This window comes from Theropithecus gelada, chromosome 2 (assembly GCF_003255815.1).
Source record: "Theropithecus gelada isolate Dixy chromosome 2, Tgel_1.0, whole genome shotgun sequence".
Lineage (NCBI taxonomy): Eukaryota > Metazoa > Chordata > Mammalia > Primates > Cercopithecidae > Theropithecus > Theropithecus gelada.
In genome coordinates, this window is record NC_037669.1 from 56772894 (window position 1) to 56917072 (window position 144179).

At 39.3% G+C, this 144179-nt stretch overlaps 1 long non-coding RNA gene across 1 annotated transcript; it reads left to right on the forward strand.

Annotated features, from left to right (window-relative positions):
- The first annotated feature begins 15349 nt into the window (after positions 1–15349).
- On the forward strand, positions 15350–78864 carry LOC112619704. Its single transcript, XR_003118282.1, has 4 exons — positions 15350–15779; positions 38445–38521; positions 76202–76358; positions 76847–78864. It is a non-coding gene; the product is annotated as an uncharacterized LOC112619704 (long non-coding RNA).
- The last annotated feature ends 65315 nt before the right edge of the window (positions 78865–144179 follow it).

A 144179-nucleotide genomic window follows, 5' to 3' on the forward strand; every position in this document is an offset into this window, starting at 1 on the left:
CCTTAAGCCAAAGCCTAATTCAGAGCAATGTCCTAACTCTTTAATTCTATGAGGGCTGAGAGAGGTGAGGAAGCTGCAGAAGAAAAGTTGCAAGCTAGTAGAGGTTGGCTCAGGAGGTTTACGGAAAGAAGGCATCTCTATAACATAAAAGTCCAAGGTGAAGCAAGAAGAGCTGATGGAGAAACTGCAGCACATTATCCAGAAGATCTAGCTAAGATCATTGACAAAGGTGGCTACACTTAACAACGGATTTTCAATGTCAATGAAGCCTCATATTAGAAGATATCATTTAGGACTTTCACAGCTAAAGAGATAGGAAGCCAGCTGGGTGCAGTGTCTCACACCTGTAATCCCAGGAGTTTGGAGGCCAAGGTGGGCAGATCATCTGAGGTCAGGAGTTCCAGACCAGCCTGGTCAACATGGTAAAATCCCATTTCTATTAAAAATACAAAAAATTACCTGCGCGTGGTATCAGGCACCTGTAATCCCAGCTACTCAGGAGACTGAGGCAGGAAAATCGCTTGAACCCAGGAGATGGAGGTTGCAGTGAGCTGAGGTCGCACCATTGTACTTCAGCCTGGGCAACAAGAGCAAAACTCCATTAAAAAAAAAAAAAAAGCCCAAGAGATATGAAGTCAATGTCTGGTTTCAAAGCTTCAAAGGACAGGCTGACTCTCTTGTTAGGGCCAATGCAGCTGGTGACTTTAAGTTGAAACCAAGTTTATTTAACATTCTGAAAATCCTAGGCCTCTCAAGAATTATGCTACATCTACTCTGCCTGTGCTCTAGAAATGAAACAACAAAGCCTAGATGATAGCACCTCTGTTTATAACACGGTATACTAAATATTTCAAGCCTCTGGTGGAAATCTACTGCTTAGGAAAAGAGATTTCTTTCAAAATACTGCTGTTCATTGATAATGCAATGATAACCTATTGATAAACCTAGTCACCCAAGAGCTTGGGTGGAGATGTACAAGGGGATAAATATTGTTTTCATGTCTGCTTAACACAGTAACTATTTGACAGCCCATAGAATAAAGAGTAATTTTGAACCTCAAGTCTTTTTTTGTTTTGTTTTGTTTTTTTGAGATGGAGTCTTGCTCTATCGCCCAGGCTGGAGTGCAGTGGCACGATCTCGGCTTACTGCAAGCTCAGCCTCTTGGGTTCATGCCATTCTCCTGCCTCAGTCTCCCGAGTAGCTGGGACTACAGTTGCCCGCCACCATGCCTGGCTAATTTTTTTGTATTTTTACTAGAAACGGGGTTTCACCGTGTTAGCCAAGATGGTCTCAATCTCCTGACCTCGTGATGCACCTGCCTCGGCCTCCCAAAGTGCTGGGATTACAGGCGTGAGCCACAGTGCCCAGCCCCAAGTCTAATCTTTTAAGAAATACATTTCATAAGGCTACGTGGATAGTAATTCCTCTGATAGATTTGGACAAAGTAAATTGAAAACCTTCTGGAAAGGATTTATCATTCTTAATGTTATTAAGATCATTTGTGATTCATGAGAGGAAGTCAAAATATTGACATGAACAGGAGTTTGGAAAAAGTTAATTTCAACCTTCATGGATGACTTTGAGGAGTTCATGGCTTCAGTGGAGGGAGTAACTGCAGATATGGTGAAAATAGCAAGAGAGCTAGAATTAAAAGCAGAGCCTGAAGATGTAACTGAATTGTTTTAATCTCATGATAAAACTTGAAAAAAATAAGGAGTTGCTTCTTATGGATCAATGAAGAAAGTGGTTTTTGAGATAGAATTTATTCCTGGTGAAGATGCTGTAAACATTGTTGAAAGGACAACAAAAGATTTACAATATTGCATCAATCTAGCTAATGAGGCAGTGGCAAGGTTTGAGAAGATTGAGTCCAGTTTGAAAAGAAGTTCTACTGTGGGCAAAATACTATCAAATAGCATTGCATGCTACCCAGAAATCTTTTGTTAAATGAAGTGTCAATCAATGAGGCAAGTTATTGTCTTATTTTAAGAAATTTCCACAGCCACCTTGATCAGCAACCACCACTTTGATCAGTCAGCAGCCATTAACATAAAGTCAAGACCCTCCACCAGCAAAAAGATTATGACTCATTGAAGGTTCAGATGATCATTAGCTTTTTTTTAACAATAAGTATTTTAAATTGATGTATATGTTGTTGATCTTTCATTTTTCACCTCAAGATCATTGAATATATATGTAGTTTTAGACAATGCTACTGCATATTTGATAAACTACAATACAGTGTAAACATAACTTTTGTATGCACTGAGAAACCAAAAAAATTTGTATCTGTCTTTATTGCAGTGTTTGCTGCCTTGGTTTGTTCTGGAACTGGACCTGCAATATCTCCGAGGTATGGCTGTAATTACTTCTTTTAATAAATATGTGTTTATAAAGGAAATTTTATATAATCATACATAGAACACAAATACATATTTGTATAAATAGAATACAAGTAGAAAAATAAATGCTATTAAATAAATAATATTATTAAATTATAGCTAGATTCCATTGCCAACCAAGTCCCAGATTCTGAAGCCTACTATTTTCCTGTGGGGAGAAAAAAAAAGACATTTCTCCTGGAAGTATTCAGAAGAATAAAAAGGGAATGAAGAAAAACGACAAGAAAAAAATTGTAAAATACCTTTCCACTTAGGGATGCACAACCCAGATCCTCCTTCAAGGATTGATGGGATGTAGAGCTGCAGGGAGTGCAATCAGCAGATGGCTTCCAGCTGTGGACTCCTTCAGTGCTGTCTCAGCTGCAGAGAGCCACCCTATCCAATTCAAGTCCTTCCCAGAGCAGTGCACATCCAGTAACTGAGTGAGTCATGGGTATAAGGCCTGGCTGATTTGGCCCAATGAGAGATTACTCCGACAGGCAATACTTGTACTGGAGTTTCCTGCAGGGTGGTTGGGCCTTTGTTAGGCCTACATCATGGTTTGACTTTTTCCTCTGCTCAATCCCAATTTCTTTCTGTTTCTTCCACAGATGTAGATATCTAAGAAGTGTCTCTACCGCAAACTCCACCTCAGCATCTGCTTCTGTAGATTCCAGCCTGGCATAAAGGTTTTTTTTTTTTTTTTTCAGATGGAGTGGAGTCTCCCTCTGTCACCCAGGCTGGAGTGCAGTGGTACCATCTTGGCTTACTGCAACCTCCACCTCCTGGGTTCAAGTGATTCTCCTGCCTCAGCCTCCTGAGTAGCTGGGACTACAGGCACCTACCACCATACCCAGCTAATTTATGTATTTTTAGTAGAAATGGGGTTTTACCATATTGGCCAGGCTGGTTTTGGTGTTTAATATTGGGTCATTTTGCCACTAGAATGTAGTCTAGTGCCACAAAGAGAACTTGAATTCAGAGTCAGAAAAAAACTAAAATTTAATGTTCTAGTTGCATTTGATAAAGTTTTTTCACTTCCAGATTTTCACAGTGTTATTAAATCTCAAATAACAATAATAATTCCTCACCGAACTTCTTTATTCAATGAATAAACAGATATAAAGAATTTAAGACAAGACTTGTTCCAGAGACTATTCTAGATCTAGATTATGTACTATAGCATATTTTCATTGCTCTCTAATAAAAAGTTGAAACGAACCACAAATTTGAACCACGTATGTGGTTTAAATTTTTTAGTGGGCACATATAAAAAAGTAAACTACAGTTGAAATTAATTTTAATAATATATTTTATTTTACCAAATATATTCAAAATATTATCATTTCAACATGTGGTCAATTCAAAAAATTGTTAATGACAATTTTACTTTTGGGGGGTATACAAAGTCTTCAAAAACTGGTGTGTATCTCAGCACTTGGCTTTCATGTCATTTTGCATGTGCCATGCTTCAGTTGCTCATGAACAACATATGGTTGATGGCTGCCATATTGACAACACAGTTCTAGAGCAAACCTTGGGTTATATCTCCAATCCATGGTGAGCCTTCCATAAAAATGGAGAATTATAGAAGCTAAAATGTCACAGGAAATCTACAGAAGGCTGGACTAGGGTGAAGTCAGTGAGAGGAAATACCTTGAGAGAGCTCACTTTCTCTCCTAAATGCTCTTGGTCTGAAAGTTGAGAGTCTCCTAGATAGCATGCTAGACAGATAATTAGTGGAAATATAAACTTCATTTATTCAGAGAAATTCCTTCTCCAAATTTAGCAGAAATATAATTCAAGGTTATAAGTACATAGTTGTACTCTTCAGCAAAGATCTTATGTATAGCAAAATGTGAAAAAAGTCCCATTCTCCAGGGGTGGAAAATAAAATAAAAAATGTAAAAGCAAATTTGAGTATAAGAAGATATGCTGATGTCCCAAGATGTCTTTTTGAGACTGCTAGGATGAAACAATATTATTTGTGATATTCAGAAGGAGCAGGGGAGAAATTGAAAGAGTTAACACGAAAAAAAAAAAAAAACGTGATAAAGAAGGAATATCAGCCTGTTATTATCACCCACTCATTTGTTGAATCAATGAATAGTGCCTGAGTATCTACTAAAAGTATGAAAGAGTTAGCATTTATTGATAGTTGAACATGTGTCACTCACTGTCTTAAGTACATGCATGGATTGAACAATCACATTGTAGGTATGATTATAATCCCAATATGATGTATGAAGGAATTGAAGTAAGAAGAAGTTAATCAATAAACCCAGGGTCACACACCCAGTGTAGGATAGAATCAAAACTATCTCAGGCAGTCTAATTCCAGAACTGTACCCTTAACCACCATGAATTGCTAAGTGGAAAACAAAGATGAATCAAAGTTAGTTATCACTTTTTTAAAACTTAAGCCCTAGAGAGAGGGATAAGCATACAAATAAATCTTATAATAGAGAGAGTAAAATGTATGAGGCCAGGAAAAAGTTCAGTGGGAGCACCTGGAAGAGTTTAATATGTTCCTCCTTATCTTACAGATGAGTAAAATCAAGTCTAGCAATAGCTCACTAATGTGTTCAAATATTATGAAAGAACCCTGTTTAAAACAAAATCTGGTTTCTCCCAGGGGTACAGTGAGGAACTCTTAGTCCATTCTCTGCAAAGTGGTGGCTGTTCTTCTAATAATATCACATTTCAGTTTCTTCCCCTTTTTCCAAGGGCTTTATGCACAAACTTTCCAGTTTTTCAAGGTTTCCATTTTGTTCAGTGCTTTTTGATTAACATTTTACTGTACCAGGTCATATGCAAATAATATCAGTAACTTGGGCAGTAACTCAGGAAGTAAATACAGTAAATATGAGGAAAGAAAACTGTCACACCTACTCATGTGCTCTTGTCACTTGAGAATATGTGTGGATGATAATTAAAGGATATTTCAGCTGAAAAGTGGGAGGATTTATTGCTCTCAGGCTGTCGTCTTACATTTATGAGAGTGGATTTTATGTTTCTCAAGATATCTTGCTCATGAAGATAACTCATTTACAATCCAAGCATAGCTCCTCTGATTATCTTGGGAAATACGTCTGCAGATGCTGTGTTGAAACAACTGGAGACCCCAAGGCTACATTTTTCAATATATAAACACTCTATTATTCCTAAATGACATTATGTCATCTACAACTGTTCTTGTTGACATATGTGAATTCCATAAAGCAGTATTTCCCAAAGTGTCCTTAAGGTTTTCTGTGGGGGAAAAGTAGTTCCAAAATAAAAGACATTGGGATATATGGGTTAATTTATTTATTTCATAACTTCTCAGGGACTTCAATATGCTAATGTGAAAACTATATTTACAAGTACTTGCCAAAAATATTTGATCAAAATCTTCACCCATACCACCCCTGTTTATTTTTATTTGTTGAGGAGTGTTTTCTAGATTTAGGGTTGGTCTAAATATATGAATTTAAACGATATACAATTGCCAATATTTGACCATTTTTATTTTACAAAAATGGTAACATGATGCAGTTCTATTTAAATAGTTTGGCAGCACTGCATTAAAGCTGAATTCTAAGAGCTGTTCAGGGATTTAGATTATACTTTGATTTCTGCTTCACAACCCTTCCTAATGTTCACTGACCCCTAACTTAATCTAGGTTTGCTCTTGATACAAGAATGTGTTCTACTTGTCAGAATGTCTCTGTAGGTATTGACTCTCCATAGTGGCCACTCACAGACAAGTGGAACTTCTTTATTATTATCATTATTATCATCATTAGATTAATATAATTTGGACCTCCTACCTCTAAAGATACATTTTACCAGAAAAAAAAAAATCCATCTTGTTGCTTGAGAAAGTTGAATGCAGGCTCTATACTCAATCAATAAGTTCATTTAATTGGCAGGAAATCAATAATCATGACACAATTAGTGGTGGTAGTGGTATGACAGTTTTAGTAATACCAGCTAATGGAAATCACAATCCACTCAAATTTGAAACACAAAAACTTAATCTATTTCTTTTTCAAACAAGAGAGAAATCAAGAGCTTCAAACCCTTGCTAAGCAAAGAATGCTTTTCTATGGATATTTGGAGAAGTGTAGAATTTACATTAAATCTAAATAAAGCAGTGCTTTTATTGACTAAAAGTAAAAGGGGACATGTGAGAGGAAAGGCAGGGTAAAAACTTCCAAAAATAATCTCCTTTATAAAAGTAATGAAAATTCTGGCAAAATTAACTTCTTTTGTATCCAGATGCATTAACTAAAGTCTTAAAGCAATTTAAAGGACATTTATTAGGGAAAATGGCTGAATATCTTGACAGAAGCAACCTTTGTCATGTTTCAACTTGTCCTACTCTTAGCCCTTTCCCAAGATTCATGATAACCTTGCAAAACAACAACCCCCAGTTATGTTAAAATCAGCATCCTGGCAGCCACTAGAGAAGGCATAATAGAATTGGAACTGAACTCCTTCAAAGCATCCTCCCCCAAAATTGCCATTATTTGACCTGTCTGGTGGTTCCCTAGAAGAACTCACTTGCAAGGATTGTCTTTGCCTGACTTGGAAAACATCAAATGCAAACACGGTTTTCCTTGGGTATGTTTTTCAAAAACAATTAGCAGCAAATGTTTAATATTGCAGCTGCCTGAGGCAGTAGATAACATATAGGGAAAATAATAGGCTACTTAAAATAATTTAAAAGGAAAAACTGGGGAATGAGATGTTCATAGGGGTTTTTTAAAATGTCAATGTAATCCTGAGGATCTAGATGGCTACATATATGTACAGGGCTATGCACATGCCCAGAGTTGTGTACAACCTCAGAAAAGACCTGAGAAGGCCCTGAGATTTTAGCTTGGAAAGACATGAGACTCTGCAAATAGAAAGTAAAGGCTTAGGCAGAGTTGTAAACTGCCTGATTGAGTACTGAAGGCATGCACACACACACACACACACACACACACAAAACTCCACAGCAAAAAGCAAGAGATATACTAGTTTCAGGCATTTAAGGAAATGTTTGTCCAAACATTAGCAGACCACTAAGCTAACTGAGCAGAGACTTCATGGCCACACACAACAGAGAATACAGATTTTATAGAATTAGTTTTAAAAAGTCACTAAACAAACAGCCAGCAACAGCAATAATATCTTGCAAAGCGTAAGAATCTGATTTCCAGAGCTCCCATATTACATTACTTAAAATGTTCAATTTTCAAAAAATAAATTACTAGATATGCAAAGAAATAAGAAACATCTAAAATGCAGCTGGTCCTGGGGGAAGACCAAACGTTATACTTACTAGAAAAGACTTCAAGTCAACTGTTTCAAAATGTTAAAAGAACAAAAAATAAGCTATGTCTAAAAAAACTAAAGAAGGTTATGATAATAATGGCTCACTAAATACAGAATATTAATAAGAGATAGAAATTACGTTTAAAAAGAATCAAATAGAAAGTCTAGACCTAAAAGTATGATAATGGAAATGAAAAACTCGCCGGAGCATTTCAACATCGGATTTTATTAAGCAGGACAAAGAGAAAAGGTCAACTGAGGTTATTCAGGATGAGGAATAGGAAAATCAAAAAGAACAAAAATGACAAGAGCCTCTGAGACCTATAGGACACTTTCAGACATGCCAATATATGGATAATGTGAGCTCAAGAAAGAGAAGAAAGACAGAAAGGGGAAAAATATTTTTTTTTTTTTATTTTTATTTTTTTTTGAGACGGAGTCTCGCTCTGTCACCCAGGCTGGACTGCAGTGGCCGGATCTCAGCTCACTGCAAGCTCCGCCTCCCGGGTTCACGCCATTCTCCGGCCTCAGCCTCCCGAGTAGCTGGGACTACAGGCGCCCGCCACCTCGCCCGGCTAGTTTTTTGTATTTCTTAATAGAGACGGGGTTTCACCGTGTTAGCCAGGATGGTCTCGATCTCCTGACCTCGTGATCCGCCCGTCTCGGCCTCCCAAAGTGCTGGGATTACAGGCTTGAGCCACCGCGCCCGGCCAAAATATTTTTTAGAATAGTGATTAAAAACTTGCCAGATTTCACACACACACACACACACACACACACACACACACACAGAAAAACCTTTACCTACACGTCCAAGAAGTCAACAAATCCAAGTAGGATAAACTCAAGGAAATCCATATCTGCATACATGAAAATCAAACAAAGACAAAGAGAGAAGTGACATCATATACAAGTATCTGCATTAAGATTAACAACTTATTTCATATCAGAAACCATGAAGAACAGAACTCAGTAGGATAACATACTCAAAGTGGTGGGCAAGGGGGGCGGGGTCACTGTGAATTGATAATTTTTTTTTTTTTTTTTTGACCTGGAATCTTACTCTGTCACCCAGGCTGGAGTGCAGTGGTGCAATCTCGACTCACTGCAAGTTCTGCCTCCTGGGTTCACACCATTCTCATGCCTCAGCCTCCCAAGTAGCTGGTACTACAGGCACCCGCCACCATGCCCAGGGAATCTTTTTTTTTGTTTTTTTTTTTGTATTTTTAGTAGAGACAGGGCTTCACCGTGTTAGCCAGGATGATCTTGATCTTCTCCTGACCTCATGATCCGCCTGCCTCAGCCACCCAAAGTGCTAGGATTACAGGCATGAGCCACCGTGCCTGGCCTGATAATTCTATATCTAGCAAAACATTCCTTCAAAAATAAGGAAGCAATTAAGATATTCTCAGAAAAATAAAAGAAAATTTGTTGCTAGCATATTCACTCTACAAGCATACTAAAGGAAGTCTTCAGGATAAAATGAAAAGACACTAGAAAGTAGCTCAGATCCACATAAATAAGAGTTCCAGTAAAGGTAACCACTTAGGTAAATATAAATGTATAAATGTATTTTTGCAAGTAACTTATTTTCCCTCTTCTATCTAATTTAAAGGCCATTTCATAAAACATTGATTATAAAACTGCATTAATGGTTATACAATGTATGAAGATTTACTTTAGATGAGAATAAGAGCATAAGGGAATAAGGAAGGAACTGAGCTATATGGAATCAAAGTTTTTTTGCAGTATTGAATTTAAGCTGGTTGTTAATACAAACTAGATTGTTATAAGCTGAGATGTTAATTATAATACCCATGGCAATCACTAAGAAAAAATAACTAAATATCTAAAAGAAATGACAAGGGCAGTAAAATGGCATGCTAGAAAATAATCTACTTAACACAAAAGAAGGCAATAGTGTGGGAACAGAGGGAAGAAAAGACAAAAGGCATACAGAAAACAAATAGCAAAATGTGAGATGTAAATCTGACCTTATCAGTAATTGCATTATCTATGAATGGATTAAGCATTTAAATAAAAAAGCAGAGATTGATAGAATGAATTTTTTAGTAACATAATACAACTATATTTTATCTGCAAGAGACACACTTTAGGTTCAAAGACACATATAAGTTAAAAGTTCAAGAGTGAAAAGAGATGTGCCATATAAATGATAACTAAAAGAGAAATGGAGCACCTATACTAGCATCAAACCAAATAGATCTAAGTTGAAATTAACTTAGCGACAAAGAAGGACTTTTTATAATAATAAACAGGATAATCCATTATGAAGACATCACAACTATAAACATGTGTGCACTTAAAATTAGAGTCCTCACATAAAGGAAGCAAAGCTGACAGAATTAAAGGAAAAAAGAGACAGTGAACATTAACAGTTGAAGACTCAACACCTTACTTTAGATAATGGCAAAACAAATAAGAAGGAAAATTATCAAGGAAATAGAATACTTGGACAGCACTATAGACCAATGAAACTTAACAAATACATATAAAACATTCTGACAAACAAATAATACACATTTTTCTCAAGTGCACATGAAATCATTTTCAGAATAAAGTATATATTAGGCCATAATACAAATCTTAATACAATGAAACATACTTTGTAATCATACAAAGTATGTTTGCTGACGACAATGAAATAAAATCTGAAATCACTAACAGGAAAAAATTTTGATAACTCATAAATGTGTGTACATTAAACACTTTCCAATGTAGCCAATGGGTGAAATCATAAGATAAATTAGAAAGTACTTTGAACTGAATAAAAATGAAAATGAAACATATCAAGCATATGGAATGTGCCAAAAGAAATGCTTAGAAAGAAATTTATAGGCGTATGAGCCTATCTCATGAAAATGAGATCTCAAATCAGTAACCTGATCTTCCACATTAAAAGATTAGAAAAGAACAAACTATACCAAAAACAAGTAGAAAGTTTTTAAAAAGAGAGAATAGAGAAATAGTAAATTAATAAAACCCAATTTTTTTGTAAATCAACAGGTTTGATAAACATTTATTTAGACCAAGCTTGTCCAACCCATGGCCCGCAGGTCACATGTGGCCTAGGATGGCTTTGATGTGACCCAACACAAATTGGTAAACTTTCTTAAAACACTATGAGATTTTTTTGTGTGTGTCATTTTTTTTGAAGCTCATCAGCTCTTGTTAGTGTTAATGTATTTTATGTGTGGCCCAAGACAATTCTTCTTCCAATGTGGTCCAGGGAAACCAAAAGATTGGACCCACTGAGACTGAACAAGTAAAAGAGGGAGGAGAGTGAAGTCACAAAAACCAGGAATAAAAGAAGAAATATATAATTAAAATCCCTTATAAAAATAAATATTCCTATGAAAATCACATTTGTTTTTTTGCTAATATGAACAAACTGTTCTAAAATTCGCATGGAAATGCAAGGGATCCAGAATAGCCAGCATAATCTTTAAAAAGACAAACCAAGTTGGATGGCTCACACCTTGCAATTTTAAAACTTAGTATAAAAGTAAATAACCAAGACTGTGAGACATTGACATAAGGATAGACATATCCTTATGATAAAATTGAGATATCAATGGGATAAAATTGAGAGTCCAGAAATCAATTCATAATTTTTTGTTCAATTACTTTTTTTACAAGAGTAGAAAGATAATTCAATAGAGGAAAGAATAGTCTTTTGAAAAATAGTGCTAAAACAACTGAATATCCACATGAAAAATAATGAAGTTGGATGCTCTGCCTCATACCATTCACATGTATTAACTGAAAATAAAGAACTAAATGCAAAAGCTAAAATTATCTTCTATAAGAAAACCTAGATGTGAATCTGTATAAAGCTGGATTAGGGAATGGCTTTAATTTTAATTGTGAAAAAGGATTTATGAGACTGGTCTTAAGCTGTAGCCAATCTTATGTGCTTTGCATATGTGTATGGTTTGTAGCAGACTTCACTGAAGGCCTCTGTCTTGTTTTACCTCCTGGTGATGTGGCCTGTGACCCTGTGGGAAGGCTTCGTTTAGCAATTTTGCCTTAGGGAATGAGTCCTTTCTCATTTAATATCTGCATGTTTTCCTAGCCCTGTCTCTTAAAGGCCTTCCCCTAGGGACTGGGTTTACCCGTCTGTTTGTGTAGTTATATATGTGTTGTGTGTATGATGTTTGTAAAAAGAACTCTAATTAATTTGGCCTAAAGGAAGACAAGCACTTGGATCAAATATATTTTAAAAGGAAGATAAAAGTTGTGGTACCCTTCAGTTCACATGACTTTAATCTTTGAGATACAAAAACAGCCTTAAAAATTATTGGTGAAATGCAGATACCATCAAAATATAAATAGGTGGACTAAATTATGCAGGTCAGATGCAAGGTTTGGCAAGTGTTTTAAGGTTGTATTCTGCCTTTTAATTTTTGAGAACTATTTAACTTGCCTGTTCCACAGTCGATAAGGCCTAGGGACCATATGGAACTAATTATGCTCTTAATTATGCTGGAAGGAGTCAAACCTTGGCTGCATTTAGCACTCAATGAAAACAACTTACCAGGTTTTACATAAAAATTAAAAATTGCTAAAAGTTACTATTATAACACGTAATTGAAACTACTGGAAATAGATTTACATGCGAGGTCTGTGAGAACAGTAAAATGTGTTTTTTAGTAAAAGGTTATAAGAAGGCATGGAAATGTAAATATTTGCCTAAGGTTAAATGATTGTTTTAAATTAGATAAGATAAAGCTGAAGGTTCAAACAAGTGGTGAAAGGTTTCTAAAAATTAATCTTCAAAAAAGAAATTCTGTGTGTGAACACTGAGTGGAATTCAAAAGGTTATTACATAGTTTTTTGTAAATTGAGCATTGAAATAAAAGCACAACAAGGTTTTCTTAAGGCACTAATCTGCTCTGTAGCAAAATTTGTAAAGGGTTATAAAAGGTTTATAAGAATCTTACCTCATGGTCAAATTGGTTGAGATTAGGTAGAATTGTCTATAAGGTTTCATTTAACAATTGGGTTTGACAATAGTAGACTAATGTTAAGGGTGAAATTTTGGATTTCTCTCCTTTATACAAGATTTTTATGTAATAGTAAAGGATAGTGAAAGATTTTCATTTGCCTTAAGAATAGACTGCCAAGTCAAAGGAAGAGAAGACAGGAGACAAATTGTTTGAAAAGCTGTCTTCTCTCCTAATGAGTAAATATTTTTGCTTCTTGCTTCTTTAAAATTCTGAGTCATCATTTGGCAAAATAAATAATTTATGGCACTGTGGAATTCTATTTCATAACATCAAGTGTTTTAATCCTCTAACATATGTAACAGGCTTCCCCAAATCAAACTTCAGTTTCAAAATTGTCTTTCTTGACACCTGGATTTTCAGAGGCTCCAGAAGAGCCCCTAGAGTGTCTAGAAAAGAGAGGTAAACAGGATTAGTTGACATGTTTAGGTACATGGGATTGCCAAAATGGTGTTCCATCCTCTTTAGGTTATATTTTGGTGAATAATACAAATATGTGTTCCCAAATTGTATAGCATTTAAAAAATTCTAATGTCTAAGAATATGCTATCAATCATAGTTTAGGTTGTTATGTTAAGTTATTGAAAACCACAGAGATAACCAAACCAAACACTTTCTAACTGTAGCTACCCTGGACATTTTGCTATTCACAGACATTTTTTCCTTGTTTTAGTCCTTTTTAAAGGACAGTTTATAATAAGCCACAGAATATTGACAGGTGTTCTCAAATACAGGTTTCTGATAACTTTGGAGATTGTAACATTAAAATAAAGGAAAAATGTACAGGACTCAAGAAGAGCTGATATGTTCATGAATATTGAGCAAAACAAGAACTCAATGTATTGAACTCAGAAAATCGAAATAATCTTTTTAACTTTTGCTTGGAATATTGCTGGTCCTTGTTTTGTTTTCAGAGTCATGGAAACATATTTTAAACTATTTACAGCCTTTAATAACTGAGTAAGGTATACTCCTATGAACCAAATTTGGAGCATGTTTATTTCTCTCTGCCTGTTTCCTCTGGAATTTGGAAACTATCTGTGAGTATTCTTAACTTATGACAATATAGTTCTTTGCATCAGCACAGTAAGAATCCATTTTTCTTTTGCAACAGGACACAATTGGAGAAACTGGTTATTTCACCAAGGCCTTGACTGGAAAGATATGCTTACCTTTAAGGAGTCAAGCTCAAATTGCAGAGCCAATAAAAAGCCCTTGGGGAAAAACAGATTGGCCTCATACCCTTGCCTATGCAGTCCTTGTATACGGTTCCTGACCTGTGGTAAGTACAGAATGGCACTTTCTAACAGACCTAGGAGCTCCAAGTTCATCTTGGGATGTTAAGAGGAGAGGATCACCCAACTCACAGGTATTTGAGGATAAAAACCCATGGCTGGGCTCAGCTTTAAAAGATTTTATCTGTGATTCCTTATGGAACAAAGTTCCATCAAAGGCAATCCAAAAGGCCTATGTAGAAATAGTTATTCCGGCTGCATTTTCTGCAAATAATCAGGCCAAGTATAAGAATAAAGTCTATTTTGCAAACAATTCAGGCTTATCATGATTTTTTTAATAAAAATGAGGACTGGAGAGATTGAAATTATGTTTCAAAACTTACCATAACTTTTTCATTAACTTCTAAACTCAATAGTTGTTTTTAAGTTTCTGTCTACATTTTTATACTAACCCTGCTTGTTCCTGTGAATCAACGAGCAATCTCTCGCTACAGCTCAGAAAGAAAAGGAGGGATGGGTAATGTGAAAATCTGGACCAATATTCTAGTTCTGAGTAATTATCCTGCAAATCCTGCCAGGTGATAGGAATGCATAGGATGTCCATCACTTGAAGGATTCCTTTTGGAAAAGTAAGACCAAGGGAGCTAACAAAAGCCAAGCACCATGCACCTAAATCCTAGCAAGCATAACTATAGCTTCCAGTTATCTTAATGTGTCACAAGACATCCTTTTCTCTCCCTTGTTGGAGGAGGACTCAGTTCCACAGTTTTGCCTTAGCATTTGGCTATGATAAAGAGTCCATACAACCCCACTCCCTGAGATATATTTTTGTACCAAACTCAATTCCAAGCTTCCAGTCAAAGCTCTAGGAAAGAAAACTGGATCTGAAGGATCCAGAGGCAGATGATGATGAACGTTAAAAGGCACAGCACAGGTGAGTATGGCTGATTCCTGCCAATTAAGCCAAGCTTCCCATTTCATGGATAAAGGCCATGCTGGTATCCATGGGCATAAATGAGGTCTAGGTAATTCAAGGCTACTGACAACAGAGTAGACAGGGTGTACGTGGGTAAGAGTGAATAATTCCCACCTCCCTACCTGCCCTGTTAACATGGGTGAAAGCCATTTTAACACCTATGGTGGCACTTGCCAAGGTCACCAGGACTTGGGGATGCAAGGACAGAAGAGGGAAACAGATGCTCTTCCTTCTCTCCCTCAGGTACTCCGGGTATCTGCTAGAAGGAGAAGGGAATCAGAGATGCCTCTTCTCCTCTTTCTAGATGGGTAGCCATTCATCTTCAGTCTGTACCCCATTCAAATGCATCCTGAAGCCCTGGGACTCCTTTGAAAAAAAATGCCTTCTTTTTTCCCTCTCTCCTTCTCTGTCTTCTCTTCATAAATAGGTAATTATGTCCTCGTACTATGGGACACTTCCCTCAGATGCATCCTCTAAACTGAAAAGAGTTAATTTCCCAAAGCTTAAAATGGTTGGCTTTAGGATTGGGCTCAGGGTAAGGGAACCCAGAAACTCAATACGCTGACAAAAGGTTAAAGTTTTTTACCAGTCGGATTTTTGGCCTCCCTCTCTCTGTGAAAACCAGTAAAAGGTGTCAGGATTTTTCAACTCTCCTCACCCGTCCCCTTGTTTCATTTTAACGTTTTCTAATAACCCAGTGTGTCTTTTCTTGCCTTCAGGCCATCAAACTCCAAACGATCATGCAACGGGAGCCTCTGGCGATGGTTCTTTTTGCCAGGGACCCTGAGATAGGCCTCTGAGGGAGCTCTGACTGCCGTTTCTCCAAAACAGCGCCCCCTGTCAGCAGGAAACAGTTAAGGATCCGTCTTCATCCTTATCCTTATCCTTATTCTAATGGCAGTTAGATGCACTTCTTTACAGGAGGGAATGAGACAGCCAGATGGGAAGGGGTCCCCAGAGAAACTTCAACCTACATGCACGCTAGGAGGAGTGCCGTAGAAGTCCACGCGGGCGGGAGGGGGGTGTCTAGCTCCTCCTCTTCCTGGTTGGTACCTGGGATTCAATCTGTGAAGCAGGAAGCCTATACTAGTAACTCTTGCTCTGCTGAGAGTCCCTGTTTCTCTTTTTTTTTTCCTTTTTGCCCAACAAATTCCATTTTTTTCACCTTTCAAAGTATCTGCAAGCCTAATATTTCATGGTTGTGTTACAAGGACGCCATTTTTAGCTGAACTAAGGAGAAAGTCCTACAACAATTGAATGAATATACTAAAAGTCATTGAATTGTACGCTTTAGATACATTTTATAGTATGTAAATTATATCTCACTAAATATGTATACATATTTGATGATATATGTGTGTGTTTTCTCTATATAACTATAATATATATGATAAATCATATATATGTATATGTGTGTGTATATATACACACATACACACACGCATATATATACACACACACACGTACATATATATAATAAAGTAAAACTAGTTTGGGATGACCTTAAAGTCCTGTTTCATTGGAGACTATAGTGTTAAAATAAATGTGTTATGTTATGCTGCCTTGTTTGCTGTGAAATCCTAATCTTTGTGGGCCCAACTGAACCAATAAAACTGAGAGTTGCCTTGTGTTCCCTGAAACCACAGGGTCAGAAAAGTATAAGACTAGTAGGGGCTTCAGTTTCTCTGTGGTAAAATGAAGATTGTTCCATTTGCAACCACTAGTTTGGAATGAAGATCATTGTTATGTTAAATAATAGTACTGGTAGTATAACAATTATTCATATTCTGTCATAGACCAGGCAATGCCATTTAATCCCTGATTTAGGTCATTTAATTCATATGGTTGTAACCATAATTGTTTAATTGCACACTGCACACAGCAATTCAATACGCCAAGACACCAGGTTGCAGCAGAGAAAGATTTAATTGTAGAGTCACCTAACAAGGAGATGAGAGAAAACTTCAAATCTATCTCTCTAAGGAATTTGGACTTAGGGTTTTTAAGGTTTAGAATGGGCCAAAACATGGAGATTATTGATTGGTCAAAGAGTACAGGGTGAAGTAATGGAACCTGGAGATGAAGAAGCCATATTCTCATGCTTATCCTATTCCTCTGTGAAAGGTCTTCAAATTGGTTGCTGGAATAAGAGATCTGCAAAACATCTTAAGGGATCCTTAAGCAAAAGCCTTTCTAGTGTGAGAGATTCTGTGTATAGAAACAATGGGGATGCAGATCAACTCTTAAATAGTTTTATGACCCCAATGTCAAAAATCCTATCTATAGGAATGATGGGTATGCAAATGTTCAGAATCTAGTGCTAAGTGACCTTTAGCAACAAGGGATGAGGCCAAAGTGCACCCTGATTAATGCTTAATTGTAACTATATTTCTGTCCAAAACCGAGTATGCAATTCTTGTCAACCCTCTGGAGGTGGTTTCATGATAATCCTATAAAATATGTATTATCCTTGTTTTACACATTCAGAAACTCAGGCACAATGAGGTAGAAAGACTTGCCCAAGAGAAGATCATGGGGATGTCTGGGGAGGACAGTCTCTCAGAAAGCCCCATGATACCTACCTCCTGGTAATCACACCCCATGTAATCTCCTCTCCAGAAGTGTGTACAGGCCTGTGACTTGCTTCTAAGCAACAAAATGCTGAGAAGGTGATGAAATGTAAATTCCATGATGATTTTATGTAAGATTATAATGCTTGTGATCTGAGAGACCAAAATACACACCTCTTTATCAACTAGGATAGACCCTAAGGTTACAGAATCAACAGTTACCTACAGATAGAGGGTTTAGGGCTTCATTGGCATGAATAGCAACTTCCTAAATTCCTAGAGCTACAGGAGAATCACACTGTTGCCAAACTCCCTAACAATGGAGCTATCAGACCCTTCTAACTTTGGTTTACAACCCAGGTCACTAAAACTCTGATTAGAAGGAGGACTGGCCTTACAAACACTATTTCCTGATCAGCAACTGTAGACCTCAAGTCAGTTGCAGCAGAGACTACACAAACTGTCTGTGTATCCTAGAGTTTACCTTTTGATGTAAAGAACCAAATTCTGTCTCATCATAATGCTAAAACCCTGTCCAATGTGAACATGGGATGTACGTTACATTTATGTTTACCATTGTGCACGTGTTCAATCCCCCTCATAGATACATATAACTTTTCCTCAAACCTGCTAAATACGTATGACTCTATTATGTAATACAGACTATTATGTAAGGCATAGTAACGTCAATCTCTGGTAAACTCCAGAGTCTGTCTCTTCCAGGTTTGTAAACTGGTATCACAGATGAAGCTCTCCCTTCTGAGAGACAGGATTAACTGGATTTCCTAGGCCAACTAAGAATCCCTAAGCCTAGCTGAGAACGTGACCGCATCCACCTTTAAACACAGGGCTTGCAACTTAGCTCACACCCAACGAGTCAGGTAGTAAAGAGAGCTCACTAAAAAGCTAATTAGGCAAAAACAGGAGGTAAAAAAATAGCCAATCATCTATCACCTGAGAGCACAGTGGGAGGGACATTGATCAGGATATAAACCCAGATATTCGAGCCAGCAATGGCTACCCTCTTTGGGTTCCCTCCCTTTGTATCGGAGCTGTTTCACTCTATTAAATCTTGCAACTGCACTCTATTCTGGTCCGTGTTTGTTACAACTCGAGCTGAGCTTTTGCTCGCTTTCCACCACTGCTGTCTGCCGCCGTCGCAGACCCGCCACTGACTTCCATCCCTCTGGATGCCACAGGGTGTCTGCTGTGCTCCTGATCCAGCGAGGCACCTGTTGCCATTCCTGATCGGGCTAAAGGCTTGCCATTGTTCCTGAACGGCTAAGTGCCCAGGTTCATCCTAATCGAGCTGAACACTAGTCACTGGGTTCTACCATTCTCTTCCATGACCCACTGGCTTCTAATAGAGCTATAATACTCACCACATGGCCCAAGATTCCATTCCTTGGAATCCGTGAGGCCAAGAACCCCAGGTCAGAGAACACGACGCTTGCCACCATCTTGGAAGCAGCCCACGGCCATCTTGGAAGTGGCCCACCACCATCTTGGGAGCTCTGGGAGCAAGGACCTCCCCCCGCCCCCAGTAACACTTCTACTATTCAGCCATCCTGGTGATCTTTTGGATAATATACCCTTCTTGGGAGCTGATTTTTTTTTTTTTTGAGATGGAGTCTCGCTTTGTCGCCCAGGGGAGCTGATTTTTTTCCTTGATGGCTATGATGTAGCAAGTGGCAATGTTGGGTAGGTTCACATGGCAAAAAACTTAGGAAAGGAACTTAGGAAGGCAGTCTCCAACCAACAGCCAAAAAATAAAAATAAAATAAAATAAAATAAAGGCCCCTCAGTCCTACTGTAAATGCCCAATGGGTTCACCTTGCCCACTGCCTAGACAGAGCTGATTTATCAAGATAGGGAAATTGCAATAGAGAAAGAATAATTTATGCAGAGCTGGCTGTACAGGAGACAGGAGTTTTGTTATTACTCAAGTCAGAAAATTCAGGGATCAGAGTTTTCAAGGATATTCTGGTGGGTAGGCGGCCAGTGAATTGGGAGTGCTGATTGGTTGGCTCTGGGATGAAATCATAGGGAATTGAAGCTGTTCTTTTATGCTGAGTCATTTCCTGAGTGGGGGCCACAGAACTGGTTGGCAGGTCCAGGTGAGGCCATCCAGTTGTTAGAAGTGCAAAAATTTGAAAAGGCATCTCAAAAGGCCCACTTTAGGTTTACAACAGTGATGTTACCTTTAAGAATAATTGGCAAAGTTTCGTATTTTATGACCTCCGGAATAATGGCTGGTAATATTTAGAATTCCAGTTCCTCTCATTCTAACTTGGTGGCTGGTGGCCTTTCATTAATTTTACAATTAACAGTTTGGCTTTTGGGAAGGGCTATTGTTTAAACTATAAACTAAATTCCTTCCCAAGCCTAGTTTGGCTTACATTGAGGAATGGACAAGGACAGTTTAGAGGTTAGAAGCAAGATGAAGTTGGTTAGGTCTGGTATCTTTTACTGTCATAATTTCTTAGTTATCGTGTTTGCAAAGGCGGTTTCACTATAACCACAAGGAACTGAATTCAGCAAACCTCCACATGAGGCTGGAAGTGGATCCTTTCCCGGTTGAGTCTTGAGATAAGGCTACAGCCCTGGCTAATACCTGGCTTGCAGTCTGAGACCCTAAAGTAGAGGACTCAGTTAATCCAGGTCCAGAGACTGAAAAAATAAATCTGTGTTATTTTAAGCCACTAAGCACATGGGTAAACCAAAAATAAAATTCTAAGGCCCCCCAGCCATCTGAATGGACTTCTTCCTCAGCCAGGCCTCTTAAAACTTAACCTGAGAGTCTGTTTCAGGCCATGATGGAAAGTGGGGGTTGAATGTGCCTCGTTATACCTCTTCAGCATTAACATCAACATAGACTTTAAGTCTGATAAGAAACATTTTGCAACCTATTCTCCCTGAAGCCTGCTAGCTAAAAACTTTGCCTGCATGATTACGCTTTGGTCTCCACAGCCTCTTATCTTAACCTAGACATTCCTTTCTGTTTGAAAGCAACTCTTTAGAGAAATTTGACCAATTGTCAACCAGAAAAAGCTTAAATTTATCTTTAACCTGGAAGCCCTCACCCCGCCCACCACCCCACTTTGAGTTGTCCTGCCTTTCTGGACCAAACCAATGTATTTCTCAAATGTATTTGATTGATCGATGTTTCATGTCTCCCTAAGGTATATAAAACCAAGTTACACACCAACACCTTGGGCACATGTTCTCAGGACCTCCCGAGGGCTGAGTCATGGACCACAGTCACTGATATTTGGCTCAGAATAAATCTTTTCAAATATTTTAGAGTTTCACTCTTCATCAACACATGGTAGTTAGTTATTCAACAACACTAAACTAATATATCCACCTCATGAGAAGCAGGGCTTTCAGAGTCTACAGCTGCATTGCACAATAAAATAACCACTAGCCACATGTGGCTACTGTAATTTCACAATTGTATTTTATTTCAATTTGCTTAAATTTTACTAAAATGTAAATGAAAAATTTACCTTGTGCTAGCTACATTTTAAGTGCTCAATAGTTATGAGTGGCTAGCTTCCTCAGAGTGGAATACAGTCAATTCTCATTATTCATGATAGTTATATTCTATAAAGTCACCATGAGAACTGCATTAGTGAATACTGAACATTCTCTCCTAGCAGAAATACTGAGTTAGGTTCCTGTGAGCCTATGGTCATAACATTTTCATCAAGCATTCATTATATAACCTTGTGTTATGTCTTTCTGTTTAAAACACCTTATTTGATATTTATGTTGTTGATTCATTGACATTGAACTCATGGCTAATAGCCCTATAACTCATGCCTGGATGAATCTGATTTAATCCACTTATTTTCTCCGTAAGGTACAACACAGCTTTCTTGTGCTTAGGAACATTAGACAGCACTTCAGCACTACACTTGGGCACTACTTAAACAGTGGAATCACCAAAAACAAGTGCAAAAACATGAACAACATGGCACTAAAGAGACCTAAAAACAGATAGAGTATAAGAGCTGAAAACAAGAAGACAGAATGAGGCCTTGTTCAATCTCAGCTGGGAATGTATATATCTGGTAACTCACATTTTTCACTCAAATTCATCCATGAATGATCACAAAACCCCTGTGAGTACTGACTTTGGAGAAATAAATTTGACAAATAAATTTTAGCAACTGGGCAAATTTGCAAATTTTGAATCCATAAATAATTAGGATGGATGGTATTTCCATCTTTGCACAAATTTCTATTGGATATATTGCTCTAGAGAATCCAGTAGATTTTTTTCTTACTTTTACTATCTCACCTTATAAAGACAGCCATCCAATCCAAAGGCCTTGGAAAAAAATAGAGTAAAAATGACATGCATAGGGAAAGGAGCTGCTCCTCAACCCAAACCCGACCTACTTGCACATCATAATGGAATGACAACATTTCTTATTTCATAAACTCGTTTGTCTTCAGAAGCCAATATTATTTCTAAGACCTTAGAGAACTATTGGGTTTTGCCAGGAGTTTTGGCAAGATAATTCTTTCCTCCCTGATGTATTTAGCATTAGCTTTTTACACACCTTTCATAATTGCATTGTAATTTCCTAAGAAACTTTGCTTAAAGTCTTTTTTTAAAGTTTCATGAAGATAATAAGCAATATTACTGTTTTAACTCTAGACAAGTTGTCCTCAAACTTGTAGGCACATCAGCATGTTCAGATGAGTAAAATGCAGGTGCCTAGGTCTCTTCCTCAAGTACTGTGATTCAGTGGGTTTTGGGGAAGTCTTAGAATATACATTCTAACAAGCTTGCCAAATGGCTGTGATGTAGGAGGTCCTGGTACCAAATTCTGAAAAAAGCATCATTGCTGACAATGCAGAGGAATCCTCAGAGACAAGACTCATACAAACAATGGCTTACAAGTAGTTTAAGAAAATAGTTTGTAAAATATACACAAAATGTAGAAAATAGTTTCAAAACCTAGACACAAAGGACTGTGATTTTACTGAGCTTCCAGATCAATAAGAACCTAGATTGAATTTTCAAGTGTTGAAATTTTGGAATTATGTTAATGGTCCCTAGACGACAGCACAAAATACTTAGCAATTGAAACTGCTTTGGGAATCCATCATATGTGCTCCCAAGGGATGCCTGATATGCCTGTGTGAGTCCTTGAGAATGGCATTGAGGGTCTGAGCAAGTTTTATAGCTCAGTCGTACATTCTGGGCTCTCAGAAAGTGTCTGTCTCTTCCTTACCCCTGCTATAGAATATATCTCCAGTGCTTTGTTCTGTAGTTGGTCTAAATATGCATTCATTAAAAATGTGTTGAATTGGTTCAAATCTTCCTTTCCCTGTTCACCTTCTTGTAGTCAGGTCATTAAGCAGTAAATTAATCAGAACAACCCAAATTGGTGAGGAGAAAACAGAAATAAATTATCCAGATAACCTGAGAGAAGTGTGTGGGTTGCCTGCATTCTCAAAATTACTTCCCCAATCACCATTTTATTCAGCATGTGTTAGATAAGGTTTAATCTAACAAACTTTCAATAGCATTGTTATAAGAAACAATCCTCTCTTTGATTCTGAGTTCATGGAGACTACACAGTGGTAAGGTCATCCTCTTTGAGAGTTCTAATGCAAAAAAATCTTTTATTGGTATGACACATATACTAATTGAACTATTTCTTCTGACCTTGATTACAAACCCCACGATGCCCCAAATAGATTTGCCTTTGAAACTACCTTGACAAGGTTTACAAATCAATTTCCTTCATAGAGATTGGTTGGGCTTTTGTTTAGAAACAGGTTTTCTTTCTTTCTCTCTCTCTCTTTTTTTTTTTCTCTTTTGGTTCCTCCCTGGCATCAATCTGAACAGCATCCTGAAAAAATGCTACACCTAATTTGCTTCTGCAAATGAGAGCAATTAAAATAACTCGACAAAAATGATGAAGGCTCTCGGATGATTTAAAGGCCAAGAATGAGGTACAATGACTCTGTTTATTCCTTTATCATCTGACTTGCCAGCAGCCCAGGAGTTCAGGTGTTAAGTGCTTCCAGCCCAGTTTTGACTTGCATGGTCCAGCTCCTTACTGAGACACACCGCTGTTGGTCTGAACTTTAGCACTGAGGGAACATGGGCCAGGCACTGCCAGGTCATCTTTATCCCAAAACATATGCAGCCAAACTGCAGGGATCTGCTCCTGAACTGGTATTCCCAGTTTAGGGGGGTGTGTGTGTGTGTGTGTGTGTTCCCAACTGCCTCTTAGTTCAGAGACAGCATGTGTACTAGAAAGAGCTACTTGAATAGATGGGGCATATAGTTCGACATATCTGGATTCTAATCTAATATTGATCACTTATCTTTGGGTTCTTAGGACTTTATTAACCTGTAACAACCTGTTTCCTTAGATATGACACTGACCTTCATGAGCGTTTGACCTGTGCCATTCTCCTCTCTACCTCACCTTGTCCCACTCCATGAGTTACTCTGATTGCTATGGCTTTAGTTTAGCACCTCCAATAAGTCAAGTTCTTTTCTACACCAAGGCATTTGCCCATGCTATTCCTCTTATTTACAACCCACCTCCCACCCGTACCTCACCTAACACCCCAACTGACTAACTCAGGTCTCAGCTTAAAAACCACTTACTTACACAGGTCTTTTTTGACACCCCACCCAAGCCAAAATTAAGTTTACTCTCATTGCATATTTATCAATAGGTTCTGTGTATTATATGGTGGTGGCACTCATTACAGTTTGTAAACAAATATACATATATAGTAGTCACCCACATTCTTTATCATATCTTCCTATCTCGTTGTCTTCATTTTCTTCATAGTGCTTATTAATTTCTTACATTTTATATTTCAGTTAATTATAGGGTACTCTTTCCCAGAACATACGTTTTGTGAATATAGGGACCTTGAATGTTTTATTCACAATTGCATTTCCCATGCTGGCTACAAAGGCCCTGGCATAAAGGCAGCGCTCAAAACACATGTGTAGGTTGAATGGATGGTTGGGTTAATCGTGGGTAATTATCCACTTAGCAACATAGTTCTGAAGATCAGAGATGATGCGTAAAAACACCTAATGCAGTGAGAGGCACTTGTAGCACTCAAATAAAAGGTGCTTATCATTACTGACATTAATAAACAGGCATATAACAAAGAAGACAGGAAGGGTTTCTTCTAAACAACCGCATATTTCTGGAGTGTGAACACATCTAGTATAATATGCTATACCATCTACATGAATAGTTCAGCAAAATTTATGCCACAACCCTTCATCTGTGCCACCTCCCTCCTCAAGGTTCACACTCGCTCCAGCACCTTGAACAAAGCAAAGTTCATCAGGCAGCCATACTGTTTCATTCCCCTGGGGCTTTGGATCCCTCTACCTGAAATAGCCCACATGAGGTAAGCTGAGGCAATATATAAAATGATTTTGGCCTTTATTCCACCCCCCAATTAAGGACATACCAATTATATTAGATTGGTACAAAAGTAATTGTGGTTTTTGCCATTGAAAGTAATACTTTTACTTTTGCACTAAACTAATAGGAGAGTTTCAGAGCATCTCCTCTTCTAGTCAGGGCCAACTGAAACATAGCCACGTTAGACTCTTGATAAATTGTTGGCAGCTTTTACTGATAACAACACGTTACTTTTATCTTTTTCTCCTAAATTTCCAGAGTCATCCTCAATTAAGCTTATGAAAAGTCTCTGTATTAAAGTGGAAGAATTCCCTACAATCTTTAATCTCTCTAAAATACTGAATCACAGCTTATTTTCTCTCTCTTTCTCAATGTTTCTAAATTGAAAAGATATAGAAAGGATAAACCAGGGAAATATTGTGAAATACTGTGTCCACAATGGGGGCTTTCATGTTTGAGCTGGGGTAAATAAGAGAAAAATCATTAAATGTGACTTCAGTTTTGATAATGGAAATATTACTTTCTCCTTTGGCCATAGTTTTTCTTACTACATTAGCAGCACCTTAGCAACTAAGCATCACAAGATCTCTCTTGCAGAAGGAAACTGAGATCCAGAATAATTAAGTGGTTAGTTATCAAATGCATTTCCATCCCTGGTTCCTACCAAGGGCTTCTTTTTAAATGAAATTCTTGGCTAGACATGGTGGCTCATGCCTGTAATCCCAGCACTTTGAGAGGCCGAGGCGGGTGGATCACCTTAAGTCAGGAGTTCGAGACCAGCCTAGCCAACAGGGTGAAACCCCATCTCTACTAAAAATACAAAAATTAGCTGGATGTGGTGGCAGATGCCTGTAATCCCAGCTACTCAAGAGGCTGAGGCAGGAGAATCACTGGAACCCAGGAGGCAGAGGTTGCAGTGAGCCAAAATCATAACATTGCACTCCAGCCTGGAGGACAAGAGCAAGACTCCATCTAAAAAGGAAAAAAAAAGAAAAAGAAATTGTCTTCGTGGTACAGTTTTTAAGTGGTAGCTAGACACAATGGTAGTGGGATGTCATCCTGTGGCTTGCTAAAGCAGGATGGCAATTTAAATGCCCAAAAGAATTAGGCTGGTGATGAGTCTGAGTGATGCTGACCATGTTAAGGAAAAAGTTCATTATCCACTTAACTCTATTACAATAAAAAAAAGAATGTCCATTCAGTGACAAATGGCAATGGACAATTGACATCAAGACTTGGGGAAAATAGGGAGTGATAGAGACTCTGGCTAATTGGAAGAGCAAGTCGAATCTGAAGGAGGCAACTATTAAGCACCATCCAATTGTCTCAAGAAGATGAGCCTTATGTTTTCAAATCTACATGTGCTTTGAAATCAGCCAGAAAGCTAGAGTTTTGCATGTGGTTTCCCAATTTCAATTATTGCTTTCAATTAATTATGGTTAATTATAATGTGCTTATTTGTAAATATCTTCAGTAGTTTGAATGCTTCTGAGTGATGAAATCTTGCTCATTTTCTCTGTCGTTTCACATAATCAGATGTTGAGTCCAGAATCTCCAACGTGCATGGTAACAGTGAGTTCTTTTAGAAGAGGCTAACTGCCCAACATGACAGCCAAGTGAAGTGCATTGTTCACTTGAGTGAAGGCTGTGTAGATAGCTGCTCAGAAGTGATTCCAGCCTAACTTATTCCATGCACCCCTCACAAATCCTTTCCCACCCCCTTGGGATCTTGAACTATCACTGAGATTCCCATCTCAGAAGGTAATCTCATTTCTGAAATGTGGTGCTTACCGGCTCCCAAACCATAACTTAGATGTGCATTTAACCCCAACCCTCGATTCTTTAAGAATCTTCATCACCAGTGTTCTGGTGGTCATGCCAATGGGTCTGACTTGGCACTATTTTCATTCTTGGTCTTGTGCATTTTGTGGGCCCTATCAGTCCAGGAACACATATTTATTGGTTCCAGATAATATTCTTACATTCTTTGATAATTTTGTTTCCTCCTGATTTTTCTTCTTTCTAGGCCTCCTGTTAGTTGAACACTTCTTGGATGGATCCTCCCAATATTATATATTTTTTATTCCAATTTTTCATCTGTATGCCTGTTTATTTTATTTTCTGAGAGATTTCACAATTTTTTTTTTTTTTTTTTTTTTTTTTTGGTAGAGTCTCGTTTTGTCGCCCAGGCTGGAGTACAGTGGCTCGATTGGCTCACTGCAAGCTCCGCCTCCCGGGTTTACGCCATTCTCCTGCCTCAGCCTTCCGAGTAGCTGGGACTACAGGCGCCCGCCACCTCACCCGGCTAATTTTTTGTATTTTTTTTTTTTTTTAGTAGAGATGGGGTTTCACCGTGTTAGCCAGGATGGTCTCAATCTCCTAACCTCGTGATCTGCCTGCCTCGGCCTCCCAAAGTGTTGGGATCACAGGCATGAGCCACCGCTCCCGGCCAGTTCTTTTTCTGTATTATCGTCTGCTACTGTTTCCCAAATTGCAGGCTTCCTTTGAATGTCTAGTGATGTTTTGTTGTCTGCCCATTTTCAAAGCAAGGTAGAAATCTGCATAAGAGTCCCACATGTTCACGGGGAGCAGGGAGAGAGAACTTGTTGAATGGTGGGCTTCTCTGTAGGATGATTGGGTAGGCAGGGCACTAGCTGCTTCACTAGGGGATCTTCCAAAATCAGGGTCCGCACACAAGAGCTCCCAACCTTCTTGCCTCGGATGGTGGTGATGGGAGTGAGGGAGTGGATCTGACCCTCAGTGCTCTCAAAGCTGAACTACAAAGTGTGGCTGAGTGGTCGGGCGTGGTGGCTCATGCCTGTAATCCTATCACTTTGGGGGGCCAATGTGGGCGGATCACCTAAAGTCAGGAGTTCAAGACCAGACTGACCAATATGGCAAAACCCCATCTCTACTAAAAATACAAAAATTAACCATGCGCAGTGGTGGACGCCTGTAATCCTAGCTACTTGGGGGCTGAGGCAGGAGAATTTCTTGAGCCCTGGAGACAGAGGTTGCAGTGACCCGAGATCACGCCACTGCACTCCAGCCTGGGTGACAGAGAGAGACTCCGTCTCAAACAAACAAACAACAACAACAACAAAAAATAAAATGTGTTTGAGTCTGTCATCATTCAATAGGTCTTTGCTTAAACTGTGCTCAGCCCTGTGCCTCTTGCTAGGTTTCCACGGAACTTGCATCTCACAGTTTAGAACATGTCTGATTCAATTCCTCCACATCCAAAGAAAGACAAAATAGAGTCTGCCCATCGAAATCTGAATGTCAGATGGCCAAGGAATATTTTTAACATAAATATATATCATGTAATTATTTATAATATGAAATTCAAATTTAATTGAATCTCCTGTATTTTCTCTGGATCCAGGGGATGAGGAGAAGAGAAGGGTAGTTAGCTGGCTCATCAGTGTGGAAAGTGGCAGGGATCTGGGGGAGTCTGGAGATCTTCTACCAACTTTCAACCAATCCCTTATTGGCCCAACTCTTCACCCCAACCCGCATAGCACATGGTGCAGGCAAATCTTCTGTCCCTTCTGAAATTCTGCAAGGGAGCTTGGCTTCCTCTCATTGTCATGTCCCTCTGTAAACTTTCAGCATTCAGATTTGTCTGTGTTGTTATCATATTTTATTCCATCTAAGATGCAATCGATTATAGAATACATTATTCATTATCTAATAAATAATTTAGAAGGAAAAATGCTGCCAATTACAACTGTAAGATATCACCAATTGTAAGAGCCATTCTGATTTCAGAAACATTAAAATGTTAAAAAGATGAATGTTTTAGAACTGATGAAATACGCCAATTCCTCCATTGTCTCCCACTCTTGCCAAAATAAATTAGCATCTCTTATCTACTATTATTTCTTATTTTATCTCTGCTGTTCTATATTTTTTTCTCATTTTAGAGGAATCTCAGGGCATAGTAGAGTTGTATGCATGTGGTTATTCTTCTTTCTCTACTATTCTTTAATTGAATGGAAATTTTAGATCAATCTGTGGTTTGATATAAGGAGGGATGAGCTCTGGTGACATGTTTCCTTCTGTCCCTACCAGGCGTGTGGCAGCACTGTGGAGAGGAGAGCATGCCCAGAGTGCCCGCCTGGGCCTGCCCCAGCCTCAGTCAGCCACTGCCAAGCCCCCGCCAGATAACACAGCTCTGGCCACAGCTGAGACAGCCTAGAGAATAATTTACTCCCACCCCTCTGTGCTGAGTCACTGTAACTATTTCAGGCAGAACAGAACCTATGAGGTGTGAGCAGATCATTTTAAAGGGCAGGACGTCAGGTGATGAGCCCCCATGCCAAGCCAAACAGCAGGGATGACAGGAGCAATTTATCTTGTTCTGTTCTTTATGTACATCTCCCAAAATCTCAGCTTTTGGAGTTCTCTTTTTATCCTTGCAACTCATCCCTTCCATCCTGCTTGGGGTTTCTCTTATTTTCTTTCCCTCAGTTGGACCTTTGTTTTCTCTCTTTCGTTCATTCAACTATGTGCCCTGGGACTGTTCTTGTCACTGGGGACACAGCAGTGACCAAAACAGGCAACAGTCACCACTCACAGGGAGCTTGTATTGAGGAGTGACAGGGAGACAGAGAATAAAAGGGTAAATAAAGTATGTGATATGTTAGAAAGTGATCAATGCTATAGGAAAAAAGAGACTTCTAGGAGACTGGGCAGGTCAGGAGGAATGGGATTCCTATTTTAAACAGGGTGGTCTGGGAAATTCTCATCAAGTGGAGACCTTTGAGGAAAGGCCTGAAGGAGTGAGGGAGTGAGCCAGGTGATCGCCTGGGGAGTGAGGGGGCAGCATTCCAGGCAGAAGGAACAGCAAATATGACTGCCCTGGGGCAGGAACATGCAGGGAAAGTCAAGGAAGAGCCTGGGCAGCATGGGTGGGTGGGGCAGGCAAAGGGCACAGTGATAGGGATGGGTGAGGGTGGGGTGTCCAGATCAGGTAGAGCTGAGTCATTGTAATGTTTTCTAGGGTTTCTCCTTGAAGGGATGTGAGCAGTCCCATGCCTCCACCTCTACATCTCCCCCTCCTCCCAGATGAATGTGACCTAACCTGTATCTTCTCAGGACCTTATGCAGGCCATGTGCACTTCTTCTCACTTTCTAAAAATCCTCCTCATTTCTAAAGTTTCCTTTGAAAAACTGAGACTGATGTCATCACTTCCCATGCCTCAAGATCCTCCCTCTCAGGCCAAAACCAGTCCCTTTCTCAGGGAATGACTCCAGTTTTGAAACCTAAATTTATGTCTCTGTGATCAGCTCAAGGATTGAGAAACATAAAAACCTCGTACAGTGTTCTCACTGTTTAATTTTCAGCTCAGGGATTTAATCTGACAAATTACCTTTTATCTCATTTATGGTGACTGAGATTCAGCAACTTTCCCTTGAACTAAAGGGTAAGGTAAAATACTACTTTGGGGAGGAATGAGAAGTTAAATTAGTTCCCGGGGTGCAATTATTAACAGCAAATCTAATGTAATGGTCTAGCAAGTGCCAAGTATAACCCCAGCACTTGGAGAAGTTGATCAATAAATGTAGCGTATGTTATCTTCCAGCATTGCTGGTATAATAAAAAAAAAAATTTTAGGGTTCTCTCAAGGTTGAAAGAGAGCTCAGAGAATCTTCTCTTAATCATATTCAACAACTAGAATCATAAAACAAAGCACCTAGCTATCATGCCTTGTTAAGAAGCAGTGTCAAAGGGTCTAATTTAATCATTTAGTGCTATTAAGTAGAAATTAGGTTTCCATGGAGGCACTGGCTTTCGACTTGACAGAATTCTGATCCTCATTTGCTCATCTTTTTCCTCTATAGAAAACAGAATGATAATCATAATACTCTTTTCTAGTTTCCAAAGCTGCACACCTGGGTGATGGCCTCTCAGGTCCAGGTGCTTCTTAGAGGGGATTTATTTTATCTGGCTGCGGAAACATGAGACAAAATGACATGAAACATGAGACAAAATGAAACGGATCTCAGATTTATTATTGGCATCGGTTAGGGGTCTGAAATTAGGAGTCTGAAGTTCCGGGTTATTCCGTTGGTTCACCTTACAGCAGGATCAAATGAATCATGTAGCTGAATGCACTTGGAAGAAGCAGCAGCATCACTGACTGTTTTATATTTTTGACCTACCCAACACATAGACACATTCCCATTCTACTCTGAGTGGGAAAAGAATGGGTTTCCTTCCCTTTTGGTCATTCTCTGCTATGGATCTTGTTTCCAAAGCCAGAGTTTATTGAAGCTGGAGGCAGAACAGACTCCCCTACGCCTCTACCCTGGCATCCCAGAGCTGAGCCTCAAGCTGCGCTCTCCTCTTAACTGCTATAACTTCCAGGGAATCCTGCTGCTGCTACAGAGAAGATGATTGTGTTAATTGCCAGTGTTCACCTCATCCTGCAGCACACAGGAATGCTGCCAAGTTAACAACGGACCACATGCGACTGTGGCCAACCAAATCTTACCGGATGGTTTGCCTTTTGCTAGTCCTCCCTATGTCTTGGAATGCAAGCGTTTGCTCTTAGGCTTACATGGCCATCAATTCAAACACTAATTGGATGACCCTGTGGAGATATTTTAGAAGCAAAAAGCAGGGAAGCTAGCTCAAGTTTGACCAGGAACACGTAAACCATTTAACGCTTCCCTTTGCAGTATTATATAGATTAAATTTTCATTTACTTAACAAATATTTAATAAGCACCTACTATGTGCCATTAGCACAATGTGACATTGTACTAGATACTAAAGAAAACCATAAGTATTTTAAAAATCTTCCTTGTCTGAGATAATTTGTAACAGCTACATATTATTAAAAATTCAATAGCCATTTTCAGAAGGAAGCTCTAAATACGTCAAGTCCAGCTTATGTTCATATAATTATAAAATATTGGGTCTAGAAGGAGATTCAGTCTCAAGATTCTTGTCCAACTTCTCATTCAACCCTTTTATATTACTTCAAGTGGTCAGTGTTTTTTTTTTGTTTGTTTGTTTGTTTGTTTTTTGCACACATCTATGAATAAGATGCTCTTGTAATAGCTACTGCACTTTTAGAAATCTAGAATTTCTTGAAAGAATCTCTTTTGCTTGAGCTAAACCTAAGTCCCTCTTACAGCATTCATTTCTCCTTTCTGGGCCAATATGGAACAATTTTGCTGTAGCTTATAATTTTACATAAGCTGCCTTTATATCTAAAGTCGGACTTTTAATCCATAGTGGTAGTCTTAACACTAAGCACCTCTTCTCTCCTTGATTCCTTTAATTCCTGCTCCATCTTTCTGGTCACTTCCTGATGTCTGCTTTTATAGCCATATTCATACTGTCTTGCCTGAGACCAGATAGATGACAAAGATGATAGTGGTAAACTGAGAACCAAACCCATGTCCTCTGACTGCCAGCTAAGTGTTCTTTCCATGGTAACACGTCATTGCTCAGCCTGCCTCTTGGTAATAGGTGCTAGCCACATAGAGTTGCTATCAACCTTAAATTTAGAAACTATGATTACGTATAGAGTTTATTTGAGCAAAAAGCTGAGAATAGCCACTCAGGAAACACAGACTCCAAAGGAATAGAGTCAGTGCTCCAAAGCAGATAAGTGAAGGTTTCATTTATATAGGCAGAAGCAGAGTTTATAAGGGTTAAAACATTCTCCATCAGTACATATATTATAACGATTTAATTGGTTACAGCTTGCTGTAACTCAAGGAAGATTGCTGTGACATTCTATAAGAGGCAGTTCATGATCTCCAGGGGTCTTGTCTTTGTCACTATTTGGTCTTTCCTAATTATTTACAAGAAAAAGCAAAAGTTGCAGCTAACTGCTATGTGACTCAGGCCACATAGCCACTTTCCTCTCAGGGCTCAAAAAAGTTTAAAGTTCCAACACCTTCAGGTTTGAATTATTTAATTTTACATTCCCCTAATAAATTGGACTAAATGGTGCTCCTCACTAATGACAGTTTATCTTTCTCTGAGAAGCATTTCATAAGGGATGCATTTGGAGCATCAAGGAGGAAGTTGACTCCTTAGATAAGCCCTACCAACCCCAGAGTTCTATAGACAGCAAGATGGCACAGCCAGGTCCCTCCTTCCTCTCTCACTGCCATGTACCAGAGGTTGGCAAACGTCAAAAAGAGCCCATAGCCTGTTCTTATAAATAAAGTTTTATTGGAACACAGCCATGCCCATTCATTTACATATTATCTATGCCTGCTTTTTAAATTTGAAATAGAGTCAAGTAGTTTCCATGGAAACCATATATTCTTCAGAGCAGAACATTTTTACTATCTAGCTGTTTACAGAAATAGTTTACTGACCACTGCCATACAGAGGTATGAATTCTAAGAGTGATTCTGATAACAATCCTCACATTTTTGTTAATATGCCATGAGATCTCTTTACTTAACTCTATCAAGATATTTCTGGGTAATGTTCATTTAATTGTACACTTTAAATCAATACATGGTGTGAAAAGGTGCCAAAAGTCCAGTTTAGGTACAAAGAATATATATGCTGTGACATAATTTACGTACATTATAGAGAAGCAGTAATCAATACTATCTTATTTATAGATACATATAAATTTAGTAAAAATACAAAAATATGCACAATAATGATAATCACCAACTTTAGAGCTCTGGTACCTATACATGTAGGGGGCAGGGCAAGAAAGAGTGGGAAGAAAGACATAGCTTTAATTTGTAACAAAAAATAAAAGTTTTGAAGAAAATACAATGGAATGCTAATATTGGCTACATTTGGCCTTTGCATACTTGGGAGTCTTGTGTCATTTTCTATATTTTTTTTATGTTTTATGTATATTTTATATATATTTATGTATATTACATATATTGAAACTCAAAGTGAAGACAGGCAGGCTTGAGTAAGTCATTTAGAGTCTCTGCATTTTAGAGAAAACCCTTAAGTAGGAGGATTTCCAAAGTCTTTTGTGAAGTGTTTTGTTCCTCTATGGAAGAGGGTAACAGGGGGCAACAGGCATCACATTAATAGAGAGCAAGATTCCATTAAGACATTCTGGCTGGGTGTGGTGGCTCACATCTAAAATCCCAGCACTTTGGGAGGCCGAGGTGGGTGGATCATTTGAGGTCAGGAGGTCGAGACCAGATTGGACAACACGGTGAAATCTCACCTCTACTAAAACTGCAAAAATTAGTCTGGTGTGGTGGTGCACGCCTGTAGCCCCAGCTACTTAGGAGGGTGAGGCAGGAGAATCACTTGAACCGGGGAGGCAGAGATTGCAGTAAGCCAAGATTGCACCACTGTACTCCAGCCTGGGCTGCGACAGAGCGAGACTCTGTCTCAAAAAAAAAAAAAAAAAAAAAAAAAAAAAAAAAAAAAAAAAAAGGCATTCTGTTTGTTTAGAAACTTAATGCTCTGTATTCTAAATCCAGGCACACCTTGGAAATACTGTGAGTTTGGTTCCAACCAATGCAGTAAAGCAAATATTCAATACTTGCATGTGACACAATTTTTTTGGCTTCCTATTAGATACAAAACTTATACTTACACTATACTATAGTCTAATAAGTGTGCAGTGGTATTATGTCTAAAATTTTTAAAAAAATACTTTATGACTAAAAAAATGCTAATGATCACCTGAGTATTCAGTGAGTAATAATGATTTTGCTGGTGGAGGGTCTTGCCTCGATGTTGATGGCTGCTGACTGATCAGGGCAGTGGTTGCTAAAAGGTGGGGTGGCTGTGGCAATTTAGAATAAGACAGTGAAGTCTGCCACATTGACTGACTCTTTCTTTCACAAAAGATTTCTCATGCAGTGCTATTTGATAACATTTTACCCACAGTAGAACTACTTTCAAAACTGGAGTCAATGCTCTCAAAACCTGCCACTGCTTTATCAACTAGGTTTATGTACCATTCTAAGTCCTTTGTTGTCATTTCAACAATGTTCATAGCATCTTCATGAGGAGTAAATTCTATCTCAAGAAACCACTTTCTTTGCTCATCCACAAGAAGCAACTTTTTATTCATTTGAGTTTAATCATGATATTGCAGCAATTCAGTCACATCTTCATGCTCCATTTCTAATTCCAGTTCTCTCGTTATCTGGAATACCCATCCCCTCCATTGAAGTCTTGAACTCCTCAAAGTCCCCATAAAAGTTGGAATCAACATATTTTAAATTCCTGTTTATGTGGGTAGTTTGATCCACTCCCATGAATCATGAATGTTCTTAATGGCAACTAGAATGTTGAATACTTTCCAGGAGGTTTTCAATTTACTTTGTCTGGATTTATCAGAGGAATTACTATCTATGTAGCCTTATGAGATGTATTTATTAAATAATAACTTGTGAGTCAAAATTACTCTTTGATCCATGGGCTGCAAAATGGATCAAAGTGTAATTTTGTGTTAGCAGGCATAAAAACAACATTAATGTCCTTGTACATCTCCATCCGAGTTCTTGGGTGACCAGATATATATGGTCAATGAGCAGTAATATTGTGCAACAAATCTCTTTTTCTGAGAAGCCAGTCTTAGCAGTGGCTATAAAGTAGTTAGCAAGCTATGTTGTAAACAGATGTGCTTTCATCCAGGTTTTGTTGTCCCATTTCTAGAACACAGGCAGAGTAGACTTTGGATTCTTAGGGTGGTAAATGAGTAATGACTTCAACTAAAAATAAGCAGCTGCATTAGCCCCTAACATGAGAATCATCCTGTCCTTTGAAGTTTCAAAGCCAGGCATTGACTTTTCCTCTCTTGCTATGAAAGTCCTAGATGGCGTCTTGTAATATAAGCCTGTTTTATCCATAATGATAATCTGTTGTTTCAAGTAGCCACCTTCATTAATTATCTTCACTAGATCTTCTCTGAAAAACTTTCTATGGCTTCCAAGTTAGCACTTGCTGCTTCACCTTGCACTTTTACGTTGTGGAGACAGCTTCTTTCCTTAAATCTTGTGAACAAACCTCTGCTAACTTCCAACTTTTCTTGTGCAGCTTCCTCACCTCTCGCAGCCTTCTTATAATTGAAATTGAAGAGAGTTAGGGCCTTGCTGCGGATTAGGTTTTGGCATAAGGGAATGTTGTGGCCGGTTTGATCTTCTATTCAGACCACTCAAACTTTCTCCATATCAGCAATGTGTGCTTTGCTTTTTTATCATTTGTGTGCTCACTGGAGTAGCAGTTTTAATTTCCTTGAAGAACTTTTCCTTTTATTCACAACTTGGCTGTTTGGTGCAAGAGGTTTAACTTTATGCCTGTCTCAGCTTTTGACATGCTGCCTTCCTCACTAAGTTTAATCATTTCTAGCTTTTGATTTAAAATGAGAGATGTGAGACTCTGTCTTTCACTTGAACACTTCGCAGTCATTGTAGGGTTATTAATTGGCTTAATTTCACTATTGTTCATTGTGTCTCAGAGAATAGGGAAACCCAAGGAGATGGAGAGAGACAGGAGAATGGGTAGTTGGTAGCACAGTCAGAACACACATAATGTTTATTGATTAAATTTGCCATCTTATATGGACATGGTTCATCGTGTCCAAAAACAATTGTAACGGTAACATCAAAGAACACTGATCACAGATCACCATAATAGATGTAATAAGAAAAAGTTTTAAATAATGTGATAATTACCAAAACGACAATTACACAGAGACACGAAATAAGCACATGCTGTTTGAAAAATAGTGCCAATAGACTTGCTCAATACAAGGTTACCAAATGTAAAAAGTGCATTATTTGCAAAGGTCAGTAAAGTGACATGCAATAAAATGAGGCATGCCTGTACACATTCAATTACATACTCCTTTACACAATTCATTATGACATTTGAAACTCCACTACTGTTTCTCAACCCAACTACAGGTATTACTGCACACAGTTTTTGATCATATCCTTTTGTCTCATTTTATACGTCTATAAAACAATGAACACATCTTTTCTGCATAGTAAGCTAATATTTTATGAATTATTCTAGGGCCTTCATTTTTCTTGGAGATAATTCTAATTCAGTCTGCCTCTTTCCATAACATGATTCAATAGCATTTCATAGAAATCAAGAAAAAAATATTTCTTCATAGTGCAGCACCAGGACATTTTTCTATCAGTCTTAAAAGTTTTCAGGCATGAAAACCCTAAAGCACATTGCTATTCCATCATCTAACCCCTGGCATTGCGTTGGTTACATAGCTGGAGGCAGTCAAAGTTTAATGTACATAATTACAATACACCTTTTTCTATATTGCAAGATTTCCTTGTTATAAAAAGATACTAAAGACTCATCTTAATCATTTTTCTATTCCCCAAGAGAGTTTAAAATTTTAATAGCTTCTAAGCAAGTGGATCTGAGAAAGGTTGTTTCAAAATGATTATACCAGTACTTCTTCACTGTGAGAGGTGTGACTTTTTTGGATCTAAATTGAGGTGGAAGTATGATTGAAGAGAAGTTAGAAAATTCACAGTTAAACCAAATAGAAAGGCCTAAAGCAATTCTCTGTTCTTTGTAAAATGAAGCTCCAAGGGTATTAATTTAAACAACAAAATATCTCCCCCAAATTAATAGAGAATAAAGCTGGATCTAGCCCAGTGGTGGTTGCCTAGCAACAAAGCTATGTGTTAGGAAAAGGATGGGAGTACTTCAGACATTGGGTATCACTTCAGGCATTGAGTTTCCTTGAAAAATGTGAAGAAACATTTCTGCTCTTTTGAAATTGTCTGTTTAAAGATGCCTATGATCCATACCACATGCTAGGACACTCTTCCTCTTTTTAAGTCAGATTCACATTAAAATTCAGCTCAGTTGCCACCTCTTCCATGAAGCTTTCTCTGGCTATCCCCAAGGACCCTCAGACTCTGAACCATGTCTGCTTCCTCTGCGCTCCCCTTACCTTCTGCATTTCACTACCTTTGCTCTTCTTTAAATGTTTGGTAGAATTCAGCAGTGAAGCCACTGGGTCCTGGGCTTTTCTTCACTGGGAGACCTTTTTATTGTGGCTTCAATCTCATTACCTGTTATTGGTCTGGTCAGGTTTTGGATTTATTCGTGGTTCAACCTTGGTAGGCTGTATGTGTCTACGAATTTGTCCACTTCTTGTTGACACTTATCATGGTGTCCATCACTTATCATGAAATCATTAGCTTGTTCATCTCTCTGTTAATGTGCCCAACCAGATTATAGTTAGGGACTGTCCCTTGCTTTTCTTTGTATCTCACATGCATAATCTCATGCTTTGTAAAGGCCCTAGTACAGTTTGTTGAGTGGATGGGTGGATGGATGATGAAGAAGTAAATGAACTAATGAATAAATTAGAAAATCAGACTTCAGTAAGAATATGATCTATAATCATGGCTGTATTGAGGACTCTAATATGTGTAAATGTGATGGAATAACTCCAATATGTACCGCTGTGAGGGATTTTTGTGATAAGCCTGTCTCAAGTCATGTTCAGAAAAGTTTATTTGAATTAAGTCGCCTTTTCCCTATTTTCTGTTCTCTGCCCTACAGGCTGCCTGAGCAATTGTGGCTGATTCGTGAAGTGAGTTCCCATTATCATCCAACTGGCCCTGATCTCGCATCCCAAGGTAGGCAAGCCTGCCTGCTTCTCCCTGCTTATTGGACTTTGCCTGTGGCTTATTGCTCTGTTTATTATAACTCAACTGCTGCCTCTTCCCTTTCATTTTGATGTGAACTATTCTTCATCTCAGGTTGGCACAAGGAAGTTTTCTTGGCGGTACTCTTGAATCCCTGTAGCTGTTAGCATCTTTATTTATGACTGTAATAACCTTAGCACTCCCCTGGATAATCCTCAAAAAGGACATTATACATGGGGCTGTTTCCTGAGGTAGAGAGCTATAAAGGGAGCTGATTTATTATATCCAAGTCTTCATATCCAAGTTTTTGAAGGCATTTTGCCTTAATAAGGGTTCTGGCAGGAAGCAGATGACACACAGCTGTGTAGTTTCAAGAGCACTTTAGAAAGAGATTCTTTACCATGGCATGGTCAGAATGTGGGAACGCCAAAAGAGTTTGGGTATCACCTTGGGGCTAGAAATAGGCTGGGCCTGAGTAGGGAAGGGAAAGGAATAGTTACTAAAACCTAAAGAAAAATAAATGGAGAGAAAGAATGATAGCTGTTAGGAGGAATGCCAGGGTGGAAGGAGCATGCGCTTTGTTAAAACCCATGGAGACTCTGGGGAATGCATGGCCTAAACATGCTCGTCTCCACCCCTCTGGTCTCCTGCGAAATGTGCTCCAATGGCCAACCACACTGGAAGTGGTCCCACTGGGCAGCCTCTTGGGGAACAGAGAAGGGTGAAAAGCAGTGGAAATAGGATCTGGAAGGAGAAGTAGAAGATACACTGTATAGCCCCCAGAAGAAATGCAAAGATAATGGTGCCTGTGCATGGGAGGCATGCCTCCAATGACTTCACTCCAAAATAATTTTGGGGAAAGTATGTTGATATTTCCTTATGCATTTTTAATTGCTCCTGAAATTTTTTGTTATCTTGTTCCTAACTGGCACTTGATCTTTACTAATTTGTCCTCTTAAAGACTATAACCCTTTACAAAAACAAATAAACACAAACACCCTTTAGCTTCCTGTTACCTCAAGGATAATGTATGACTTGATTGTGTTGAGCTTTTTGCCTTAGCTGGTTTGCTAACAAATCAAGGTTCTCTGTGCATGCCAGGTTACAAATATGGATCCAATGGCTTTTCTATCAGTAGAGCTAAGAAATTTAAAACCAGAATAAGCAAAAAACTTTAAGGCTCTAGAGATTTGCTTCATAACTTGCTTTAATTAAAGTCAATTCCTATATTAAAAAGAGACATATTTCTGATTTAATATTTTTCCCTATTTTTCTCTTAAGGAGGGCATCTATAATATTTTTTTAATAATTGAAAGTATTAGATGGGTTTCAAATCATTTGCTCTATCATCATTTCTTTGAAATCAGTCTTTCCTGTTCATACCTAGTTTATAATGTGAGCCTGCTGATTTGTAAAAGAAATTAACGATCATGAGGTTATTTTGAAATTCAAGGAGTTAAATTGATGTAAAGGAGTTAGAGTGCTGCCTCAATGGAGCAAGTACTCAATATGTGGTCCCTGTTTTTTTTGTGGACCTTCTTGTATCATGTTCGTGTAAGAACATGGAGATCAGAAGACTATTCTTATAGCAGTATTCAAAAAGATTAGACCAACTGGTGGGATGATTTCTTAGGGGACAGATATGAGGTTTTACTCCAGAAGATTCAGTCTTTGGGAGTCTTTTCCTTGGGAGCTAAATGATGGATATTGGAATACTACAAAGCAGAATAACAAATATTTGCTTTTCCTTTCTTCTTTTGTGATTGTCCTGAGCCGGAAGAAGTAACAAATTATATGGTCATTTTGGTATTCTCTGACCATTCTTTTGGGTATCTTGCCTGATTCCGTTATGCCTTATACATTTTAAAATGTGATTGAAGTCTCCATACTGTTATATTCCTGAGTCCAAGAAACATAAAATGAAACATTGAGTGGAAGCCTGTATTAGCTAGGATTCAGTTCAGCCATATATTTTTTTAAAAACATCAAATAACAATGGGTTAAATAAGACAAAAAATTGTATTTTCTCTCACATTCAAGATGTCTAGTTGTGGGCATTCCAGATATGGTATGGTAGCTCCATAGTTATCAAGGACCCAGGAGTAGTCTCTGTTTCTGCTCCTCTATCCTTAGTATGACACTCATCGTAGAGGCCACCTTATGGTCATGAGATGCCTATTGTAGCTTCAGCCATCACGTTCAATTGAAAGGAGTAAGGGGCAAACAGTGTGGTTTCACACTGAGTGAGCCCCCTTTAAAGTGCTTTTTAAGAAGCCCCACACTTCTGCAACTTTTGCCTACTATCCCCAGGGAAGACAGGAAATACAGGTTTCATCTAGAGTTTGTCAAAAAGCCATTCACAATGTGGAGGTGCATCCACACCATCTTCGTAAGCTGACCATGTTTGAGCTATATTTGCAGTTATTTTACATAGTCGTGGGCAAACTGCACTACGTGAGCTAAGGAATCAGACCAATCTGTGTTTGAATCCTGGTTCTCTCTGACCTTTACTATCTGGATGTCCTTGAGCAAGTCAGGTTAACTTCTCTGAGACAATTTGATCAGGTCAAATGAAGATAGTAAGAGAGCCTACTTAGAGCAGTGGTAAGAACTGAAAGAGCATATATATACACAAGTTGTAACCCAATTAATAATTTTCAAAATGTGTACTTGTAATTTTATTTCTTTTAATTATGGTCAAAAATCGTGCCAGCCTCAACAAATGATATTTGAAAGCTGACAACACAGCAAGCTTTCAAAATATCTACAATTAATAAATCAGAAACTCAAAGAGGCTAAGTAACTTGACTAAGCTTATGTAGAACCAAAATACACTCCCCTCCCTCAATAAACAACAAAAATAAAGCCCAGTCCTTTCTGACTTGAATAATTGCCCTTTTTCTTTCCAAAGTACATTGTCTCTTTCAAACTCAGGTTGCAATTGGCTACATAATATATACAGGTTTATGTAATGACAAACTGGGTTCTAATCGCATTTTACCTCACTGATTGAATTCACTCAGCAACTATGGAGAACTTCCAGAGATGGGGAAGTAGGGCTTCAAGCCAAGACTTTAGGCTGGCTATGTCCTGGAAAAAGAAGCAGACCCTGCTATAGCAAAAAAAAAAAAAAAAAAAAAAAAAAAAAAAAAAGTTTTTCTGCTCAAGGCACAAAGCCTCCTTGGGTCCTGATAATATACATACCCTTTGACTTAACTAACCTGGTTGGGTGGCCAAATCCTATTATTTTCTGTATTCTGATGTCAATTCAATTTGAAAAATGTAAATGAGGCTTGCTCATCAAAACAAGTTTAGGAAAAATTTGAAAATAAATAAATGGGAAATCTGCTATGCTAGTCATAAGTAGAGTCAGACTAACATTTTGCATTTTTAAGGAAATATTCAATGACTATAAGAGTTGCATAGATGGTAAAGGGTGCTATGATAGAAAAGTCTGGGATTCTGTTAGTGCAATAAAAGGTGTGACAAAATTGACAAGTGGGAGTTGAGCAAGAAAAGCAATTTCCAAGCTGGGACCTGAAGAATAAATATGAATTTATCAAAGAAATAGTGGGTGGAAGAATATTCCTAGCAGAAGGGATAGTGTATGTCTCTGACTCTTGAGTTTTGACTTCTGGACACTTATTCCCTGATTACTTTTACCCTTACTTCTGACTCTTGCCTTGACTCTGCAAAGGCTGGCTTTTAGCCTTCTGGTAGCCCACCATCAAGCACTGAGGCCACCACCTTAAACGCCTTTCCATTGGAATTATGTCCATTGGAAGCCACTGTTAACAAACCAATCTACAGGACTGTCCTAAAACAGAAATGGCAGCTAGGCTTCATTTCCTGTGCCAATGTTAATAGCTTTTTTGTGGCAGCCTGGACAAATCAAAAGGATACTGAGGACCAATAGAAAGTGTCTCACAATTAATTAGTGAGGTTTCCCTAGTTTAGAAACAGAGAGTTCTGACACACAGGCATTGGCATTCTTGGGTCCAACACTCTCTTCCCTGCCTTTCTATTATGCTTGAATGAAATTAGGAAAAATGTCAAAGAAGAAGCAGGGTGCAGGCCAGAAAGCACTGATGCTAATAATGCCTGGCATCTCTTGCCTGTACATATCCAACTTCCGCATTAAAAATTTGGCTCCTGCTAATAAAAAGTTGTCTGTAAGTTCCCTGGGCCATCTCAATGGTCGCTGCATTTACAAGCCCTTTCAGACACCCAGCTGCTGCTCCTAATTTACTTTCTGACAATAAAACACCTGCCTCTTATGGGAATGGCTGGGGGAAGTTGAGAATACTGTCAGTAGTCACAGACTTGAGGTTGCTATCAGTCTGAATAGACTGGATGCTAGGATCCCTTCACCAAAACAAGTTGAAACCAGCCCAATAGTCCCACAGACAGTCGTTCTGGGATAAACATAGAAATTGACCCTTCTGGTCTTAAAACTTGAAATTTCATTTGTTTTATTTGAGTTCCTTCCTCAGGAAATAACTTTCAGGCCTCTTAAAAAGGTATCAAAGAACTGAAACTCACAAGATCACCCCATCTAGACAATGAGATGTGGGAACACTCATTCATCATGATTGTTTCCTTGCCCCATCCCTAGTTCCTGTTTTCTTACACATTGTTACATTTCTTCCCTACTATAGAAACCCCTAGTTTTAGTCAATCAGAGAGATGGATTTGAGACTGAGCTCCTGTCTACCCAGCTGCTAGGACACGGTTAAAGCCTTCTTCCTTGGCAGGACGAGTCGTCTCAGTCATTGGCTTTCTGTGCAGCAAGCAGCAGAACCTAGACTGAACCCCTGGTGTTTTGGTTACAAAGCTACAGGCAACAGTCTCCTGTTGTGGAAAAAAATGTATTCAAAATATTTCTCTGCTTAAACATTTTTATTGTTGCCTGCTCACTGACCATTCTAGGTCCTCCATCTTGGACTCTCCATTCCAGCAGTAAAATCAACTGAAATGTGCTTTCTGCCTCATTATTTGACCGTCTGTACCTTTCTGCATTCAGTCGTCTTTACCTAGACCCTTTTAAACTCCCCTTTGTCCATGTCGTAATTCCTGTGCAGACTCCAGACCTAACGTGAGCATGCTCATCTCTGCAACCTCTGTCTGCCCATCCCACTCCGTTTGCCTTTCTCTCATCAGTGCCATCTCTACACTTTTTATAGATTTATAATGTACTTTTATTATTGCCCATATTGCTATGTTGGTTGTCAATACGTCGTACTCCCTAGAAGACAGTGAGTTTTTTGAGAGTTTAGAATTTTCTTCTAGAGCATATGATTTATTTGACCACCTTCATCTTTTAACAGGCATTTAAGTCAGGTCTTTATCACCTCAGATATTGAAGTTAACTGAATAACTGAGAAGAAGAAACACTAAATATTCTGTTTTTGTACACTTTTGACTGGGCCCTGTGTATGTCTGTAGGAGTGAGGAGATTTTGGGTTAATCAAAGATAGAGATGCCTATTCCATATGTTTATCATTGAATTTTCTCATTTCATAGATTATAGTCAGGAAAAGAAAGGCCAGGATTAAAAAGTAAACATTTTGAGTTACCTTCCTGTGATTTGGAGGAACATGAGGACATTTATTTTTCCTTTGAATTTTTACCAAGAGTTTTCATTTTTATTTATCACAACAGGGTTCCAGACAACATCATGCATACTCATGTTAATTGAATTATTCTGATTGCTTATGAGTTAATATTGTCTTATTTCATCTTTCTAGCTCATTAACTAATAACCAACATCTAAGTAATTAAGGTATTTAGAAAATGTCATTAAGTGCCATTGAATTTTCTCATCCCCAAGTTTCTTGAACAGTTGGGAAGAAAACACTTAACCCCGGCCTTTTGTTACCTTCCTGTCCCCCTGGATTTTTCCCAATGCACTGGGCTAGTTTTCTCACTGTGGACTCTTGAGGCTGTTTCTCCTGTTAACTTTTGTGCTGTTTGGAAACATGTTGTCAGAGTCAAAAGAGAGGAAGGAAGAAGATCGTGGGATCTCACTTGTCTAAACACGCATATTTGTTTGCTTGTCTTATCAACATTTGATAAAGACAAATATAAGTATATCCCAAGTGCCCCAGATGCCATCAGCCTCTGCTAGAGAATAAGGTTAAAATGTATTTTTTAAATATCAAAATTAAGACATGAGTCCCCAACACATTTGGCTGCAAAAAGCCCTGTCTTGAGATTTTATTCCTTAAGTCTCTCTGGTCATCCCCAGCAAATGCTTACATATTCTACAAATTCATCCCACTGGTCCTCCTGCCCACTGTCAGGCTATGGATTCCTGTCTCTTCTGCTATTGGTTGCATCATACCATCTCTCTGGTCACTCAGGCAGTGGAGGCTCCTTCCGTAACTATACCTGGGCTTGGCTCTGTGCACAGCCTCTTTTCTTTAGTTGACTGTACACACAGCTAATAGTGGACAAAGAAAGCTCTGACATTTTGAAAGACAACTTCAGCACAGAAATAGGAAAGGGATACCAGATGCAGCAGAACTCGGGGTCCGGAGGCAAAATCCTCCAAAGGCAGAGCTGAGTTGCTGCCATAGGGAAGTATGTCCAGCAAAGCCAAAGCTATTTACCATCTGGCCCTTTACAGATAAAGTGTGCATATTATTGCTCTATCTGGTTCCAGGTCTGGGCAAATGTCCTGATTCTTGGATTTGCTAAGTGGACTCATTGCATTCTCAATATAGAGTATTTTATGTGTATTTGTCTATTTTCACACTCTTATAAAGATAATACCCAAGACTGGGTAATTTATAAAGAAAAGAGGGTTAATTAACTCAGTTCCTCATGGCTATGGAGGCCTCAGGAAACTTACAATTATGGCAGAAGGCAAAGAAGAAGCAAGTACTTTCTTCACAAGGCAGCAAGGAGAGAGAGAGCGCGCAAAGCAAGAAGTGCCACTTTTAAACCATCAGATTTCATGAGAACACACTCATTATCATGAGAACAGCATGGGGGAAACTACCCCCATGATCAAATCACCTCCCACCAAGTCCCTCCATCAACATGTGCAGATTACAGTTGAAGATGAGATTCGGGTAGGGATACAGAGCCAAGCCACATCATCATGTTCTAGTCAGAACTCTCTCAGTAACATAATTGAAATCCAAATCAAACAATCTAGAGTGAAATAGTAGAATTTCGGCTAGTAATTGGAAGGTTAAAGGCTAACTAGCATTATGCACAGATGGATCCCAGGAGGCAAGTTATGTCATCAAAACTAATTTTCCTACTTTCATCTCTCAACCTTGTTTTTGTCTCAGGCACTCAGGAGTCTCAAGCTTAGTAGGTGTCCAGCTATCCCAACTGAGTGGAATAAGTCCAGCCAAAATCCCAGCATTGCTGGACCATTATGTATTGTTTCACATTCTCTAATATTCTGGCCAGGAGGTGAAATTTGATACCTTGCTTGAAGCAGATAATGAGTGCTTCCCTGTGGCTGGAACTGAAGTGAGCCCAACCGAAATTACAGGAGATGATAATGAGGGGTAGAGCTAGTTCCCCAGGATTAATTTGTTTTCCTCCAGATTAAGGGTGAATAAATGTTAGTTGGTAGTTAAGATGTATCCACTACTCTGGCCAGTGGGTGTTCTATATGATGGCAAAGAATTAAGAGAGGCAGAGAATCCATTGGCCTGGTCCTTCTAGATTTCTGCCTGGTAGTTTCTGTTCTGATCCAGTGACTGGCCCAGTGAGGAAGGAACATTTGGTGGCTTCTGAGTGCCTACATAGTCTCTCAATTCTGAATCCTTGCACAGACATTTCAAGCTCAGAGCACTGTGCAATGTGACGTCGCCCCAAGAGTTTCTCCAATATTTATGCTATAATTTCTAATTTTCTAATAATAATGCCTCATAGCAATAGATCATACCATGACTAATACCTAACAAGGAGATATGGTTGGCACTACCCATTCTCCCTCTTCTGCCAAACCAACCCCAGGTTATTAATGTAATAGCTTTGGTTGAGAAAATGTAATTATTTATCATGGATAGAGAAATGTGCTCATTTTAAAAGTTAATCTTTTTTTGTCATTAAGTCACTCAGTTAATGCTTTCATTCATAAATACTTTCAGTGGAAACAAAGCCACAATTTCCTGTCCCTTTGCTCTTTATTCACTTGAAATGATGATGTCCCAGGATACTGCAGCTCTTCCAGTTCACAAATTAACCTACTCAGAAGTAACCCTGGGCTACCTCATCTCTCTCCACCTACTCCAGCACCTTTTTTATGGGGCAGCCAGGGTGTAGGGATTTTCCAGAGCTCTTCATGATTCTGGAAACCACTGATTCAGACAGTTTTCCTGCTTGACACTTCTGAATCCTTCTAAGCCCCACCCCAATCACAGAGGTAACTGCCACCTTCGTTTTTTTTTTTGTTTGTTTGTTTTTTGTTGTTGTTGTTGTTGTTTTGAGATGGAGTCTCGCTCTGTCACCCAGGCTGGAGTACAGTGGCGTGATCTCAGCTCACTGCAACCTCCACCTCCTGGATTCAAGTAATTCTTCTGCCTCAGCCTCCCGAGTAGCTGGGACTACAGGCACATGCCGCCACGCCTGGCTAATTTTTTATATTTTAGTAGAGACGAGGTTTCACCCTGTTGCCCAGGCTGGTCTCGAACTCCTGAACTCAGGCAATCCACCTGCCTTGGCCTCCCGAAGTGCTGGGATTACAGGTGTGAGCCACTGCACCCAGCCTCTTTCTGTTTTCATTGTACTATTGCTATGACTTTCCGGGCTGTTTGGCAATAGCTGATTTACTCCTCTGCTAAATAGTGCTTCCTGGAGGCAAGGACTCTGTCTATTCCTCATTGTCTCTTCAGCACTTTGTAGAGTGCCTGGAACAAGATAGATATTTTATAAATCTTAGCTAAATGAGATGCTCTCAAATCATCCTCTCAAATATGCTATTATCCAGGCATTATTATAATCATTTCCCTCTTATCAATGTGGAAATTAAGGCTCACAGATATTGAGCGCTACATTCAGGGTCTGACTTGAACCCAGAGCTTCTGAACTCAAGGCCATTTTTCTTTTCAGAACGTCTGTCTGTCTCCATGGAAAAGACTGATAAAATTTATAAAATTTTGTTAGGCTGAATTATATGAAATCTCAGGTTAAAAATGTTCAAAAATGAGTAAGTGCATACGCTTCATTGTGGCCTTTATACAGGATGTGACTTTTTATTAAAAGAGACTTACACCCCGTACTTAAAAAAATGGAGTGAAAGTCTCAATGGACTTGGTCAGAATGAATGTGCCTGGAAGTCTGGTGAGCAGAAACTCAGACCCATGAACCCTTACAGTACAGCACAGCACAGACTTTAATGAAGTGCTTCATAGGATGAGTTTAGTTTAATGGCTGTGTATGGACATTACACTCTGGAGTGAGGCTTTTTTTTTTTTTTTTTTTTTTTTTTTAAATCAACTCATGGAATCAACCCATGGAGTCATGGAATCCTGAAGTCTCCAACTTCTCGTGGAGTCAGGTCATGGAATGACTAGTTGAAAGTCCTGAATTTAGGTTTCAGGTAAGTCATCACCTTATTGTGTGAACTCCTTAAAGCCTATCATCTCTGTGAGCTTCACTTTCTTTATCTGCAAAATGGGAGAACAATTCCTGTTTAACCAGGTTACTCTGAGGTTTAAGAAAAGACATTATCCATTAAAGGCCTCATAAAATAAGAAGTAGTATACAGTCACATGATGATTTTGTGTGGCTTTGCCCTACCTAGAAGAAAAAGAGCCAGCAGGCTCAATAAACACAGTATTAAAATATAAATCCTTGAGTGAACAACCTTGATGTCCTTAATGATAATACATGAGCATCCTCTTTTTAATATAAGGCCCCCTCTGGCATGAATAGATTGCTACAGCCACTTCATTTTCCATCTTTCCAGCAGATTAACTACTTGTCTGAACTCCTGAAACAGGAATGATGAGCCTCTGAGGAGATGAAGGAACTTCCTGATTAACTCATCTGTTTCATCTCTCATAATGAGAAGTTACCACTGTGCCCAGAGAGCAGTGCTTCTCTGAAGGGCTGCATTTTATACACAGTGGCAGGCAGGCAATCAGGTTTACAACTGAGGAATTTATTACCTAAGGGCTGGGGGAAGAAATGACAGTGGGAGTTAAAACATTTTATTTTAAAAAAATGCACACATTCATGATGCCATCTCTATTCTTGTATATTTTGGGCACTCCTCTAGACACTTGAGAGTATGTCTCAGAATCTACAAGGAATTTAATTTAAATAAATTTACAAGATAGAGAACAAGCAACCCCATGAAAAAGTAGGCAAAGACATGAACAGACACTTCTCAAAAGAAGACATTTATGTGGCCCACAAGCATATGAAAAAAAGTTCAACATCACTGATCATTAGAGAAATGCAAATCAAAACCACAATGAGATATCATCTCATGCCAGTCAAAATGGCGTTTATTAAAAAGTCAAGAAACAACAGATGCTGTTGAGGCTGTGGAGAAATAGGAACACTTTTACACTGTTGTTGGGAATGTAAATTAGTTCAACCATTGTGGATGACAGTGTGGCGATTCCTCAAAGATATAGAACCAGAAATACCATTTGACCCAGCAATCCCATTACTGGGTATATACCCAGAGGAATATAAATCATTCTATTATAAAGATATATACATGCATATGTTCACTGTAGCACTATTCACAATAGCAGATATATGGAATCAACCCAAATGCCCATCAACGATAGACTGGATAAAGAAAATGTGGTGCATATATGACATGGAATACTATTCAGCCTTAAAAAGGAATGAGATCATGTCGTTTGCAGGGACATGGATAGAGCTCGAAGCCATTATCCTCAGCAAACTAACACAGGAAAAGTAAACCAAACAACACATGTTCTCACTTATAGGTGGCAGCTGAACAATGAGAACACATGGACACAGGGAGAGAAACAACATACACCAGTGTCTGTGAGGGGGCAAGGGAGGGAGAGCATCAGGATAAATAGCTAAAGCATGTGGGGCTTAATACCTAGGTTATGGGTTGATAGGTGCGGCAAACCATCCTGGCACACAATTACCTACATAAGAAACCTGCAAGTCTTGCACAAGTATCTCAGAACCTAAAATAAATAAAACAATAAAATAAAATAAAATAACTTCCAAGATAGGCACAGTAAGAGATTAACAACAATAATAATAAAATACAGTAATTATAACAACATGTTGTAATAAAAGATATGTAAATATGGTGTTCCTCTTCTCTTTCTCTCTCAAAGTATCTTTTTATAGAGTTATCATCTAGTTTCAAACCATGGCCGACTGTGGGTTACTGACACTGTAGAAAGCCCAACTCTCAGAAAGATAAACTTTGATTAAGAGGGGACTGCTGTGGCCGAGCGCGGTGGCTCACGCCTGTAATCCCAACACTTTGGGAGGCCGAGGCAGGTGGATCATGAGGTCAGGAGATTGAGCCCACCCTGGCTAACATGGTGAAACCCTGTCTCTACTAAAAAATACCAAAAATTAGCCAGGCGTGGTGGCAGGCGCTTGTAGTCCCAGCTACTTGGGAGTAATATAACATTTTAAAAGGGCATGCCGTCACCTTTGATTTAACAGAAAAATTCTGGAAGATATAAACGGGGTCAAGAAGAGGAGGTATGACCAAGACAGTGAAATGAACCCATTCTTTTAGGAAAAGACGAAAAAAAAAAAAAAGAGAGAGAGAGAGAGAGAGAGACAAAATAAGATGCAGCAAGTTGTTTAAGCCATAAACCCTGAGTCACTTTTGACTCAGTTTTCTTTTTTCCCATGGTCACATTCAATTCATTAGCAAGTTCTCTTAATTTCACCTCCAAAATATATGCTCAACTCCTTCACTTCTCCAAGTATTTAATGCCACTGCTATCAAAGGCAGTATCATCTCTTTCCTGGGCCACATCTTGCCTCCTAACAGATCCTTCGCCTTCTGCTCTTGCCAATCGACTTTCCACAGATTCAGAATCATCTTAAAAATTAATTAAAACCAGTCACTCCCTTACTCACAACTCTCTAATGCTGTGCTTTGCATTTAGAATAAAATCCATACTTCCTAACCATGGCCTGTGAGGCATGGCCTATAATGGACATTAATCACTCAATCTCATCTTTCACTGCCTCACGTCTTCCCTTGCACAATCTGCTCCAACATTTTCTTTAACTGTTTTTTGTTGTTGTTGTTGTTGTTGTTGTTGTTTGGTTGGTTGGTTTTTTGTTTTTTGTTTTTTTTTTGAGACAGAGTTTCACTGTCGTTGCCCAGGCTGGAGTGGAATGGTGTGATTCCAGCTCACTGCAACCTCTGCTTCCCAGGTGGAAACAATTCTCCTGACTCAGCCTCCCAAGTAGCTGGGATTACTGGTGTGTGCCACCATGCCCAGCTAATCTTTGTATCTTTGGTAGAGACAGGGTTTCACCATGTTGGCAAGGCTGGTCTAGAAATCCTGACCTCAGGTGATCTGCCCACCTTGGCCTCCCAAAGCGCTGGGATTACAGGTGTGAGCCACCACACTTGGCCTTCTTCAACTTTTTAAAAATTTCCTCAAGCATCTCAGCCTCTTTCTTGTCTCCAGACATTTGCCCATACTATTAACTCTGCCTGGGATGTTTTTGTTACCACTCTTACATGGTCAGCATCTCCTTTTGCTTTTATAGGCAGTTCTATCAAAAGTAGGTTTCCCCAAATGCATCCAGTACTCCATCTTGACTCCTTGTTTTATGCACAGTATTTATCAAAATTTGAAATTACAGATTTTTTTGTTTCCTTCACTATATTGTAAACTCCTCATAGACTGGGATCTCATATGTCTTATTCATTATTTTTTTTTTGTTCTCCTGCCTCTGCAACAGTAATGAGCACATAGAAATTGCACAATAAATGTTCATTTAATTAATGAATTGAAACATCTTTTCTGCCACGTGATTCTTTGGACAGATAGACTGATTTTTAGAAACTTTCACTTTGTATTGTGAAATATAATTATGCCATAATTAATCTTCCAGAAACTTTTGTAAAGACTTACTGGTTTTAAATGAGATGGGATATAAACATAGGCAGTGGTATGCTAGAACCAGCTCACAGTCACTTGCAAAAGCAGTTTGTAAGTATCTTGTTCTAATTCTGAAACCACATATTTATAGTTTGAGATCTGTAATGGTGGGAATATTTACACCATGGAACTGTCAAAGGTAAAAAAACAGAGATTCCACCCCTGACCCCCACCCCTCGGCCACCGACCGCCAACCCCCTAGCCCAGACAGAGTTGTTAAACATTTCCCAACATGTGTTTGACAAATAAGTTTCTTAGTTTGTGATTTTCAGGAAGAGTCCCTTAAATGAGATTTCGTGAGAAAGTTATTTACTGGAAAGTAATCCGGGGGTGAGGGACTAATAGAGAAAGTGAGGAAGTAGGGCCAGTAAGGAAACAGTAAGGAAAGATCAAGCAAGAGTGTGGTATTGATAGAGGAGTGGGGCAGGGAAGCGATGGGTAAAGAAGGGCGAGGTCCTTGGCAAGGGCTCCACCCTCAAACCTGAAGACCCGCAGCCCTAAGCGAGGACAGGCATATCTGTTTAGGCACCCAAAAAGTTGCCTTTTGGCCTGCCACAACACTCATCTTGTGCCCGTAAAAACCTGAGACCTTAGCGGGCACAGACACAAGCGGCTGGACATCGAGAGGAGCAGAGGAACAGAGCGTCAGACAGCGTTGACGTGGCACCACAGAGAAGGAGGGAAGAGGAAGGACATATGGGCGCCAAGGGGAGTTCAGCCGGGTCGGAGGAGAGTCTGGCCACTGGGCAGCCCAACTCCAAGGGAAGACCACCTTCCCACTCCATCCCTGGCTTCTGGCTCCCCGTCCATCTTGCTGAGAGCCATCTTCACCACTCAATAAAACCTTATACTCATCCTTCCAGCCCACGTGTAATTTGATTCTTCCAGTACACTGGGCAAGAACTGAGGCTGTCACACTGGCTCCCTGTCCTTGCGATAAGACAGAGGGTCTGTTAAGCTGATTAACACAATCCATCTGCAAACAGCGTAGCTGAAAGAGTGCACTGTAACACACACTCACTTGGGCTTCTGGAGTCCTAGACGCTGCCCTGGGGCTGGAGCACAAAAGCACTCCCCATGGCCTCGGCACCCGCTCCCCCTAGGGGTTTGAGCAGTGGGGCAAGGAAGGAGCGAGCCATACCCTTGTCGCACACCCTGCAAGGGAAATAAGGGAACTCTCCATTTCAATATCAAGCAAAGTTCCATGGAGTTTTACTTTGGCTCAATGCCACAGAGAAACTCTGAAAACAGAGTTGTCCAATCAGGGACTAGGGATCTGGTGTATTTGTACTCTCACCTGTCAGTCATAGGACTGTCCCCTGGGAACACATATTCTTAAGCACTTCCTGTTTTTATGTGCAATGAGAAAGCAATTTCCAGCAGTAGGAGGGAAGGCCTATGACAAAGAGACAGGTGCTAGGTGTTGAAGGTGAGAGCACACAAATACGAAAAAAGAATCCTGGACCTATAGGCCCCTCACCAACAGCCCTGCTGCTACAGTGCCTCCAAACCTTTAACAAGCATGCACTCATCTGGGAATACATATGTCAGCAGGTCTGGAGCTGTGCCTAAGATTCTACATGTCTAACAAGCTCCCAGGTGATGCCTTTGATGCTGCCTGTGAACCACACTTTGAGAAGTAAAGTACAGCAACATGACTTCAATTATTTTGTACAGGAAGACCCAGCTTTATTTGGCTTGTTCAAGTTAGTTTTCAGGCAAACATAGTTTACTGAAAAGTTTGAACTAGAACCACTTTCTTAGAGAGACACTCTGTTTTACCACAGGTTTTCCCCAAATATTGTATCAGTGAGGTCAGATATTTAGTTAGAGCACTTTACATTTGCAAGGGAGGTTTTCGATCCTTCATTTCTTCCCAGCAGGGAAACTAAGATCAGAAAAATTCTTAACATTATGTAAGCATGCGTAGTGCCAGATAAGTCTGTAGTCCAGACACTCAATGATTTATTTTCTCTATCATGCTTTGAATTCAAGTTCATTTGTCACTTCAACAACCATTTAGTGATACTGTGTTCATTACAAGCCACTAGAGATGGTTTTGTTGGGGATTCGAAAGTGAATTATATTTAAAAAAATAGACATGACTCTTGCCCTCCATGATATTACAACTGAAACATGAGAAGTTCCCTTATCCCCCTCACAGGGCATGGGACAGGGGTGTGGCTCCCTTCTTCAGTGCCCCACTGCTCAAATCCCTATGGGGAACAGGCAGATGGGCAGGCCATGGGGAGCAGGCAGATGGGCAGATCATGGGGAGCATTTCTGGGCTCCAACCCCATGGCAGCATCTAGGGTTGAGTGTTTATAGCTCCTGAAGCCCTAGTGGGTGTGTGTTACAGCACACTCTTTCAGCTTTGCCATCTGCAGGTAGCTCGTGTTCATCAGTTCATTTAGACCTTCTGCCTTATCGCAAGGACAGAGGGCTTTCTGTATCCTGGGGTACTTGCCTTAGTGTATTGGAAAAATCAGATCACACGTGGGCTTGGAGACTGAGTGCAAAGCTTTATTGAGTGGTGGAAGTAGCTTTCAGTGAGATGGATGTGGAGCCAGAGGGGAATGGAGTGGGAAGGTGGTCTTTCCCTGGTGTCAGGCTTCCCAGTGGCTAGACTCTCCTCCAACTGCCTCCGGCCAAATTCCCCTCAGCACTGGTGTCATTCCACCATCAATGACCAACCGGTGTCTGCTAGCATCTGTCAGTGTGATCTTCTGCTCCTCTTAACGTCCAGCTGCTTGTGTGTGTGTGTGTGCCCACTATGGTCCTGGGTTTTTATGGGTGCAGGATGGTGGGGGCTTGGTGGGCCAAAAGGCAACTTTTTGAGCATGAAAAAAGAAATGCCTGTCCTCATTCAGGTCCATGGACACAGACCCGAGGGTGGAGCTCTTGCCTGGGACCCTGCCCTTCTCTACCCAGCACTTCCCTGTCCCCCTCCTGTATCACAAGCTAGAGTGATTGCTTACAGAAATGGCTGGAGAACTGGTTTCAAATTTATCAAACTTCTGTGATGTTTCACTTTGTATGTTGTTGATAGGTGACATAGCTTGAATTACCTATAAGTTGTATTTGTCTTGTGCAACCAACTTAAAGATGTGAAGAGGCTGTGTATGACACAAACTCAACAAAAAAAATAAGGTAGAAAATTATTTTTAAGCTTAGTCATTGGAGATGTGAAGGCATAAATGATTTTTTAACGTTAAATATACTCTTTATTTTTATATTCTTCAATGAATGTTAATAAGGCCTACCAGTGCAGACTGCTTTGGGCAGAAATAAATATTATGCGCTTGCAGTAATTAATTTATGGCACACTATAATCAGTAGGGTAAAGTGAATTTGTGAAATTCTCAGAGTACTTGACAGTTTTTTATTGAAGCAGAAATAAAATGCAGTCAGTAAATAGTACAATGCTGAAGAAAGTGTTTAGTTATCACCACAAGAGTTATATGAAGTAATTTAGGGTACTTCGCTTTCCTCCTCAACCCAGAGCTTATGCATTCATATTATTACAATGTGAGTGCAGTATTTCCAACCTGAGCAAATAAGGAATTAGGTAAAAGAAGCTTTCATGAAAGTATTATTTGAGAAAGCCTTTTCTCTAACAGTATGCAAATGCACTTTTAAGTATGTGAAGTCTTTCCTGGGTCTGTATGGTGCCCCAGCTCGAATATTTTGGTTCAAATAATATTGAGGCAGCAACAATTCCTAAAACATCATTTTATAGACATGAGAATGGTTTGGCAGGTAGATATTGTAAGCGTGGTGATGTTGGGTATTTCTACAATCTCCTGCCTCTGTGTGGAATTTGATTGGATGGGGTAGGGAGGGGTGATCTTGCTGTCTTAGTTCAGATTCCCAGAGGCAGAGCCTGAAACAGAGAATTTTGTGCAAGTAGATTTTTGATGATGAGCTTAAGAGAAAGGGAATGCATGAAAAAATTAGGCAAAAATATGACTTCAAAATTAGTCTTAGCCGAGTCCCCCAGGGAGCTGTGAATGTGAATTACCCTACAGAGCTGGCCCACCTTGAGTCCAGAGATTTAGCCTTTGTATCCTCACACTAGTGGAATTCATGAGTGACTGCAGGCTGTGGAGAGAGGTGGACAATCTCCAAGATGAGATGGCCCTACATTTTTTTTTTTTTTTCCTAGATGAAGTCTTTCTCTGTCACCCAGGCTGGAGTGCGATGGTGCAATCTCAGCTCACTACAGCTTCTGCCTCCAGAGTTCAAGCTATTCTCCGGCCTCAGCCTCCTGAGTAGCTGGGATTACAGGCACCCATCACCATGCCCAGCTATGTTGGTATTATTTTTTTTTTTTAACAGAGATGGGGTTTGCCATGTTGCCAGGCTGGTCTCAAACTCCTGACATCAAGTGATCTGCCTGCCTTGGCCTCCAAAAGTGCTGAGATTACAGGCATGAGCCACTGTACCTGGGAGATGGCCCCATTTTGACCCAGGACAATTCTCAGAAGGGGACAGCTAGAGTCCAATACAAACAGAAGCTGGGGGATGAATGCAATAGCCCAATAAAAAAAAATCTGAGTGTGACACCAATATCATCTGCTATTCTCACCTAGGAAAGAAGAACAAATGACAGGCTGGTTTATGAAGCAAGTGCTATAACAAAATAGCACAAATAATGACATGGCACTGATGAACAAGTCTTGGTTACAAGAACATTTTGATTCCTGTTTATTACTAACCTTTTCTTTTATAAGTAAGTTAAAAATTAATCCAATGATGATCCCATACTTGTTGATGCTGGTCTCAGCTTAAAACATGTTAATGGCTGTTATACCTTTGGAGGAAGTTGACTAGGGAGGAACAGACTCACACATCAGATGACAGAACTGAGGGGAGACATTTGTAGTAAGTAGATGCATCCTGGATCATTGTGGTAAGCCCACCTCTTCCTTGCTGGATGGAAGTCTTCCGTAACAGGAGAACTCCTACATTTCTCAGACATTACCTAGGTAGGTGCCAGAGCCTTTAAAGCTCTGGTCCTAGCAGGGTAACTAACACTGGCATCTGCCATCAGCCCCAGCCACCTGAAGGAGAACCTAGATGGTGGAAATATCCTGCCTGGGAACATGGGTACAAGGATTGGTGACATTTTTTTTTCTTTATCCATTATCCTATCACTAAGTAGTCCTCTATTTTTCTTTTGTAAAGTCACCTAGGATTCACAGGTATCTCTCTTTGATCAGTCTGCAGCTGGAGGTCAAAGAGACTTGGGGTAAGTCCCCTGTCCTCTATTCCCCTGGTTAGCACTGAGGGCATCTAGTACAGTAGATATGGTGCTTTTTATTGGCTGATCATTTCCCTTTTTCCCTCCCTTCCTTCGTTTAGTCTTTCCTTTTCTTCTTCTCCCTTCTTTTTGCTTGTTTCCTTCCTCCTCCCTTAAATAAATTGATTTATTTTGTAAATTACTTTACCTCTCTCCTTTATTCTTGCCATCTCTTTCTTTTTCCTCCTCTCTTCTTTCTTCTCTATTTTCCACCTCTACCTCTTTCCCTTTTCTCCTCCCATTTTGTATGTTAAGTTCCCCCTTCCGCTCCCTCCCTCTTCACTCCCCTTTCTTCTGCTCATCCTTTCTCTTCCTTCCTTCACATCCTCCTCTCTCCTCCCCTCTCCCTTGCTTTGGTTTTCCCAGCACATCTATCAGTTCCTGGGTAGCCAGGATACCTTCTATATTCAGAGCGTCTTCTCAGGCTCCAGTCTGACCCAGAGGTTCAGCAAAAGGGACAGGATTTCTTATATTTAATTTGGCAAATAAGATGCAACCAGATGATCTAAATGCTTGTTTGATAATTCAGGCGAAGACATGGAGAATGTGAGGGGAGGGGAGGTAACTTAGCAGGGTGCTGGACTTCCTCCTGTAGAGCTTTGGCCAGCCTCCCTTAGCATAGGCTCAGTTCTATTGGCCCCTAACCCTCCAAGACTCCAGCATTTCAGATGAGCAGTTCTTCTAGGTTTACGGATTCTTTGTCAGATCCCCCAATTCTCAATGCCTGGTGTTCTTTGCAGAGCTCAGATCATGCTGATATAAGTTCACCATTCCCACCAGCCAGCATTGAGCAGGATCTGCCACCATTGCCTCATGCTCATTACACATCCCATCTGTCTGTGATGCCTCTTTGGCAGTCAAAGAGCTTAATGCATTATGCATTTCAGAATATTAGGGAGATTATTTAACCACCAGGCTATCAAAACCAGGAGACCAGAAATAATGGCAGCATCTCTTTCAAGGACTTTCCCTCAGTTTTAATGTCAAGGACTATAACAGTATTGGTTGGAGAATTTTAAATTGCGGAGAATAAAAACACACAATCATGGAAACACAGCATACACTTATAACCTCCTACTGTTCTAAGGATTGACTTTGTCAGTGTGGTTTAAGAAAGTGGAAGTATTACATGTCTTTTGGCAAGAGCCTCCCAGAATCATTAACCAATTTTGCAAAAGGCCCATAAATTGCTAAGGGTATTGCCAGAAGGAGGTAGTTTATGTAAAAATAGATGAAAATAGAGGATACTATCTCTTTAATGGGTGATTTAATGATACTCTTAGGGTGATATGTTAGCAATTAATGTGAATATATAGAAGGAATAAATATAAGTAACGTTGTCAACTTGCTACTTTGACTAGGTTAGTAGTGATCTTATATCAGAATGTTTGTTGCCTGCCCTGGGAAAGCATCACTTCAGGCTGAACTTTGCTCATTAGATTACTCTAATTATTAGGAAGAACCAAGCAAAGTAATGCATAGCAGAGTCTTATCAACAGTAAGTAGACATAAATTCTATGGAATACATGTCAAATGTTGTAGTGCAGAAAATGAATACTGGGTGTTCATAGGAACAGGGCAACAGAAAATCTGATGGGGAGGGTTGTTAAAGGGAGAAAGGCTGCTTATCAAGACTTGAATAGCCCCAAACACAACCCTAAGAATCCAACATAATTACCTTACATGGTTGTAAAAACTTTATTTGCTAAGTTCCATCTCCTAGGTCTAACATTCAGGTGTTGGTTATGGTTTAGAAATTTCTCACAGAATTCAGCGGTATGCACCTTGGTTTCCTGTAGTACAGGAGTGTTACCAGGAGTCAAAGCATTTTTATTTTCCACCTTTCTCTAGAGCTACAAGTTATCTGTCTCTTTCTACTTTCCACATTTACTTTCAGAAGAGGAAAGCCTTCCTCTTCAGGTGTATATGAACTACTACAACTCCCCTCAAAATGGCACTTTTGGCCAACGAATTCACATCTTATTAGAAGTCTCTTTCCATAAGCAAATATCTCCATCTTTCCTAATACAAGTGCTCAAATAGCAGGATAAAACATCTGATTGGCTCCACATGGGTCATCTGACTACTTCTGGTCCAATCAGCTATGGCCAAGAGGCAGTGCCATATGGTATACCTATGGCTGTGCTTACTTATTTAGTGGCAGAGAGAGTCGTTCTCAGGAAACATAGTTGTGGCTGGGAAGATATCTCAAAAGATGTCTACCAAATTATTGTGATATTCCAAAAGTTGAAATAAGAAGCAACATTTCAAAAGTTGAGATAAGAAACAACATCAATGATAATGAAATAGAATTGTAAAAGATGAATGAAGCTGTGATCTTCTCCTAATTTAAAAGTAAGGTTTAAGGGCCTAAAGCTCTCTACGAATACATGAGTTACACACAAATACATGAGTTACACATACAAATTTTAATTTGTAGGAATTTAACACAATCCTCAAGGCAATATTCACAAAGGCAAAAACCTTTCTGTTTGACACTAAAACAGTTCCTTTAAAGTAAACAAAACTATTTGATAGGGTCGAGTGGTTTTTGCTTCACTGAATTAAATGTTTTTAAAAATCATATTGAACACTGAAAAATATTTCTAATTTTTTGATTATTTTAATTAAAAAATGTTCTTCTCTTCTCTTAATATCTAAGTTAAATCACCTTCTCATTTTCTAGCCCTCTAATTTCCCCTTGAAGAAAGTGTGTTTAATTCTCTGCCTGTCAGGTTGACTTCATACTGAGCCAATAACTTCTTAAATAACAAAAGTGACCTGCAGTAAGCCTGAGATATGAGTTTTATAAATAACGTCTATACCTCTGTCATTGCTGTCATTCATTCAAGTGCACAAACCCATAACTCTTCCTTCTCCAACCAAAATCAGTCAGTCACCAGGTCTTGCCAATTTCTCTTTCTTGATGTCTATCAAATCCATCTCTTAAAATATCTTTTTCTTTTGGTCTTTTGTGCACACTGCTGCTCCACGAATATTCCTAAAGCACAGCCTTGCCTTTGTTCATCCTTTCTGCTAACAGATTTGCAGCAGCTCACCATTATTTTCAGAATCAAGTCCACTTCGACCACCTGAGTATGCCAGAATCTTCCTACCTCTCAAACCTTACTCTTTTCTGTCCCCCACTCCTAACCCCCTTGCTGAATAACTCAGGAACATGTTCAGTAAATCAAGGATGCCAAACAGTGTGAGTAAAATCATTTTTGAAATAGTTTTATACCTGCTGTATTTTTAAAAGCATCAAAGTCACTAAGGAAAAAATTAAGACTATTAGATTTCTTTATACTTCTCATACAGTTCAGTATTTGGAGTATGTATGAATTACTTATATTCAAAAACCATTATTACCTTGTAAGAGTTTCTGAAGTTTTAAAATGGAACTATTTCCCATGATCCTTCTTTAATAGTAAGGTCTTTGACTAAGTGAGGTCTTTAACTTACTGTTCCCTGATCATCCTACATGTAGCTTCATCGTGGAAACTTTCCGCAATGCATCCTCCCAACTCTGACCTAGAATTTCTGTCATCCTCTGGCTCTCTGAGTCCTTCAATTCCAGAGCTTAGGACTGTGGAATTACTTAGCAGACTCCCACTCCCACCCTTTCCTACAGTCACTGTAGACGATCTATGGTTCTTAATACGTGAACCATTCATTTGGCCTAGAAAAGCACTTTATGTTGCTACTTAATTGTTTTTATAAAGCAGTCATTGTGAAATGGAAAGAAAATTCCATTGGTAATCAGACAGCATTGATTATCAAGGTTGTTTAATACATTCAACCTCCCCAGAATCCATTGCATCTTCTGGATGACAGAGCCCTGATCTCTCTCCAGCTTCTTCTCCACTACATTTTGTCTTTATGCCTCTGGGTAGAAAGGATGTCTGTCCATTCATCCTCAGCCTCCAGGGATAGTTCCCATTTGGCATGAGCCAATTATCATATCCCATCCCCCTGCCTGGCCTTATGGATCAGTCAGGGATGTGTTCTACAAGCAATCAGAGCCAAATATATGCACAGAGGCACTGCTAGGGCTTCTGGGAAAGGGAAGTTGGCTTCACGCTCAAGCTCCATAGAGAGTCTCCCATGCTTCAGCCATCAGGGGAAGGACTGGAGCAGTGTAGGAGACTCTGTGGAGCCTGAGGATGATGTCAACACTGCGAAAGCCAGAAAAAGAGAGAGAGAAACAGTGTTGGTGTCATGGGTTGGCCTGCTGGATCACACATCCTTCCTAAAGCAGGTAGCTCTGACATTTTCAGTTCTACGAACCAACTAATGGTCTAAGTTAGGATGCTTGTCTTTTACAAAACAGAGATTCCCATTGGACATAATAGTCTTGGGCAAACTATCACATTCCTCCTCTGTAAAATGAAGGTGGAGATAAGAATACTTTCCTCAAAAGACTGCTGTGAAGATTGAATAAGGCAACACATTTGCAAGTATCTAATAAACTGGGTTCTTAAAAATTTGTTTATTTATATATTTTCCTTTTTAAGCAATAGAAAGGCCATGGAATTTGAAGTCACATAGAACAGACTGGAGTTTAAAGCTAGTTCTGCCTTTATTTTCTAGTTAAGTAAATGACTTCCTATTTCTGAACCTTGATGTCTGCTTTTGGAAAAAAAATGGGCGTACTAATGATATTTATCCTGAAATGTTGTCATTTCTAGAAACATAGTACAGGGTTTTCCACAAGGTATGTATGCAACAGGTACTATTTCTCTTCTCTTCCCACTTCTGCAATTCCCCCTACCCATGTATATAACCATTTCCCTAGATGCAGTAACCTCTTTGAAGGAGTAGTGCTAGGATCTTAAATGTTTGTTCACAGCATAACATAGCAACATGAACACTGGGAAAAATGTATTAGTAATAAGAATTATGCAAGAACTATATTCTATACCCACACATTATATTATTTTATCTTTATATCAACTATTATCTGCTAAGAAATATCCACAGTTTATAGATGAGGAGGAACTTGCCCACAAACACATAAATATCATACTGCAGAGCTAGAGTCTGAATACAAATCATCTGTTTGAGAAGCTCTTATTACCTTGCCAAAGAGAACAGAAAGTTGAAAAAGGAGAATGGAATAAAGAGGCCAAGTCTGGTATGGAAGCATGTGGCTGGCTCAGGTAATGAAGCTAAATTCCTGCAGCCAAATGAGAAGAAATCCACCTGTCTTTACCTGGTTCCTGTTGTTTCTAGTATCTTTCTTTGTTAACGTGCTACTCCCTAAAATGATTTCAGAGCTTCTCAGTAGCTTCTGAATGAGCCTCCTCCCTGCTTTGCCTCCTTGTCCATAATATATCATGTTGCTCCGTTATGGGATGAATCAGGCAAGAGTGCCAGATTTGATTTAAAAGCTTTTCCGCTTCTCCTCTTAAAATCCCTGCTTCTATAATAAATGTTAGTTTACATTTGCTCATAAAGGTATTTTATGGAGGAGGTGCTTTGCAGCTATTTCATTATTCTTCCAACTGTAGAGAAGATAAACTTTGATGTCTTTGTTTGTTCTCACATAGTCCTACGTGTACATTTAATTTTTTTTTAAACAAGGCAAATATACAGAGATAAATTAATATATTGTAAAAAAAAGAATTAGGATCAGAGATTGCCGTGGCATCTAGCTTGTGGTGAGGAATACAAAATCTGTTTGCTTTGGAATTAGGAAGACCAGGTATAGTGGCTCATGCCTGTGATCCTAGCACTTTGAAAGGCTAAGGTGGAGTTTGAGACCAGCCTGGGCAACATAGCAAGACCCTGTCTCCAAAAAAATTAAAGAAAAAAAACATAGGTGGGCATGGTGGTTTGTACCTGTAACCCCAGCTACTCTGGAGCCTGAAAAGGGAGGGACACTTGACCAGCCAGGAGGTAAAGGCTGCAGTTAGCTATGATTGTGCTACTGCACTCCAGCCTGGATGACAGAGTGAGACCCTGTCTCTAAAAAAAAAAAAGAAAGAGAAGAACAAAAGAAAGAAAGATAGAAAGAAAGAAAGAGAAAATAATTAGGGCCCCCAGCTTGTTCCTTTGCTCTCAGTTGGAAGTGTGCATAATCACCCTGAAAGCAATGTGTTCTCTGAACCTACCAGCTCTCCTGCTTTGTTGATTCTCTAACTTGCAGCTCTTGCAGAGTTGACTGTATCTGCCATGGATTCATTCAGCAAATATCTATTTTGAGCACCTACTATGTGCCAGCTAGTCTTCTATAGGTACCAAAATCAAAAGTAAAAAAATGGCCATGGAGGAGTTGAGGTAAAGTTTTATACACAGACATATTTAAATCCCAAATCTGTTTTCTATTAATTAACCAAGTTCTTAACACATTGTTTACATACTCTCAGTGCTTCTCTGAAAATGGGGAGTAGAAATCAAAGATTAGCCAGACATGAAGGAGCCTCCCACACACAGATCAGCAATACATGGCCAGGGCCTTCGCCTTTATTTATTCTGGATTTTGTCTACAAGTACCAATGCTAGGTAGAAACAGGCTGTCGTCCAAGTGTCCCTCTCATACAGAACAAACATTCATTGAGTCCCTACTGGGGACCTAATATCATGCCAAATGCTGGAGATACAACTAGGATCAAGACATAGGCTCTTCCTTTAAAGTACTCACAGTCCATTAGCTAAATGGGGGAAGGAGGAATAGGACACATACATGAACAAATATATGTGTGGCCAATAGAGTCTCATCCCCTTCCTGCCCCTTCCATTTCTCTCTATCCTTACTCCTGGTGGAGGTAGAGTGTGTTTGGCATAATCATCCTTAAAAGTTATAATGTGAGAAGTGATCAATATTTCTACTACTTCTAATATAATTAACAATGTAACAAATAATAACTCTCATTTTTGAACATGTATATGCCAGGCGTTGTTCTAAATGCTTTCTGTATATTACCTCACTTATACTTTTAACTATTCTATGAAATAGGTACTTTTATTATTATTTTATTTTTTTTACAGTTAAGGAACTTATGGCACAGAAATATTAAGTTAGTTGCTCCATAATGCAAGAGAGTTTGTTTTATAAAAAGTGAAGTTTGACCATTGCCAGCTTTGGACACCTGAGGCCAGAGGTCTTGCTGCCCTTAACCACAGACAGTGAGGGGTTGATTTGATGGAGCCAGGAACTGGAAAGTGGCAGAGGGGTAGATTCAAGAAGGCAAATCTAGGGAGAGGAGACTTAGGGTGCTCATCTAAAGTAAGCACTCTGTGGCCTAAAGAACCCCATGAGGGCAGGGCATGGCGGCTCAGGCCTGTAATCCCAGCACTTTGGGAGGCCGAGGCGGGCAGATCACGAGGTCAGGAGATGGAGGCCATCCTGGCTAACATGGTGGAACCCTGTCTCTACTAAAAAAAAAAATAGCCGGGCATGGCGGCGGGCGCCTGTAGTCCCAGCTACTTGGGAGGCTGAGGCAGGAGAATGGTGTGAACCCAGGAGATAGAGCTTGCAGTGAGCCGAGATCGCGCCACTGCACTCCAGCCTGGGTGACAGAGCAAGACTTCGTCTGGAAAAAAAAAAAAAAAAAGAACCCCACAAGAAGAGTGGAGAAATGTTTTGGCTTGGATGTCGAGTATGTTTGAGCTTAGTTGGAACAAATAATTATTTCTTTCTGGTATGAACAACCTGGATATTGTGGTACATAAGTTCCATGTATTATTTAGCACCATAGGTTCAAAGTTAGAGCTTTTGAAAGAGAGACATAAGAGGAAGTGGTCAGTTTTACCTGATATGGGGTTAGGATATAGAAAAGGCTTCTTGGTGGAGGATAAGCTGAATCTTGGAAGGTGAGGAGATATTACGCACAAAAGAGGGATGGAGAAGCGTATTCCTGTCAGAGCAGTCAGCATGTGCAATGGCATGTAAGTGGTAAGCAGTCTTCAGATGGATCACAAGACGTTTGGCTTGGGTTGAGTTTACCCTGCTGGGATGACATGGCTGGAGGGGTTGGCATGAACTGTAAGTGACCTTATAAATCATAGGGGGATATGGGAAGCTTTCAAGGACACTTTAGCAGAGGGGTAATCTGGTCAGTTTTGTTTTATCAGGCTCTCTCTGGTATGATAGAGAGGATGTCTGGGAGAAAGATACATTATGCTTCTGCTTTGCTCCCGTATCCACTCTCCATATGGAACTGCTAAATGCAGCTTAAAGTATTATCTCTTTATACTTTAATGTATAAAGTTAAAGTTCATCTCTTTAAGTATGTCTTGAGTAGATCAAAGGAGAAGAAAGATATCTAACCCATGTTTTTGTGCCTTTGAACTTCTCAGAAAATGGCCAACTGTGTATTGCTCCCGGAGCAGATGGAAGAGCACTTGAAGTTTACATTTACAGCTCTGACAAATCCTAAAGATTGACTGGTTTACCAGTACTTCTGTTCTGTGTGCTGTAAAAGTCCATTGGTCAAATCAAGTCTCAATGCTGAGTATGGAGACGAAATGTGCTGATCTATATCATCACTTTATTATTAATAAATATCAATTTCATGTCTAATTATACACTGAATGGATATTGTACTCTACACTGTGGAAGTTGTAAAAATTACTACTACTGGTAATAATAATAATAATATGATAGGAGACAAAAATGTATTAAGTAATAACTTGTGTCAAGCATTTTTTTAAATGCTTTACACAGATTGCCTAATTTAATTCTCACAAAAAAGACTAAAAGGTAGATGCTCTTATTATTTTTATTATATTGATGAGAAAACATGCCCGAAGGGATACAGTATGAAATTACACAGCTAGTCACATACAGGTGTGGCTGGGATCTTACATTTGTCTGATACCAGAACCTGAGTTTTTTACTTGACACACAAAGAATTAGGATTCTAATTGAGTATATAAGCCAAGAAGATAGGGAAACAATAAAACTTTCACAAGAAAGATGCAAAATAAGTATAAATGGCTTCAGAAAAGAAAGATGATCATATTTAATTTGGGAAGATTAGGGAAACCTTTGCATGGGAAAGAGTACTATGTCTTAGGTTGAGTTCTGTTAGAAGCAAAACCTGAGGTGAAGGGTAAAGTATATGTAGTTTATTTGGTAGATGATCCTAGAATATTACAGCAGGAAAATGGAGAAATGAGAAGGGAAGGCAGGCAATCGTGAACATTTCTAGAACAACTTACTGCAGGGACACCTGAGGTTCAATCCCACTGGGGACTCTAGGAGGCAGTGGAGAACATATGCTTCAGAGTAATTCCACCCTAAAGGTAAGGAAGCTGTGTTATTTATTCTCGTGCACCAAATCTATAATTGACTGAAGGCTTCACTAACTTCTCAGCATTTCCAGCCAGTCCCAGCTCAGAGAACAGCCTCGATGCAGGGAGTATCCAGTGCTTGTGATAGGATGGGATTGGAATTTCTTGGAATGTATCTAGTGGATATATCTAGTGATGGCATCTAGTGATATATTTAGTGAGGGCAAATGAACCAGGCACCAGTAGTGTCAGTTATTATATTTGAAATGTGGACACTCTTAGCTGAAAAGGAGGTGAGAGAGGTAATCTTTTATTCTGGCCCAATTTTGTGCCTGGCTAAAAATCTAGGGCTCCACTTCTGAAGAAGAAAGAAAGAATAGATATAGGGAGACATCTCTCAGTCTCTGCCATGATGGTGTTCATGAAATGGTTCACGGGAGGATGTGACTTGCTTAGAAAGACTAGAGATGTTTTCCCTGAAGAAATGTTAACTAAGCTGAGATCAGAAAGCTGAGACCAGCCAAAATTCTCTCTCTCTCTCTCTCTTTCTTTCTCTCTCTCTCTCTCTCTCTGTGTGTGTGTGTGTGTGTGTGTGTATGTGTGTATGGCAGGGAGGGATGATAGCCGCTAAGAGCTTGAGGCAGAGGAGAACATGGTAAATTAGAAGACCTGAAGGAAAACCAGGGTGGCAGTAGTTAGTGGAAGAATAGGTACAATGGAGACTTCAGAAGGTGGGACACCAAACAGGGCCAGGTTAATATGAATTAGCCTGTGAACCTGATGTTCTTAAATATTCCCCTCAAATAAGGTGTTCTGTTGACCTAGTTAACAGTCAGTGCATCAGAAGATCCTTAAGGAATGACTGTAGTTATAGGGAATGTGAGGTTCTGTAGCCAGGTGAGATACCCAGATGCAGTCTCCCACTCAGTGCCCCTGAACTCATACCAAGTGAGTGGCTTCCTACATCCCTTAAGGATGCATTTGGCTATAAAGAAACTGTGGCTTAAATTAACTCAAATACAAAGAAAATGTATTTCCCATAAAGAGGTATGTGATCAAACTCTGGTGATCAGGGATTTGGAGGTTTCTCTCCTGTCCACTTAATTCTTTCCTCTATCAACTTTGAATCCGCTTGGCTCTCCTCCTAGTGGCAAGATGGCTGCCAACAGCACATGGGGCGGGTGACTGCGTGGTTATAGTGGGAGGGAGATAATCCGTTCCCCTCACTCTAGGGTAAATATTCTTCCCTTCAGTGTTACTGAACTGACTGGTATATTGAACTTATCCTGGAACCAATGATAATGACCAGGAGAATTTCTAGAGTAGATCGGCTCAAGCTTGATATCCAATCACCATCAAGAAAGATCGGGATACCACATCTGGCTTAGACTAATCAAGGACCACTTCTGGAGGTGAAGATGGAGTTAATTTTGAGAACAGCGTGAATACTTGAACGAAAATAATTGTTTTGGAAGGAAGAAGGGAAGAAAACATGATGCTGGGTTGACCACCAAAAATATTCATTCCACTATCAATTTCATCTGTTCTTCAAAATAGCCACAGAAAATACGGAACTGATAATTGACAAATTTCAATGCATAGCTTTCCTTGAAGCTATTCATTTGTAGCAGCTAAGTAGTGTAGTTAAAAGCCTGGACTCTGGATCTGAACGCTTGGGTGCAAATCCAGGTACTACCATGTATCGGATGTATGATTTTAGACACTTAAAGTCTTAGTTACTAATTACTTATATACTCTACCACAGTGGGTTGTGAAGATGCTGAAATGAGATAATATTTCAGCTGGAACCATCCTGGACTTATAATAAGAACTCAATACATTTAAGCTAATATCACCTGTTTGCTTAATACAAAATGCTTCTCTGCCAGTTAAGCTAAAATGAAGCTAGAACTTGTGATAAGAAATTTCCAGCTTGAAGATATCTTTGGGCATTGGCAGAATCGATATGAATTTAAAATGATTCCTTCTAAATATCCACTTTCGAAATCTAGGTTTTGAAAATGCAATGAAGGCAGTAAAAAGAACCTTCTTGATATGAAAACATAACCAGAATATTAGAGTTTCCAAGGATAGACATTCCTGAGCCCCTTCAAGGAACAGATGGACTTACATATGGATGAATGAAATGATAGTCTAGGTATAATTAGTGGAAAGGCACAATGACACTCTTATTAGACTGGGGATATGTAGAATTAGAAAAGGCTCCAGACAACCTTCTTTCATTGCCCAAAAATCATTAAAGGAGGTTGGGGCTGGGTGAGTGAGGAGAACTAGCTTCCTAAGATGATTCCATTCCTTATGCCAAGTCACAGCCAGCCATTCTGTAGTTTTGCAAATCTCCCTCCAGAGAGAAGAAGAAGATAATTTTCAAAGCAGCTAAGCCCACGTAACCACTAAAATAGAAATGAAATTAATGGAATAGTTTGTATATTCCCTCTCACACTCATCTACAATAAATCACACAAAGCTGCAGCATTTCTGCATTTATCACACAAATAGTCCCTTTCCTCCTAATGGCCATGTTTCTCTCTTTAAATACAGAGAAATAGATTCACTGCCTAGAGTCTGGGGAAAGCCTGCATTTGCTCATAAACAGCTATCAAAGAACAATGGTTGTGCAGTCCAACTGGCACTTGCTTATTGGACTGTTAGGCTGTGGGAGGATGTTCAAACAAGAGAAGTGCAGAAAAAGACCCAGCCTTCCTTATAGCTTGGGGCCCATCCAGCAATTGGAAGTGTACTATTTCACTGTCAACTTTTTGACAGAAGCCACATCGCAAAGCCATCCCTCTTTTCATCTTTCCCTGCATAACTTACATTGAAAACTGAAAGGATCAGACTACTCAGGGGCTCTTGAAAAAAGTACATTAGTCTAGAAGGAAACAAATGGAAAAGCTCTCCAAGAACAGTAAATATTCTTTGTACTGATGTACTACTTTCATCTGCAATTTAAAAGGGCTTTGTGTTTAAGAAAATGTCACTGTCATTCCCACCAGAGGGCCAAGGTAAACCCAGACACACAGGATGAAAGGACTCTCACTTGTCCTTCTCGGTCTTTAGAGTTTAAACTGCTCCTAGGTTGAAACTAAACAAAGAGAAAGAATCTTGGATTGGAAATCAAGAATAAGATTATTGAAAATGGTGGATATTTCTCCAATTCAGGTGCATATGCTCCCTGGAGGGTCTGGCCTGGTGTGTCTGGTGATATGTGAAATCTCAGGATAAGAAAATCTAGTTCAGGGGAATATCTATTCTACCTGAAGGTTAGCATGTCAAGTAGAAATGTATTTGGCTGCAAGTAACAAAAACAATGGTTTAAACAAATAGGGGCTTTTAATTTGACCACATAATATCTCCAGAATTAGGCAACTGGTGCTTTTAGGGACCTAGATTCCATCTTTTCATTCTCAGCAGCCAGTCTTTAACCATCCTTAGCATATCAGCTTTTGCCCTATTTTTTGTCCTTTTATTCTATGACTTTTATACTTTCGGGGCTCAAGTCTGTGTACAAGGTGGAAAGAAGAGAACAGATTGTTGAGTAGTGCTTGCTGTCTCCATCCATCCCCTTTTTAAGGAAAGCAAAAACTTTCCAGAATCCTCTCCATAAAAATTCCATTTCACTTTCAGTTTCCAGAATTAGATCATATTTTATTCTTAGTTGTAGGGACCATTACACATCAGAAGTCAGAATTTTCAAAAAAAGAAAAAGAAAGAAAGAAAAAGAAAGAAGGAAAGAAGGAAAGAAGGAAAGAAGGAAAGAAAGAAAGAAAGAAAGAAAGAAAGAAAGAAAGAAAGAAAGAAAGAAAGAGAAAAAGAAAGAAAGGGAGAGAGAGAGAGAGAGAGAAATCAAAATTGCCTCAATGGGCTTAGGACACTGATGACCCTGTATCTGGGGCTTATATCACATTGCCATCTTTAACAAAATTAGGGCTCTTTCAACAAGAATAAAACGTCTATTTGCTACTCAATTAATGGGGTTAGCACCAGTGAATAATTGGGAATATTTTTAAAGCACTGAAACACAGTAGTATACATAGCATGTCAAAATGCAAAATTTGCATACATTTTACAACAATATTTGAAACAATTGCATGCTTTCAACATGCCACTGCAAACCCATCTTTGTGATAACTGATCTCCCTCAGCCCTTGCCCTCGTCTGACCCACTTCCCGCCCAGTAACATGGTAATCTTTGAAAGGCACCCTCTGAATATGTTGCTCCCTTGCTTAAAATCCTTCAATACCATTTCAGCAGGGCGGGAATAAAGTCTAAAGTTTTCCTGTTACTTTCAAAATCCCTCCGAGTTTAGCATCAGACTTCTCTCCAGCTGCATTTCTTACTACTTCTCCTCCTCACTTTTGAAGCTACCATTGCTCAATTTTTCAACAGCACCAAGCTCTCTTGCCATTGAATCTGGTGCATGCTGCACCCTCTGTCTGCATCACTCTGCTCCAGCTTCCTGAAATTCGTCTCCCCTGGCTAACTCCCTGCCATCTTTCCAGCTGTTACTTCCTCTGGGAAGCCTTCTTTGATGCCCCTAACAACATCTGATGCTCCTACTTTATGCTCTTCAATACCCTCTCATTGCATTTAGAGTTCTTTATCAATGTTGCTGACATTTCTCAGAATATGCAACTCTTCCATCTTCCCCATCTTGTTCACTATTTTTGCCTCCACACCTAGCATATTGCCTGGTACTCACTAGGTGTTCCATAAATATCTTGATTTTTAATTGATTTCTAGTTGCTTGAAGTTTGTTGAAATAATCCCAACTTACTTACTTACTTACTTACTTACAGCACACTAACTATACAGGCGAAGCTCTATTGTTTCTTAAAGAGTTTAAATAAACAGATAAACCTAGAAATGAAGAAAGGAACATAGGGTATCAGAAGCAGAGAGAAATTTGACCAGGGTCAAATGTGGCAGAGGTGCCCCCATCATTAGAAGATTTAGTGGAGGATAAACATTTTATCCCAGTCACTCCTATAAAAACTGCCTTTCTTTTTTATAAGCAAGGCTTTTATTTTGCTCGTGACTTGTTTTGCAAAGAGCCCTGTCATCTCATATTTAAGGATTTGTTGTTGTTTGGTTTTGTCTTCCTCCAGGTTTACAAGTGAGGCTGTGAGGCCTAGAGTACTCATTTTTGTGGTGTTTCTTCTCTAAATTCTCTGACCCTTTTTTTTTGTGAGCCTTGTTAGCATCTCTCTCAGGCAGGCTGGAACCATGTAGAAGGAAAGGTGGCACCTGAGAGTTCCCAGGTACCATGCTTGTTATTGATACTTCCAGATTCATGGTTCATGTTTCAGAAGGAGGACAGGCAGAGAAAGGATCATCTGAGCTCTCTGATCCAGCCATATCTGAACCCAGAAGCTCCTCTGGACTTCCCAGGTTTATGAGTCAGCAAATGTCCTTTCTGCTACAGCTCTTTTAAATTGAGATTTTTGTCATTTACAAATAAATAGTGAATACAGGATTTGAAATGAGAAATGTAATAGTTGATTGACTTGATGTCTCATGTCAACCCCTGTGGCTCTTGGTGGGAGAAGTTATTCCCACCCAAACCACTGAAGACTCCAGTATAAGAAAATGGAGAAAGAATGTCAGGAGACAAAAGCAAATAAAGCCAAGGTGTCTACTTTGTCCATGTGACATTGATACCAAAGGAGGGAAGGGAAGTGCTGGGAAGGAAAGGGCTTGGTCCCTGGCAAGGACTCCACACCCTGCCTGTACCCACAGACCCAGGTGAGGATGGGCACTCCTGCCTTCATGCTCAAATGTTGCATTTCCCAAGACTACCCTGGCCTGCCATGCCCCCATCCTGCACCTATCATACCTATAAAAACCCTGAGTCCCTAGCAGGCAGACCCACAAGTCACTGGACATTGAGAGGAACACATCAGTGGGAGAAGACACAAGTGGCTGAATATTGAAAGGACGTCTAGGGGAACACGCTGGCAGAAGAGCACAGGACGGATGTCAGCAGGCCACCAACTGACAGAACAATGTGGACTTTGACTGGGGTAGTCAGAGGAGAGCCCAGGACACTCAGTGGTCTGATTCCAGGGGAAAACCACCTTCCCACTCCATCTCCCTTCTGGCTCCCACATCTGTTGAGAGCTACTTACACTCAATAAAACCTTGCACTCATTCTCCAAGCCCACGTGTGATCCAATTCTTCTGGTACACCAAAGCAAGAAACTCCAGGATACAGAAAGCCCTCTGTCCTTGCGATAAGGCAGAAGGTCTAATTGAGCTGACTAGTGCAAGCTGCCTACAAACGGCTAAACTAAAAGAGTACCCCATAACACACGCCCACTAGGGCTTCAGCTGTAAACATTCACCCCTATTCATTGCTGTGGGCTTGGAGCCCCACAACCTTCCCGTCTGCATGCTCCCCTAGAGGTTTGAGCAGTGGGGCACATAAGAAGCTAGCCACTTCCTGTCACGTGCCTTGAGAAGGGAACAGGGGAAACTTTCCCATTTCAACATGTCTCTTTGTCACTGCAGCTTCAGCTAAATTCATAAAATTGCTTTTATTTCTGAGACCTGGAACTTTCTTTGGGACAGTGGAAGTGGACAACTTTCTGAAAATTAATTTTCCAAATGTTCGTTTGCTAAGGCTAGTTCACTGATAGCCAATTTGTGAAAAGCCAATTGTGAGCTTTAATTTAAACTCCAAAGTAAATAAAATAAATCAGAATTACCCAAAATATAACATATAATAAATCAAGATTAAAGAAAAATGTCCATATTAATACTCAGAATTATTTTTCTGAATGTTATATTTGATACCCAAAGATGAACATTTCAGTTAAGTTGGTTAAGTCTTTTTAAATGTTTACAAAATTACTACAAGCAAATTTGGTATATTTGGCCAATTGATCATTCAGTGACTAAGCTTCTTCCCTTGGCCAAAACCTGAAGTAGTTGACTGCAACCACTGATGTTCTTCACAGGCTTATTTGAAACACTTGAATTTATACCAATAAGCAGGGTTTTTTTTGTCGATAGGGCAAGAGGTCCAATGCAAGTAGAAAAAAAAAAGTGAAGACAAAGGACGACACCTCCCATAGGGAAAGGTCTGTACAGGTCACAGATATTCAACACTGCCTTCCCCTCACCCCACTTGCCAAGTCTCTGATCTGATATAAGCTGCCACATTTTTGAGATAATTTCCGTCTTTTATAAACACTCTGTTGTGGTTAAAGGGTCTGTTTTCCAGTACTGATTCAGTCTTTTACTGACAGTGAATTCGTGTAAGTCAGAAGAAGCTGTTACGCTGTAATAAGGAATCCCTCCCCAAGTCTCAACAGCTTAATGCAACCATGTTTTGTTTCTTGTTCATGTTCCATGCCCGATGTAACTGTCATCACTTTACAGATCCTATATGATCTATATTAACATACAGCTATACTACCTGAACCACTGGCTGCTTTGGTCAGCTCAGCAGAGGAAGAGGGGGCACAGAAAATCAAACAAAGGCTCTTAAATACTTCCACCTGAAAGTGATAGTTTTCATCCACTCACATTCCACTGGCCGAAGCACATCATGAGGTTACACTGCACTTCAAGTGGGCAGGGGATTGTAGTCCTCTTTGTCCCTGATTAGAAGAGAAATGAATGTTGGCAAACATTGGTATTACAAAACACAGAAAATTAATTGTTCTGTGTCTCTGTTAACTCATCTGTAAAATGAGGATGATAATATCCATGTCATAGAGCTATTTATGAAATGGAGAATGAATATACAAAGCCTAGCATTATACTTGATAGTCACAAAACAATAAAATTAACTATTATTATTATTAGAATTAATATTTATCTTTAGGATAGATGATTACATTGAGTAGCATCACTCTAGGTCTTTCAAAAAGTATTTCATATATAAGATCAGATTAATTTTATTTGGAATAAGTTGCATAATCACTAAATTTGTTTCTTCTTTTCTGTAAATGACATCACCTACCCATTTACTCAAGCTAGAAATTTTGGCACTATCCTTGATGCCCCTCTTTCCTCACCTCCCTAATTCAATCAATTCACCAAGTCCTGTGAATTCCGCTTTATGAATAATTTTGCACTCCACTGCTCTCACCTATTCCACATTACCATCATTGTTATGTACTGAATTTTTGTGTTCCTTCCCATGTGTTGAAGCCCTAACTTCCAATCTGACAGGGAGAAATGGGGTTTTTTCAGGGGGAAATGGGACCTTTGCGAGATAACTAGATTTATATGAGGTCACAAGGGTGGAGTAACCATGACTGGATTAATGTCCTAATAAAAAGAAAAAGATACACCAGAGCTCTCTATCCTCTATGTAAGGACACAGTAAGAAGGTGGCCAAATGCAAGTCAGGAAGGGAGCCCTCACCAGAACCTGAGCAGTCTGGCACTCTTGGGCTTCCAGCCTCCAGAACTCTGAGAAATAAATGTCTGCTTGTTGAGACACCCATTCTGTAGTGTTTTGTTGTGGCAGGCCAACCTGATCAAGGACAATCGTTTTTTCCATAGACTACAGCAACTCCCAACTGGTTACCCCAGTATTCATTCTGCTCTTCTCCAACTTTTATTCACATAGGAGCCATAGTGATTTTTTTTAGCTTAGACATTAAGCTTCTTTTTGGATGATATCCTTTAATAGTTTCTCATTTTATTTTTTACCAAGGCCTACAAAGCTCTCTATGGGTATAAGCAAGCATTCTGCATAAAGTGACATTCTAGTTCCCCAGGGATGAGGCAGTCATCCATATCAGATTCCCTACCTTGAATTTCTACAACTACTTTTATTATTTCTTAAAGAGAAGATGGGTTGGTGGACAGGTAGAAGTAAGAGGAAAGAGAAGGCTTAGGGAATCCCATCAAATATTTCCTGCTCCTTTTTATCTCCTGAGTACCTTCCTAATGAAGAAGTGGTTCAAACAGTCTCTAGTTAGGTGTTTGAATCTGAAAGAAGAAATGACAATGTCTTTCATTTTGTGCTTCAATTTCCATTCATTTTTAGTGGCTTCTCAAAGGATTAAGGTGAGAAGGTTAAATGGGGCTCAGAAAAAAAGCATTGAAATTATTTAGTAATGTCTGCCACTGGAGAGAAAATAGTGAAGAGTGACTGGTTTTGTCACCATCATCTGAACCCTCCAACCTGGATGATAGCCTTTCTCGGACATAGGAGGAATCATCTTCTTTGAAGAGCTTTCTCTCAAAAACCATTAGAAATACTAGTGACCACTACTTTCTGAGAGTGTCAAAAGGTTTAAATGCTGATAAAGCTTAAAGAAAGTGCATCATAATGCTAGACAGGTGTGACATTCATTCCCTGTCTTGTAATTTGCTTTCACTGATGGAAATTTTTATTTCTCTCTTATGTGGAAGAAGAGTAACAACAATGTTGTGGTTCAAACAGAACTTTTTTTTTTTTTTTTTGAGACAGAGTCTGGCTCTGTCGCCCAAGCTGGAGTGCAGTGGTGCAACCTCGGCTCACTGCAAGCTCCGCCTCCTGGGTTCACGACATTCTCCTGCCTCAGTCTCCCAAGTAGCTGGGACTACGGCCCCCACCACGACGCCTGGCTAATTTGTTTTTGTATTTTTAGTAGAGGCGGGGTTTCACCGTGTTAGCCAGGATGGTCTCGATCTCCTGACCTCGTGATCCACCCACCTCGGCCTCCCAAAGTGCTGGGATTACAGGCGTGAGCCACCGAGCCACCGTACCCAGCCCAAACAGAACCTTGTTATTCAAAGGTCTTATGGTGTGATGGGTAAAAGCTTGGGAAATGCCTGTGGGAAATTAGCAGCACAACTTGCTTACTCACTTTCAGCCTATTAAAATTTTCCTGAAACTTATAAATTGAAAGATGTTTTGTTCCCAAGAGTCTGCTTGTATGTTGCTTCAGTTTTTAGAAATAATTCAAGAAAGTAAGCACAGGACCTGGGAAGTCTGCAGAAAAGTTTCAACTAAGATGACAAACTCAGTTAACTTTATTATTTTGTTTCCTTACAAAGCCCACGGATCATACCACACTTTTCTTTCTGCAAAACAGTTGAGAATTACCAGTAATTGGGACTGTTTACATTCAATGCCATCCTGACAGAAGCAGCTTTATTATATTGCAGAGGGATAATTAATATATGATGGGGATTAAAGATTGCATCACAGCAGGTAAGCCTCTTGTCTGATATGTCATTTCACTGATTACAAAGGAATGCAAATTATATAAACAGAAATAATGTTTTTCTCTTATGCTAATTTTAGCCTAGCCCACCTGTGCATTTTTGATTAACTGGAGAAAGGTGAAAAATATTAGGTTTGCTAAGGTCGATTTCTGCCTTGTCAGCCCACCTCATCTGATATTAAATGCAGTTATATCTTATTTAGACTCCGTTTTTAACCTTTTTTTAATTCCTGAAAAGATAAAATTCAAGCAAATTACTCATATGAGCTATGAGATTTAGGAGACGTGACATGATTTGGATAAGGTAAAAGGCTTGTCTTTCTTGACAAATTGTACAAATTAGAGCAATATTCTTGGCTATTTGACTATCGTGATATTGTCGTGTCTTAGGCTTGTGCTTGTTTGCAACAGATCTTTAATACCTAATATTGTTAATTGTACACCATATCAATACTCTCCTTTGCCTCTATCACAGGCCAAGGCAAGATGTAATAAACATTAATAATTTTAGATTTATTTCCACTGTAGCAAGAATGGGAAAAAAGTGTCATCTGAAATGCCATTTTCAAGCAATTGCAGTGATTTCCTGGAACCCTACATAACAAGTCCAGATTCAGTGGGAAAGACTGTGAGGATCCATTAGCAATGCTTACGATGAGCAAGTCTTGTGATGGGGTTACCCTCCTTGCATTAGAATTTGCAGTCTTCTCTTAGGCCATTAGCCTTTGAGAGCAAAAACTATATGTATCTCATTTTTGTAGCCCCAGTGCCAGGCACACAGTAGCTGCTCCAAAAGCAAAGGAGTCTGAGTCAGGCTGCTTGGGTTTAATGACTGTCCTTGTCGCTTACTAGCTGAGTGAACTCTTCATGTTTATAACTTAACTGTGGTTCAGTTTCCTTCTCTACAGAAAAGGCATGAGTTCCTCATTCATAGGGTTATAATAAGGGTTAAATAAAGTCATGCATATCCAAAGCTTAGCATACTGCCTGAGACATAGTAAATACTTGAGGAATGCAGGTATAAATTAACATAGGAATGAATAACTTTGCAAGGAAACAGAGAGAAGGATCCTAAACAGTCCTGCTGGTGTATGCATTTATGATTCAAAAATCCTCAATTGTTAAAATTTGGGTCAGAAACGTATTATTCCAGGTTGTTGGTAAATGTGAGGGCCCTTCTGGGTTTGGAGGTAGAACAATAAACTGAGAGGCCAAAGGAGCTGCAAATAAAAATTGACTTCTCTGGGAAAATGATTTTCACATTTATACCTACCTGCCTTTTGTCCTCCCATGCATTTCTCCAGATGTGGTACCAATGTGATACAACTGTTGTTTATTCCTTCTTTGACAATAGCAAGGTAGTATGAACCTGCCAGTGAGGGCTTCAAATATAGCTCCAGAGACATTCACCACTACTGCCTGCCTCCATGGTTTCCCATTCCCTTTCACAAATAAAACATGGCCTCATGCTTCATTCTGAGCTTGTATTTTACATACATCATTTGGATCTTCTCTGCAAAACAATGAAGTGGGCATGGTAATCTTCCTTTACAAATAGAGAAACTGAGGCCTAAGATGAGGAGCAATTTCCCCGTAAAAATCCTTTATTGTCAAGGTCCAAATGGCTGATGATTCATGCTACAGACATCCCAAAACAGCTGGTAGGCAGAGCTCTGGGCATTCCAAATGGAAACGTGGAACAGACACAGATCACCTGGCCACACAGACCTCAGCTCTAAAGACAGACAACTACTTATCTGTTAAAGTTTCCTGTGCACTAATTTTTAAAATCTAGAGATAGATATTAAGTAGGTTAAGTGACATCTTAAATTAGCCCATGGACATTTGAGAACAGAATCATTTCTAGGATCTTGATTCTGAGATTCACTGTTGGGCTTAAGTCACTGCTTCTGTGATGGTTGGTTTTGGGTGTGAACTTGACTGCATTAAGGGATACTTATCTGGGAAAGCATTATTTACTCTCCATGCTTCAGTAGATACTGAGCCCTTCCCTCTTCTGCCGAAAGGGAAACCCAGGTGATTTGGCGTTTGATTAGAAATAATTGGGCTGCCCCAGGTGTGTCGGTGAGGGTGCTTCTGAGGGAAACTGGGACTAAATGAAGAAGATCTGCCCTCCATATGAGCAGGCACGATCCAACCAGCTGGGGGCCCCAAATAGAACAAAAAGGCAGATAAAGGGCAAAGTCTCCCTGGAGAAGAGCCCAGCCTGTAGACAGACATCAGAACTCCAGGTTCTCCAGCCTTTGGGCTCCAGGACTCACACCAAGGCGCCACCGGGCTCTCTGACCTTCAGCTTTGGACTGAGAATTACACCATAGAATGCCATGGTTCTGAAGCCTTCAAACTCAGACTGAGCCACGCTACAGGCTTTCCAGGTTGTCCAGCATGCAGAAGGTCTGTTGTGGGACTTCTCAGCCTCCATAAGCAAGTAAGACAATTACCTCTAATAAATCCTTTTTCATATATCTCTCTATACATCTGTAGCTTCTGTCTCTAGGGAGAACCCTAACTAAAACCCATTCTCAAAGGTAACATGCATAAGAATTGCCCAGAGCAGGGGGATGGAGTCTTGCTAACATGCACATTGATTTAGAAGAGGTAGGGCCTAGGATTTTCTGTAGTTCTGAAACACTTCCAGGTGATGTTGATGCTGATGGACAAGGAGCACACTATCAGTTTTCAGTCAGGCTTCCACAAAGTGCTTTCTGCGGGTGCCTTGCATCAGAATATGCACACATGAAGAGAGTCTGCCTTGGTTAGTGGGTCTCAGGTGGGTCTGGAGAGACGAGGGGAAACTGCCTGTTTAAATGCATTCAGGTGATTCAGCTACATATTAACAAAGCATTGTGCCATTAATGAAAGTGTTTTCCAAACTTGCTCCATCATTAGAACCACCTGCTGGTTAAAAGGCACTGATTTCCCAGGCTTTCCCCCTTACAGACTCAGTTTTAAAGATCTGGCTTATCTCATTTTTATCTCTGCAATTCCTGATAATAACTTGGTGAGGTTATGGAATTTGTCCAAAATCTAACGTAGTAAATAGTAGTCTTAAGTATATGTGTAGACTGATGGAGAAGAGTCAGAGGGGAAGAAATAGTAAATGAGAGACAAATAGGGAATTAGAGACTTCATTGGGAGATATTTGCGTGAGTGGACCTAGAGTACTCAGTACCACTGGGCTAGCTTTGGAAGGCTTGCTCACCCAACAGAGTTGTGCAGTGGCTCCTCCGCAGTGTGCCTGGGCTACAGGAAGGCAAGAAGCAGGACTTGGGTTCAGAGTGGTGCAGGCTAAACTCGCGACAAGACAGTCACATGGACTCATAACTGCGTCAAGAACTTCAGTGAAGGAACTTCTAGTCTCTACCATACTGGTAACACTTGCCTTTTTTGTTTTTGTTTTTAGCTTTTTCTTGGTAAAAATAAAAATTTGCACAAATAAAATGGAAACTCATGTTCTAAAAATATAACTTTCCTAGTAATCCTCTACCCTTTTGTATCAACTTAAGTCAATTATAATCCTTTTTATCCCCCAGTTTCTACACACATAAATTTTCTAATATTGGCAAGACTTATTTCAGAGAGGGGTGAGGCTTGTTAAAGTTATCTTAAGGATCTAAACTAGCAGTGATACGTGGAAGTTAGTGGAGGACAGATTTCTGTGGACAGAGTAAGGGAGAATGGTTTAAAATACTCGTATAATAATTAGACCAGAGAGAGCAAAAATGTTTTCTTTTAATGCTAGCCCCAATCTATTATTGAGCATCTAGGGAACTGTGCAGGGAAGTATTCTAAGCTGACATCTAATCAGTGTTTTTGAAAGATCTTGGTAGCCAAGTCTTTTGTGTATTATATCTAGCAAGAATTGTTTCACAGTTGTTTTCTAATTGTACTCTGCGTAAATATGCGCTAGAGTCTGGGTGAATGTGCATCACTATGCCCAGGGATTTGGTGAGGAGGAACCAGAAATTCCTCCTTTGTTATTAATATTCTTAATAAAACTTGATTTTCATGCTTTGGGCCTGGCTCTGTTGAAATGATGGTTATGGAGTTTAAGAACTGGAGCAGAACAAACACAATCCTACCACAGATGCCCCTCCAGAAGGAAAAGGGATGAATGAGGTCATGCCTCTTGGCTGGTATTAGTCCCCCATTTTCTGTAGAACTCAAGGTGCTGCTCCTCCAAAACCAAATAACATTAGAGTCTCCACCTGTCATCTGAAACCACAGCACTCAGCGGAAGGCCCAGCTTGTCAGCTAATATCCACGCCCCTCATTCAGTGCATGCTGACTATTCCAGCTCATCCTGCCCACTCACCCCTAACCTCCACAGACCCAGCTGGTTATGGTTATCCCACTTCAGTTGTCTAGTTAACTCACCCCAAAGAATGATTTGAATCTTTATAAAAATTAAATCTCCTAATTCCTCTGTCCCTTCCTTCTCTCCTGCCTTCGACCCCATCCATCAGATTGTGGGACTCAATTATCTTCCCATAGTTTTGGTCTCCTTTCTTTCTTACCCATGCAAAATTTAGATTTTACATCAATTTTAAAATGGGAGAGAAAATAATTTTTAAAATGAGATAAATGGCAACTACTCATTACCTACTTGTTCTAGACTTTCCTGTATAAGGGTAGTTCTAGATGCTTTCTTACAGATTTTGAATTTAATTATACTGAGATTCAAGAATGCAGATTATATTTTGATTATTTGTTAAAACTTGTTATAGTAGTTAATCTTAGCAAATGTTTTATTGGTGGGCTTCGGATGAATATGAATTCATTTAGTTACACAAAATTTGCATAATGCAAATAAGTTGTTTATCTTTACTAATTCTTTTTGTCAGCTTTATCTCTCAATTACTGAGAGCTATGTGAAAGTCTAAGGGTATGTTGGTAAATTGTCGATTTCTTAATTATAGTCGCATTTAGCATTAATGTATCATCTTGCTAACTGAAACTTTGTGATTATGTGATGATCTTCCTTGTCCCTAATATTTTTTACCTAAATACTATTTGGACTGATATAAATACAAACTCCCCAATTTTTTTTTTTAGCTAGTTTTTTTAGCATATGCTTTCCATCCTTTCTCCTATCAACCTTTTGATTTTCCTATGTTTTAGCGTGTTCCTTTGCTGCATAAAGCAGAATTTAAATCTGCCTTTCAAATGACAACATAGTTGATCAATCTTAGCTGTGATTACTGTTGTTTTAAACTTTATTGCTATTGTCTCATTTAATGTTCTTGCTTTTTGTATTAGTTTTTAGAAGTTTTTCTGACTCCTTCTTTGCTTCATCTTTTATTTTTGAAAATTCCATTTCTTTCTCTACTATTTTGAAAATTACATAATCCATTTTTAGTCTCAAACTTGACATTTCCCTATGTATTCTTAATTTTTTGAAGCCTCCAGTCAATCACAACTTGACTTTTTTCCTGGGCAATATTGAAACCTTAGAATGTTTAAATTCTGAATGTCTAAATTCCTTCCTCAATTCCATAGTTTAGAAGATTGTTTAAAGGTTTGTTGTGCTGAACTCTATATTTTTGTTTGTCTAGAAATATCATTTGGCCTTAAGAGATTTTTGTTACAGACATTTCTATTCTAATTGACAGCTATTTTCTCTCACACCTTGGGGCATATTTTTTGAACATTATGTTGTTGTGGGCCTTTTTCCTTAGTTCAGCTAGAGATGAGGGTCCTTATCACACAGCCACGAAAAATTAGGCTTGCAGACAACTTGAAGGGTAAGGCAGGCTTTTATTGGGTTGAAAAGGAAGAAAAGGAGAAACAGGGACTCAGGGGAGTGAAAACCCTGCTAGTACTAGTACATACTTCCCTCCTTGCAGATTGAATCCCAAGTTCTACCCAGGAAGAGGAGGGGCTGGGCTCCTTCCTGCTGCAAGGGCCAGAAATTCTGTGTCTTGGTGCGTATTCCTCCAAGTGTGCAGGCTGGCTGGAGTTTCTCTGGGGACCCCCTTCCCGCCTGGCTGTCTCATTGTTATGAACGTTTCCTGATTTCTATTGTTACTTTAAAGAAATCTTCTAATTATTACTCCTTTTATAAATGAATATTTTTTAGCTGCTTTTAAGATCATTTTCTTTAGTGTTCTATAGTTTCACTACGCATTTCTAGCTATTGATTTGTGACTTACTTTCTCAGAACTCCTTGTGCTTCCAGGATTGGAAAATTCATGTTTTTTTAATTTTTTATTTTTTGCCATTATTTTGATGAATGATCCATGTGCAGTTGAAATAAAATATGCAGTCTGACGTGTGTTGTAATGTTCTGTACATGTCAGCTAGATTAAGTTGTTTGATAGTGTTGTCCAAGTACTCAATGATTACTAATGTTTCTGTCTACTTTTTCTCTCTTTTTTTTTTTTCTTTTTTTTTTTTTCTTTGAGACGGAGTCTCGTTTTGTCGCCCAGCCTGAAGTACAGTGGCGCGATCTCAGCTCACTGCAAGCTCCACCTCCCGGACTCATGCCATTTTCCTGCCTCAGCCTCCCGAGTAGCTGGGATGCCCGGCTAATATTTTGTATTTTTAGTAGAGATGGGGTTTCACAGTGTTAGCCAGGATGATCTTGATCTCCCGATCTCGTCATCCACCCGCCTTGGCCTCCCAAAGTGCTGGGATTACAGGCATGAGCCACCGTGCCAGGCTGACTTTTTCTCTCAATTTTTGAGAGGAGTGTTAATCTCCAACTATAATTGTAGATAGATCTATTTTCCTCTTAGTTTTGTCAGTGTTTTGAAATTATTAGGTGCATATATACTTAAGACTTCTATGTCCTTTTTATAAACTGACCCTTTATACCATTAAATACTTTTTATCTGGAAATTAATGTAACCCAAAGTCTAATATGTCTATGTCTTATATAAATCAATGTTCTCATTATTAGTGTTTGCATGCTATAATTTTTTATCCATTTACTTTTAACTTAATTGTGTTATATTTAAAGTGCATTTCTTTCCAACAGGATGTAGTTGAGAGTTGATCTTGCTTGGGACAACCTGTCATTTGAAATTGATCCAAAAGATGTAACCAGTTTACTAGTCAGATTATAATCTTTTTATTTGGTGATTAGGAATTTGAGACTAGGAGAGAGAAAGTGACTTGGTCAAGATCACACAGCTAGTAATTGCAGGTATGAGAATAGATTTAGGTACATGATGCTCGACTCTGTGGTAATCTAGTTGCTACACAGACCTTGTCTCATTGATTTTGGAGGGTTTCCTAGTTTTCCCACTTCTGATTTTCAAAGTTGTGTTTCAACATCATGGTCAGTAGGATCAAAGCCATTGTTCTGGATTCATGGAAAGCCTTTTGTTTTGCCTGCTTTAGTGACTTGTTCAGGATATTCAGTCCTTAGCATTAAGCAACTCCTCTTACAGCTTCAAAGATGTTGGATAACTCCAAAACCTTTGTAGTGTAAAACCATCCAGTTCAAAGGCCAAGTGTTCCTTTAAAGGAAGGAGAAAAGTCTACCCAGATGCACATTTGGCCCTTGACCTCTTCTGATGTTTCTCCTTTGAGAATGCAGGTCCTGTCGATTTTCAGCCCCTCCATACTGACAGCGCTGCAGAAATTTCTCTCAAATCCTCCATTTCTTTTTGCATCTATTTAAAAAAAGAAAAAACTTTAAAAATCTTTCCTGAATGAGGCATTTGCTATTTTTTGTTAAAGGTTGTCATCATGGATATGAAAACTGTTGTCTGCCTTTTTGAAGTAGAAATTACGAATTGTTCAGAAATTAAGAAAGTTCACTTTCTAATTTACTTAAATTTGTATTTGCTGTATCTGAGCTACAGTATTCACATACAGGTGAATATCAGCTATACATACACATGGGATTCAACTGATACACCATATAGTCTTAGAGCTCAATCTTAGGATGAGAGACATCTGCTTTCTACTTTTGTCTTTGACTAGTCACTAACCATTTGATCTTGGGCAAATAACTTCACTTGGGTTAGTAACTTAATTCTTGGTCTCAGTAGCCACACCTGTTAAATAAAATAGTTGACATTTCCTGTCTCTTTCATTCTTCAGCTGTATTTTATTGCTAAATGTTTAAAGAGCAGCACATTATTTTGTATAACTATTTTTGTGCAACATATAAAACTGTAAATTTTGCCCCAAGCTGAAATTACAAACATCTCAGAATCTCCTCTATAATTTAACATGTAGTCTCTCCTAAACTCAATACATTGTTTTCATTATTTTTATACCATTGCTTAACTAACTTTGGGAATTTGGGGAGGGATACCTCATGCAGATCAATGTGCATGCTTTTCAGAAAATGTACTTCATTTTCTTTGTGTCATTGGCCTTTCCTAATCATGTCAGCAATGTACATGTAGACTATGCTACTGCAGTGGTGGAGGCAGGAGTCAGTGCTGCAGATAGTTTACTGATGGCAACATTGTCTGCATGAAATGGAATCTGCTAAGGGTGGGGAAAAATATCATGTCCTTCAAAATAATGCCTTATTTGGGAGAGTGATCATGGTGAGCTTTGAAGTAAACTTTGATTTGAAACTTGGCTGCCATAATTAGCTTTGCATCCAAGGAATAGAGACTTGGCTAACTTGACGAAGCTTTCATTTCTTTATATCCAAATAGGAATAACAGAATCTAATTCTGCATGTTTGCTATATGGTTAAATGACTTAATGTATGGTGAAGCACATCTTATGTCTGGTATACAGGTCATGTTCAAATGTTCTTTCCTTTTTTGTTGTTACCCCTTTAAAAAGTCACACATGGCTGTAGTCATCAATTATGATTCTCAAAAAGTTGTTTTTAACATGAATTACTGCTTCCGGCTCTCTATTTCCTTCTCTTGAAGCAGTGTCATAGGATTCATAAGTATAAGAGAGATCTGCCTGGAATATGTGAAGAGAATTTGGAGGACACATTGGGAACTGCATGGATCTCAGTTATAGGAGATATTACCCAACATGACAGGGACTGAAAAGAAGCAGGTAGCCGTCCCCTACCCCCCCCCCTTTTTTTTTTTTTTTTTTTTTTGCTGTCTTTTTCTGGGCTATCTGTGCTTCCATCTTTATTTCTCTTTGAGATTGCTCTATTATTTATAGATCTGAGTTAGACATAACTTTATATCCTTCTTGAGTTGCATTTTTCTTTTCTATGACATAGCATTTTTCTATTATTTTTTTCCTACCTGACTTCATTTTCTCAGTATTGTCTTGCTGCTTTCTTTTCCTCTGCCAAACCTGCCAGATCTGCATGTTTATACGTACGAAGGGCTTGGATCTCACCCCTGTTATACTCCAAACACGTTTTCCCAGGACGGTTTGATCTACCGCTTTGTTCGTTACCTCTCGGTTTTCTGCCCTCCCTAGTCCCTGAGCTCCAGGTCAATATATCCAACCTCATACTTGATATATGCAGATGAACGTCTAATAGGTCCCTCAAGTTGAAAAAGGCCAAAACAGAATTCTTGGTCCCCCAGTCTCCTCCCATCAACTCTGTTTCTCGCTTGTAATTCAGGAAACCTAGTTTCTCAAAAGCCAGAGAATCATTCTTATTTATTGCTTCCCTTTACCATCACATGAAACTCATCAGCAATTTCTGATGGAAAAAAATGTAATCTGAAGCCATTTTTACCTTTCTGTTTCTGCTCTGGTCACCCATATGGGCAAAGTTATCATCTCTCCCCTAAACTTTTACCAGGCCTCTTAATTTGTCTTCATATAGCTATTGCTGTCCCCTTAACAAAACTCACCCTCCATACCTCCTACTAGAGGGATAGTTTTAAGATTGAAAACCTTCTCCGATCATTCCCCTGCTTAAAACTCTTCAGTTGCCTCTTATTACATTGAGAATAATGGCTAAATTTTTGTTTTTATTCTAGCACATCAGGCCCTACCTGATAAGATTTCTGCGACTTCTATAACCGAAAATGAATGGTATCTTTCCTCTCTTCACTATAATGTTCTGGACACCTTCCAGGCTTTCATTTTGTTCTTTTATTTCTCTTCTTTTTTTTTTTTTTTTTAAATAGGCAACACTCTTGAAAGCATCAAGGCATTTGTATTTTGTCTCTGGCTCAAGTCCCCACCCCGTGGATCTTTGCAGATCTCTCTCTTCATATGAGACCATTACCAAAGAACTCAGAAGAATAAATTATAAAATGATAAAGATTAGCCAAAGGAGTGATATAAGGGTATGAGAGCATGAATGCAATTACTGAGTTTATTTCTAATATTCTTTACTCTAATATTCTTACTTTTAAAATAGAAATTTAAAAATATAATTATGTCAATGATAAATGTAATCTAAAATTAAAAACAAGCAGAAGCCACTAGCAATACACAGTGGGAAATGGAAATTGAAAACCAATTTCAGGGACTTCTACTTCCAGACATGATGGAGTAAGACCAGATTCCTTCTTGCTTTAAATAACAAAATAGATAAAACATATAAAACAATGATTTACATGCAATCACTGGAAAACATAGTGCAGGAATGTAATCCCAGAGCAAAGAGAAGAAACAGAAGAGAGTCTGTCAGCCTGCAGAGAGTTTCCAAGTAAAAACACAGGAGACAGAATTCAAGAGACCAGTAAGGCAGGTATTTGTTCGAGCAGAACACCAGAGAAGATGGAATTCACAGAGGGCATTCTGGTAATTTGCAGAAGCATTCCCTCTGGTTTTTGGCTGAGTACTGGTTTTACAGTGTATGAAAGGGAACTTGGTAAGGCCAGGGATATAATTTTTGGGAAGCAGTTTAATAATGCTAGAAGCTCCTTGCAAGCTGGGAATATTTTCTGTTCTAATGAGTTTGGAAAGGCCTCCTTATACATGGGCATTGGTTCAAGTCCTCACATAGTTACAATGTCAGTATTTGGGATAAGTTAGCCTGAGACCAAAAGCTGCCTTAGATCCGTCCTAATAAGGCTTAAATGCAAACCTTAATACATTAACTTGTTTCAGAGTAACTTAACTGAGTACTAGAGAAATAGAAGTCCCATAATATTTAAAGGAATAATAAAAAATTACCAGGTCAGGTGCAGTGGTACACACTTGTAGTCTTGGGAAATTGGGAGGCTGAAGCTGGGGGCCTTATTATTATTATTATTTTATTTTATTTTATTTTATTTATTTTTTTTTGAGACGGAATCTTGCTCTGTCGCCCAGTCTGGAGTGCAGTGACCTGATCTCAGTTCACTGCAAGCTCCGCCTCCCGGGTTTATGCCATTCTCCTGCCTCAGCCTCCCAAGTAGCTGGGACTACAGGCGCCTGCCACATCACCTGGCTAGTTTTTTTTGTATTTTTTGGTAGAGACGGGGTTTCACCGTGTTAGTCAGGGTGGTCTTGATCTCCTGACCTCGTGATCGGCCTGTCTCGGCCTCCCAAAGTGCTGGGATTACAGGCTTGAGCCACTGCGCCCAGCCTTTTTATTATTTTTTAAGGTAGGATCTTGTGCTGTTGCCCAGGCTGGAGTGCAGTGGTGCAATCACAGCTCACTGCAGACTCAACCTCCCAGGTTCAAGTGATCCTCCTACCTTAGTCTCACAAGCAGCCAGCACAGTAGGCACATTGCTATCATGCCTAATTTTTAAAATTTATTGTGGAGACAAGCATTGCTTTGTTGCCCATGCTGGTCTTAAATTCTGGCCTCAAGTGATCCTCCCACCTCAGTCTCCCAAAGTGTTGCAGTTACAGGCATAAGCCACCCGTCCTGCTCACTGGGGGATCTTTTGAACCCAGAAGTTTGAGACCAGCCTGGGAAACATAGTGAGACCCCATCTCAATTAAGTAACAGGAAAATATAACTCCTAGCCATAAGAAACACTCAACAGAAACAGACCCAGGCATAACAGATAACAAAATTAGCAGGCAAGAGTGTGAAAATACCTGTTAGAAACTATGATTCATGTATTCAAATAAACACACACAAAAATGTAAATGTTAAATATATACTTATCCCATGACATCAATCCTACTCATGAAATGAGAAAATTTTAAATTTTCAAGATAAATGAAAATTTATGTTGACACGAAAATCTGCACTCAAATTTTCCGTGATTGCATTGTAATAGCCAAAAAACCTGGTAACAATGTAAATATACATCAACTTATAAAGGAATAAGTAAACTCTGGCATACCTATACAATGGCATAGTACTCAGCAATTACGAGGAACATAATATACATGCAACAGCATGGATGAATCTCAAACTGATCATCCCAATGAAATAAGCCATTTCAAAAGGCTACTTATTATACGATTTTTTCTATGACATTCAGAAAAAGAAAAAATGAAACAAAAAATAACTTACGGGAACACAAGTGGAATCAGTGGTTACCAGGAGCTGGGGACAGGGGAGGGCTTGACCATAAGGGAGCCAAGAGGGGTTTATTGTGATGGAACTAGTCTATCGATTTTGATAATCCCATGATTATACCTTTGCCAAATGTAAACAGAATCCAAAAAAGTAAACTTCATGTAAATTATATATCATCAAATTTGATTTTGAAAAATACTGAAAATATCAAGTGTTGATAAAAATATGGAGCAACTGGGGCTCTTATTTCTTCAGGGAGTGTGTTAATAGCTACTTTGTATAGCTACTTTGGGGGAAAAGGGAACATTTCTTTTTGTTGTTTTTTTTAAGTTCCAGGATACACATGCAGGTTTGTTACATAGGTAAATGTGTGCCGTGGTGGTTTGCTATACCTATCAACTCATCACCTAGCTGTGAAGCCCAGCATGCATTAGCTATTTATCCTGATACTCTCCCTCCTCCAACCTCACAGCCCCCAGTGTGTGTTGATCCCCTCCTTGTGTCCATGTGTTCTCATTGTTCAGCTCCCACTTATAAGCAAGAATATGTGGTGTTTGGTTTTCTATTCCTGTGTTAGTTTGCTGAGGATAATGGCTTCCAGCTCCATCCATGCCCATGCAAAGGAGATGATCTCCTTCCTTTTTATGACTGCATAGTATTCCGTGGTATATATGTACCATATTTTCTGTATCCAGTCTATCATTGATGGGTATTTGGGTTGATTCCATGTCTTTGCTATTGTCAATAGTGCTGCAATGAACAGACACATGCATGTATCTTTATAATAGAATGATTTATATTTCTTTGGGTATATACCTAGTAATGGGATTGCTGGGTCAAATGCTATTTCTGGTTCTAGGTCTTTGAGGAATCACCACACTGTCTTCCACAATGGTTGAACTATTTTACATTTCCACCAAAAGTGTAAAAGTGTTCCTATTTCTCCACAGCCTCACCAACATCATCGTTTCTTGATTTTTTAATAATCACCATTCTGACTGGCATGAAATGATATCTCATTGTGGTTTTGATGTGCATTTCTCTAATCAGTGATGTTGAACATTTTTTTCAAGTTTTTTGGCCACATAAATGTCTTTTGAGAAGTGTCTGTTCATGTCCGAAAAAGGTAACATTCCTTATGAAGCTGCATATAAACCTACCATACAACCCCATACTCCCACATATAGGTATTCGTCCAAATGAATAAAAACATATATTCAAACACTTATATGTAAACATTTATAAACTATCCATAAAAACAAAGCAAACAAAGTAAACACACACACACACACACAAACACACACCAAAAACAACCAAAAACTAAGAAATCTCAGATGTTCACCAGCTGGTGAATAAACTGTCAAATAGCTATACAATAAAATACTACTAATTAAGATACATTAACTGCTAATATAGGAACAATATGGATGATACTGAAGGGTGCCTGCCATAAGTTATGTACGTTCATATACATTGTATAATTTTCTTTATAAAAATATCTAGAAACTATAGAGCCTAACAACAGATCAAAGTGGGGAAGGATGGAGTGTGCCTGCAAAGGAGCATGAGTGACCTTGCTTAATGAAATTAGTCTGTGTCTTGATTATGGTGCTGGTTTCAGGAGTGTTTTTATCTATTTGTTAAAACATGTCAAATGAGTGAATTTCAATGTGTTTTATTATCAAATTATATCTCATGTTGATTTAGAAAATAGAAGCAATTAGAGCTAACTGTATAATAAACAGAAAAAACTTCTATGGGATAACTTTAAATCAACTAGATCACAAATTAATAGGATATTTTTAAGGTCTCCAAACTTAAAAACAAACTGGAATATATGAGCAAATGAATCTAAGTATATATAATATATCCATAAAGGAAGAGCTAATTCAAATGATTTTGATGCACTACTGATTGCATCCTTAGTGAGAAATAATATTCTAAAGAGAAAAATAACTACACAATTATTTAAACACATGAGGTAAATTTAATTTTAGGAATAATGTTGGTTTTGCTATCTAGAAGTTGCTATATTTAAGCTACAGAGTAAATAAACAATTATGTTATTGTAATGAAAAACCATGATTTCCAATGCAAGAGAAATGCAATATAAGTATAAAATGTTAAGTCAAATTGTGCACTAAAAGTTTGTCTCGTTAAACTTAATTTTTATTTTTTTCTTTAATTTTTTATTATACTTTAAGTTCTAGGGTACATGTGCACAACATGCAGCCTTGTCACATATGTACACATGTGCCATGCTGGTTCACTGTACCCATCAACTCGTCATTTACATTAGGCATTTCTCCCAGTGCTATCCCTGCCCCAGCCCCCCGGCCCCTGACAGGCACTGATATGCGATATTCCCCGCCCCGTGTCCAAGTGTTCCCATTATTCAACTCCCACCTTTGAGTGAGAACATGTGGTGCTGGGTTTTCTGTCCTTGGGATAGTTTGCTCAGAATGATGGTTTCCAGCTTCATCCATGTCCCTGCAAAGGACATAAACTCATCCTTTTTTATGGCTGCATAGTATTCCATGGTGTATATGTGCTACATTTTCTTCATCCAGTCTATCATTGATGGACATTTGGATTGGTTCCAAGTCTTTGCTATTGTGAATAGGGCCACAATAAACATACATGTGCATGTGTCTTTATAGTAGAATGATTTATAATTCTTTGGGTATATACCCAGTAATGGGATGGCTGGGTCAAATGGCATTTCTAGTTCTAGATCCTTGAGGAATCGCCACACTGCCTTCCACGATGGTTGAACTAATTTACACTCCCACCAACAGTGTAAAAGTGTTCCTATTTCTCCACATCCTCTCCAGCACCTGTTGTTTCCTAACTTTTTAATGATTGCCATTCTAACTGGTGTGAGATGGTATCTCATTTTGGTTTTGATTTGCATTTCTCTGATGGCCAGTGATGATGAGCATTTTTTCATGTGTCTGTTGGCTGTATGAATGTCTTCTTTTGAGAAATGTCTGTTCATATCCTTTGCCCACTTTTTGATGGGGTTGTTTGTTTTTTTCTTGTAAATTTGTTTGAGTTGTTTGTAGGTTCTGGATATTAGCCCTTTGTCAGATGAGCAGATTGCAAAAATTTTCTCCCATTCTGTAGGTTGCCTGTTCACTCTGATGGTAATCTCTTTTGCTGTGCCAAAGCTCTTTAATTAGATCCCATTTGTCCATTCTGGCTTTTGTTGCCATTGCTTTTGGTGTTTTAGTCATGAAGTCCTTGCCCATGCCTGTGTCCTGAATGGTATTGCCTAGGTTTTCTTCTAGGCTTTTATGGTTTTAGGTGTAACATTTAAGTCTTTAATCTATCTTGAATTAATTTTTGTGCAAGGAAGGGATCCAGTTTCAGCTTTCTAATTATGGCTAGCCAGTTTTCCCAGCACCATTTATTAAATAGGGAATCCTTTCCCCATTTCTTGTTTTTGTCAGGTTTTTCAAAGATCAGATGATTGTAGATGTGTGGTATTATTTCTGAGGCCTCTGTTCTGTTCCATTGGTCTATATGTCTGTTTTGGTACCAGTACCATGCTGTTTTTGATTACTGCAGCCTTGTAGTATAGTTTGAAGACAGGTAGCGTGATGCCTCAAGCTTTATTCTTTTGGCTTAGGATTGACTTGGCAATGTGGGCTCTTTTTTGGTTCCATATGAACTTTAAAGTAGTTTTTTCCAATTCTGTGAAGAAAGTCATTGGTAGCTTGATGGGGATGGCACTGAATCTATAAATTACCTTGGGCAGTATGGCCATTTTCACAATATCGATTCTTCTTATCTATGAGTATGGTATGTTCTTTCATTTGTTTGTGTCCTCTTTTATTGCATTGAGCAGTGGTTTGTAGTTCTCCTTGAAGAGGTCCTTCACATCTCCTGTAAGTTGTATTCCTAGATATTTTATTCTCTTTGTAGCTATTGTGAATGGGAGTTCACTCATGATTTGGCTCTCTATTATTGGTGTATAGGAATGCTTGTGATTTTTGCACATTTTGTATCCTGAGCCTTAAGTTGCTTATCAGTTTAAGGAGATTTTGGGCTGAGATGATGGGGTTTTCTAAATATACAATCATGTCATCTGCAAACAGGGACAATTTGACTTCCTCTTTTCCTAACTGAATACCCTTTATTTCTTTCTCTTGCCTGATTGCCCTGGCCAGAACTTCCAACACTATATTGAATAGGAGTGGTGAGAGAGGGCATCCCTGTCTTGTGCCGGTTTTGAAAGGGGATGCTTCTGGTTTTTGCCCATTCAGTATGATATTGGCTGTGTGTTTGTCATAAGTAGATCTTATTATTTTGAGATACATTCCATCAATACCTAGTTTATTGAGAGTTTTTAGCATGAAGGGCTGTTGAATTTTGTCGAAGGCCTCTTCTGCATCTATTGAGATGATCATGTCGTTTTTGTCATTGGTTCTGTTTATGTGGTAGGTTACATTTATTGATTGCACATGTTGAGCTGGACTTACATTCCAGGGATGAAGCTGACTTGATCATGATGGATAGTTTTTGATGTGCTGCTGAATTTGTTTTGCCAGTATTTTATTGAGGATTTTTGCATTGATGTTGATCAGGGATATTGGTATGAAATTCTCTTTTTTGTTGTGTCTCTGCTGGGCTTTAGTATCAGGATGATGCTCCCTCATAAAATGAGTTAGGGAGGATTTCCTCTTTTTCTACTGATTGGAATAGTTTCAGAAGGAATGGTACCATCTCGTCTTTGTGCCTCTGGTAGAATTCACCCGTGAATCCGTCTGGTTCTGGACTTTTTTTGATTGGTAGGCTATTAATTATTGCCTCAGTTTCAGAGCCTGTTTTTTGTTTATTCTGTGATTCGACTTCTTACTGGTTTAGTCTTGGGAGGGTGAATATGTTCAGGAATTTATCCATTTCTTCTAGATTTCCTAGTTTATTTGTGTAAAGGTGTTTTTAATATTTTCTGATGGTAGTTTCTATTTCTGTGGAATCGGTGGTGATATCCCCTTTATCATTTGTTATTGCATCTATTTGATTTTTTCTCTTTTCTTTATTAGTTTTGCCAGTGATCTAACAATTTTGTTGATCTTTTCATAAAATAAGCTCCTGGATTCATCAATTTTTTTGGGGGGGTGGTTTATGTCACTATCTCCTTCACTTCTGCTCTGATCTTAGTTATTTCTTCTACTAGCTTTTGAATGTCTTTGCTATTGCTTCTCTAGTTCTTTTAATTGTGATGTTAGGGTGTCAATTTTAGATCTTGCCTGCTTTCTCTTGTGGGCATTTAGTGCTATAAATGTCCCTCTTCACATTGCTTTAAATGTGTCTCAGAGATTCTGGTACATTTTATCTTTGTTCTCATTGGTTTCAAAGAACATCTTTATTTCTCCTTTCATTTCATTATTTACCCAGTAGTAATCAGGAGCAGGTGGTTCAATTTCCATGAGTTGTATATGGTTTTGAGTGAGTTTCTTAATCCTGAGTTCTAGTTTGATTGCACTGTGGTCTGAGAGACAGTTTGTTGTGATTTCTGTTCTTTTACATTTGCTGAGGAGTGCTTTACTTCCAATTACATGGTCAATTTTGGAATAAGTGTGATGTGGTATTGAGAAGAATGTATATTCTATTTGGGGTGGAGAGCTCTGTAGATTTTTTTAGGTCCACTTGGTACAGAGCTGAGTTCGAGTCCTGAATATCCTTGTTAACCTTCTACCTTGTTGATCTGTCTAATGTTGACAGTGGGGAGTAAAATCTCCCATTATTATTGTGTGGGAGTCTAAGTCTCTTGTAGATCTCTCAGGACTTGCTTTATGAATCTGGGTGCTGTATTGGGTGCATATATATTTAGGATAGTTAGCTCTTCTTGTTGAATTGATCCCTTTACCATTATGTAATGGCCTTCTTTGTCTCTTTTGATCTTTGATGGTTTAAAGTCTGTTTTATCAGAGACTAGGATTGCAACCCCTGCTTTTTTTTTATTTCTATTTGCTTGTTAAGTATTTCTCCATCCCTTTATTTTCAGCCTATTTGTGTCTTTGCACATGAGATAGATCTCCAGAATACAGCACACTGACGGATCTTGACGCTTTATCAGGACCCATCTTTGCTGGTCTATGTCTTTTAATTGGTCCATTTAGCCCATTTATATTTAAGGTTTATATTGTTAGTGTGTATTTGATCCTGTCATTATGATGTTAGCCAGTTATTTTGTCCGTTAATTGATGCAGTTTCTTCATAGCATTGATGATCTTTATAATTTGTCATGGTTTTGCAGTGGCTGGTACTTGTTGTTCCTTTCAATGTTGATTGCTTCTTTCAGGAGCTCTTGTAAGGCAGGCCTGGTGGTGATAAAAGTCTCTCAGCCTTTGCTTGTCTATAAAGGACTTTATTTCTCCTTCATTTATGAAGCTTATTTTGGCTGAAATTCTGGGTTGAAAATTCTTTAAGAATGTTGAATATTGGCCCCCACTCTCTTCTGGCTTGTAGGGTGTTTGCAGAGAGATCTGCCGTTAGTCTGATGGGCCTCCCTTTGTGGGTAACCCAACCTTTCTCTCTGTCTGCCCTTAACATTTTTTTCTTCATTTCAACCTTGGTGAATCTGACAATCATGTGTCTTGGGGTTACCCTTCTTGAGGAGTATCTTAGTAGTGTTCTCTGTATTTCCTGAACTTGAATGTTGACCTGTCTTCCTAAGTTGGGGAAGTTCTCCTGGATAATATCCTGAAGAGTGTTTTCCAACTTGGTTCCATTCTCCCCATCACTTTCAGGTACACCTGTCATAGATTTGGTCTTTTCACATAGTCCCATATTTCTTGGAGGCTTTGTTTCTTTTTACTCTTTTTTCTCTGAACTTGTCTTCTCACTTTATTTCATTAATTTGGTCTTCAATCACTGATACCCTTTCTTCCACTTGATTGAATTAGCTATTGAAGCTTGTGCATGTGTCATGAAGTTCTCATGCCATAGTTTTCAGCTCCATCAGGTAATTTAAGGTCTTCTCTACCCTGTTTATTCTAGTTCGCCATTCATTAACCTTTTTTCAAGGTTTTTATCTTTCTTGCGATGGGTTAGAACATGTTCCTTTAGCTCAGAGAAGTTTATTACTGACCTTCTGAACTCTACTTCTGTCAATTCATCAAAGTCATTCTCTGTCCAGCTTTGTTCCCGTGCTGGTGAGGAGCTGCAATCCTTTGGCGAAGAAGAGGCACTCTGGTTTTTAGAATTTTCAGATTTTCTGCTCTGGTTTCTTTTCTTCTTTGTGGTTTATCTACTTTTTGTCTTTTATGTTGGTAACCTACAGATGAGGTTTTGGTGTGGATGTCCTTTTTGTTGATACTATTCCTTCCTGTTTGTTAGTTTTCCTTTCTAACAGTCAGGTCCCTCAGCTCTGGTCGGTTGGAGTTTGCTGGAGGTCCACTCCAGACCCTGTTTGCCTGGGTATCATTAGCGGAGGCTGCAAAACAGCAAATATTGCTGCCTGATCCGGAAGCTTCATCCCAGAGGGGCACCCGCCTGTATGACATGTCTGTTGGCCCCTACTGGGAGGTGTCTCCCAGTTAGGCTACAAGGGGATCAGAGATGCACTTGAGGAGGCAGCCTGTCCATTCTCACATTTCAATTGCTGTGCTGGGAGAACCACTGCTCTCTTCAGAGCTGTCAGATAGGGATGTTTAAGTCTGCAGAAGTTTCTGCTGCCCTTTGTTCAGTTATGCCCTGCCCACAGAGGTGGCGTCTATAGAGGCAGTAGACCTTGCTGAGCTACAGTGGGCTTCGCCCAGTTCAAGCCTCCCTGCAGCTTTGTTTACCTACTCAAGCCTCAGCAATGGTGGATGCCCCTCCCCCAGCCAGGCTGCAGCCTTGCAGGTCGATCTCAGACTGCTGCACTAGCAGTGAGCAAGGGTCCATGGGTGTGGGACCCACTGAGCCAGGCACGGGAGAGAATTTCCTGGTCTGCCGGTTGCTAAGACCTTGGGAAAAGTGCAGTATTTGGGCGAGAATGTCCCATTTTTCCAGGTACAGTCTGTCATGGCTTCCCTTGGTTAGGAAAAGGAAATCCCCTGACCCCTTGTGCTTCCCAGGTGAGGTGATGCCCCACCCTGCTTCTGCTCACCCTCCATGGGCTGCACCTACTATCCAACCAGTCCCAATGAGATGAACCAGGTACCTCAGTTGGAAATGCAGAAATCACCCACCTTCTGTGTCGATCACACTGGGAGCTGCAGTCCAGAGCTGTTCCTATTCAGCCATCTTGGAATGGGAAAAAAAAAAACTTTATAATTTTTAAAAGATAAATATCTTAGATTCACATTGAGAAAACAAAGAAACAATAGCTTTCCAGGACCAGTGATCACTCCTGACATTTAGATTTTGTTCTCTAAATATCATTTATCATGAAGAGTATTTGGATTCAAAGAAATGGCTAATTTCAGGTCTGATGAAGAAAACGCCCTGGGTGTTGGGATATTCTGTTGTTCTAGAGAGCAAAGAATACTTCAAGACTAATATGGTCACTTAAAAAGACACAGCCAGTTTGAAGGTGCTCATAGTATCCACAGTCATTATGATCCAAATAACAGTAAGAATGACTATAATTGATTAAAGCATAATTACTATATAAAATTCCATGAGCTCATAGTTATTCTCATAAAGCCATCCACATTAAAAGCAAATAATGACAATTTCAGGAGATCAAGACCATCCTGGCTAACACGTTGAAACCCCGTCTCTACTAAAAATACAAAAAATTCGTTGGGCATGGTGGCAAGCACCTGTAGTCCCAGCTACTTGGGAGGCTGAGGCAGGAGAATGGCATGAACCCAGGAGGTGGAGCTTGCAGTGAGCTGAGGTTGCACCACTGTACTCCAGCCTGGGTGACAGAGTGAGACTCCATCTAAAAAAAATAAAAAGGCAAATAATTACAGTTTAAAAATCCATCAGGGATTTAAAGGCAGAGGTAAGTATTTATTCTGCCTTTTCTCTGCAAACTGCGTGATAGGGTGATCGAATAACCCCATTTGATGAGAGAAGGCTCTTTTTTGATTTTTGTTTTTAACAGCAGACTGTTGACTAATAAACATAGAAGAAACAAAGGCATTAAAAAATTGCCCCTTTGAATTCTCTAATGGAATAATTGAGTCAATCAAAGGTCATCAACTGGCCGGGTACGGTGGCTCACGCATGTAATACCAGCACTTTAGGAGACTGAGGCGGGTGAATTACGAGGTCAGGAGATTGAGACCATCCTGACCAATATGGTGAAACCCCATCTATACTAAAATACAAAAAATTAGCTGGGCATGGTGGTGGGCACCTGTAGCCCCAGCTTCTTGGGAGGCTGGGGCAGGGGAATCCCTTGAACCCAGGAGGTGGAGGTTGCACTGAGCTGAGATCACGCCACTGTACTCCAACATAGTGAGAGAGCAGGACTCTGTCTCCAAAAACAAAAAAACAAAAACAAACAAAAAATTAACTAAAGCATTTCAATGAAAGACTGATAAAGAATTGGATACGTGTGTGGTGTCATAATATTTCTCCATATGTAATACTTTCTGCTTTCAAGTCAGGAAATGTCACTTGCTGAAGGCAGGATCAGTCTGTGACACCTTAACCTGGAAGTTTTAAGGTTGGTAGAGGAGCATTTGAATGTGATATGCTTTATGAGGTGATACAACATGAAGTGTACAGAATTACCTATCAAGTAGTCTTTCCAAAAATTTTTAACTTGAGTCAAATCAAGCTGCTATGCCTAACTTCCCGTGTATACAAAATACAGAATAAAGAACAGGTTAAATGGTACCATGGGAAACCACTGGGCAAATCTAAAGCTAGCCCAATATTTTAACTAGTCCATATCATGGGGAGAAAAGAGAGTAACAGCATTCTTGAAGAGCAAAAGACATAACCTGTTGTAAAGATTGGATCTTATTTGGATCTTTGAACAGAGTGGTTATAAAAAATTTGGGGGAACTACCAGATTGAATATGGTGTGACAATTTGACAGTGAGAAATTATCAGTTGTGTTCCATGTGTTAATAGAACTGTTGGGGAAATGCCCTTGTCTAAGATTACAGAATTTAAGGAGTAAAATATCTGTAAATTGCTTTAAAATATTTAAGAAAAATAGGAACATGCGTAGTAAAATATCCTATTTTCCCGAATCCTTGAAAATTTTATTAACAAAAAGTTGAAAATTGCACTTATAACCTCAGAACTTTTCTGATTACCCTGTCCATTACCCTGTCACATCACCTTATTTTCTTTATGGCACTAATCAAAATTAGAAAATCTCTTATTTACTGAGGACTCCGACACGCACCACTAAGAATGTTAGCTTGATCAGGGCAGGGATCTTCTGTCTCTAGTTACCAATGTTGTCCTGACACCTAGTCACCTGACACAATGGTACCTGACACATAGTCATTTTTTAAATATTAAATAGAATAAATAACTATAACTGATAAGTTAGGAGAAGATGAAAAAATGCCAAGAACAGTAAGACACAAGAATTACACTGTAGTAATTAGGCAGTGAGATGTCTGAAGATTTTCAGCAGGGCAGTGACATAATTCAAATTACAACATGATTTTTTAACCCCTCCAGAGATTTTCCAGTCATCGATCCAGGTGCTTTGCATAGGAAACATGGCAGGTAGGCAGCAAGTCTTCATGAATTTCCATCATGGCTTTGTAACAGATAAGTAATATTTTATGGGGCCATTTAACATTGTGTAGCAATTCATGTACCCATAACCTATGCAAATACCAAACTGAAAGGGACTTTTGCATTGCTGATTGAAAAGCTGATGTAAGAAACAAGTTTCAGTTCAAAATAAAAAATCCAGGTAGACTTTTTGAAGTTGGTTATGAGTAGTTCGAGTCCTTTGAGATAGCTTCTCAATTTTGTACATTTTGTACAATTTTGTTCTCAATTGTGAAATGCCATGTACTGTTACCTCTAGTCCCACCACAAGGCACTTTTAGCTCTTTCAATGATTGTTCTGAATACCCATAATTAATTCTATTTTGGAGTGAGTATAAACTGTCTTCCTGTTCCTTTAATCTCTCTTCTGATCTTCCACCCTGTATATTCCTCCCCTGAGATGGTCGACATCAGCAGCAGACCACCAGGGAAGGGAAGGATAGTATAGCCTAGAGTTGGAAAAAACAATCTCCTTAATTTGCACTTTTAAATTGAGATGGGATAAATATTCCAATTTATTTCTGTAAAGCAAATCACTCTAATAGTTAGTGGCATAAAATAACCATTTAATTATGCTCACAGTGTGTGCAGGTCAAGAATTTGAACAGAGTGCAGTAGGGAAGGCTAGTCCGTGTTCTACATATAACGTCTGGAGCCTCAACTGAGAAGGCTTAATGGCTTGGTGATGGAATCATCTGGAAGTTTTCTCATTTACATATGAAATCTGGGATGACTCAACAGCTCATCTCAGCTGGAACACTATTAAACACAGTGCCCACATGTGACCTCAATTTCCTGGGCTTTCCCACAGCATGATAGTATATGTGTGGTTGGACTTCTGATGCAGTAGCTCAGGACTCTGAGTGTTCCAGTGACCAGGGTAAAAGCCGCATGACTTAGGCACACTGCGTCACTTCCCCTGTGCTATATAGTTGAAGCAATTGTGAGTCTGCCCAGATTCAAGAGGAAGAGAGTTGAACTCTTAGTGGGAGGAGTCAAATTTGCAATCATGTTTTACAACTGCTGTGATTGGAGAAATTATATACAACCAGAAATACTACCCTGGAGTGACTACTTAAAATGAGCAGCTTGTTCTCAGTTTCATGCAGATTTGCTGTGAGGCAAAGCAGACTTGAAACGGAGCTGTCTTCAGCACATTTTAGTCCTTCTAGCCCTAGTTCCTGTTCTGTTGATTCCTTCTCATACAGTGAAGAATAGTATATAAATTGTATTATTTTAATGGCATAACTAAGAAAATTTTCTAATTACAAATGAGGATGCAACAAATTCTGTATTAACAAAGGTTGTTAATGGACTAATGGATAATGGTTCTTCTCAGCTCTAGTCTCATTTTTGAACTCGCTTTCTTCAAGACATTTGGAATCAATTGTAACAGCTCACATAACCTGGTATTTTGCTACACATGGTTCAATCATGATGCTTCTGCTCTTGGCTGTTGGTCTCAAGAAGTGTGGACAGTAAACAGCGACTTTTCAAACGGTACCAACAGTCCAGCCTAGTAAATTAATTGAACGGTCACTACCAAATGCTGCTGTAGATGTGTGCAGTTTGACAAGGCTGCTGTAATGTCCAACCCTTTCAGGAAAGTAATTCTGTAAGGAAATTGCCTGCAATAGAAGTTATGGGACTCAGCTGGGTGACAGCCATGTCATGGCAATCAATACAAGAACAAAAAAAAAAATCAAATATTAATGAAAGATGGATTTGTTCAGGCACAGGATTGGTATTTTTTGTAAATGCTATTTTACTTCCACCGTCTGTTTCCAGTCAAGGCTGAGTATAATCTCACTGACACTAAACTCAAGGTGACATTTCTCATTTCAATTATTTCCTGAAGTGTCTTCCCCCTCCTTTTTCTCCCACCTCTTGTCAAGAACTGCAGGCAACATAATGAAATACTCCATCAACTATGGAGTCTAGGGTCTGAAGAAGCAGGAGACAGTTTTGTTATGCTTTATGAATGTAGAATACATCCTAATTTGAAAGCCAGTGTGAAGCTTAGAGGAGGATCTTGGCTTCAGAAAAAAATTATCAGGATAATTTGAAAGAAGTCTGAATATTTAACAAATTCACTGTTAATTACATATAAGTTGGCAGATTTCAAGATAAGAATCATAGGGATGGCTATAATAATAACAGCTAACACTCACTGAGCAATTATGCTGGATAAATAAAATCTCTTGTTTTCTAAGTAAACGGTAGCCATTTTTAATCATGTTTATGTGATCTGCCAAAATTTTGCTTTTGATTGCTTGTTCTACATAATGTAGAAACAGAAAATATTATAAAAGGGGAAAAGGCAGTAAGAGTAATTATTTGATGTTTCTTATACAGGCAACATCTTGTTAAATAGTTTCTGAATTGACTATTTGGACTCAGTTGAACAATTATTAAGTAACTGTGTTGAAGGACTGTCTAAAGGAATTGAGCTGATTGATTCCATTAAAACAAGTAGATGCTACCAATCTTTAGAAATAGAATACTTGCCAGTTATTGCTATTTTGGTCAATTTCACAAAGACTCCTAAAATAATGACTTTTTACTTGATTTGGAATGGATGATAATTACTTATTTTGCCTGGAATGTACAAAAGGAAATAGTTCTTTAGATCCTTAACAATTAAATATAATATATTTAATTAACAGATGATGAAGGAAAATTCGGACTGACCGTAGTGTTTTGTTAACTTCAATTTGAATTTTAAAACAAATTAGTTGAAGACAAAAGTGACCAATACATATAGGAATAGTGTTGCAATGTAAAAATATTTTTCAGGTTTTTACTAGTAGCCTAGTATAAAAAAAGAAATCATGAGAAAACAATTTATTATTATTATTATTGTTGTTATTTATTTTGTCCCTTCCTTTCTCTTTCTCTTCCTGACTGTGGTAGAGAATGAATAATGGCTCATTGAAGATGTTCACATTCTAACCTCCAGACCTGTGAATATGTTGCCTTACCCGGCAAATGGGACTTTGCAGATGTGATTTAATTAAGAATCTTGACATGTAGACATTATCCTGAATTATTGAGGCAGGCCCATTGCATTCACAACGTAACCAAAATGCAGGTTCAGTGGCTCACTGCTTGCAGAATCCGATTGACAAGAGTGAGGTCTGGTATAAAGAAGTAGCACAGGCTTCCTGCCTTAAGTGTGCCACCTTCCTTTTGGAGTAAAAAGCAGGTGCTTTTAAAATGGGAGGTGGCATGAATGACAGTAGGAGAGGGAATGAACAGGTGAGGAACCATGTGACTTGCTTTGGTTGTAAATTGACTATTGTCTTTCGAGGCAATCTCCTGGTGGGAGAGAGTTCTGCTGTGGAGCTTTTAAGTAAGCACAGTTAGATAAGCTTGCCCTGTAGGGCGTGTCTGGTGAGATGAAGGTAAAAGGTTAAAATTGCATTTCTAAAGAGCTAAGTAGGAAGTCAGGAAGAGGAGAAAAAGAAGAAAGAGAAAAGAGAGCAAAAAATAAAACTAGCTCTTAGAAAACTGGAGGTACTTGATTACAATAAGCGTTCTTGTAAAAGGGAGGCAGGAGAGTCAGCATTCAAGAAAGGGGAGAGTAGAAGAGGAATGGGTGGAGTAGGCTATTGCAAGAAGCCAAGGGATGTGGGTGGCCTCTAGAAGCTGGACAAGGCAAGGAACAGGGTCTCCCTTACAGCTCCAGAAGGAATGCAGCCCTGCCAACAGCTTGGTTTTAGCTATGACAGCCACTTTTAGACTTCAGACCTATAGAATTGCAAGATAAATGTATTGTTTTTAGCCTCTAAGTTTATAGCAATTAGAGAATTATTAATACAATTTCAATACCCTCCCTTCTGTTTCCTAGCCTATACCCTCTGCTCTCCTTCCTCTTCCTTCCCACTTACTCTTGCTCTCTTCTACCAAAATTTCTTAAAATATATAATAGTGGAAAAAAACAAGACCAAAACCTTTGTCTGTAAATGAAGTAGAGTATTTAGACAATAAAAAGGCAGGAAGTATTACATTCTGCAGACCCTTTGAAGGGAATAAACAGCGGGGAGAGAAAATGGGGATTGTGCTTCCTTTATTTACATGGTAGTTTGTGAAGATCTTGTTAAGGAGGTGACATTTATGTGACAATGTCAACACTTAGAAGAAGCTACATACAAAGGAGCTATGAGTGGGTGGAATGGGCTGAGTAGAGGGTGTTGATCGTCTGTCTTGAGAAACAAGGCCAATATGAATCAGGAAAGAGTAGGCAAAGGGGTTCAGGTTGCTTTTTAGGAGTGAGACTCAGTCTTGTTAAAGTAATCTCTCTTTTAACCTTAGTGAGTGCAAAAGTCTCTCTCTCTTCTACACAGGATTTCAACATTAAGGTCAAGCTACCGAAATTCTTGTTCCTCAAGAAATGGAGATTTTATTAGACTGGCCCCATGTTCCGTTCTGCATTGGGTAATAATGTCTAGTAACATAAAGGTCTAAGAGCGGCAGTGGAAAGCTTACTTGGCTGACTTGGCTTTGAACTTCACTGTTAAGAAGGCTGTGGCTGCTGAGCATGGCCTCTTATCTTGCACACACTGCATGATTAGGGGCTCAATGGATGGTGTAGATTATCTTTCTATTCTCTTTCTGCGTTTGAATTTTTTTGTTTTCAGTTGTGTTTGAACTTAATAGAACAATCTCCAGAGGCTTCACTTTCTCTTGATGAGAGTTTTTATTCCAATATGGTACCAGGTAAGGGTTCTGATGCCATTTCTTATTCTCCTCTCTACCTCAGGTCTTTTTTAGTTATTTATTTATTTTTAAAACAGAATCTCATTCTATCACCCAGGCTGGAGTGCAGTGGCACCATCTCAGCTGACTGCTCACTCTGCTTCCCAGGTTCAAGCGATTCTTGTTCCTCAGCCTCCAGAGTATCTGGGATTACAGGCACACACCACCACACCTGGCTAATTTTTGTATTTTTAGTAGATATGGGGTTTTACCATGTTGGCCAGGCTGGTTTTGAACTCTTGACCTCAAGTGATCCACCCGCCTTGACCTCCCAAAGTGCTGGGATTACAGGAGCCACAGTGCCTGGACTTCACCTCAGCTCTTAATTTTATACCATAAACTGGGATTTGAGGGGATTATGGATAATGTAAGTCACTGAATGCTTTCCTTTGTATTATTCAAGTAATTGTAACCAATAGGCACTTTGAGTTGAGTTATACGGATAATAATTGCCCTCTTACTGTTGTTGTTTAATCCTATATTTCAGATTTTGACTTATTATTTAACAGATAGCAAGGTATACATATAAATAATAAAAGAACTAGAATAACCATTGAAAGTAAATCAGGTCATTTACAATGTAACTTTGCATTAATGTATAATTGCTTCGTTTCTCTTATTACGGTTTTGAAATTGTCCTGTCTCATAGTTGAATTGTCAGCCTCACCACCCACTTACTCCTTGACTTTCCCTGTTCACTCCAACTTCTTTCTCAAAGGTCTAGCATGCCCTCCTAGTAGTAAAATTTGGTAATGTTCCATCCCTTACTTCTCATCATTTGTCTTACATGTGACATTACAGATATCCTTTTCTTAAAATATTTTCTGCCAATAGCTTCTCTAATGCTTTGCTGCTGTTTTGTGTTTACTTTTCTGGATTTTCTTCTTCATCTTTGTATGTTCCTTGTCTGACTCTTCTTTCATCCTTAAATACAAGGATTCTTCTAGGATCTATCTTTGATTGTATTTTTATACATTTGACCTACCAATTTCATAATATGGCATTTCTGTATATACCACGTTGACACTTCTTATCTCCAATCTTAAGTCTCAATGGGGCTGCATTTCTAGCTGCCTGTAATAGATTTCTACATCCAAAAGTCCTTCTGGTGCCTGTTAGGGGCTTGCAAAACCTCTCTCCATTTAGCCTTAAAGTGGATCTAGCCCTCTAAGCAATCTATTCCACGTCGCAGATTTGTGACTCTTCATGTGTACATGAGGAGTGCCATGTGGCTTACATTTTAGGGCTCCAAGCACCATGGCCTGGAAGCTTCATCTCTGGAAGCGTCTACAGTTTTCTCTAGACTAAATTCTGCAAAATCACTGAAATGATTGCGGGAGTTGTCCAATGAGAGTCAGACAGAAGCATATATGTATTATGACACTCTGGACACACACAAAGAATATATCATTGTACTCCCAAGGCAGGGAGCAATTTTATCTGGGCCCACCCTTGATAGGATGTGTTCTTTCATTCTTTCCCTGCTTCATCTTCCCAAGCCACTTCCAGTGACAGGCTGACTGTATAGGCGTAAGAGAAGTCACACAATACTCCTTTATCTCCTCTTTTCCTGTATCTCCCATTATGAATGAAGGAAATTTGAGTTTGCTGGAATACGATACATGATAACTTGGCCTTTATAGATAAGATCCCAGGGAACACAAATGGTCGTCATACAATGGGTCTCTAACCATGCACAACTTTAACTCGGTATTCCTCTAAATAAACTAATGCTTTTATTTCCTAATAGGCTTCTGAAGTGCGTTTCGTATTGTTGTCAGTGGAATCATTGACCATCCAACCAATTTCTCAAGCTGTGAACAGTAAAGCTGTCTACGTTCTCATTAGCATGCGTCTGAAATACCATCACTGTGGGATAAGAGTCTGTCTAAACTGAAGTCATGACTGTGGGAATGGAGAGGGAGGGACAAGTGCAGAAAATAAATTAAATGATAAACTTAATGAGACTTGAGAGTTCATTATGAAGAAAGGGTGAAGGAGAGGGTGGAGTTGGATAGCAATAATATTTAACAATCATTGAACTTTTACTTATGTGCTGGGCATTATTCCAACTTCTGCCCATATTATCTTCATTAAGGAATTGTAGATAGGTTAATGTTGAAGTTTTAACCTGAACCAGCTGGTGGTAAAAGTCAGTGCCACTCAAAAGAAGGTCCACAAATCAATGTAGGTCCGTAAACTGTTTGCATTCATCCATGACATTGCACAGAAACTGAAAGTGAGCATTAGAAACGTTTATGGCAAGTTGATGGAGTGACTTTATGTCCGTTGAATGTAATAGTAAAAATGTTGTCTTATGTTTTATGTTTTTGTTTTTGTATTTTAAGTTTCATGTCATTCATTTTTATGGCATTTCACACATGCATCTGTTATTTATATGCATATGATATTTTGACAGGAAACATGACACCTCTGGATCAGAGAACAGATTATTTATTACTCAGTTCTCTCAGTCTCAGTCCTTTTTGGATGATACAATGAGAACAGGGCAAGAACCCTGAAATTAAGAGACTTAGAGCTTACATAGAGTGACTGGAATATTGACCTATCCTCACCATCTAGAGAGAGAAACACTTACTCCCAAATATAAACAAATATTCTCCAGGGAGGCAAGAGGAATGTGGTCCATAGCTTTCCTGGAATATAAGTCAGTGGTTCTAGGAGAGGTAAATCTCTATCTCTCCAGAGAAATACACTATCTTTAGCTTCCAATGTATACATTTCACTAAATCGTCTTTTATTTAAGCTCACCAGTTTGCAGAAAGTTCAGACAAAACATAAATGTGAAAATATTCATGGAGAAGAAGCTCCCAAGAGTATTAAAAAAAAGTCCCACTCCAAAGTAGTTTGAGGAGCACTAGAGTAAGTGACAGAAGAAAATCAAGATGTGAAGCTCAGTTTGCTGAGGGGCAGGGTGAAGAGTTTGATTTAGATGACATTTCCTAGAAAGGTAGCTCTAGTGCTGAGAAGAGAGGAAAGACAGACTTTTACAAGTCATCCTTAGAATGACATTTAAGACCGGAATGAGTAGAAAATACCTCTACTGTACAGAGAAGAAGAAAGAAGAATGTTAAAGAAACAAAACTTGGATAAGCATTGGGGTTAATAGCAAATGGGATTTTAAGTGGAGTGCCCAGAAGAAGTTAGGGTGGGCATCTAGATAAAGCCAAGGAAGGTTCAAAGAAAAACTGTGGTATAGCAATTGTCAGGGCCTGGGAGCAGTCCATTGCCTTTAGCTGGAAGACTCCTCACCAGATAATTTAAGATACCGGCTGGGCGTGGTGGCTCACGCCTGTAATCCCAGCACTTTGGGAGGCTGAGGCGGGTGGATCACAAGATCAGGAGTTCGAGACCAGCCTGGCCAAGATGGTGAAACCCCATCTGTACTAAAGATACAAAAATTAGCCAGGCGTGGTGGTGGATGCCTGTAATTCCAGCTATTTGGGAGACTGAGGCAGGAGAATCGCTTGAACCCAGGAGGTAGAGGTTCCAGTGAGTCATGATCATGCCATTGTACTGTAGCCTGGGCGACAGAGCTAGACTCTGTCTCAAAAAACAACAACAACAACAACAACAAAAACCTACCAATTGCAATTCCTTCAGCCCATTTCACGAAGTCCTCTCTTTTTTGAATGCTATTAATAATCCATCTGAAAACCAAATGCCTGCCAGAACTAGCTCTCAAATTAGTTTCTTTTGGTTAACATTTGAAAACCTGGAGCTTACTCATAAAATTTTACATTTTTGGTTTCTCTCTCTGAGAAAAGAAAGATCCATCACACTGAATCTGCATTTCTCATTAGATAAGATTTCTGTTATTCACAGTTTCATTACCTCCAAAATATTCACTCTCTCTGGCCTTGAACCTGAATGACTGTTGCCATAGGATAAGCATCATGTTTTCTTTTGCTGGCTTTACTTAAATACATGATTTACCTGGCCACTTTAATTAATACAGTATTTTTTGTTAGAAATTTTCCTTTTAGACCCAGCATGGTGGCTCACGTCTATAATCCTAGCACTTTGGGAGGCCAAGGTGGGCAGATCACAAGGTCAAGAGATCGAGACCATCCTGGCCAACATGGTGAAACCCCATCTCTACTAAAAATACAAAAATTAGCTGAACATGGTGGTGTACACTTGTAGTCCCAGCTACTTGGGAGGCTGAGGCAGGAGAATCACTTGAACCCGGGAGGCACAGGTTGCAGTGAGCTGAGATCATGCCACTAAACTCCAGCCTGGGTGACAGAGTGAGACTCCGTCTCAAAAAAAAATTTCTTTTAACATATACATTCATATCTTTAAAAGTATCTGAAACAGTTTGATGCCAGAAATTGATCTAGCAGTGACTTGAAAGGGCTAAGGTTTAAATCTCAGCTATAACATACCCCAGTTCTGGCAGACAGGATGATGTGTCACTAGAAGTGGTAGCTTCTGCTCAGAGTTACTGCTGGAAAGTGGTTGCCCAGCCAGATGTCACATTTTGTTTTTTTAAAGCTCTTTTGCATCTAGGGGAAACCATGTAATCTGTGCTGGGAGATAAAATGTGAGGCAGTCATGTGTGTCACATCATAACCTAGGAAGTCTAAAACTTAGGTTTGTTTTCTCCACACTCGATGCTTAGCTGTGGTGGTCTCATAGCCCATATTTGACATATGATCTTTAGCCTCATAAAATGCACCAAACATGCATCCCTGAGTCATTGCTTGCAAAAGAGCTGCCCAACAGTGATGGAGTTTGCATGACCTGGAATGTTTGAAATGGACCTCATTGGAGAGAGAAATACATGTTTAATATGTTAAGTTACTGAGATTTTAGGATTGTCTCATACTGCAGTGAGCCTCTTGACTAAAATGGCAGTTATATGATGTTAGATGAGTAAATTTACCTTGGTGCCTCAGTTTCCTCATCTGTAAAAATTGAGAGGAAAAGGCAGGATACCTCATAGAACTGGGAAGATTAAATGGGGTGATTTGTATGAAACATTTAGAAGAGTACTTGCCAGAGTGTAGGCATTCAAAAAGTCTTAGCTGTTGCCATTCACATCTGTTATTTCTGCTTCATTACTGTAGCCAAAGATGGTCTTTATAGAAATGGGACTCATTCTATTTCTTTCCAAAATGTGGTCAGACCATACAGCCAAATTAGGCAAAGCCTAACATTTCCCTTTAGAAATCTAAGTAGATATTTCCACCAAGGAAGTAGAAAACTTTGTGTTTTTAACTTGCCACAAGAATCTAGGTAATTGGATAGGATTTGAGATGGTCATCCTCTCTACATTCCTTAATTTTTGTTGGGTTGAGTCTGTCTAACCACCACACTGATGATGGCCAATGGAGAAAAATGTGGCAGAGTCCGATGAAAATAGATGAATCCTGAATCCAGTTATTCTCACTGTTTGGCAGGGACAACACCATGGTGAGAAATGGCCATTGTGTTGCCTATCTCAAATCTGATCCTCCTGTGCCAGGCACCTGTGTTTATGAAATAGGGAAACTCAGTGCAGAGAACTCTTCTCACTGGGATCACTGACTGAGGGCTTGGGCATCCTTGACTCTGGGGCTTGTAAAGTGTCATCTTGTCTCACACATTCTATCCTGCTGCTATCCTGGACAGTTCCCATGGTCCCTACAGGTATTGGCAGGGATGGAGCCAGAGGACAGCCCTTCATGAAGCTTTGTGCAGTTGGAATGCCCTCCTGTGATATGAGAAGACATGGGGAAAGAAGAGCATGGGGACATTTAGACCACTTCTAGAAACTCCAATAGCTCGTAGGAACCTATCTTACAGGATAAAACCTACCCATTTTTTCCCTAGTTAGACTGAGTCAGGACTGTGATTATTCGAGCACTGATACCCCTGAACTGACTCAACCCTTCTCTTCCCTTCAGGTTGATTTGAATCCATGTTTATTCTTAAGTGAATGTACTTTTCCTTGCATTAATTTAAATAAAAATCAACCCTGGCTTTATATAAACTCATATGGAACTCATAAGTGGTCAACATATCCATCACTCCATTTATGATTTGCTTATTTATTAAAGGACCATGAGGAGTGCTCCTGGGCTGGTCAGGCAGTCTCGGAGCCCTGGCCCCAGCAAGCCCCTGTGTCCTCTACCAACCCTCACACTGGTTTCCTCCCAGATGGCAGCTCTGGAAGAAGCTTGTCAGCACTGGGAAGGAAACCAAGCAGATAATCAGAAAACCATACGTTCACCAGGAATGGGTATTTGGAGTGTAGCAAGTTCAATTTGCCAGATAATTTGCTTCCCACAGTCAGCCTTACCTACAGCACAATGAAAGACATTTCAATTTAAATTGCTTCCCAGCTCCAATCAGCATTAATTTAATAATACATATTCAACAGATATAAACACTTCAAATGGCTAGAAAATGCGAACAGATCCTCGTGTTTAAGCTGATATTGATGCCTAAATATATTTATCGGTGATGGCAATGGAAATGTTTTTCCTTTTAATTCCCCCCTCCCAAATAGGAATATGAAATCATCTGCAAGCTGCTAAGGGATTTACATACTGGCTGGGTTGGGAGAGCTTTCAGCTACTTTGCTTTGCATTTCTGTGTGTTCACTAAGGTTTTCTCTGCTGGCCTTCACTCTGATGAATTTCTTCTCTGGACAGGACCCAGACTTTCCTTTTCTAATTGGTCGAAAGTAACTCAGCTCAACCCACAAGGGTGCTTTTTCTTCCTTCTTCGTGGAACAAGAAGGGAGGCTGTGGAGCTTGAGAACATTTTTACCACATAGACAAGAGGGGCCACACAACAGCTCTTAAGACAAACAGAACATCCTGAATAGACTGCACCATTGTCAGAACTGGGGAAGATAGCCTGGAGGCTGCACCTCTCGTGTTGCAAATGGAGAAACTGAGGAAAGGAGCCTGGCTTAGAAGGTTAGGCAAAGCAAGGACCAGAATTCAGGCTTCCTGACTCTAAGACAGCAGACATCCCCAAATACAGCTGTCACTCAGGTAAAAAAACACACACACACGCACACACAAAAAGAATGCATGCGCAACTAGGGTAGCCTTTTTGTTTTGTTTTGTTTTTTCTTTTTAAGTCAGGCTCAGAACAGTTTGGTTCAAACAAAATAGTATAGCAGCTGAAAAAATAACTAAATGTGAGGGTTTAATACAAAAGCTAATGGTAGTAATAATGGTGGAGGGAACTATACGTTCTTGGTCAAAGTATAATTTTCAAAAAGTTAAAAACATGACCCTGATACACATGTATAAATAGGTCAGTTTCAGTTCATTGATAAGGGAACAAATGAGACGATAAAGCTGGTTGCAAAAGTATTTGAAGAATCGGGAATTTATAGACATTTTTAAAATGTGAGCATACGTTTGCTTGGTTACATACAAAACTGGTTAATGTTTCACAGAGCAATAAAACTTAAAACCCTGATATTTGGGGACATCTCTTTTACTAGACATAAATCAACAAATTAACATGTAAGTTCACACTGTCTGGGCTTCTGTCAAATACTAAATAGCTATGTCAAACACATGTACGGGCTTCTACAGAATTAAATAATCCTTGAGTAAACCTTTTAGGCGAGGCCTCAGTATGTTATTGATTAAACATGCCCCCCTCCTTCATCCCACACTTACCTCCTCAGCACCTTATTTCCAGGTGTTGGGTGATTATCAAAGCAGATTTCAAAGTTTTGGATCATAATAGCAGCAGGACTGTATAATTACACTACATTTTTCTATTTCTAATACCAAAAACTGCCCCACCAGTCCCATGCATGCCATTTGTCTTTTTCTACTTCTCTAGACTTAAATCTTTAGGCTGCTTAGACTCCTACCTTTCTTGCTTTATCTCACTGGATCCTATCTCTGCCTCCTTCCAACTCAGTAGTTCTTTCTCTTTCCAATGTTACTCTTACAGGATCCTTAGACTTTTAAAATCCCTCCTGTTCTGGATCTTTCTAGTGATCATAAGGTCAAAAACTGTCATACTAAAAACAATTTCGTAGTAAAGGTGAACAGTAGGGTCAGACCTAAAAAGCAAACACAAATTTTGGGAGCTGGGGGAAGAAGGAAACAGTGGGGAAGAAGTTAAGGATATGCAAGCATCAGATACCTTATTGTATTAACTGTATTATACCAACACAATTCGCACCCAGCAGTGAGCCTCTCAGAAGTGCAAGATTCTGGGAAGGATGCAAGAGTTGACTTTCCCGGGGCCAATGTACTGATTTAAGATAATATCAATCCTTCCCTATCAGTGGTATACCTTCTTGAATTATCCCTGTACTTAAAACCACTTTGAAAATTCTTGGCTTTCCAGAGTAGTTTTTTGAGTGGATTTTCTTTTACCACTCAGTTTTCATGGATTTATAGTTATTATTAACTATTTGGCCCAATTATGTAGGCACACAAATGTCAATGGCAAAAGCAAGTTCTAATATTTTTTAAAAAGGGGTTTTGAAGATGACATTTCTTTGGATTTCTTTCAGGACTGAAGACAAGGAATGCATTTGCTGGGTGTAAATAATTAAAGACATCTCTGCTTTCAATTGGACTCAGTAAGTGCAGAATTTGTTTATTTTTAAAATAGATCAAAGAAGCGGAAGGGATGTGAGGCTTGAGGTTGGAAGACCTGGGTTGTCATCTGGAGAGACTCCTAGGTAGCTGTGTGGCCTTTGCAGGCTCAAGAGAGGAAGTGATCCTTTCCTTGAGTCACACAGGGAGTAAGTGATTGAAATTCTGTGTGTGTGAGGTAGATGGAAAGATGGGGGCATTATGGAAACCTACTCTCCTGTTTCTCAGTGCATGGTTTCTTTGATTATTGCACATTATCTCTGGAGAAGGAATATCAAGGATTCTCCTGAACTTTATATTTTTAATAAAAGATATGGTAGTCCCCCATCATTAAGAGAGCTGTGTTTTGACTGATTTGCAAAAGCTGTAGGAGTAAGCAATGGCTGTGACCTCTAAACATTGAAATACACAGTCGACTGGAGGCTACTACCCTATCCCTCTCCTTGTTAATCCTGATAGCTTCCCCCATGCCAAGAAAATGATGGTTTTGAGCAAGAGGACTAGAAAGTAGCTCACGGGCTGATTCAGTCCATGAGTTTCCTAGACTGGATACCATATTCTGGGTGTATTATCAGGAGTCTCCTCACCCTTGGGATGTCCACCCCCCAGCAGGTTAATTCATTTAGAGAAATTGTGGGGAAGGGAATGTTGAAGTGCTCACTGATGCACCCACAGTCTCTGTAGCCTATGTTCCTCATCCCCCCATAGCAGTCAACACTGATAAGTGTGTTTTGTATTTCCTAAAAGGATCCTGCATATCCCCCAGAGGTACAAGTTATTGTGATTCTGGGGATTTGCTGAGCTCAAAGAACTGAGGCTCATATCTGAGCTCCACAATGGTGAAACCCACCTCTGTTCTGTTTTCTGCTATTTGATAACTTCTTTCATACTGGAGATTCTGAGTTCTGGCTCTTGACCAAATTTTGGCACAAATGGCATGAAGTAACATCCCATCTCTGTGTTGCAAATATTAAAGCATATGGGATGCATAGGCCATTAGAATTTGTACAAATCAGCACATCATGGCTTGGGGGAGTGTGTCTGTGGTCTTTGAGATTTCTCATGAAAGTTGAGTGGAAGCTGTCACACAGAGTAACATTTTTCAAACTGTGATAAAGGGTCTTTTTGTTTTAAAAATTTCTAGTCCACTATAGGCTAACACTCTTATAAGACAATAACACAAAAATCAAAATACAAGTTCCTTGTTTTTAGTAGGCATAAAATTGTTCTTTCAATCTCTATAAATTCTGATTTTTTTTTTCCCTCAATGTCAGTACCTTCTGCAGACCAGTAATAAACAACTTATAGGCCAGCACAATGGCCCGTACTTGGAGAAGCTCTTGTTGGGAGTGTATGTAGGAAGGTTCCATCTTTTTTAGTGTAGGGGAAAGGTTGCCTAAAAGTTGTAAAGCCCTCTACCCTGCCCATTCCCTCCAAGGGTTAGGACCCGTATACATAGAGTTTATCCTATGCAACTAGTGTGTAGAAAGATATTGTTTATGAAAATGAAATCAAGCTTTGAAGATTATTGGATTCTCTTGGAATCTTTCATAAGAACAAAAAGTGGTGTCACCATCCAGACAACCTTTATTTTAAGTTACCCATTACAATCCTTCTACAGAACCCGATTCTTTATTTTCCTAGCCAAATTTCCATCACCTTAAATCACTTTACCTATGATAAGTGGCTTAGGTCTCAGCATTGATGCATCAGTTTAGTGGCCACTTAAATGAAGGAGGTGGGAATGATTTAAGTCAGCGTGTGTTTTCCAAACATGCAATTTAAGAAGGTTGCAAACATGTAAGTTTTTAAAATGTAAAGAGATCTGTGTAGAAGCCAGGCACTTTGAAATGGAAATAAAAAAGCCAAAGACCTCAGCTAGATGCTTCACATAACAACTCAAATATTACATGAAAGAAGGAAGAAGGAAGACAAACAAGGAGAAGCAGGATTCTGAAACTTTGCAATAGCTGATGTCCTTTGAAGGAGATGGATTTGAGGGGTCGGTACTAATCTTTAGAATCAGAAGCATTTGCATTGTTAACTGTATCAGAATCACTTAAATTCTTTTGTTACTTTAATGAGCACTTCCTTGATGGTTAAAATATTGTATCATAGCATTAACTAAGTGCATGTGCCCTTAACCTGAAATTAGTAAATAGTCAAGAAGATTGTAACTGGCTTGGTATAGAATTGGGGGAGATTTACTTCTGAGGCCTGCTGTAACTATGTAGACCAATTAAATGGAAAGATAATGCCATTGTGTGAAAAACTCACACAAAATAAACTATCACAAAGATGAAGTTGTACAAGGAGGTTTTGGGGATTATCAGAGAATTATGTAGATTCATAAATTGCAAAAGTGTTGATTTTTATCTAGCTGTACTGAAATGGGAGAGTTCCCTGACCCGCCTCACAGGATGTGTGACAGGGGTGTGGTTTGTCACTGCTCAAACCCCTTACAGGACAGGGAGCATGCAGACAGACAGGTGAAGGAGTCTAAGTGTGCGTGTGTTACAGTGTGCTCTTTTAGCCTTACTGTCTGTGAATGGCTTAAATGTTAGCCAGCTCAGTGGACCCTCTGCCTTTTTGCAAGGGCAGAGGACCAGTGTGACAGCTTTCTATATCCCGAGTTCTTGTCCAGTGTACTGGAAGAATCAGGTCACACACAGACTTGAAGGATGGTGAATGCTGGGTTTTATTGGGTGGTGGAGGTGGCTCTCAGTGGGAGGGATGGGGAGCTGGACAGGGGATAGAGTGGGAAGATGATCTTCCCCTGGAGTTTGGCCATCCAGCAACTGATTCTCTGACCATCCCCAGCTGAACTCCTCCTGACATTCAGAGGCTCCTTCTCTGCCATGCCATTCTTCTGTTCACCTGCTCATCTTCTCCTTCTGAAGCCTAGAGTTTGGGTACAGAATATGGGGAATGGCAGGCCAAAAGGCAACTTTTTGGGCATGTAAACAGGAATGCCTGATCTAATTTAGGGCTGCAGGTTTCCAGGCTTGAGGGTGGGGCCTTTGCCAGGGAACCCACCCTCTTCTACCCAGTATTTCCCTGTCTCCTGTCCATATCAGTACTTAGCAAGACTTATTAATACTGAAATACATGATGCATGCCTTTTTGATGCCCTGACCAAACATAACTTACTCTATACTTAGACAAATGATGTGATAGAAATAGTGCTGTAAAATACTTTATTAGAATGAAAGGAAGTCTTGCAGTTGTTACTTTTACTGGGTATCAGAATCGCCCAAAAGGCTTATCAATAATGCAGATTCCAGGGTGCAAAACCTCAGATATTTTGAGTCATCAGATGTGGGACAACATAAACTGCCTTTCTAAGCATACCAGGTGAGTTTGACACAAGTGGCTCCTGGAACACACTTTCAAAATTCATACAACTTCCTCACTGTATGAATGAAGAAATGGAAACTCCTTGTCTGTGTGAGCTTGGTGAAGCCACTTAAACTCTGAGGCAGAACCAAGACTGGAACTCAAGGATTGTGTCTCACCCTCATGCTGCCTGAGAATTACCTGGATCTGCAGCTAACCTGTGTTTCTGTACAATGCCTTTGAAGCAAACACATCTTTCACAATTTACAATTGGAAGGGTTTGTCCTAACCAAGGGTGACAAAAACAAGTCAAATGTTTAGCAGGTCATTGAGGTTGCTTTTAAAATTCAGCTTTAGATTTTTATCTTGGTGACTGCTCTGTATCTCCATAACCTCAGACACAGTCTGAGGATAGAAGGTGCAGACAACCTTTCTTTTCTTGCTCTAGGGGGAGGCGTGTGTGTGTGTGTGTATGTGTGTGTGTGTGTGTGTGTGTGTTGGGAGCTAGAGAGCTCTTACCAGCTCAATTACCAACATGTAAATGAAGGTTCAAAATCAAAGCAACGGTCTTCTGTGTCATCCCAACAGCAGCTTTCTGATACCAGCTGGAGTCTTACAGTTCAATTCAATCCAGACAGAGCTAGCACAGACCCCACAGGTTGAAGGGCTGAGTTCCACAAGACCACCCCTACTTCACATATCAGCTCTCAATCCCAGATGCCCCCAAGCCCTCTGCACTTCTGCCCGGTTGGTGACAAATTTGGAAGTTTTCATGAAGTTACCCCGTCAGGTTTGATACTTTGCTACAACAACTCATAGAACTCAAGAAAGAGCTGTAGTTATAATAGTTTTATTATAAAGGGTATAACTCAGGGAAAACCAAGTGGAAGAGATGCAAAGTGTAAGATACGACGCTGTGGGAGAGGCTCAGCACTTCCATGACGTCTCCAGGTGTTGCAGCCTTGCAAACAGTGTGGTCACCAAGAAGGACATTCTACAAGCCTCTGTTTTCTGAATCTTTATTGAGGTTTCATAATGTAAATATGATGTTTGAAGTCACTGGCCATATGATTGAACTCAGTTTCCAGTTTGTCTTTCATCCCCAGCGACTGGAGGATAAGGCTGATAGTTCTCTAAACATGTTTGGACTTTCTGTGATCAGCCTCATCCTGAAGCTATTGATGGGCCTTGTCGTGAGTCACCTCATTAGCATAAATGCAGGTGTGGTCTAAGTGGCTCATTGTAAATCACAAAAGATACTCCTCCTACTGAGGAAATTCCAAATGTGTTAGGAGCTCTGTGCCAGGAACTCTGGGACAAAGACCAAATATATATTTGTATTATACTACATCTTTCAATTGTATTTTGAATATATACTGTGGTCAGAGAGGGCTATTTGTCTTATTGGCTAATCTGTAGCTTTGTGCAAGGACACATTTACTATCTGGGTCTGGACTGTGATGCATAAGAATATTGGAAAGGATTATGTGTGTAGTTTGCATTTCTTATATTAAAAATGATGAGAAACAAGATGGCTTTATAGATTTTGTAACTGCCTAAAGGCTATTATGATATGTAAGGGAGAATAGATTTATATAGGATAGTACCTTGTTAGGAATATTAGGCTGTAGTAATAAATAACATTCAAATGGTACTTCACAGTTTATAATGTACTTTCATAAGCATCATAATCAACTGCTAACATTTATTGAACACATCCTTGGGTCAGATTCTGTACGAAGTGTTTATATGCATAATAATTCTAGCTTCTATGCTTTATAACTCTATTAGGTAGGCACTATTACTATCCACATCTTGCTAATGAGGAAACCAATGTGCATACCAGGTTAAATAACTTGTTCAAGGTCACAAATTAGCATCGCAACTTGAACCCTCGTCCATTTGACCCGGAGCCGTAAATCATAATTGCAATCCCTATACTATAACCAGAAAGTAGAAAGCAGAGGAGTGAATTCCAAACTAATAGCCAGAGTACATTCTAGTCTTTGTTACAGAGACTTTCTATTTGACCTTGAGCTTCTGAATCTCTGATTTCTCTTTTCACTTTGTTGGGCAGGGCACAGGTTGAAGTAGATGCTCTCTGGCACTTTGAGCTGTGTCACTGGTGATCTGATGCCTGAGTTTGGCTTCTGCTGTGGTTTTGGGGTTGGTAAGGAAGCAGCATTGTTGTCTGGGTTAAATTCTCGAGATTTGTTGTCTCACAACCATGGAAAACTAGGATGCAGACACACAAGAGTAAGGTTCAGAGCAGAAATGTAATAGGCAAAAGAAAGAGAAAAGCTCTCTTGCTACAGAGAGAGGTCTCAGAGAAAATGAGTTGCCACTTCTGCAGTGAAGTGCAGAAGGTTTTATAGGTGAGCTTGAGGAGGCGGTGTCTGATTTATATAGGGCATGAGAGATTGGTCGGACCAGGTGTGCAATTTGCGTAGTGTGTGAAAATCTGGCCACTCCCACTCTAATGTTTTATCATGCAGGTGGGTTCTCTACCTGGCCAGCTCCATGTTGCCTATTTCTTACTCTACATGTGGTGACAAAGAAAAGAGAAGATGAAGCCTCCATGTTGAACATGCCTGTCTTCCAGGTAGCCCTTTTCTATTGGCACAGCTGCCGGCATTCCCCCATGTTAGCTTCCAGCTTGCTTATCCATGTCTGTAGCTCAATTTTTCAGGCTACTCTTTGTTAGAAAAGAAATGATTTTGGGGCTCCTTTTTGTTAAAAGGGAAATTCCACTGAGAATTCTGTTGTCCTCGCTATCTTTCTCAACAATTTCTTTTTAGCTCCTGTATCAGTAACAGTTTATAAATCTGAGAACTTGGAGGGTGAGGGGCAGGTTCCCTGAGAAACTCTAGAACCAGTACCCTATCTCCCTTAATGCCATAGTTTCTAGTCCCAACATACTCTGTGCCAACATTTTTATTTTCTGTGCTTCTCTCTGAATTCAGATGAAGACCATTTCATAGAGCCATATAGGCAATGTAAATGCATATTTCAAAATAAACAGAGTCCTGGGACAAGACCTGCTAAACCCATAGACTCAATATCAGTTTTGATTTTTCACTGATGGTTGACATCTAGGGCATTTGGGCTCCTGTTTTTCCCTCCTGCTCATACAGAGCACTGGACTCATTCACATAGATCTGAGGTTTTGCTTTCTGGCTCTCTTTAACCAACAGGCTTGATTTTGGGCAAGTAGCTTAGCTTCTTAACCTCAATTTCTTCATGTGTCAAATGATAATAACACTCACCTCAAGGGATTACCAGGAGGATAAAATGAAAGAGCCTGCTGAAATAAATGTTGATGACTTAAATCTGGCTTGACCCTTTAAGAATGATGTTTTACCACCCCCTTCCCCCATTCTCCTAAGCCCATAAGCAGGAATACACAGGGGGTCTTGGACAACCTGCTGGACTGAGGGGGCCCTGCACTTGCTCCTGACTCTTTTATTTCCAAACCTTTCCCCACACATCTCAGCAGGATCCTGTTGATAGAAGGAAAGGAATATTCTTGAGAGTAGGTAGATAATTCCTCCTCTTTAGTTCAGAAGCAGACTTATTTCCACTGTTGAAACCTTTCCCCAGTGCTTTAAATGGCCTTGGGATTAAGAAAAAGCTCTTAACCCTGGCATGGTGGCTCATGCCTGTAATGCCAGCACTTCGGGAGGCTGAGACAGACTGATCACGAGGTCAGGAGATCGAGACCATCCATCCTGACTAACACGGTGAAACCCCGTCTCTACTAAAAATTACAAAAATTAGCCGGGCATGGTGGTGGGTGCCTGTAGTCCCAGCTACTCAGGAGGCTGAAGCAGGAGAATGGCATGAACCCAGGAGGCGGAGCTTGCAGTGAGCCAAGATTGCACCACTGTGCTCTAGCCTGGGCGACAGAGCAAGACTCCATCTCAAAAAAAAAAAGAAGTTCTCCGGGGCCCTGATGAAAGGTGACCCTGAATCTCCCATCCTTATGGTGGATGTGACCTCTGAGGAGAGCCTCAGAGACAGTACACAAATCTATGTGGACTTCTAGGACTCCAACACCCTTGCAGGGTAACTTTTTACCACAGCAGATATGAGAAAGCCCAGATCCCCTTGCTGAAGAAGGACTGATGCCTTACCATAAGGCAGTGTGGTCTAGCAAGTATTTGAACTCTGACAGACTCCCTGGATTCAAGTCCTGGCGCTGCACTTGGGCCACTTACTTCATTTCCCTGTGCCTCAGTTTCTCATCTGTACAATGCTGATAATGGTAGCTCCCTCATAGGGTCACAATGAGAATGTCTGACATATGTTAAACAACATGTGCTTTTGCTACTAAATATTTACACTAACATAAAGAAGGTAACCTATTTCCCTATTACTCTTGATACTTCAATAATAGTAACATTATCAAGAATCAGAAAATTATGGCAAAGTAGAGTTTGTACAAGCTTTATTTGAATTTCTCAAAGATGTTATAAAAGATTATTCTGGATGATATGAGCACAGACTTTGTTTTTCTTAATTTTGAATTTATTGTACTTGGAAGAATAATATATCTAGTCCATGAGTTCATGGGTTTGCCCTGGACGAGGCCAAAGTCTGGTAGTGGGAATATAAGGCCCAATTTGAGTGAGGAACCAGGAGAGTTTCCTTTGGAGAATTTCAGGTTGTGAGATGTTCTTGATGAGAATTTATGGCTCTGTAAGTGCTTAGAAATCCTGTCATGCAAGATGCAACAGAGCCATGAATTTTCATTGACTTGTAATGAGATTACAGAGAAGACTCAATATTTTAAAACAATTTTGAAAAGTACTTTGAGAAGAAAAATGCCATCTTTATAGCTTAATATTAATCTTAGTTTTGTTTGTTTGTTTGTTTGTTTGTTTGTTTTTTCCCCCTTTGGGCAGTGTTTCAATGACACTAAACAGATTTTTTTCCTGAGACTAGTTCTCAATTTGCTTAATGGTAAAAACACCTAAGTAGAATCCCCTTCATTGTTGATAAAATCCTATTTCTGAGGATAAACTGTCATTTCAAAGGGAAAAATAATGCAGGCACGATTGACTGAAGGACCCAGAAGGGCTTGGTGCAGTGTCATCCACATTCACTACTTGCTTTCTACCCATTTCCTGGAGGATGGCCCACTGGTGGGCTTGCTGTGATGTTCTGGAGGAACAACTGCCAAGAAAATTCGATTGTCTCTTCTGGGGGCTGTGATATAAATACGGAGAGCATGAGGTTGACAGTAGACCTAGGTTCTCTTTCCAGTTCTGTTCCTTTCTAACTGTCTGACCTTGGGAGAGTCACTCAAATCTCCTAGGCATTCATGCATAGGTGGGAGGTAGAGCTAGCACAGAGTTCAGAGGCATCTGGGTGTTGGGTCTTGGATGGTAGAGCTTTTTTTTTTTTTTTCCCCCCCCCCCCTGTGCAATGCTTCATATAAGATGAAATGCCACATGAGGCCGGGCGCGGTGGCTCAAGCCTGTAATCCCAGCACTTTGGGAGGCCGAGACGGGTGGATCACGAGGTCAGAAGATCGAGACCATCCTGGCGAACACGGTGAAACCCCGTCTCTACTAAAAAATACAAAAAACTAGCCGGGCGAGATGGCGGGCGCCTGTCGTCCCAGTTACTTGGGAGGCTGAGGCAGGAGAATGGCGTAAACCCGGGAGGCGGAGCTTGCAGTGAGCTGAGATCCGGCCACTGCACTCCAGCCCGGGCGACAGAGCGAGACTCCGTCTCACAAAAAAAAAAAAAAAAAAAAGATGAAATGCCACATGAAACATCTGGAAATTTTGCCTCTGTTTGAAACTTGGAAGATCCTATGACCTTGGTCCTACTCAGCAAAATCCCAATAGTGCTGAGTAGCTGTTGCTCACTTTAGGTACTGCATCCTTGGTCACCACCATTCCCGTTGACTCATATAATTCAGGTGCCACATCAACCTGGCCTCCTTGGTCATGTGTGTTGGTGACTTCCAGAACTCTTTTTTTGATTGATCAAAAGTCTCTGTTTCTACCTTCCTGGCTGCTTCAAGAATAGGCTGAGTTTGTCAGAGAAGCAATTTCTGGATTAAAAAAACACTTGTATTAACTTTTCACAATTTTTCCATATACGTAATATTGGTCTTCATAACTATGCCTGTTTAAGATTCAATTAGGTTTAGTGTACTTTTAAAAAATCTGTAATTTTTATGATGTTGGAGTTTCCACATTAAAATGATTGTTTTGATGTAACTTTGCAATAAGATCCAAGTTTTTTTCATTCTCTTAAATTATCAAAGGAATCAGAAATAACTTACAGAAAATGGCGGGGCAGGGGTGGGGGGAAGTGCTGGGGCTCACTGTTATTTGCTAATGTATTGCGTTCCTGCTCTCTGTCTTCAGGGAGCCTAGGAAAATATAATTGTTGGGGAAAAAGAGCATCAGGTAGGAGAAAAACCTAACAGATTAAGAAAAATAAAATGAGAAACACTGATTTAATAATGGGATATTATAACAATATTATTATATAACATCTGTGCTTCTCATTTTATATAATTATATACTGTATATTTTTTATAGTTATATATAATAGAGGGTTATTTTTAATTTTAATTGTAACAGGAAGCAAATATGGCATCCACCTTGATTTTAACTCATTTCAAGGTTCTGAAATTTGAGCAGTATGCTATGTTATATAATTTTCTTTCAGAAATAGCTTTAACTGGTTTAGAATTTAGAAGAAGAGTTTAATATTTGCCAAACTCCGTATGTGGTACAAATTTGTCTCAACTTCGTACATGACTTTAGTAACCCAATACAACGTTCTTGGAGTCTGTACTGCTGGGTGGAGAAAATCACTGGATTGGGTGTCAGATCAGACCTATCAAAACCCTAGCTCTAATACATGCTAGGGTCACAGAGACAGTAAGTTCTTATGGCTCATTGAGCCTCAGTCTCCTCTTTTGTAAAAAGGGATAATATTGGGACTTACAAAGAAGGTTATGAAAACCAAATAAAACAATCCCCCTACATCAGTTAGCATAGTGTCTAGCATTAAAAAGAAAAAAAAAAATTCACCAGAGATATTTTTAGCTTGGGACCAGAAAATAATTATTAAGACTTGTATACTACTTCAATCCTCACAAGTTTTAAGAAATCATCTTGTTTTATTTAAATATATACTTTGACTATTTTTAAGCAACAAATGATATCTGTTCATGATTAGTGCTTTTTCCTACCAGCAGTGCATCATCAAAATTTGTGAGCAGATGTAGGTTACATTTATCCTCACCTCTGAACTAGGTTTTATTTAATACCCCCCACCTATTGTAGAAGTGAAATATTTTGCAGACACCCACTGCCAAATGAGAGGGGCTGACCTGCCTGATGTCACACAGCTGTTATAATATCCAAGTGGCAAGGTCAGGAATGAGAGGCAGGCAGGATGCTTCTTTTGTTCAGGTTGTTGGTGAGATTGTCTCTTATGCTGGGGAGCCCTTAGGCAATGATGTGATATTGTGTAGGCAAAAGACCTGAGGGAGTGCATCTTCCACCTGCCATCTGGTTGTTATGGTGTCCTATTATTTGGCATAATCCCAGTCTTCTAGATTGTTAGGAAGAATTAAGCACTAGGAAGATCAGTATGCTTTAGGTATGTAAATTGCTAACATCCCAAATCCAAAAAAATGAGATGTCCTTTAAGAAATGAAAATTTAGCATGTTGTTGCTCTTCAGGCTTACAAAGAGTACTTAAGAGTAAAGGTTGCAGAGAAACCTCAGAAAACAACAAAGCCCATAAAATTCACTCCAGTGCAAATCAATACTTTTAACTTCAGCCTTTTAAGTTACTTCTTGGTTTCTTACTCAATTGGATTCCTAACTTGCTTAAAGAAGAAGGAAAAAGAGACAGTGAAACATCTGTAGAGGCAAAGGGAACCGTTCCCTCTTGGTTTTCATTCAAAGGAAGGCCACATATGTAGATATTTCCTGTTTTTGTAGAATTATTGAAGGTATTTCTTTATATTTTCTTTGTTCCTTCTTTTGTTTTAACCTTTCTTTACGCTTTGTTTTAGTTGTACTTATTATAGGTATCGTATAGCTAGGTATTATTATTCCATCCTTAACAAAAGGATGCAATAAAAAGGCTAGTCAACATTATAGGGATTTTTGTTCATATGTTTATTTATTTATTTATTTTTGAGACAGAGTCTTGCTCTGTCGCCCAGGCTGGAGTGCAGTGGCCAGATCTCAGCTCACTGCAAGCTCCGCCTCCCGGGTTTACACCATTCTCCTGCCTCAGCCTTCCGAGTAGCTGGGATTATAGGCGCCCGCCACCTCGCCTGGCTAGTTTTTTGTATTTTTTTTTTTAGTAGAGACGGGGTTTCACCGTGTTAGTCAGGATGGTCTCGATCTCCTGACCTTGTGATCCGCCCATCTCGGCCTCCCAAAGTGCTGGGATTACAGGCTTGAGCCACAGCACCCGGCCCATATGTTTATTTTTGCATTTTTCAAGCATATCTTTGCATTCATAAGGTTGATTAGTACTTTTTATTATCTACTAATATGGAATTTTAACTAGAGTGTATATTTTGCTAGTGCTTTTATATTTTAAGTCATATTTAAACTCCTTAAAAACCTTTTTCTAACATTTTATTTTGAAAATTTGTTAGACATAAATAGTATAGTTGAAAGAATTTATAGTGCACATCTGTATAGTGTCTACCTAGATTCTACAATTAACTTTTTATTGTACTTACTTTGTCAATGAAGATATTCTGTTATGAAATCTTATTTGCCACTCTTTGCAATGGTGCTTAAACATTTTTCCAACTAAAAGAAAAAGTGCATTCAGGCTTTTATAATTTCTACCCAAAAAGAGGTGGTTGGGTCACTGGCAAGATGGCTGAATAGGAACAACTACAGTCTGCAGCTCCCAGCAAGATCAACGTAGAAGGCAGGTGATTTCTGCATTTCCAACTGAGGTACCTGGCTCATCTCATTGGGACTGGTTAGACAGTGGGTGCAGCCCATGGAGGGTGAGCTGAAGCAGGGTGGGGCATCACCTCACCTGGGAAGTGCAAGGGGTCAGGGAACTCCCTCCCCTAGCCAAGGGAAGTCATGAGGGACTGTGCCATGAGGAACGGTGCATTCCAGCCCAGATACTATGCTTTTCCCATGGTCTTTGCAACCTGCAGACCAGGAGATTCCCTCGGATACCTACGCCACCAGGGTCCCGGGTTTCAAGTACAAAACTGGGCAGCTGTTTGAGCAAACATGGAGCTAACTGCAGGAGTTTTTTTTTCATACCCCAGTGAAACGTGGGACACCAGATAGACAGAACCGTTCCCTCCCCTGGGATGGGGGCTGAAGCCAAGGAGCCAAGTGGTCTAGCTCAGCAGATTCCACCCCCATGGAGTCCAGCAAGCTAAGATCCACTGGCTTGAAATTCTCACTGCCAGCACAGCAGTCTGAAGTTGACCTGGGATGCTGGAGCTTGGTTGGGGGGAGGGGCATCCACCATTACTGAGGCTTGAGTAGGCAGTTTTCCCCTCATAGTGTAAACAAAGCCCCCCGGGAAGTTCAAACTGGGTGGAGCCCACAACAGCTTGGCAAAGCAGCTGTAGCCAGACTGCCTGTCTAGAATCCTGCTCTCTGAAACAAAGGCAGTAGCCCCAGTCAGGGGCTTATAGATAAAACTCCCGACTCCCTGGGACAGAGCACCTGGGGGAAGGGGTAGCTGTGGGCACAACTTCAGCAGACTTAAATGTTCCTGCCAGCTGGCTCTGAAGAGAGCAGCAGATCTTCCAGCAGAACGTTCAAGCTCTACTAAGGGACAGACTGCTTCCTCAAGTGGGTCACTGATCCCTGTGCCTCCTGACTGGGAGACAACACCCAACAGGGGTGAACAGATACTTCATACAGGAGAGATTCGGCTGGCATCTGGCGAGTGCCCCTCTGGGATGAAGCTTCCAGAGGAAGGAACAGGCAGCAATCTTTGCTGTTCTGCAGCCTCCCTGGTGATACCTTGGTAAACAGGGTCTGGAATGGACAACCTCCAGCAGACCTGCAGCAGAGGGGCATGACTGTTAGAAGGGAAAAAAAACCAGAAAGGGATAGCATCAATGTGAACAAAAAGGACATCCACACAGAAACCCCATCCTGAGGTCACCAACATCAAAGACCAAAGATAGATAAATCCACACAGATGAGGAAAAACCAGTGCAAAAAGGCTGAAAATTCCAAAAACACAGAACTTCTCTTTTTCCTTCAAAGGATCACAACTCCTTGCCAGCAAGGGAACAAAACTGGACGGAGAATAAGTTTGATGAATTGACAGAAGTAGGCTTCAGAGTGGGTAATGACAAACTCCTCCCAGCTAAAGGAGCATGTTCTAACCTAATACAAGGAAGCTAAGAACCTTGAAAAAAGGTTAGACAAATTGCTAACTAGAATAACCAGTTTAGAGAAGAAAATAAATGACCTGATGGAACTGAAAAACAAGCACAAGAATTTTGTGAAGCATACACAGCTATCAATAGCTGAATTGATTATGTGGAAGAAAAGATATCAGAGATTGAAGATCAACTTAATAAAATAAAGCGAGATGACAAGATTAGAGAAAGAAAGAATGAAAAGGAATGAACAAAGCCTCCAAGAAATCTGGGACTATATGAAAAGACCAAATCTACATTTGATTGGTGTGCCTGAAAATGACAGGGAGAATGGAACCAAACTGGAAAACACTCTTCAGGATGTTATCCAGGAGAACTTCCCCAACCTAGCAAGACAGGCCAACATTCAAATTCAGGAACTACACAGAACACCAAAAAGATACTCCTCGAGAAGGCCAACCCCAATACACATAATTGTCATATTCACCAAGGTTGAGATGAAGGAAAAAATGTTAAGAGTAGCCAGAGGGGAAAGGTCAGGTTGCCCACAAAAGGAAAACCCATCAGACTAACAGCGGATCTCTTGGCAGAAACCCTACAAGCCAGAATAGAGTGGGGGCCAACATTCAACATTCTTAAAGAAAACAATTTTCTACCCAGAATTTCGTATTTAGCCAAACTAAGTTTCATAAGTGAAGGAGAAATAAAATCCTTTACAGACAAGCAAATGCTAAGAGATTTTGTCACCATGAGGCCTGCCTTACAAGAGCTCCTGAAGAAAGCACTAAATATGGAAAGGAACAACCAGTACCAGCCACTGCAAAAACATATTAAATTGTAAAGACCATCAACACTATGAAGAAACTACATTAACTAATGGGCAACATAACCAGCTAGCCTCATAATGATAGGATCAAAGTCACACATAAAAATACTTACCTTAAATTTAAATGGGATAAATGCCCCCAGTTAAAAGACATAGACAGGTAAAGATGGGTCTTGATAAAGAGTCAAGACCCATCAGTGTGCTGTATTCAGGAAACCTATCTCATGCAAAGACACACATAGGCTCAAACTAAAGAGATGGAGGAATACTTACAAAGCAAAATGGAAAGCAAGAAAAAAAGCAGGGGTTGCAATCCTAGTCTCTGATAAAACAGACTTTAAATCAACAAAGATAAAAAAAAGACAGAGAAGAGCATTACATAATGGTTAAGGGATCAATTCAACAAGAAGAGCTAACTATCCTAAATATATATGTTCCCAATACAGGAGCACCCAGATTCATAAAGCAGGTTCTTAGAGACCTACAAAAAGACTTAGACTCCCACACAATAATAATGGGATATTGAACACCCCACTGTCAATATTAGACAGATCAACAAGACAGAAAATTAATAAGGATATTCAGAACTTGAACTCAGCTCTGGACCAAGTAGAACTAATAGACATCTACAGAACTCGACACCCCAAATCAACAGAATATACATTCTTCTCAGCACAACATCACACTTATTCTAAAACTGATCACATAATTTGAAGTAAAATACTCCTCAGAAAATGCACAAGAACAAAAATCATAACAGTTTCTCAGACCACAGTGCAATCAAATTAGAACTCAGGATTAAGAAACTCGCTCAAAACCGCACAACTACATGGAAACTGAACAACCTGCTCCTGAATGACTGCTGGGTAAATAACAAAATTAAGGCAGGAATAAATAAGTTCTTTGAAACAATGAGAACACAGACACAATGTACCAAAATCTCTGAGACATAGCTAAAGCAGTGTTCAGAGGCAAATATATATATATATTTGAGACAGAGCCTCACTCTGTCATCCAGACTGGAGTGTAGTGGTGCAATCTCAGCTCACTGCAACCTCCACCTCCCTGGTTCAAATGATTCTCCTGCCTCAACTTCCTGAGTAGCTGGGACTACAGGCACCCACCTGTAAAAAATCAGTGAATCCAGGAGCTGTTTTTTTTTCTTTTTAAAGATCAACAAAATAGTTAGACTGCTAGCCAGACAAAGAAGAAAAGAGAAGAATCAAATAGACATAATAAAAAAATCATAAAGGGGATATTGCCACTGATCCCACAGAAATACAAACTACCATCAGAGAATACTATAAACATCTCTACATAAATAAGCTAGAAAATCTAGAAGAAATGGATAAATTCCTGGACACATATACCCTCCCAAGACTAAACCAGGAAGAAGTCGAATACCTGAAAAGACCAACAAGTTCTGAAATTGAGGCAGTAATTTTTTGGTTGGCCTACCAACCAAAAAAAGCCCAGGACTGGACGGATTCACAGCTGAATTGTATGAGGTACAAAGAGGAGCTCGTAACATTCCTTTTGAAACTATTCCAAACAATAGAAAAAAAGGGACTCCTCCTTAACTCATTTTATAAGGCTAGCATCATCCTGATGCCAAACCTGGCAGAGATACAACCAAAAAAGAAAATTTCAGGCCAATATCCCTGATGAACCTCAATGAGAAAATCCTCAATAAAATACTGGCAAATGCAATAGCACATCAAAAAGCTTATTCACCACAGTCAAGTCAGCTTCATCCCTGGGATGCAAGGCTGGTTTAACATATGCAAATCAATAAACATAATCTATCACATAAACAGAACCAACAACTAAAACCACATGATTATCTCAATAGATGCAGAATAGACCTTCAATAAAATTCACCCCTTCATGCTAAAAACTCTTAACAAACTAGATATTGATGGAATATATCTCAAAATAATAAGCACTCTTTATGACAGACCCACAGCCATTATACTGAATGGGAAAAAGCTGGAAGTTTTCCCTTTGAAAACCAGCACAAGACAAGGAAGCCCTCTCTCCCCACTCCTATTGAACATATTATTGGAAGTCTGGCCAGGGCAATCAGGCAAGAGAAAGAAATAAAGCGTATTCAGATAGGAAGAGAGGAAGTCAAATTGTCTCTGTATGCAGATGACATGATTGTATATTTAGAAAACTCCATTATCTCAGCCCAAAATATCCTTAAGCTGATAACTAACTGCATCTAAGTCTCAGGATGCAAAATCAATGTGCAAAAATCACAAGCATTCCTATATACCAATAATCGACAAATGGAGAGCCAAATTATGAGTGGACTCCCATTCACAATTGTTACAAAGAGAATAAAATACCTAGGAATACAACTTATAAGGGATGTGAAGGACCTCTTCAAAGACAACTACAAACCACTTCTCAAGGAAATAAGAGAGGACATAAACAAATGGAAAAACATTCCATACTCAGGGATAGGAAGAATCAATATCATAAAAATGGCCATACTGCCCAAAGTAATTTATAGATTCAATGCTATCCCCATCAAGCTACCATTGACTTTCTTCACCGAATTGGAAAAAATGCTTTAAATTTCATCTGGAACCAAAAAAGAGCCTGTATAGCCATGACAATCCTAAGCAAAAAGAACAAAGCTTGAGGCATAATGCTACCTGTGTTCAAACTATACTACAAGGCTACAGTAACCAAAACAGCATGGTACTGGTATCAAAACAGACATATATACCAATGGAACAGAACGGATGCCTCAGAAACAATGCCACACATCTACAACCATCTGATCTTTGACAAACCTGACAAAAACAAACAATGGGGAAAAGATTCCGTATTTAATAAATGGCGTTGGTAAAACTGGCTAGCCATAGACAAAAACTGAAACTGGACTCCTTCCTTGTACCTTATACAAAAATTAACTCAAGATGGATTAAAGACTTAAACATAAGACCTAAAACTATAGAAACCCTAGAAGAAAACCTAGGCAATACCATTCAGGACATAGGCATGGGCAAAGATTGCATGTCCAAAACACCAAAGCAATGGCAACAGAAGCCAAATTGACAAATTAGTTCAACCATTGTGGAAGACAGTGTGGTGATTCCTCAAGGATCTAGAGCCAGAAATACCATTTGACCCAGCAATCCCATTACTTGGTATGTATCCAAAGGATTATAAATCATTCTATAAAGACACATGCACACTTATGTTTATTGTGGCACTCTACTTAGTGAAAATGTATTGTACTTGGATGGATATTTAGCTTGATTCCATATCTTTGCTATTGTGACTAGTGCTGTAATAAACATGCAAGTACACATATTCCTTTGATACACTGATGATTTGATTACCTTTGGGTATATTCCCAGTAGTGAGATTGCTGAATCAAATGCTAATTCTGTTTTTAAGATTTTTGAGAAATCTTCATACTGTTTTCCATAGTGGCTGTATGAGTTTACATTCCCACCAAGAGTTCTCTTTTCTCCACATTCTTGCCAACATCTGTTATTTTGTTTTTCTAATAATAGTCATTCTGAATAGTGTAAGATGTCTCATTGTGGTTTTGATTTGCATTTCTCTGATTAATGATGTGTTACACATTTTTTTTTATACACCTGTTGACCATTTGCATGTTGTCTTGTGGAAAAGTTGTATGTTATTTTACCACTTTTAAATGTGTTTTTTTTTTTTTTCCTGGTGAGTTGACTTCCTTGTGTATTCTGAATATTAGTCCCTGTCTAATAAATAGTTTGCAAACATTTTCTCTCATTCAACAGGTTGTTACTTTACTCTATTGATTATTTATTTAGCTGTGCAGAAGCTTTTTAGTTTTATTCCAATTTGCCTGTTTTGGTTTTAGTTGTCTGTGCTTTTGAAGTCTTAGTCATAAATTATTTGTCTAGGCTAATGTCCAGGAGAGTTTTTTCCCTAAGTTTTCTTCTAGTATTTTTATAGTTTGACATGTTATGTTTAACTGGTCAATCCATTTTGAGATGATCTTTATATATGGTAAGAAATAGTGGTTCAGTTTCATTCTTCTGTATGTGGCTGTCCAACTGTCACAGCATCATTTATTGAATAGTTTCCTCAATTGCTAAAGTATAAATTCTTGTCGGCTTTGTCAAATACCAACTGACTGTAAATATACTGGCTTTATTTCTGGCTTCTCTATTTGGTTCCATTGGTCTATGCATCTATTTTTATACCAATATCATGCATTTTGGTTACTCCAGCCTTATAATATATTTTGAAGTCAGATAGTGTGATGTCTCTAGTTTGGTTCATTTTCTTCAGGCTTGCTTTGGCAATTTGGGCTCGTTTTAGTGCCATATGAATTTTAGGATTGGTTTTTCTAATTCTTCAAGGAATGAGTTTGGCATTTTCATAGGGATTGCATTGAATCCGTAGATTGATTTGGGCTATATGGTGGTTTTAACAATATCAAATTCTTCTGATCCATAAGTGTAAGATGTTTTTCCATTTGTTTACTTTGTCTTCAATTTCTTTCATCAGTGCCTTGTAGTTTTCCTTGTAGGGATCTCTCATCTCCTTTGTTAAATTCATTTAGAGGTATTTTATTTTTTGTCACTATTGTAAGTGAAATGGCCTTCTTGGCTTCTTTCTTGGCTAGGTTACTATTGTTGTATAGAAGCACTACTGATTTTTGTATACTGCAACATTACCAAATATATAAAATCTAAGAGGTTTTGGGGGAGTTGTTAGGTTTTTCAAGATGTAAGATTTTATTGTCAGAAAAGACATAATTTTACTTCATCTTTGCCAATGCGGATGCCTTTTCTTTCTCTTGTCTGATTGCTGTGTCTAGGACTTTCAGTACTATGTTAGATAGGAAGAGAGAAAGTGGACATCCTTGCCTTGTTCCAGCTGTTAGAGAAAAGGCTTTCAACTTTGTCAACATTTTTCAAATGTATTTTGTATTTTCTTCTATGAATTCTTCAGTTCCAGAATTTCTGTTTGGTTCTTACAAAAAATCTCTCTCTTTGATGACTTTTTTTCGGATTTTTCAGAATTCTCTTATAGCTCACTGAGCTTCTTAAAATCAATATTTTGAATTATTTGGGATTTTGAAGATTTCTTTTGATAAGATCTATTGCTGGAGAATAATTGTGTTTTTCTGGAGGTGTTGTATTTCTTTGCTTTTTCATGTTTCTTGGGTCCTTATGTTGATATCAGTGCAACTGGTCTAACAGTTACTTCTTCCTAGTTTTGAATTTACTTTTGCAGTAGAGGACTTTCCTGAAGACATATCTTTGGTGTTGGTTGGGTAGGGAACTTTTTGATTCTGTGGATATGCAGTAGTGTAGCCTCTGTATGATTTATTTGGCTGTAAACAGCGTTCATGCTTTCTGTGAGTTACTCATAAGGTTAGGGTGAAGTTATTGGTAGAGGCTATGGTGAAGCTACACTGGACACTAGGAAGAAAAGTGGGCCAGTTATCAGCCCTCAGTGGCAGCAGCAGTGGACTGAGCATGACTGTCTTTGTTCCCTACGTTGGTGAACACTGGCACTTGGATTGGCAGTTCTTGGGTCTCCAGGTGGTTTGCTCATATGTGAGTGGTGGCAACAGTGGGCCAGGCAATTGAGCAGGTTCTTGGGTCTCTGAGCAGCCAGTGTGATGTAAGCAAGATCAGTGGCAGTGGTGGGAGGATCCTCTGAGTGATGTGGGTTGGTATTGTTGGTGGCTGTAGTGTGGGGTAGCAGTCACCACTCACAGCCCCAGACAGCCCACTGGCTCACCCATCCCAGCCTCCAGTAGCTGCAGGAGCTGGTGTGCACAGAGAGAAGAGGGGGTTCCATTCTCTATCTGAGACCAAGCACAGAGGCTGCTCCACTCATGGGAGCGGATTTCACTCTTTACATGCAAAGCCTACCACAGAGCTTCTGCTGCTGGTGGTGGCAGGGTCACTTCTCATAGCTCCAGACAGGGAGCTCTTTAACTCCACAAAATGCATGTCTTGGTTTCCTTTGTCCCAGAAGCTTGCCTTGTTGGTTCACTGGACTATTCTTTTCTCAAGGATTATTACTCCCTGTGGGCTAGAGCAGTAGTCCCCAATCTTTTTGGAACCAAAGACTGGACTGGTTTTAATGGAACACAGGTTTTTCACAGAGTGTGGTGGAGTGGTTTGAGGATGAAACCATTCCACCTCAGATCATCAGGCATTTGCTAGATTCTCACAAGGAACATGCAACGTAGATCTCTTGCATGCACAGTTCACAATAGGGTTTGTGCTCCTATGAGAATCTAATCTGACAGGAGGCGGAGCTCAAGCAGTAATGTGAGTGACGGGGAGTGGCTATAAGTACAGATGACACTTTGTTCCCTTGCCTGTCATTCATCTCCTGCTGTGCAGTCCAGTTCCTACCAGTCTGTGAACTGGGCTGTGCGGCTCAGTTCCTAACAGGCCAGTACCGGTCCACAGCCAGGAGTTTGGGGACACCTGTGCTAGAGCACTGGGGACCCAGCAGCAACTTTGGGTCTGGCCAGCACTATTCTGCTAAAGCCATCCCAGTGGATGCTGGGGAATATCAGTGGGAGTTCTCAGGGTATGGAGATACAGGGGCTGTGTTTCCCACAATAAGATGTAGTCCAGTGACAGCAGTGCTCCCAAAATAGTGTCCTGCCAGTTGCTCAGGTCTCAGGGTGGGGGTGAGTGGCTCAGGATAAGTTCCCTCTCTGGTGCCATGCTCCCATGGGGTCTCCAAATCATCACTCAAACTAGTGTCAGGGTTCATGAGGGTAGAGGAGTTCTCCTGTGGTACAGTGAATAGCAGTGTATAGCAGAGATGTGGATCACCAAAGCACTCTCACTTACCCTCTCCTTGCAATACTTAATCTCTCTGGACTCTCAGGCTGAGCTGAATGCTCACTTTCTTTTTCTCTGCCTCAGATGTTTCCTGTTATACTTTATTGTACACTCCTACGTGTTCTATTTGAGGTATGATTGTCTATTTATAATTTTGGTTCCTCTTTCTGGAGAAGGTATCTCATGTTTCTAGTCAGCCATCTTGGACCAGAATCCTCATGGTACATTTCTTCAATGTTTTCCTGCATATCCTTGCTTACAACACATCAAATTGTTTGATGTTTCCCGTTGCCTTGTCTATGTGTAACATTAAGTCAAACATTGTATTGATAATAAATTTAAAGATGGCAACTGCTATTAGTGCTTACTTAATGCTTCTTTCAAAAAAAGCCTCTGTTCTCAGTGCTTTATGTGTGAGGATTAAATGAATTAATATAACAACTGTACATGGCAAGTGTGAATAATATTGTGGTACAAATGAAACAAGCACAGAGTGATTAAGTCAATTCCCTAGGGTCTTATAGCTAGAAGTGGTAACACCAGTATTCATGCCCAGACAGCTGGACTTCAGGACATGTTTTAAGACTAGGGCCTCCATCTCACGTGCAGAGAGACATATACGCCCAAAATAAAGGGATGGAGAAAAATCTAACAAGTAAATGGAAAGCAAAATGAAAAAAAAAAGGGGGTTGCAATCCTAGCCTCTGATAAAGCAGACTTTAAACCAACAAAGACCAAAAGAGACAAAGTAGGTCATTAAATAATTCAAGAAGAAGAGCTAACTATTCTAAATATATATGCACCCAATACAGGAGCACCCAGATTCATAAAGCAAGTCCTTAGAGAACTACAAAGAGACTTAGACTCCCACACAATAATAATGGGAGACTTTAACACCCCACTGTCAATATTAGACAGATCAATGACACAGAAGGTTAACAAGGATATCCAGGAATGGAACTCAGCTCTACACCAAGCAGACCTAATAGACATCTACAGAACTCTCCACCCCAAATCAACAGAATATACATTCTTCTAAGCACCACATTACACTTACTCCAAAATTGACCACATAGTTGGAAGTAAAGCACTCCTCAACAAATGTAAAAGAACAGAAATCACAACAAACTGTCTCTCAGACCACAGTGCAATCAAATTAGAACTTAGGATTAAGAAACTCACTCAAAACTGCACAACTACAGGGAAACTGAACAACCTGCTCCTAAACGACTACTGGGTTAATAACGAAATGAAGCCTGAAATAAAGATGTTTTTTGGAATCAATGAGAACAAAGACACAATGTACCAGAATCTCTGGGACACAATTTAAAGCATTGTGTAGAGGGAAATTTATAGCACTAAATGCCCACAAAAGAAAGCAGGAAAGATCAAAATCGACACCCTAACATCACAATTAAAAGAACTAGAGAAGCAAGAGCAAACAAATTCAAAAGCTAACAGAAGGCAAGAAATACCTAAGAGCAGAACTGAAGGAGGTAGAGACACAAAAAACCCTTCAAAAAAATCAGTGAATCCAGGAGCTGGTTTTTTGAAAAGATCAGCAAAATTGATAGACCGCTAGCAAGACTAATAAGAGAGAATAATCAAGTAGACACAATAAAAAATGATAATCCCACAGAAATACAAACTACCATCAGAGAATACTGTAAGCACCTCTATGCAAATAAACTAGAAAATCTAGAAGAAATGGGTAAATTCCTGGGCCCATACACTCTCCCAAGATTGAACCAGTAAGAAGCTGAATCTTGGAATAGACCAATAACAGGCTCTGAAAATGAGGCAATAATTAATATCCTACCAACCAAAGGAAGTCCAGGACCAGACAGATTCACAGCTGAAATCTACCAGAGGTATTACAAAGAAGAACTGGTACCATTTCTTCTGAAACTATTCCAATCAATAGAAAAAGAGGGAATCCTCCCTAACTCATTTTATGAGGCCAGCATCATTCTGATACCAAAGCCTGGGAGAGATACAGCAAAAAAAGAGAATTTTAGACCAATAACCCTGATGAATACCAATGCAAAAATCCTCAATTAAAAAACTGGCAAACCAAATCCAGCAGCACATGAAAAAGCTTCTCCACCAAAATCAAGTTGGCTTCATTCCAGGGATGCAAGGCTGGTTCAACATATGCAAATCAATAAACATAATCCATCATATAAACAGAACCAAAGACAAAAACCACATGATTATCTCAATAGATGCAGAAAAGGCCTTCGGCAAAGTTCAACAGCACTTCATGCTAAAAACTCTCAATAAACTAGGTATTGATGGAACGTATCTCAGAATAAGAGCTATTTATGACTAACCCACAGCCAGTATCATACTGAATGGGCAAAAACCGGAAGCATTCCATTTGAAAACAGGCACAAGGCAGGGATGCCCTCTCTCACCATTCCTATTCAACATAGTGTTGGAAGTTCTGGTCAGGGCAATCAGGCAGGAGAAAGAAATAAAGGATATTCAATTAGGAAAAGAGGAAGTCAAATTGTCCCTGTTTGCAGGTGACATGATTGTATATTTAGAAAACCCCATAGTCTCAGCCCAAAATCTCCTTAACCTGATAAGCAACTTCAGCAAAGTCTGAGGATGCAAAATCAATGGGCAAAAATCACAAACATTCTTATACACCAATAGCAGACAGCCAAATCATGAGTGAACTCCCATTCACAATTGCTACAAAGAGAATAAACTACCTAGGAATCCAACTTACAAGAGATGTGAAGGACCTCTTCTAGGAGAACTACAAAGCACTGCTCAATGAAATAAAAGAGGACACAAACAAATAGAAGAACATTCCATGCTCATGGATAGGAAGAATCAATACCGTGAAAATGGCCATACTGCCCAAGGTGATGTATAGATTGAATGCCATCCCCATTAAGCTACCAATGACTTTCTTGGAAAAAACTACTTTAACGTTCATATGGAACCAAAAAAGAGCCTGCATTGCCAAGACAATCCTAAGCCAAAAGAATAAAGCTTGAGGCATCACACTACCTGACTTCAAACTATACTACAAGGCTACAGTAACGAAAACAGCATGGTATTGGTACCAAAACAGAGATATAGACCAATGAAACAGAACAGAGCCCTCAGGAATAATACTACACATCTACAACCATCTGATCTTTGACAAACCTGACAAAAACAAGAAATGGGGAAAGGATTCCCTATTTAATAAATGGTGCTGGGAAAACTGGCTAGCCATATGTAGAAAGCTGAAACTGGATCCCTTCCTTATACAAAAATCAATTTAAGATGGATTGAAGACTTAAATGTTAGACCTAAAACCCATAAAAGCCTAGAAGAAAACCTAGGCAATACCATTCAGGACATAGGCATGGGCAAGGACTTCATGACTAAAACACCAAAAGCAATGGCAACAACAGCCAGAATGGACAAATGGGATCTGATTAAAGAGCTTCTGCACAGCAAAAGAAACTACCATCAAAGTGAACAGGCAACCTAGAGAATGGAGAAAATTTTTGCAGTCTATCCATCTGACAAAGGGCTAATATCCAGAATCTACAAAGAACTTAAACAAACTTACAAGAAAAGAACCCCATCAAAAAGTAAAGGATATGAACAGACACTTTTCAAAAGAAGACATTTATACAGCCAACAGACACATGAAAAAATGCTCATCATCACTGGTCATCAGAGAAGTGAAAATCAAAACCACAATGAGATACCGTCTCCCATCAGTTAGAATGGTGATCATTAAAAAGTCAGGAAACAACAGATGCTGGAGAGGATGTGGAGAAATAGGAACACCTTTACACTGTTGGTGGGAGTGTAAAATAGTTCAACCATTGTGGAAGACAGCATGGTGATTCCTCAAGGATCTAGAACTAGAAATATCTACCATTTGACCCAGCAATCCCATTACTGGGTATATACCCAAAGGATTATAAATCATGCTACTATAAAGTCACATGCACATGTATGTTTATTGCAGAACTATTCACAATAACAAAGACTTGGAACCAACCCAAATGTCCATCAATGATAGACTGGATTGGGAAAATATGGCACATATACACCATGGAATACTATGCAGCCATAAAAAAGGATGAGTTCATGTCCTTTGCAGGGACATGGATGAAACTGGAAACCATCATTCTGAGCAAACTATCCCAAGGACAGAAAACCAAACACCGCATGTTCTCACTCATAGGTGGGAACTGAACAATGAGAACACTTGGACACAGGGTGGGGAATCTCACACACCAGGGCCTGTTATGGGGTGGGGGGATGGGAGAGGGATAGCATTAGGATAAATACCTAATGTAAATGATGAGTTAATGGGTGCAGCAGACCAACACGGCACATGTATACATATGTAACAAACCAGCACGTTGTGCACATGTACCCTAGAATGTAAAGTATAATTAAAATAAAGACTGGGGCCTCATCTACCTTCTTGCCACTTCCTCAGTATCTAGCATGGCTGCAAGCACATAGTAGGAACTTGATTCATAGTTAAAGAATAAATGAGTGATGGTTTGGGGCAGAGTGTCCAAGTCATCAGAATTTACATACAGAAAATTACTGCACACCATGCCTGATGCCTTCTTGTGTTACCAGGCTGCTAGGTAAAACATTCTTAAGCACCAGATACTACAGTTTCCTCTTGCTTCCTCCCAAAGCACATATTGTCCCATGGGAAACCGAGCAACTCTAATGGTGTTAGCACTCTTTTCCCTACCAAAATATGCTGTTAGTGGAAAATCAATGAATCCAACTTTGATTTAATGAATCCTCAAAGGGATCCTCTTAGAAGGCTTTTGAACAGTACCTAGAGACAATGGGAGGGGAAGGTTTGCAAAACAGGCCAGAACCAAGACATACTGGGAAAACAGGTATGCATATGACCCCTCTAAGTGACCAGTGTGTTCATTCATTTAAAACTGCTGTTGCTGGCATCTTCTCCATTGACTTTTGTCCACCATATGATACTCATGTGACTGCATCATCAGAAGATTTTTTAACCTCCTGTTGCCATTACCCTGAAAATCTTTATTGGAGATAGATATTTATGTTGATTCTTTAAAATTCATTGTTTTGTTCAAGCGCATATGATTGGCCACCCTATTTCTCATGACTGCCCTGCCCTAGTCCACCCCTCCCACATCCCACCTGCCACTGTTTTAAGATTCTCCAAATAAAGAAAAATAATCTGGATGCCTGATCATCCCACTCTGCCCACCAAAATATGTAGGTGGAGACCATGCATTTTCTAACTTCGCAAAGAGAAAATGGTGAATTGAAAGAAATTTTATACTGCTACCAATTCTTAAGTCTCCAGGTATTTAGTCTGGAACAGTACATTCTGAGTGACATGGTCTTGTACTGTAATAGATGCTCCTGTCATTATTACTTGTATATCAAATAGCTCTTGTGTGTTACACATGACTCTAGATGCTTGGTGGAAAGGAAAGATGGTGTCCCTGTTTCCACGGAGCTTATATGGACCAATGAACAATGAAGTTCACTGTTAACTTCATTAGCCATCAGAAATCAAGCAGGCTTATTAGAGAGCAGTTAAGCCTCTCTCAGTGGACTGTAGAGGGTTCTGAAATTCAGCTGACTGGTTTAACAAAATGGAATTCATTACTTTTTGTTCAAAAAAGATCAGGAGACAAGTTATTAGATTTAGTCAAAGACTCTAGAAGCTCGTTTTTGGCTCCTTTGCTGTGAGGGAAGTAGCTCACTATCTTCTTAGCAGGCTAAAAGTCATCATGGCAGATGGTCCTAAGCTGCATGTGCCAGCCACAGAACATGTGCCTGGTGTTTTTGAACATGGTGTTGCTCTTGTCTAAGCAGCAGTATATCCAGGTAGAATATTTTCTGGTGCTCTCCAACAGAGGATGTGGATAAGGAAGAGTCCATGGGAGTAGGTCCGAAAGTGGTTTTCTTTCATTTCTGGTCCTCTGCAAGTAGGCTCACGACTTGGCAAGCTTGAGGCAGAATGAAAGGATAAACAGAATCCGAGAAGCCCATGGCAATTGCAGAGCCCAGAACACAGTATCTGCTAGGCATATTTATTGGCAACGGATCTCCTGGCTGTCCCTGCATCTCTGATACCTGTCTCATCTGAGGTCCAACTAAGCATTTAAATCTCAAACCACTGGTCAGTCATTGTTTCTGCCTGACAACTCAGCATTACCATGCAGCTTCTGTTTTAAACCTGGCCTCTTGCCTATTCTGCTGGACCTGTACTACAAGACTTAATAATAAACTATTATTTTTCTCTATAACATTATTGACTGCTTCTGGTTATGATTTCAGTTTCAATTGTTGTCATTTGATTTAAGCTCTTCACTTCAGTACACTGAACTTCGGTGTCCACATCTGTAAAATTGGAAGAAAAAAACCCTTGTCATTGGCTATTGAGAAAATGGAAATTAAATATGCATAAAAGCATTCGTACATGATAAACTGCTTTCCAAATATTCATGTTGCAGGTATTATTGTTAATCTACAATGAAGGTGATATTTATAAATGACATGACTAAAGGAGACTGTTTAGGTGAAAAAAAAAAAAAACACAAAAAACCCCGGGCTCTAAGGTATGCATGCATCTTAGCTAGTTTTCTTTTCTGTAATATGGGGATGTTGATATCTAGGCCATTCTGAGTGACATGGTTACTCAGAGGTCGCAGGGTTTATATGTGAGTATTAGATGAGATTATGGTTAAAACTAACCAAAAATGTCTACTCCCATGTCAACTCTTTCTCTGGACAAGAGTCACTTAAACTCTCAGACTTCTTTTTCTCATTTGTTTATTTTCATTTCAGTAGATTTTTAGGGGAACAGGTAATTTTTGGTTACATGAATAAGTTCTTTAGTGGTGATTTCTGAAATTTTGGTGCACCCTTCAACTGAGCAGTATACATTGTACCCAGTGTATGGTCCTTTATCCCTCACCTCCCTCCTACCTTCCCTCTGAGTCCCCAAAGTCCACTGTATCATTGTTATGCCTTTGCATCCTGATAGCTTAGCTCCCACTTATGAATGTGAATGCACGATGTTTGGTTTTCTATTCCTGAGTTACTACACTTAGAATAATGGTCTCCAATTCCACCCAGATTGCTGCAAATGCCATTATTTCATTCCTTTTTATTGCTGAGTAGTATTCCATGGTATGCATATACCATATTTTCTTTATCCAGTTGTTGATCAATGGACATTTGGGATGATTTCATATTTTTGCAATTGCAAATTGCACTGCTATAAATATGCATGTGCAAGTTCTTCTTCGTACAATGACTTCTTTTCTTCTGGGTAGTTACCCAAGATTGGGATTACTAGATCAAATAGTATATCTACTTTTAGCTCTTTAAGGAATCTCCATACTGTTCTCCATAGTGAGTGTACCAGTGTACATTCTCACCAACCATGTAAAAGTGTTCCCTTTTCATAATATACCTGCCAATGTCTATTATTTTTTCATTATTTGAGTACGGCCATTCTTTCAGGAGTGCATTAGGGTTTTGATTTGTATTTCCCTGATAATTAGTGATGTTAAGCATTTTTCATGTTTGCTGGCCATTTGTTTATCTTCTTTTGAGAATTATCTATTCATGTCCTTAGCCCACTTTTTGATGGAATTGTTTTTTTTTTTCTTGCTGATTTGAGTTCCTGTAGATTCTGGATATTAGTTGTTTGTTGGATGTATGGATTGTAAAGATTTTCTTCCACCTGTGGGTTGTCTGTCTACTTTGCTGATTACTTTTTTGTGTAGAAGCTTTCAAATTTAATCAACTCCCATCTATTTATCTTTGTTTTTGTTGCATTTGCTTTGTTTTGTTGCATTTGCTCGGTCATGAAGTTTTTACCTAAGCCAATGTCTAGAAGGGATTTTTATGATGTTATCTTCTAGAATTGTTATGGTTTCAGGTCTTAGATTTAAGTCTTTGATTCATCTTGAGTTGATCTTTAGGGTGAGAGATGAAAATCCCGTTTCATTCTTCTACATTTGGCTTGCCAATTATCCCAGCACCATTTGTTGAATAGGATGTCTTTTCCTCACTTTGTTTTTGTTTGCTTTGTTGAAGAACAGTTGACTGTAAGTACTTGGCATTAATTTCTGGGTTCTGTATTCTGTTCCATTGGTCCATATGCCTCTTTTCATACCAGTACCATGCTGGTTTGGTGACTATGTCCTTATAGTTTGAAGTTGAGTAATGTAATGCCTCCAAATGTGTTCTTTTTGCTTAGTCTTGCTTTAGCTATGGGGGCTTATTCTTGGTTCCATATGAATTTTAGGATTGTTTTTTCTAGTTCTGTGAAGAATGATGGTGGTATTTTGATGGGAATTGCATTGAATTTGTAGATTGCTTGTGGCCGTGTGGTCATTTTCGCCATATTGATGCTACCCATTCATGAGCATGAGATGTGTTTCCATTTATTTGTGTCATTTATGTTGTTGTTGCTGTTGTTTGAGATAGAGTCTCACTCTGTCACCGAGGCTGGAGTGATTCTCCTGCCTCAGCCTCCCTCAGTAGCTGGGATTACAGGTGTGTGCCACCACACCCAGCTAATTTTTGTATTTTTATTAGAGACGGGTTTTGCCATGTTGGCCGGGCTGATCTCAAATTCCTGACCTCAGGCGACCCACCTGCCTTGGCCTCCCAAAGTGCTGGGATTACAGGCATGAGCCACCATGCCTGACCATCATCTATGTTTTCTTTCAACAGTGTTTTGAAGTTTTCCTTGTAGAGGTCTTTCACCTCCTTGGTTAAGTATATTCCTAAGTTTTGTTTGTTTGGTTTTTTTTTGCTTTTTTGATGCCTCTTATTTCTTTGTCTTGTCTAATTGCTCTGACTAGGACTTCCAGCACTATGTTGAATAGAAGTGGTGAAAGTGAGCATCCTTGCCTTGTTCCAGTTCTCAGGGGAAATGCTTTCAACTTTGTCCCATTCAATGTAATGTTGGCTGTGAGTGTGTCGGTTTGTTATAGATGGCTTTTGTTACCTTAAAGTATGTCCCTTCTATGCTGATTTTGCTGAGGGTTTTATTCATAAAGGAATGCTGGATTTTGTCAAATGCTTTTCCTGTGTCTATTGTGATCATGTGATTTTTGATTTAATTGTGTTTGACATTTGACTTGCAGATGTAAAACTGTCCTTGCATCCCTGGTATGAAACCCACTTGATCATGGTGGATTATCTTTTTTGATATGCTGTTGGATTTGGTTAGCTAGCATTTTGTTGAGAATTTTTGCATCTATGTTCATCATGGATATTAGTCTATAGTATTCTTTTATGATATGTCCTTTCCTGGTTTTGATATTAGGGTGATGCTGGTTTCATATAATGATGTAGGGAGGATTCCCTCTTTCTCTTTTGGAATAGAGATTGGCACCAATTCTTCTTTGAATGTCTGATAGAATTCAGCTGTGAATCCATCTGGTCCTGAACTTTTTGTTGTTGGTAACTTAATTACCATTTCAATCACTGCTTGTTGGTCTGTTCAGAGTTTCTATTTCTTCCTGGTTTAATCTAGGAGGGTTGTGCATTTCCAGGAATTTACCCATCTCCTCTAGGTTTTCTAGTCTGTGTATGCAAAGGTGTTCCTAGTAGCTTTGAATGATCTTTTATATTTCTGTGATATTGGTTGTATTAATATTTCCCTTTTGGTTTCTAATTGAGCTTAGTCTTCTCTCTTCTTGGTTAATCTTGCTATTGCTCTATCAATTTTATTTATCTTTTTAAGGAACCAGCTTTTTGTTTCATTTATCTTTTGTATTTTCTTTTTGTTTCAATTTCACTTAGTTCTGCTCTGATCTTGGTTATTTCTTTTCTTCTCTTGGGTTTTTGTTTGTTTGTTTGTTTCTTTAGCTCCTTGAGGTGTGACCTTAGATTGTCTGGGTGTGTGCTTTCAGACTTTTTGATGTAGGCATTTAATGCTATGAACTTTCCTCTTAGCACCACCTTTGCTGTATCCCAGAAGTTTTGATAGGTTGTGTCACTATTATCGTTCAGTTCAAAGAATTTTTAAATTTCCGTCTTGATTTCATTGTTGACCCAATGATCACTC